The sequence below is a fragment of the Acartia tonsa genome, chromosome 1 (assembly GCF_053477335.1).
Source record: "Acartia tonsa isolate MP-2025a chromosome 1, ASM5347733v1, whole genome shotgun sequence".
Lineage (NCBI taxonomy): Eukaryota > Metazoa > Arthropoda > Copepoda > Calanoida > Acartiidae > Acartia > Acartia tonsa.
This window is the reverse complement of record NC_137260.1, coordinates 57,589,861-57,734,039: the sequence shown is the minus strand read 5'-3', so window position 1 is coordinate 57,734,039 and position 144,179 is coordinate 57,589,861. Positions and strand designations below refer to the sequence as shown.

The window sequence follows — 144,179 nt, the reverse complement described above, 5'->3', positions numbered from 1 at the left end:
CTAAGCAAGATAGATAAATTACCATCCCCCCCCTCTCCCTCACATAGCTGTTAAGACTTAAGATTTTTTGTTTCAGGCTTTCAGCGTATCTACTCTATAATAATCCACCTTCCAAAGTTCCAACACCCTACATTCTCCAACCCTCCACCCTGCTTACTGTCTTCTACATTTCAACTCAACCATATATCAAACTTGCTAATATCATAAAGTGAAAGAAAAGTTAAAAAATAAACCACCAATAACCATTAAATAATGTATTAATCATTCTAACTCAAGTAATATGTACTAATTTAACCTAACATACTAACAAAACAATAATCATAACTTTTTTTACTTTAATGAAATAAATATTCTAAATAAATAAATAAACTATGTTGACTTAAATAAAATGAAAATAAATATTTTTATTTTATTTGGATTGGAGTTAGTTTTGTAAATTGTAACGTTTTGTCCTTGTTCTCTAAGGTCTCATATTTCTTGTATGATGAGTTGACCCTTAGCTTTATGAGGTCATAAATGTTTCCCCCCCCCCCAAAAAAAAAAAAACGCTGAATCGATAATAATTTATTACACTAGTGTAGTCTCACCCCTCCCCTATTTAAGAAATGTTGTCGATATATATATGCTAATGATATTGATTCACCCCTACCTCGCCCCCCCTAGTTTGAAGGTTGACCGTTACGATACAAATATTGACCCCTCCCCTCCCCCCCCCCCACCCAAGAAATAACAATTCAAAACATATGGAAAATAGGAATTAGCGAAGCTTTTCTATAATTTGTGTTGGTTATAGACGTCAGTCTGTTCATCATTAATATGTTAGTATTACTATTTTATATAATTTATAGACAGAATACTTACTTATAATTTTGATTATACTTATGCATTTATGTTAATGTTCCCCCCCCCCCCCAAGAAATAACAAAACAAAACATATGGAAAATTCAAAATACTAGGAATTAGCGAAGCTTTTCTATAATTTGTGTTGGTTATAGACGTCAGTCTGTTCATCATTAATATGTTAGTATTTATAAAATTTATAGACAGAATACTTACTTATAATTTTGATTATACTTATGCATTTATGTTAATGTTTTGCTTTAATGGATACTGTCATCCTTGTTAAAAATTTTTCACACATCCCAACACTTGATATTGACCCCTCCCCTCCCCCCCCCCCCCACCCAAGAAATAACAAAACAAAACTTATGGAAAATACTAGGAATTAGCGAAGCTTTTCTATAATTTGTGTTGGTTATAGACGTCAGTCTGTTCATCATTAATATGTTAGTATTTTATATAATTTATAGACAGAATACTTACTTATAATTTTGATTATACTTATGCATTTATGTTAATGTTTTGCTTTAATGGATATTGTCATCCTTGTTAAAAATATTTCACACATCCCAACACTTCATATTTGAAGATATCTATAATATTATTAATCTTAATAATTTCTTGGAAACCGACAACAAAGAAAAATAGTAAAAATGGTGGTAAAAATGTAAATTGGTAGGGGGTAATGAAAAAAGTAAGACGTCTAAAATGTCGTATTCTTAACAGGTAGACTTTTTGGAGTAAGGAAATTATGTCATCACATTAATTTCATAGAAAGAACCTAAAAGTCTAATATATTTAGTAAATTTTATTTCGGAATTGTTTAACGAACATACTTCATTTAAGATTGCGTGATTTATTTCAGAAATAGAAATATACAACGTAAAAATTTATTATTTTTCAAAATCTAGTATTTATTTACGAAGCACTTCGTAAATAAATATTAAGAAATTTGAATATTTAGAAAAATATAAATAGGGAGCTATTTGTGAACGAACGGAGAGGGGAATATATATCATATTCTTGAAATAGAATTCTTGGCGACGTTAATTAATATTCCCCAATTTCAATATTATCATGTCTCTAAATTCCCTTTTGATTTTTCTCGAAATACGATACGTTTAGGGTTTGGAATACTTAATATTTTAAATATGTAGTAGACACATCATTGCTTTGAGTCATACAAAAATGTGAAAATCTGATTTCTAATTGAGACTGTATTTAGTGACCTAGAATTTACCATGAAGATACTACATCAAAGGACTCTCTTCTTTTAGATAAATATACTAATACTCTGTCCTAAAAACAGCGACTGTGGCTCAACACATAGTGCATCTGCTTGTAGCTGGGGAGAAATAGGTTCAAATCTCGGGCCGACACCGCGTCATAACTAAAGACGTTAAAAATGGTTCCTACTGCTGCTATATCAGGTGGAGTAGGGGGAATGACTTGGCCAAGAAACAGGCACAACTCACTACCATGCACAGTTAACACTTCTCGGACAAAGGTTACTTAACCTAATATCCTTGGGTGTTAGAGTATTGCATCCCATTACACGTGATGATGCTCTGAATTCTCTAGATAATCTCTTTAATCGAAGGAGAATCCTGCCCTTACGAGGTAATGGTAATACTCTGTCCTTCTCCTTCATTATGTCAGTAACCATGCTCTCTATTCAGTTCTCTCGGCGGTATAAATACACTGTGGCTGCTTATAGTGTCTACTAGACAAAATAGTGCACAAATATTGTTGATTGACGTCATATTTCTATCTAATTTGACATCAATCAGGATAGTTCGGCCAAGCGTTAACGAAGCCCAATCTGTCCTACTTTTGATTCCTGTGACGTCATAAAAATGAGGGATTATCCATCTCTTTTTTAGGGGTTTTTCTTTCCCACTTATCTTCTCATCTCCTTATTTTTATGACGTCACAGGAATCAAAAGTAGGACAGATTGGGCTTCGTCCAAGCGTTGCAACATTTGTCCACTTTTTTTAGACATTAAAAGCAGCTTTGATGTAACTATGTTTAGATCATATTAAAAAAATAATCTTTAAAATCGACGAATAAAAATTATTACATGTCATAGTGTCCTTTTTATTAGTTTTTACCCAGCTAGTCTACATAGAATTAAGACAAAGTATGACCATACTAGGACACTAAATTTCTCAGGGCTTGGCAGCCGCTTTTAAGCCGCTTATTTTCTGCCGTTTGCCTAAAATGACACTTTAGAAAAGGGTTTTATTAAAAAATCCAATTGTTTTTTTTGTTGGCCTATTTTGATTTTTTATCATATCGGTTGTTTAATAGTTATTTTGCATTGTTCGAAGCTTTTCATAGTGCTTATAAGAAAATAACGTAATTCTGGCCTACCATTGGTCATTTATAATGAATACTGGCCTACCATTGCAGGTAATTTACTTTGTGTATTGGCCTCTCATAGGCCATTGTATTGTATGACGTCTCTTTTTGGAGGCCCTATAAAATGCTTCGTCTTTTTCCTACGTATTGGCGGCTGACATCTCCTAAAATGCGCGCATAACTCTATAAAGAAGATCTAAAGCAAGATGTCCTGGAATTCTGCAAATTTTCTGCCAATTTAGATGTAAATCTGTAGACAGTGGTTTTTGTTAAGCGCAGGACAGTGTACGGATAGAAGACCAAATAATGCCATTTCTCGCAGTCGTACGACGTCATGCGTCATGTTGGAAATTTCATATCTTAGTTTTCGCTATTCGATGTACTATTTCTCTCTATAGGATATAAGCGATGCTTGTAAGATTATTTAATTCGCAATCATATAAATATAATTTTTTTCTCAAATCGCGAAATCTGACGCATGATCGCTACGACCGCGAGAAATGGCATTATTTGGTCCACTATCCATTGTACGAGCATGGGATAGATTGCACAATAATGATTATGTCAACTAGTTATTATACTTCACAGCATTGTTTTACACCGTAGCTAAATTTAAAAAAGACAAAATTGTATAATATGACGTCATAAAAATGAGGGATTATCCATCTATTTTCTAGGGGTTTTCTTTCTTACTTTTCCTCTTATTTCCCTTATTTTTATGACGTCACATGGATCATTTTTGACATTTTGGTTTTTGTCCTAAATATAACTGTTGATTTTAAATCTAACAGTTTAAATCTAGATAATACTCTGTGATTTAAGACAGTTTCTAAAACGTTTTGTAGTTTAAATTAGCATCAACACGAAATGATTTTTTAAAATTAAAACCTAAATATTAGAGGAAAAAACTTGGTTTAAAAAGAAATCACTGTGAGCTTTAAGTGCATAGATAATTTCTGTAGATTTTCCCGGCAAGTTTTCTTTTTTACGTACTGAAGATAATAATCGTATAAGTATAGCTTTATAGACCAGTTGACTACCCGACCCTAGTGGTGGGGACCTTTTTGTCAGCTAGTAAATTGCTTTCTGTTCTTTTGTAGCGACTCGGATGTGTTTAAATTTCTCCATGTGACGTAATAAAAATGAGGGATAATCTATCTCTTTTTTAGGGTTTTTTTTCCCACTTCTCCTCTCATATCACTCATTTTATTACGTCACATGGATTATTTTTGAACAATTTTAACACATTGGGCTTTGTCAAAGACCAAAATGAAAGTCAGCAACGGGTCGAAACCCCGTGGGTAAAACTTACACATAGCTCGTCCACCCTCTATTATTTTACTTTAATGAGAAGGTTTACACAAAAGTATACAATTTTAATTTTTTTGCGACATTGCAAGAATGGTATTGCAAGTGACAGACGTGATACATCGTCGCATTTTCAACGCTTTTTTTTATCTCCAGACTTTAGGACATGTAAAGGGTACATTTTCTCATCCTTTCTAATTGGTTGGCAGATTTTCCTTAAGGAAAAGTATACATTTGATTTACAACATTTTTCTATGCTTCGTGGGACTATTTTAAGAATTAGCGGCTACGCCCCTACAGGTATCTTTTTGTAAAACACACCCCTTAATTTTGGTTCAAAGGGGCGTTACAATAGCAAAGGGGTATCTAAACCCTGTCTGTGCCACTTAGAGTGTCTTTATTGTTTAGCTTTGCTTTATATAGATCCTGTCATCCTTGTTTATTTTTAAAAATTAAAGAGAAAGAAGTTGCTGACGACATAATTAGTTAACAGAATATCGAATATTATTCAGAGCAGTCGACAGAGACATCTAAATTGTTAGTCAACACAAGGCTAATAATTCAAATAAGTTAATATCGTAGAGGGAGGGGACTTTGAATGTAAATTATATTAGTACCCAAAGTTTTAAAACACCTTCTTTTATTCGTTTGCTCAAAAACTTTGAGTACTTTTATACAATTTTGATTGGTTCCTTCATATAAGATGTGCGTTCAAACTTTTGGAACAATGAATTTAATTTAATAGGAGAAATATTTGGAAATAGGATGTACATTGTACATCAATTTACCTTTATTGGCTTATCCTTTAATATCAGGGGCGTCCAAGCTTTATTTTGGGGGGGGGGTAAATTTTTTTTAAGGGGGGGGGTAATTCGGATTTGGGGGGGTAAAATGGCGCGCGAAGCGCGCCGCGAATTTTGTTTACCCCCCCCCCAAAAAAAATTTTTTTACCCCGGGGGTAAAATTTGCATTTATTGCATTTGTATTCAGATAGAGATGGGTCAATGGACTAAATATGATACAAAATGTCTTGATAGCTTGATAACTTAGGGTTGTAGGTTGAATCATGATTGTTATGTTCAAATAACAGTGTCAAAACTTTTACACCAAATATTATAATCTATAAAAACTAGTGATTTATTTGTCATAATTAGATTATCACCCATCGTCCTATCCCTTACTCCCTGAGTTCTACGTCAGTAAATGCAGAGACAGATGGGTAAATGGGCTGTTTATTACACTGGTCCCCAAAGTTTTTTTTATTTGTTTGCTTGGCAACTTTTGGGACTTTAGTGAATTTTGATTGGTTGATTCATTAAGTTTAGTGTTCAAACGTTTCAACCACTAATTATAATCTACAGAAGGGGTAATTGTGTGCATCATAATCGGGTATGTACATCAATTCATCGACCATTGTCTTATTCCTTTAGATCCCTGAGTAAGATGGCATTGGGGACATAAGAAATCATGCGGATTAAGATTAGACTTCTCAAAATAGATCGCTTAGTCTAACAGTAATAATGAAATCTTTCCAATGCCCCTATCAACAGGGTTATTTTGTCACTCCGTTTTATTGTGGCTTGGATGTGAAAGTTGAAAAGTTGTGATTTTGTGGCAGCAGCTGCTTCAAGGAAAAAACTTAGCTGCTATGAATATTATTTCAGCTGTTTCTTTTATATATTTTATGAACAAATATTTTAAAAACTAGACCATATGACCTATATAAAGCTTTACTGAAAGGTAAATCCAAATTGGTCCTGCGGTTATGGAGATCTTTTAGATAAAAAAGATACACAAACAGACACCCTCCCTATATATTTTATATTAGGATTTTTTGAAAGAAAAATAAAATATACAGCATAAATTTTTGCCTAAAATTTAGTTTTTCAATTTAACTTTTATTTTCAAAGTAGAAATATAACATGAAATAATATTTGTGGGATTGTTTTTGTCCATTATAAATACTCTATTTCATAGTGTTTTTCTCCGATTTAAATGCATTTTTTGATTTAGAGGCACATTAGGCGTCTAAAACCAACATTTAAATTCTTTTTGCTAAGAGTTTAAGAAAATAAACAAATTTTCTTGTTTCCCTTGTTTGTTAACGATTATAAAAATTTAATAACCTTGCTTAGAATTAAATTTTCTCTATTCTTACTATAGCATACTTCACTTTTCTTTTTCATATATAATTTTATAATCTATGGTGTCCAGTGGTGGTTAAGCTATTATCTTTGGGGGTGAGACACACCCAACCCCCAAAAAACAAAAAAACCTCATTTAAAAAAAATTATTTGAAATTAGTTATGGCAGCACCAGAGGTACTAATATTTTTGTTTTGTTTTTTAAATTACCACTTGAGGCAAAGCCCCTAGAGGCCAGGGGCGTATCCGTTTGTTATAAGGAAGAAATGGTTTGATTGAATATTGAAAAGAAAAACAATTATAACTTTTATGCTATAATTTCATCATATAACTAATACAATTTACGATACCTTCAATTAGCGCGTTAAAGTTTAATAAGTTAATAGCACAATTAAATAATACGTATGTGTTTAAACCATACAGGGCACTGCAGCCGCAGCTTAATTAAGTTGTCATATTTGAATACATCCTATTCGCAGCTAAAACCTCTATCATAATCTTTAACTGCCTAACCTTCTTGAAAATCCACAGCCGCAAACGAGCAATTTGAAGCATATAAACCAGCGAAATAGACTTTGGTTCAGCCGCAACAGAAGCTGCAAGCAGTTACTAATACTATTAATCAGCCGCCAGTATGTTAATAATCTGCAGCATTCGCTGTCAGCTGCTTTATAACTAAGCAGCTGCCGAGCCCTGACATGATAAATGTATATACAATAATAAAAGAAAAAAGAAAACAATTAAGTTAAAACAATATAATTAGAACGTGTAAAGTTACAAACGTAGTTTGTAAGAATTTATTGAACTATAAAGCAATTACCGTATTTTCCGTGCTAAATCTTTTGCACTGGGAAATACCTCCTTTTAAATTTTCTTTAAAACTTATACTGGCCACTTTTCTCAACAGAATCAAACCAATTCTAAATAATAATAACGCATCTTTTTATGTTAAGTATATGTTTGGTTTACTCAACTCAAGAAAATCAATAACTTTTTTTTATAAATATATTCAAATAATAGTTAAAGTAGGGAGAATGTCTTGGGCGAAAACAGTCGATTTTCATACAAAGATCATGCAATCAAATAGTTGGTTAGGTCTGTTACCTTTCGATAGCAACATGTTGATTTGCGTTTTAGCCCTCTCCACGGTAAAGTTGTAGGGGTTTACTTCACCTAAAGACACAGGTGGTTGTAAAAAAAAAGCGAGATTAGCTTCCCTTATTTATCCTTTGGGTTGTACCTGATTTTAAAGTGTCATGTTGTTGTGGTGGCCATGATTCTCTGAAGTTAGGACTCGGATGCACACGGAGACTGGAAGTGAGAATCCTTTGGCCAATCTTAGATTGGTAAGCCTTGCGCACAGCTGATTGTATTCTATGTTACATCACAAGCTGACCCGCAATTCTCGTGGAAGCTACTCAATTATTACATCACCCTGGCCAAAAGTTTTGGCAGGTGTTCCAGAATAAGCCACCCTAATTAATGGAACTCTCTTACAAGGAGCATGGATGAGGGAAAGCATGGTTAGATCTGCTTGATTTGTAGAATACTAACTTCCTACAAATCTCCCCCCTTTACAACCCTAGGGCATCTTAGGGAAGGTTGCGTGATCATAATCTGACAAATTGCGACAGCATTTAACAACCAAGTGCAGTCTATGTGGGGACATGAACTCGGTTTCTCCCAACTACAGCGTAGTGCGCTAACCACTACACTATGGGACACCCTTTAAAGTGTCATGGACAGCAGCCTAGTCCGTACAAGGTGATTGACAAGGTAAGAAACAAGCTGACAGGCTTCTCAAGTCCATTTTCCTGAAACCGCTTAAAATTACAGATTTTTTATAATTTTTTAGAGGGTCCAACATTCCAAATTCAGGATAATGCCAATTCCCCCTCTACTAACAGTGACTCATTACTGTGTGCGCACGGCATGAAGAGAAAATGGCACAAAGTTGATTTCAGTTTTGCACACTCGCCAATTTTTACACTCCACTTCACCAATTGTAGCAAAACTTAGTGGTGCTAAAAAAATATGAAAAAAATACTGGGTTTTATAAATTACGATTTTTACATAAAACAAAATTATTTTTTCCATTTATTTTCCATTAAGGGGAGGTGGGTGACCTACTCCCTCTAAAGAAATCGTCTAAAAATATTCAATATCCCATTAAAAGTATTAAAAGTGTATAAAATTTGGGGAGTAGACCCCCACTCTCCAAAGAAATTGTCCAAAAAATATTACATATCCAATTAGAAATATTAATAGTGTATAAAAAATTGGGTAGGGGACCTCAACCCTCCAAAGAAATCGTCAAAAAAATATTACATATCCAATTAGAAATATTAAAAGTGTATAAAAATTGGGTAGGGGACCTCAACCCTTCAAGGAAAATCGTTCAAGGAAAGACGTACACACCCCATTAAAGATATTAACAAAAGTTGACTTTGTAAATTGCAGCCTGATCACTTTTCCTCCCATTGAATACTATCAAGGCGTTATTAACCCTCTTTTACACCCCTCTCCTGACTTAACCTAACCCAAAATGAGCCTCGTCGGAACATATTTTGTCTAATTTGTCTGGTTTGGACTTTAAAAGAAAAAAGCTATTTTTTTTATAATTTTTAATATCAAAGAAATTTAAATTCTAAGATTTTTGTAGGACTCCAAGCATTGCATTGATATATATTTGTGCATGTGCATCCCCTCTGTGAGGTCAACACTAATCTTTATGAGGTCAGACCAGGCCTACACTCTCTGCACACCTCTCTTGGGTACATAGTAGGTTAAACAAAAACGATTATGTCAATTAAAAGAAAAGCTTTGCATTTGTGTAAGGAAGTAAAACAAATGACTGAAAAGCTCCAGGAAATTAAATATATTATTTTTACTCTTTAATTTTCCTAGTTTTACAAGTTAATTAAAAGTAAAACTAACTTTTTTTAAAATCTTATATTTGAATACACTTTAAAGTTTTATTCAATGTATTGAAAATATCAAATAAAGTATTACTAAAAAGTAATTTTTAAAATTGCCTTTGAAATATTTCCTTTCTAAAATTAAGTTTACAGCAATTTCATTAGTGAAAAAAATTTGAAATGTGATATAAATGCATTACCTATATTAATTAATAGAATCCAAGTCTGTTATGTTATGTTATGGAGGCCACCAAGATCATGAAGATCAGCAACAGGGAAAACCTAAAGGGCAATCTGTTCTACCTCAAGCTCAACGGCGCCACCAGGATACGGGTGAACTATCTGGGCCTGAATGTTATAAATAAACAGTTCATAACCTGAACCATGGCTGTCGTGAACACCTTGTGCGAGTACAAGGGAGAGTTCACCAAAGGGATAATATTGGAGGTGCTCGGCGATTATGAGTTTCCACTCAAGAATGTGCGTCACTGACAATGCAAGGAAATAACTGTTATTGATTTTTTTTTGATTTTGGGTAGGACTGGATCTACTTTTCTCAGAGGTGGCTCCATGGAGCTGGATCTGGAGCCAGTAAAAAATTAAATGAATCCGCAAAACTGTTTTTTTGTGTTGTTGAACCTATTCTTTACTCAAAAGGTGTGCATCAGGCGATACAAAAATTATAAAAGTGTTGTAGTAATGTTGCTTGCATGCATATAAACATGAGTAATGCCCAGGGATATAGGGATAGAATAATAGTTGTAGTAATGTTGCATGCATGCAAATAAACACAGGTAATACTCAGAAATACAGAGATAGAATAATAGTTGTAATAATGTTGCATGCATGCAAATAAACACAAGTAATACTCAGGAATATAGGGATAGAATAATAGTTGTAGTAATGTTGCATGCATGCAAATAAACATGAGTAATACCCAGGGATACAGGGATAGAAAAATAGTTGTAGTAATGTTGCATGCATGCAAATAAACACAAGTAATACCCAGGGATACAGGGATAGAATAATAGTTGTAGTAATGTTGCATGCATGCAAATAAACACAAGTAATACCCATGGATACAGGGATAGAATATTAGTTGTAGTAATGTTGCATGCATGCAAATAAACACAAGTAATACCCAGGGATACAGGGATAGAATAATAGTTGTAGTAATGTTGCATGCATGCAAATAAACACAAGTAATACCCATGGATACAGGGATAGAATAATAGTTGTAGTAATGTTGCATGTATGCAAATAAACACAAGTAATACCCAGGGATACAGGGATAGAATAATAGTTGTAGTAATGTTGCATGTATGCAAATAAACATGAGTAATACCCAGGGATACAGGGATATAATAATAGTTGTAGTAATGTTGCATGCATGCAAATAAACACAAGCAATACCCAGGGATACAAGGATAGAATATTAGTTGTTGTAATGTTGCATGCATGCAAAAAAAGAAACAGTTTGTTTCAACCAATTAAGATAAATTTATCACAAATTTCTCTATCCCTTTCATCCCTGATAATACCTGATAAAGCATTCACGAGCAACAATATGTTCTTAAACAGTACATATGCATAAAGATTAAATTGGTTCTACGACAAACGCAGGAGTCCCAAATTTGTAATTGCTAAACTTGAACATCCTTTAAGGGATTGGTAACATTTTTAATTTATTAATATTAATATTTAATTAAACCATCAACTTTAGAGTTATCCTAGTACTTTAATAATAATCGATATAAATCTCATTAAGGATAGGAGCGATGCTCCTAGGAATGATAAAGTAAAACATTCTAAAATATTGTAAGATATATTTCACCAAGAATGTCAATATCCATATAAAAGCAAAGCTATGAGACCGTAGGACAAATAAACATTAGTAACACTTTAGAGTTTCATAACTGAATAAGCAGAATATAAATGCATATTTTATTGTCTCAAAACTGCCTGAGTTAGGGATACTGTTTGTAGGACATACTAACTTTTTATGACCTTTTAAAGAGATGCTTCGCTGTATTCCAAAATTAACTATGAGACTTGCCCTAATTATAGAAAAGCCTTATTAAAAAAAATACTACAAATAGAAGAGTGTACCATTGCATTGATATAAATAAAGTTTTGCAAACCAAAACAACCATTAAAAATGTATTCATTCTCTGATATGAATAAGTTTAAAAGAAACCCTGATACAGCCACATAAAGCCATCCATCAAGTCATCCATCTAAGGACACTGCACTGGTAGGGTATTACAAGGACGATTGGGTACATTTGCAGTAAAGCTTTGACAAAATATATATGTATATAAAGGCATTTGGATGGAGAGGGGAATTTTGGTCTATCCAGAAAAAGGGAGGATAAAACTTTTGGATATTGTCCCTTTCGTGGCAACGCCTCCTAAGGGGCGTTTCATCGAATTTTCACAATAGCTTTTGATAGGTTACTTTAGATTAGGTTAGGTTAGGTGATTGACTCGCAGGGTTAGAGCCGCACCCAGGGGCTTGAAATAGAAGAAAAACTACTGTGAAAATACGACGAAACGCCCTTTCAGAAGCGTTGCGACGAATGGGACTGTACCCAAACCTTTTTTAAATAACTGAGCGTTACACGCCTAAAAACAGACAGACAATCCAACTTGAATGACTTATAGAGTAGCTTGGCATCTGTAAAAAGTTAAAGTGCATGTTTTATTCATGTTATTTTATGCATTCAATGGCTTATTATGATTGATGTATCAATAAAGATCTCAACTCTGCCAGAGAAATTTGTCAAACATACAATTTTTGAAATATTAACATCCTGGATTTTTAGGTATCTTAATTTTTTGAGTAAAAAATATTAATTTGATAAAATTAATTAATTTTAAGGAAATGAATAAACAATATTATTTTGTAATTGTTAGCAAACAAGAACGCTTACACAGCACAACAAGCGGTAAACAATCATTTATATAGAAAACAAGGATGACAACATCCATAAGTAGCGAAGCCTAAAATCTATAATAAAATAGACAAAGTAATTTATAGAGCTGATTAACTGTTTCCATAACAAAGAAAAGAAAGATATGCAAAAACTTAAAATCGTGAAAAATAAGGTTTATATCTAAAAGTTTTAAAAAGAAAAGCAGCTTAAAAGCAATCAGACTACCAAAGATTTTTCATACCTAAGTATGGGGTATAAAGTCAGTAATATTGGCAAGTTTCAGTAGTGTATTTTTTGTAGGAGCCGAGAAAATCTGTTGCAAAAAGTAAAAGCGGTCAAAGAGCTGTTTAGAAGCAGTCTGGCCGCTATTGATGATGAATACTTAATTATGCTTCATATTGTTGGGAATGTTGACAGGAAGTTTCAGCCTTCTATCTTTTATACAACTTAAGAATTCAAATTTAATTTATTTATTTTAGCCATTTGTATAATGTCTAATAAAGCTCTAAAAGGGTGCATTAATTAATATGCAGCAAAAATGGATTTAAGATAATTTGTTTTTCTTCTTTGAAGGTCATACCAACAAAAGCGAAATAATTAAATAAATAGTTGTTACTCATTTTAATTCCTACGGGGCATTGATCTTGAAACGATCAAATAATGATAATGATTGATTAGCGGAAGACGAACCCAAATTTTATAAGAACCCATCTCTGGCAAGAGAAAAAGAAAAAGAGGAGAACTATTTGACAATATGTAACAAGATTTTTAAAGGGGGGGAGGGTGAATTTTTTCTGGAAGCGATTTCTTTGGAGGGTGGTGGTACTCTCTCCCAAAATAGGTTGGTACCTTCCCATGACCTATAAGAAGCTACCCTGTATAGGAGAACCATATCAGTTCAGTGGTTAGCGAGATCCTTTGGTACACACAGACAAACACACAGAGATCCTTTTACTTTATTATAAGGATCAATTTGCATCAAAAATATTAGCTCTGGCTTGCATAATAATATGAGTGGCGTGCAAAAATATTACTCATCTTCCCCATCACCTGCCATTAATAGTGTTTCCCCCTTTGATTTCTTTACACTTTTTTAATAAGGGAAGCTTTTCTATAACCGGGGTCAGTCTGTATTTGACACATAGTTTTTGTTGTAAATGAGTTAAAGTTCTCGAATGAAGATTCGTTTAGTAGAAATATATAATTTTGGAAGTGCACCAACTCTATACTTATCTTAATTATCTTTACTTGACAATTCTGCCATTTTAACACTGATTCTTATTACGATTTGGCATAGGGTTTTCTTTAATCTTCGTTGTTGTACATATTTGGGGAATAGTCTCTAGGGGCGATTCGTCGTATTTTTGAAATGGCTTTTGATATGTCATTTTAGGTTAGGTTAGGTTACGTTATATTGGGTTAGGTGATTCCCAAACCGGGTTAGAAATAGAGCTAGAAATAGGAAAAAAGCTACTGTGAAAAAAACGAAGAATCGCTCCTTAAGGAGCGTTGCCACGAAAGGGACTACACCCCATATTTGAATATTTGGTTTTCTGGATGTTGTTATCCTAGTTGTATAGGTCCATGCTACATTATCAATGCATATGGCAAAAGTTTCTCATCCTTCTCTGTACTTTGTTAGTGGAGGCGATAAAAAGATTTCTTTTCACTAAAGCGACTGTCCTACGTATAGTACATTTCCCTTTATCGAGCACATTATAAAGTTTTGATTATATGAAAGTTGACGTTTATTATTTGAAATGAGATAGGATTCTTGTCTATAATGCAATGAGCATTCAAATTTATTTTAGACATCATCTTTTTTAAGGATTATATGAAAAAAAGAAGATTTTTATTTCAAAGGACGATCTTTTGGGAGGATAGCGCTATCTTAATGCAAAATAGTTATAAACCTTCACTGGACCTTTGAGAAGCGTCGCTGTAAAAGAGAACCGTTTCGGTTCAGTGGTTAGCGAGATCCTCAGTACTCAAAGGTAGACAGACAGATATCATGTATCTTTTACATAAATTGCGTTTCGACAGAAGGCTTTTAATTTAGACATGGGATAACTTACCGCTTTACTAGCCACTAGTCTGCACACATTCCCCACTGTTTGTCTATTGTTAAATAGTGTAATTATATGATTAGCAATGCCATACATTCTACAATTACAAGTGCAACAATTTTCTACCATTTTTAAAAATCCTCAGCAAAAGTACGTTAGAGCTTCAAAACTGTTACCCTTAGGGGAAAACTTCCATAGGGGGAAGGGGGTTGAAACCCACTTTTAGTTGTGTAAAAGGATCAGCCAAGACATTCGAGTCAAATTATTAGAAATCTACATTTTAAACAAATTGGACTGTATCTCTTATTAAAACTAACGGCTGTGCAAAAATATATCCTAAGTTAAAACATCCGCAGTTTTAAATCGAATAGTAAATAGCCTTAAACCTAAGTGAACCTACCCCAAAGGTGAACTCAATCGGTTCAGTGGTTCAGCGAGATCTCAACAGACAAACGAAAAAAAATAATATTTTTAACAATAGGAGGATACAAAAAAAAAGTACATAAAAATAGATTTTCAATGTCAATTACTTTGAATGATGTGGGTATTATGGAGATACCACGATTTTAATTCTATGTTTGGATTTCCCTAAGTATAGGTTGGTTGTCTGTGTTGATGATTGCATTGCAGACACACAGACCAGGGTTATGCACTTATTTGGAAGTGTAAAGCAACCATTTTATCAGTGTAGCGCAGCTACTCTATAACAAACTTTGTCATTAGAGTTAATAAAGTAAATTACTATATCCTTATTTTAATTTGTAAATTAAAAAAACTAATAACTTTTAAAAATGAAATAAAACGTCTGACAGTACAGCCAAAAGTTTAATGTAAATATTATCAAACTATATAGAAAATTATATATTAGCTTCTTCAACAAGATTCTTTAGATATATTCATATTTACTATACTACGGTTTACCATCCTTTTTTCTTAAATGATTTAAACATTTCTTATTCCTCGACTTTTGCAAATAATTCTCCTTGTAAAGGTAAAAATAAGGATATGATTTGAATTAAATTTTCATTACCTTTGAATAAAGATGTTTTTTTAACCCTAATATCTTAGGAAGGAAAGGCAAAAAATAGACTAAAACATTAATTCCAAAATGGAATAACCTTTCTTCAGACCTATATGAAGGTTCCCCATAAAAGAGATCTAAAGGGACAAATAAAAACTCTACTACTTTATAGAATAGGAAAACCAGTTTTTAGTTTTGTAGCCGTTTTTTAGAGCTGCCACCTGCTTAGATGTTGAAAATGTCGGCTACGTTGTATTAATAACAGGTTTTTTAAAAGCTCTCATACACTGCTACAGCAGAAGCCACCGAATCATGATTTAAACAAACAATATACATTGTATAATTGCTGTTATTAACCTTTTTTCCTAAATGTACTTTATTAGTAGCGAGGCTACTCTATAATTCACTTTGTCTGTCAATCAGTCCATCCGTCCGTCAGTCCGGAACACTATGGGGGAAACGTGTCTCCTAAGATAGACAGCTTTAATTTTTAGTGAAGATTCCTATGATATATGCTATCTAATCTATACATTTTTTTGTCCATCTGTCTGTTATTTTGGGTGCTATCCATAATTTTTTTAGCTTTGCTAATTATGGATGTTGTCATCCTTGTTTTGATATATGAGCTGTCCGGTAAGTTACACAAAAAAAATATAAAGACATATTTTCTTTTGCACTTAAATTGCAGAAAACAAATAAAACAGTGGGGAAGTGGAGAATCTTTCTTTTTGCATAAAAAGTTGAAGATTTTCAATTTTTCCTTGTAAATTTTTTAATGTTGATTTCCAGGTATCTAAAGGGGTAAGACATTGACTGATAAATTGATTTTCATCCCACTTAATGATACACAATATTACCTCTTATGTAGATTACAATTTGTGGTTGAAACGTTTGGACACTGAACTTAAGAAATCAACCAATCAAATCTTCATAAAAGTCCTCTAGGTTGTTAAGCCAACAAAGAAAAACATTATATTAAGACTTTGGGGACTAGTGTAATAAACAGCCCAAGTAAAAGTAATAATATTTTCATAAATCTAAATAGGAAAAGTAATTGAACAGAGCTAAATCTTTAAATCATTTTAGTGGTGAGCCAGATCGGGGTGAGCCAAATTTCAGCCAATCACAGCGCGGCATTTCATAAAATTCTGTGCTCTCATTGGTGGAAAGTTGGCTCATCCCGATCTGGCTCACCACTAAAATGATTTAAAGATCCCGCTCAGTTATACTTAAATTTTCTGTACTTGCTTATTTACACTGGTCTATACAGATATGATTTCTTGCAGGTAACATAAGTAAGGGTAATGTTACTCTGCGGTTATTCGCATGTACAGACAGACCCATGTTTAAGAGAAGCAGCGCTAATAAGCATTGTAGCTTTAAAAGTGTTGTCAATGAATTTAGAATATATTGTACTTGGATATTATGACAGAATTTTTTAGGGGGTGGGGGGAATATAAACCACCCACCCTCCCAACCGTATGAAGGAACACATGATTGCAGTTTACTGAACAATAAAACTATTTTTCTTTGTCAATACAAATATGGTCAAGAGGAAAAAAAATATAATTTTTGTTCAAGTTAGTATGCAATGTTTTGAATATGCCTTATAAGGAAGTCAAGTTAGGAATTGGATTTTTATCATTTTTGCTGTTTACAATTTTTTTTCTTTTCCAAAAGCATTATTATAATAATACTAAGAATTTTAGAGCTCTCCCCTAAAAGCCTAGCGATCAAAGAAACCCCCTATCCCTTTCCTTTTTTTTTGAAACAAACAAAATAAGTAAGGAGAATATTATATCCAGTTTGCCTATATCTGTGGTTCCCTTACCCTGCGGGGCTACTTGTACAAAATATAACCCAACCTAACCTGAGGTGGATTCTTTAAAAAATTACGGTCACTTAGCGAGGCAAAATTATTTTTGTGAAAAAAATCCTCCAAAATCACATAAAAAATCGGCAAAAATTAAATAAAATCATAAATGGGTTATTAACATAAGATTTTGTTTAATTTTTGTAGGTTTTTATGTGATTTTGGAGGATTTTTTACTAAACAATTTTGCCTCACTAAGCGACCCTAAATTTTTTTAACTAATGTCACGAACATACGAAAAACTTTCCCTCCCCCCTTATTTTCAATTTTTCAAAACAGGGAGGTGTTTGGAACTCTTTGATACTTAAACGCATGAATATCATATTAAAATTAAAGAAGTAAACATAATACATAATTAAATGACTTTTCAAATTTTATATTTTTGATAAAAAGTAAATAATTTTTGTCGATTAACGAAAGAATAAGAATGAAAGGAACTATAAGGTAGCGAAGCTATATTTATTAATGAATAGACTAACAGAAAGTAAAAGCGAATCTTTTAAATATATCCATCTTTATTACCAGCTGAGAAAAGTCAATCTATAATACAAAGTAGAACGATGTCTGTCTGTATGTCTGTACCGAAGGATCCCGTTATCGCTGAATTAATCGGGTTCTCCTTAACAGAGTAGCTTCTCATAGGTCCCGGGAAGGTTTATAACTATTTTGGGGGAGGGTACCACCACCCTCTCAAGAGAAATCACAAAAATCTAAATTTGTAAAATAATTTTGGAGACTTCAACGCAATGTAGAAATAATTCGATTAAGTATGGGCGTAGCCACTAGTTTTATTCATAAAGAATCCGAATAAGAGAGTTGGAAAAAAGCCAGTTAAATAGTAGATGTTTTTTTGATCATGGGAATTTTTAAAAATGCATTCAAGGAAATTAAATCTTCATTTAACGTTTCTTGCAATTTAAGAAAGAAACGGACACTTGAAATTATTGAGGAGTATCGCTTCAGAAAAGACAATATTTACTTAATGCTCAAAAGGGATAAGACAATAGACGATTAATTGATGTAAATTCCCAATGATAATCCACAAAATTACCCCTTCTGTAAATTACAATTAGTGGTAAAAACGTTTGGACATTCTACTTAATGAACCAACCAATCAAAACTCAGTAATAGTCCCCAAAGTTGTTAGGCCAACTACTAAGAACACGTTACTATAAAACTTTGGGAACTAGTGTAATAAAAAACCCAATGTCCCCTCCCTCCCTGATATTTACTTATTTTTTTGATTCCTAATATCTTCAATTTTATTTAATTAAAATTTTATTATAAGGAAATTATTGATAGTTCATACATACATTTTTTAAAAGCGAAGCTTTTCTATTATTAGGGTCGGTCCGTCCGTCCGTCCGTACATCCGTCACGGATAGTTTTTTTCTTTAATTTGGGCATGTTATAATAGCCCTATCGATTTAAAACTGTGCATGGTGATTTCTGTAGTAGTTGGGTAGGATTTAGAAAGCCTAGCAACTCTATCATCATTATAAGAATTCCGTACGTCCATTTTAAATATGTTGTTTTTTTTAAGAACTCAATTTTATGTGCTCTAATTATCCGATTGTTTGCTATTTGGTATATTGATTCCTGGGACAACAAAGTACAATATTAAATTATTAAGATAAGCAACTTTGTAATCAAGTCCTAAAAAGTTAAGTATGTCCATAAACATTATCCTGTATTTAAGTAGTTTTTCAACAAAATTACTTAAAATTTTGATTCGACATTTATGCATTTATGTTTTGATTTCTCAGTTCTGATACACTACAAGTATTAATGTTCGTCTGTAACACCGTTTCAGAGCTTCGCTTTAAGGATGTTGTCATCCTTGTATATATGTACCTTGTTTAAATACTATTAAAATAAACATTATAATTATAATAAAAATTAAGGTTAAACCTTATTATTATGAGAAAAACATATGTTGCCAAACTTTTTGCTATCTTTTTACTTGGTTTAAAATTGGCTGTTATGATAGGTTTGTTGATTTAGACACTTGGTTCTACGCAGGGAGTAAGGGAGGGGACAATAGATCGAATATTCAATTTTTAGGAGTCTCAGACTTTGGATACTGGCTTAAAGGGAATGTGCAAGATTTTAGCAGGCTCTGACTGACTTTGGGTACTAGCGCATCATTGTCACTAACTCGCTGAGTTAGTTTTTAATATAGCAGACGAGTATTTCTAGCCGACGGTGGGTTTTAACAATTTGTTTTTCCTCTCCCTCACTCCTTGGTTGTACGCCTCCTTTTCTTACCAGCATTGTTTAGTGATGCAAATTAGTAGAAAAAGTTTATTAAAAACTGAGAATTTCTACATCTAAAGCTTGTCCGTATAATAAATAGGTTTCATTTTATACTCTAAACTAATCCTCACAAAATACTCTTCTCATTTACCATTGCACTCTAGGTTATCAGACTGAAAACTGAGAATTTCATTAAACTTTGCTTTCTATTAATTTAATAGCCTCACTTCTGTGTTATATTGCTTTACTAGTTTGCATTGCATGTAAGAATCGTGTTATCGATTTTAAACTCTGAATAAGAGCAAGAAACTTTAAGACCAACCCCATAAAGTACATACGTCCATTTGAACAAGTTTTCTTTTAGCGTCGGAAAAACCTATTTCATCTCTTGAATTAAGAAATTTTACTGCAGTTAAATATTTTGTAAGAATTTTGATACTCTATTTGTTAACCACTAAAAGGGCTGTCATTTATAACTATAAACTATTTATTTAATTGTACGATTACTTTAAATGGGTAGTACGACTGGCTGAATCTGTAGTTTTTTTTATTTCTCCATTTATGAAATTGTTTTAACAATGCAATATTAAAAAGTTTCATAAAATAAAATGGGTAGCTGCAATGGAATTATCATTAATTAGATCATACACCAGATTATCATGTACTCTAATAAGTGAAACTTGTAGCTGGCTAAACTCGAACTTCCCCACCCCATTTACCCCATCCCCTCCCCGCCTACAAGATTGACTGAATGTTAGAAACTGAAATTGATGACAACCTTTCCCCTGTCATAATATCCAAGTATATTCTACATCCATTGTAGCTGTACCGTACAGAGAGAGAGAGGGGACAATAGGCTGTTTATTACACTAGTCCCCAAAGTTTTAGGATAACGTTTTCTTATTCATTGGTTCAGCAACTTTGGGAACTATATGGAATTTAGATTTTTTGATTCATTAAGTTGAGTGTTCAAACTTTTCAACCACTAGTTTTAATCTACAGAAGGGTTAGTTTTGTGTATTATTATTTGGGATGTACATCAATTTATCGACCATTGTCTTGTCCCTTTAGATCCCTGGTAAAAAAATATGATGCATTTCAGTGAGAAAGAAAGAATGCACGTGCTATCCATTTCATACTCATTTTTAAAAGCAAAGCTTTTCTAAAATTAGGGTCTGTCCGTACGTCCGTACGTAACGGATAGCTTTTTTCGATTTCAAACTTTGCTTTGTGATTCCTGTAGTAGTAAGGTACGATTTAGAACGCGTAGCAACTCTATAATCGTTACCAGAATTTTAAACATGTTGCTTTTAAACTTTAAAAAATAAATTTTATGTGATAAAATTATCCGATTTGTCTTATTTTAGGATTCCTAGGATGACAAAGTACAATGTTGTTAGTGAATCATCTCCACAATCAAGTCCTAAAAATGTAAGTATGTCCATAACAAATATCCTGTATTTAAGTAGATTTTTAACAAATTATAATTTATAATTCTTATTATACAGTTCTGACACTATACAAGTGTTAATGTCCGGTTGTCCTACCTTTTCAGTGCTTCGCTTTTGTGGATGTTGTCACCCTTGTTCACAACACAAACTGCATTGTTTCAATCTTGATTAAGATAGCCTAAATTTTTTTTTTTATAGTTCCGAAGATGCTCTATACATTTCATTCACTTATATTCTAATACGGACACGTAGTTCATTGTTACATTTTTAGTGCTTTTCCTAAATGTGCTTAGCGAGCACAGAAGCCTCTTGCTCCTATAATCTAATATAATTTAAAAATAGAAGGGGGGGGGGGGAGGTATCTATTCGAATGGTCCAAACCATATGGGGCCCATACCTGCGGTCCCCCAACCCTGGTAGGCTACCCTTTAACCTATAAACCCCAAACCTAACCTGAAAAAAATCCCCCCATCTTGATTGTTCTTTGTTTGAAATCCGCTCCACTCCCACTGAAGATACCTTTTCTCGTTTATTGTTTGTTTTAGTTTGAATGCATTTATATCAATTGGTCAGGTAATACATATGGAGAATAAGTTTCTCAGAAAACTTATCTGAGTGAAAAAGTAAACTAAAGATGATAATCTGAATATGATTTATTACCCATAGATTAGAAAGGTAACTGTATCTCCTTATCTCAACCACCTTGTGCAACCTTTTTTTTGGGTCATTGAAAATCAACCAATGGTGTCGCTTATATTCACACAGCTAGCAGAAAATAATTTAGAAGCAGACGAAAGAGGTCATTGAATAAGGAAGGGAGGTAGTTACTATACTTCTATACTATAGATCTGTTATCCATAGAACTTTGGGAAATTTTATTTGATTTTGATTGGTTTATTCCAAACTAGAAGTGTGAAAACTTTCAGCCAATATTTAATCTACATTAAGGGTATTTTTGTTATTTAGCATCGGGGATGTAAATCAATTTGCCATCTATTATCTTTTCCTTAAAATCCTTGACCATTTACCCACTAGTTAAAATCACTATAGGCTACAAGCAAAGCCATAATGTTTTTAAGTCGTCACATTTTCATCTAAGTAACTTAAACTTACTTTTTAAAAACGAAGCTTTTCTTTAAATAGGGTCGATCTGTCCGTCCGTCAGATGCAAATTTTTAAGTTGTATAATTTTTTTATTGATATGATTTTTGAAATACTGATTTCTAGGACAACAAAGTACAATATTATAAGCGGAGCAACTCTATAGTCAAGTCCTAAAAATGTAAGTATATCCTTAAACAATATCTTGTATTTAAGCAGTTTTTCAACAAATTTACTTAAAATTTTGAACGAAGCCCAATCTGTACCACTTTTGCACCACTTTTGATTCCTGTGACGTAATAAAAATGAGGGATTCTCCATCTCTTTTTAGGGGTTTTCTTTCCCACTTCTTCCTCATTTTTATGTTGTCACAGGAATCAAAAGTGGTACAGATTGGGCTTCGTCCAAATTTTGTTACGACTTTTATGCATCTATGAAGTTCTGACACTCTATAAGTGTTAATGTTCATTTATCTTACCGTTTCAGAGATTCGCTGTTATGTTGTCATCCTTGTTATAATAATAAATATTATTTAAAACTAAGAAATTGGTTTATTATATAAAGCGTAGAATGAAATTCATTACAAAATTTATAAAATTTCCTAATAAATCAAAAATAAAAGAATATGATAAATAATTCTCCTCTAAATGCTTACGAGAAAAAATTTACCTTTGATAAGAAGGGAGGAAATGGCTACTTTATTGTAGCTCAATTAAACTATCATCAATATAATAAATCCATGTATGTAGAATATAGATGTATAACTACCTTGATCCCCCCTGTTAATATTCTTGACACTATTGGTTGATTTTCAAAGACCCAATTGAAAGTCGGCACAGAATCCTCGGGAAGGGGAAATACAGTTATCTAACCCCTTCCCCCTATATTGTTTTACTCTAATATCCTCTCTCTTCCTGATATGAAGTACTCTAGATGATAACAGGATGAGGGTGGATAATTTTTTAAAATTTTACTTATTTTCCTAGATTTGGTAATTGCTCAACATCATAATAAGTAGAAGAACACACACACGTTTTATTGAAGAATTTTTAAAAGCGAAGCTTTTCTATATTTAGGGTTGGTCCGTCCGTGCGTCCGTCCGGAACGGATAGCTTTTTTCGTTGATTTAGGCATTTTAGAATTGTCCTACTGATTTCAAACTTTGCATTGTGATTCCTGTAGTAGTTAGGTACTATTCAGAAAGCGTAGCAACTCTATAGTCATTACTATTAAATTGCCTTACAACTTTGTTTATACTTGTGCAATAATAATCTGCTTATTCAGTTCTGACACTCTACAAATGTTTTGTTTAATTTATTACTTATGATAAAACGATTGACTTACAGCTAAACACCAGTTTTTAAATATCTTTACTTCTAAACTCAGAGATCTAAAGGGATGAGACCGATTAATTTATGTACATCCCCAATGATTAAACATAAACTTAGAATGGCAAAATCCATCACAGGAGCTTATTAAAACTTGAAAGAACTTGATCGGAACAATAATCATTGATCTTAATTTTCAGATAAAGAACATCACTACTTTATAAAATAGGATAGAAAAAGCAATCTTGATCAAAACTTTAAAAAGAAATTTTGGACATGCTATCGTTAAAGAAAAGGTTTTGGTTTATTTAATAATTATAAGATAACAGTGTTGATAATTGTCTAAATAATCTATGAATTTAACTGTTGGTTCTTTATAATAGTAGCATAGCTACTCTATAATCAGAATTGTTCGTCTGTTTGTCGAATCTTGAAAATGATAGCTCTAATTGTCAATTCAGGCATATCAGAATTTAGGACAAATTTAGATAGTCCGTGCGTCTATTTTATATTGTATTGTATTTATACAATTTCCATTATTTTTGGAATGGTGATTGCTAGGAATATTCGCCCACATGTGATATCAAAGCATCGTGTTTTAGCTAGGGCTCTGAAGCCTTGCGTCAGCCGCGAATAAGCCTCAAATTAAAATACGTTTGAATGTTTTGAAATTTTTTTTGAAAAGAAGGATTGTCATATTTCGGTCAGGTTGTAACCGTTGATCAAGATTACAGAAAGCTATTTTGAATTTTTTTGTTTTCATATCTAAATAAATTTTATTAACATTAAAAGCAGCATCTACTCTATCTATGTTTGATCGTATGATATTAGTTAAGCTTCGCTTTTATGGATGTTATTTCTTTCCTATTAAAGAATAAAGTAATTGTTCCTAAAATGGCAGTTGTAAGATATGAAAAGCAGGTATCTTTTTACGACGCTTTGTCTTTTTTTAAAACTCCCGTTTCCTATGCTAATAAAGTTTTATAATTTTTAAAAAAGAACCGTGAACAAGGACAATTATAGCTATGAGTTGCGTAGAAATTACAAGCTTTAAAAAGTTCATCATTAATAATGCTTTATGTTTAGCTGTAAAAAATTTGATAACTTAGTGTAAAAACGTGTCCTAATTTTTGTGATTTTTTTATAAAAAAAAATTGCTTGTCGGTGTTTTTGTAAGTAGTAGATGTAAAATGCTCCATAAAATAACCTATCAAAAGCTGCTGTAAAAACGCCCCTTAAGAGGCGTTGTCATGAAAGGGACTATACCCTTTTTTTTGCCTTTCCTCTTCGGAGGACTTTGAAATGTTTTGAAAATAAGGGAGGGGAGGAGTCTTTTTCCTGAGCATAACCTCTGCTAGGTACCCTAATCCTGGGGGGCTACTCACTACCCGTAACCTCTGCTGGGTACCCTAATCCTGGGGGGCTACTCACTACCCGTAACCTCTGCTGGGTACCCTAATCCTGGGGGGCTACTCACTACCCGTAACCTCTGCTGGGTACCCTAATCCTGCGGGGATACTCACTACCCGTAACCTCTGCTGGGTACCATAATCCTGCGGGGCTACTCACTACCCGTAACCTCTGCTGGGTACCCTAATCCTGCGGGGCTACTCACTACCTGTAACCTCTGCTGGGTACCCTAATCCTGCGGGGCTACTCACTACCCGTAACCTCTGCTGGGTACCATAATTCTGCGGGGCTACTCACTACCTGTAACCTCTGCTGGGTACCCTAATCCTGCGGGGCTACTCACTACCCGTAACCTCTGCTGGGTACCCTAATCCTGCGAAGATACTCACTACCTGTAACCTCTGCTGGGTACCCTAATCCTGCGGGGATGCTCACAGCCTGTAACCTCTGCTGGGTACCCTAATCCTGCGGGGATACTCACTACCTGTAACATCTGCTGGGTACCCTAATCTTGCGGGGATACTCACTACCTGTAACCTCTGCTGGGTACCCTAATCCTGCGGGGATACTCACTACCCGTAACCTCTGCTGGGTACCCTAATCCTGCGGGGCTACTCACTACCTGTAACCTCTGCTGGGTACCCTAATCCTGCGGGGATACTCACTACCTGTAACCTCTGCTGGGTACCCTAATCCTGCGGTTATACTCACAACCCGTAACCTCTGCTGGGTACCCTAATCCTGCGGTGATACTCACTACCCGTAACCTCTGCTGGGTACCCTAATCCTGCGGGGATACTCACTACCCGTAACCTAACATGGCCTTAAGTAAAAAATAAACAAATGAAAACCTTCCCAGCACACGTTGTTTTTAAATTAAAATAAATTATAGAGGGCGGGTTTCTGTGTTTGGCTAGGCACTTTGGGGAAAACAGCTGATTTACCACGCAACACTACAGTAGAAACTCTAAAATACATTTAGTTTGAGGATTTATTTAAGATTTATCATTAAATTAACCATCATGTATTTATATAAGCTTCTCATTTGTTAGACATAATCGTTTATTATTTTGCAGTGCTAACCCCACAACAGAACTAGAAACGTAAGAAGTGATAAGTGTTGACAAAGAGTGGTTCTTAAGGTTCTAAAAGTCAGAAGTAAATCCTTTATAATCCGTGTATGTAGTGTAAGTGCAGCCCTTTTATCTCATTTTTTACAGGTTTTTTTTCACTAACGTTTGGCATAAATGCATTCTAGAAACTTTTACTCTACATAGATAAATACAGAACACAGTATAACTACTATTCAGCTCTGAAACCGAGTAATATCCGTAGGAGTAGAACCGGTTCACAGTCATACTGAAAAATCTAGTATAGCATCGTATTACAGACAATTATCCACAAATACTAAATATGAGAATGTGATAAATAACTTTTAATGTAGCTGCTTAAAAAAATATGAAGAACGTGTCCTAACTTTTGTGATTTTTAAAAAACCCATTCGTGACGAGCTCCCAAAGTTCAAAGTTTTAATTCGCCGGGATTCAACAAAATAGATTTTTTCAATAATTACTCAACATAATTCAAAAAGTAAGGTGTCAAATTAAAGATCTTACTATTTTTGTTACTTTCTTGTTACGTTTTAGTACCTTTCAAAACCAACTTAATTTTTTTAACTTCAATTACTTCAAAAATAAGAGGTCTACAAAAAAAAACGATTGCATATCTAAATTGTATGGATCATTTTACATCTAGTACTACTTACTAAATGCAACGACTAGCTATTTTTAAAAATCACAAAAGTTAGGACACGTTCTTAGGAACATTTGATTTAGAATATATTTTCAATAAAATATATTTAAAGGATGGTTTTGTCCTTCTGTAATTGAATATATTATGGAAAACTACATATTTTGAAGCCATTTTTGAAATAAATATCAAATAGAAAACTTTCTAGAAAGACATTTCTTAGATAATTTTAAATGTAAATTGTGTTAACTTGCATAAAAGATGAAGCTCTTTGAATTTTTCTCCATTTAAATGGCCCTGGGTGTAACATATTAGCTTATTTGTTTGCTTGTTTGTTATTATAGACCCTGACCACTTTAATGAATACAAATTAGGCGACCAAAATCCTCAATTTCCCTCCGATAGTAACTAATCCATCCAAACCCATTCAATGCCTCCCAGAAACAAGGATGACAACAATCATAAAAGCGAAATGGTATGACAGACGAACATTTACTTTTGTAGAGTGTCAGAACTGAATATATACAAAATATTATATATAAGTTTTGACAAAATTATACGTAAATTGGTAGCAAAACTTCTTAGATACAGAATACTGTTTAAGGACATACTGATATTTTTAGAACTTGATTATAGAGATTCTTCTCTTTTCACGTGTGACGTCATAAAAATCTATCTCTTTTTTGGGGGTTTCCTTCCCCACTTCACCTCTCATCCTTTCTTTTTAAACGAATTTTTATGACGCCAAACGTGACATTTTATGCTTTTATGCTCGACCCTAAATGTATAAAACCTTCGCTTGAAGTTTAATAATATGTGTTGGGGAGGGGGGGGTGTATTTTGGGTCCACTGGTAGCTACAAGGGATTGTAACTCAAAATCATTTTGCAAGCCAGATAAATTAATATTTTAAACAATTTTTAAACCTAAGCATTACATGATTAGATACTAATTGTTTGTAAAAGAAACTTAGTTCATATTGAAATCATTTGAAATTTTGCTAATTTAATTTAGTAATCGGTAGGATTATTTAAACTAATAGATTTTTTATTAAAAGTTATTTAAAAAATACAAGAACAGTTGATCAAAGTAGTAAAGCATTGACGTAATGTTTTTTTTTTAAATTACTATATAACAAATCTTTAGCTTTTATAAGTTTAATTTTTGTCCGGAGAGAAAGTTAAAATATAAATTGAGAAAAGCGACAAATAATGAATATATGATAAACCAAAATGATAAATTGAATTGAAATAGAATTGAATTTCAGAAATTTTAAATTTGTCTCTCAAGACAGGGACAAGGGACGAATACACATGTTTTTAGGCCTAGATTTTGTTTTTTAAAGTACATCCAGATACGAGAAACAGAACAAATTGCCTAATTCTTTTGTATTTATAGCATTTCTATTGATCTGCTTTCCTTCTTTTTCCGTCTATGCTTATTGTTCGCGCATTCGTTAGCTTAGGGTATCACGTGTTAATGTATCCTTGTAAAAACTGTTGATATGTTGAAGAGACTAGACAAAGTAGCCGAAAAATGAGCCGTTTGACGTCATAAAAGGGAGAGAGAGTGGGAAAGGAAACCCCTTAAAATGAGATGGATCTATTGACGTCACACGGCTCATTTTTTTCAGTCACTTTGTCGAGTCTCTATGTTTAAAGAAAGAAGTACATACAGACACAGAACTAATAAAGTAGCTGCGCTACAAAAATTTGCAATGCCCAACACCTGTGTCCCTGGCGTATGTTTGGTGATACCCCGGGGGAAACTTTGTTGGAAATATAATAATTTATGGAGCCGTCATGCCCAAAGCAAGAATATTCTTTGTTTACAAAACAGCCAACACTCACAGAGTCCTTATTCAGTTGGGCAGATGAAAAAGATCTTATTTTCTCGCAAGAAATATTTTCCTGCTAATAACCAGTAATAAGATATAGCCAACAAGAGAAATAAATCTGAAATAATAATCGGGGAGCAGATAAAAAATCCAAAATAACCATAGCTAGAATTTACATTGTTTAAAAAGGACTTAATAGATAGTGAAATTATTTTTTTTTACCTATTATCTATTACCTATCCCTAAGAATATGAATTACTATTCTATGGGTATGCGTTTAACTGTTGAATTAAGCTTAAAGTATATAAACTATTTTCACCTGCCCGATTATGAGATGTCCTGGGCGTGCGTGCATGTCCCCCCACGCCCCTCCGTGCAAAATTATGCACGTAGGAAAATTAGTTTTTGGAAAAAGACTTGGGTAAAATTCTACATAATGTCTGGATAGATTATGTTTATTGTATTTTGGACTTTTCAATTATTATATATGCAATATTTTGAAAGCTGTCCTGTAAATTTAGGCATCCTTGAATAAATTGTCTTTTCAACTATAACACTCTATTTATTATAAGATTCCTGTAATAATAAGGTATATTAATCATTACAACATTTTATTCCAGTGCCAATTAATAGGTACGTCCAAGCTTTATTGAAGCAGCTTATAGTGCCTAATACAAATTGATGTAAAAAATTTATATACATTCTACCATTGGCCAATTTCAATTTAAACTGGCAGTTTAATGGTCATTTGTATTGTATGACGTCATTTTTATTATGTACTCTATAAGCTGCTTTATCTTTATTAGCAGGGGGGAAGGGTAGATATACCACACTTTTCTGGGATCTTGCTGTGTCAAGTATCAACTGTTGGGAATATCAAAGGATGACTCCATGCAAAATTTGAGCCGGATCCGGCCAATACCGGCCGTGAATTTTATAAAAAGCCGGTTTTTTCCGGTTTTTAGGGGGTATCTGTAAATCGATTCAGCTGGAGCAAAACCGGTTGGATGTACAAAAAATTTTATTTCACATGAAATTTAGCCAATGCAATTGCCTACAAAAATGTAATTCATCATCAACTTGATTGGACAACTCTTTCCCCTCCTAAATGTCCATTAAAACCTCGGAAACGGCCCAAATCGCCAAAAAACACGCCTTCGGCGGCGAATAACGGCTAAACGGTCAGCCGGAGGCGAATGAAACATAAATAAAGAAATGTCCGCCTCAAAAAATTGTTCAATGTCAATGAGATGCTTGAAGTCTCTAAAATGACTCCTTCCCCTCCTTTAAGGGGAAAAACAGAAAAAACGTGATTTTCAAAAGTATGCCCACTTCGTGGGTGTGGGGGGCACTGAACCCGTCACCCCAGGGTCACCAAATATAAAGTCTTGGCGGCCCACAATGCTGAATTTTCACCAAGTGAAAGTCTTGTGATTATCTCTTATGAGAAAAAAGTTATTAATTAATTAAAATTTCAAATTGTGATTTTTTGATGGATTTCTTTGATGAAATGACAGGCCGGTCAATTTTTAGGGCATTTTTTGCAGTTTTTGGGCCGTCACGCCCAAACGGTTTCAGATAATCTTACGGGACCTTTTGCCCGACCTAAGTCTGGTTATTTGTAAGGTCTAAGAAGAAGAAAAATCCCGGATTGGATGAAGCACGACGTCGCTGCGCGCCGTTAAAAATAGCTGGTCGGCTCATTTTGCCCCCTCAAACCCTCACCTCTTGCCATTTTTCTGTGTAAAGATTATAATTATAATCTTTTGCGTAAGTCTGATTTTTTTCCTAGACCTCACAAATAACCAGACTTAGGTTGGGCAAAAGGTCCCGTGAGATTATCTCAAACCGTTTGGGCGTGACGGCCCAAAAACCGCAAAAAATGGCCTAAAAATTGACCGGCCTGTCATTTCATCAAAGAAATCCATCAAAAAATCACAATTTGAAATTTTAATTAATTAATAACTTTTTTCACACAAGACTTTCACTTGGTGAAAATTCAGCATTGTGGGCCGCCTAGACTTTATATTTGGTGACCCTGGGGTGACGGGTTCAGTGCCCCCCACACCCACGAAGTGGGCATACTTTTGAAAATCACGTTTTTTCTGTTTTTCCCCTTAAAGGAGGGGAAGGAGTCGTTTTAGAGACTTCAAGCATCTCTTTGACATTGAACAACTTTTCGAGGCGGACATTTCTTTATTTATATTTCATTCGCCTCCGGCTGACCGTTTAGCCGTTATTCGCCGCCGAAGGCGTGTTTTTTGGCGATTTTGGCCGTTTCCGAGGTTTTAATGGACATTTAGGAGGGGAAAGAGTTGCTCAAATTTTGCATGGAGTCATCCTTTGATATTCCCAACATTTGATACTTGACACAGCAAGATCCCAGAAAAGTGTGGTATATCTAGGGAAGGGGGGTGGAGGGAAAATAATCTGATTTCAATGTTACATTTTTTAGTGTTTAAATCAATTCTACTGCATATAAATTTTATTGTTTGGTGTTCGGCTGTAACAAAACATCTGCACCATATCATTACCATATCTTTTTATTAAGCTTTACTTATTTTGGATGAAATCATCCATGTTTTAAATAATAACTCACACAGTTTTGTTAAGTCAAGGCTTATGGACTTAAATTTAGTATTTAGTGAAATTAGTCCCTTTTTTATGACCTATATGCATTTTTATATGCGCATGGTGTATGTATGTATGCAATTGTTTCGAGTACAAAGTGCATTTTTGGGTATTTAAACAAACATTGACCTCTATGACAGTAGGGAATTTGGCATCACTACAGTTTAATTAAGCAAGGTGTCCTTTCTTTGACTATTTTTTTAGTTAAATTTTTTTTTATTTATAGTTTTTATGGACAAAAACTACTTATGGGCAAAGTCCGTGTATTTAAATAATCTAGTGCGTTGTATCAGTAACACATTAAATCTTTTAAAAAACAAAAAGACACAATTTTTTCTGTACAGATCACTGTAAAGTACAGATCACTCAAATCTAAATCTACTTCAGAACATTGTTTTAAGGAATAATAGAAACTTATTTTCCATTATATCATTTTAAGGAGCCGAGGTTTCTTTCCACGCACCCTGAAACATACTTCGCGTCTTAGGATTGCATGTTTTCAACAAAACAAAGACCTATCCCTTTATATAAAGTAGTAAGGTTTTTTTTGTATGTAACCACTAATCAAATTAAGGCATATAAGCTTCACAAAGGTCCTGGAGGGGTTTTAGGCTATTTTTTTTATTAAAGTCATGGGATGGTTTTAGGCTATTTTTCAGCTCTTATCCAATCCTTTGAATACAGAACCCCTAGCAGCTAAGGGCACAGCCGCTACTAAGGGTTATAACAAACAAGGATGACAACATCCATAAAAGCGAAGTTCTGAAACAGTATTACAGACGAACGTATATTAACTCCTGTTAAGTGTCAGAACTGAATATACAAAATATAAATATATAAGTTTTTACAAAATTTGTTGCAAAACTTCTTAAATATAGAATAATGTTTAAAGACATACTAACATTTTTAAGACTTGATTATAGAAAATTTTTTGCAAAACTTTTTAAATACAGAATACTGTTTGAGGACATACTGACATTTTTAAGACTTGATTTTAGAGATGCTTCGCTTATAACATTGTGCTTTATTGGAATAGGAATCAGTACAACAAAAATCAGATAAATCGGATAATTATATCACATAAAAAAATTTTGTTAAAAAAGTTAAAAATCTACATGTTTATAATGGACGTACGGACATTCTGGTAACGAATATTGATTGTTGCTACGCTTTCTTAATCGTACCTAACTACTAAAGGAATCATCATGCAAAGTTTGAAATCGTTAGGACAATTCTAACTGGCCTATATTAACGAAAAAGCCAATTCGTTACGTACATACGGACGTAAGGACCTATCCCAATATTTCGCTTTTAAAAATAGGTTAGCCACTTTATTGCACAACACTCTACTGATATGCCACTCTGTATGAGCAGAGCATAAATGTATGTAATAATGTATTTTTTTCTGGACACAAAAACCCATTGTATAAGTAAGTGTGATGAGGGAAAGGAATTTGGGGGCATTAAAAGGGCATTACCCCATCATATATACCCCACATAACCAATACTTAACAAGGATAATATTGTTCATAAGTTACTCAGAACCTACAGAGGATGTTTGTGTATTTTGCAGGGATCTAAGGGGATAAGACAATGGTCGATGATGTACATCCACAATCGTGATACACAAATTACCACTTCTGCAAATTACAATTAGTGGTTGAAACGTTTAGACACTCAACTTTATTGAACCAACCAATCAAAATTCAATAAAGGTCCCAACAGTTGTTAATCCAACCAATGAGTAAAGTTTAGAGGACTAGTGCAATAAACTCCTAATGTCCCTTCCCTCCCATCCTCGATTTTCTAAACGTGTGGACTACAATTAATAGAGAAGCTTTGCATTTGTCCGGTGTAGGTTTTAGGTTGTACTTAATTGTCACAGCTGGCAAAATTCATTTTTATTTGTGTGACAGACAAACGAAATACCAATAATTGCAGGGTAGCTGCGCTACTAAGAATTTCCAAAATACATATTTATGATTAGGATTATGCCGGATATCTGGGCATTTTCAATATCCGGCTGGATACCGGATATTAAAACTTTCCGGATAAAGAATATCCGGCTTATTTATAATACCTGTTATCCGGCCGGTACCGGATATTCAGCATTTGAAATCAGCCGGATATCCGGTATCTTGTCAAAAAAGGTTCCGGCCCAACCCTATTTATAATGCTGTGATTATGTTGATTACATTCCTTGACTAATAATAAAATCTAGTACAAAGATTGATAGTTTACTTAATGCCCTTTTTTAGTAGCGAAGCTTTTCTATAATTAGGACCGGTCCGTACGTCCGGAACGGAAAGCTTTTCGTCAACTTAGGCATGTTAGAATTGTCCTATCGATTTCAAACTTTGCATGGTTATTTATGTATTAGTTAGGTACAATTTAGAAAGCGTAGAAGCTCTATAATCGTTACCAGAATGTACGTACGTCCATTTTAAACATATTGATTTTTTTTACTTTTTTAAAATTTTTATGTGATCTAATCATCTGATTGATCTGATTTTTGAAGTACTGATTCCTATTAAAATAAGGAACAATATTTCAAGCGAAGCATCTCTATAATCAAGTCCTAAAAATAAAAGTATGTCCAAGTCCATAAAAATTATCATCTATCAAGCAGTTTTTCAACAAATTTACTTATAATTTTGCCTCGACTCTTATACATTTATATTCTGATTATTCTGTTCTGACACTATACAAGTGTTAATGTCCGTTTGTCCGACCATTTCAGTGCTTTGCTTTTATGGATGTTGTCATCCTTGTTTTAGTAGAGAAGCTACTCTTATAATCTGTATTATATTTTCCCAATAATAAGATTGGAAATGTTGGTTTAATAAATTTATGACCATCTTTTCCACTTATTTTTGATTTCATGTCTTTTTTTGCGTACATGTCTCTACGTAAAAGCAAGAATATTAAAAAAAAATATTTTTTTTTTGAGATTTCTCTTGGGATGGTGTTGGTATCTTCCCCAAAATTTGTTATGAACCTTCCTAGGACCTACCTAGAAGCTACCCTGTAATGGAGAATCTGATCGGTTCAGCGGTTAGCGAGATCCTCCGGTACAAACACACAGACAAACAGTTAGCCATCCTGTTACATTATAAGGATTGTTCTTGTTAGCTTGATAATATAGATTACAATATTTTAATAATTTGTTCCTGTAACAAAATTAATTTCAATTTATATAATGTATTTTTTCTTCTTCCAGAAATATAAATTTTTTCTCGTATTCATTCGAATCCGGTGGATAGGAACCGGTTCTCATCCATACGAAAAAACTATGTCTAGCATCGTATTATATCCAGCTTTCTACGAATATAAAAATGTACAATCATAAGACTAAAACCAGTTTATTTTAGCCGCTGCCTTCGGCACCTCGGGGCTAAAAAACTAGTTTTAATCTCATAATTGTACATTCTTTATCCGCGGAAAGCCGTTTATAATACGATGCGAGAAATAACTATTCCAGTATGGCTTCGGAACCGATTAATATCCGATGGATTAGAATCGGTTCTAGCCATACTGAAAAATTATGTTTAGCATATTAGAACCGGTTCTAGTACTACTGAAAAATCATGTTTAGTAAAAAAGACATTTTTTCAACGAATAATGAAAAAAAATTCATATAATCATACCAGTTTTGTTAGCCTTGGCTTTCGGCTCCTCGGGTCTAACAAAACTGGTTATATTCATATAATTTTTAAATTTAATATCCGCGGAAAGCTGTTTATAAAATGATGCGATAAATAACTATATTGAATTATTCATTTTATTAGATTTTTAGCTAATTTCGCGTTCGGAGCTACTCAATAAATAGTGTAAGTCCGTTCACCCGACAGTTTGCCTGTTGACGTTGGGTATGTAGACAGAATAAGGATCAACTCTCTTACTATATAAGGTAACTAGTGGCTTCGCCCCTAGCCTCTAGGGGCGTCGCCCCATGAGGTAATGGAAAGTCAACCCTCCAAAATAATTTTATAGTTTTATTTTCAAAAAGTTATTCTTGGCCGAATTACTCTTTGGTAAAATTAAACCCAGGTTGTGCGCCGTATGCACAAAAATTTCAATTCGTAAAAATTAAACCTTGGTTGTTCACCGTTTATCTCGTACGGGGTGAGCATATGCGAGTACCCCGTATGCGGCGCAAGCTCCGATAGTCCCACTGATTGGACCACATATACACAAAAATTGAAAACTCTCCTCTGTAAATTTTATTTAATACCTATAATTGCAACAACTTTTTAAAGATGTCAATTTTTAAAAGTTAGAAAAAGGCCAAAAATTCTTTTGGGTAAAATTTTTTTTGGCGGTTCATGGGGGCTTCGCCCCATGGTGCAGTGGGGTTCCCCCAACCCAATTACTGTTTTTTTTTTTTTAAATAAAAAAAAATTTAAAAATTTGGAAATGGGGATTTTTTATTTTTAGGGGGGTTGGGGTGTCCCACCCTCCTAGAAAATAGCCTAAAACCACCAGAGGACCAGTAGGTATATTCCCAGAAGAGTAGACCCCAATTTGTTCAGCAGTTACTGAGATTTTACAAAAAATGTTTTTAAAAAATTTTTTGGGGGGTGGTTTTTTTATTTTTTTTGGGGGGGTTGGGGGTGTCCCACCCCCCCCCCCAGGAAAATAGCTTAAAACCATCACAGGACCAATAGGTATAATCCCTGAAGAGTAGAGCCCAATTGGTTCAGCGGTTACTGAGATCTTAAGCTTCAGACGAACAGAGAGACGGATAGACATCAAGCTACTTTGTATTATTGATAGAGGCCTCTAGTGGCACTTTAAATGTTTTTTTTTTAAATAATACGATATCTTGCTATTTTTCGTTCAAGTCTCTATAGGTAAACAAAAATTTGTGATTTCTCTTGGGAGGGTGGTGATACCCTCCCCCAAAATAGTTATAAACCTTCCCGGGACCTATGAGAAGCTAACCTGTAAAGGAAAATCATATCAGTTCAGCGGTTAGCAAGATCCTTCGGTACAAACATACGAACACACAGGCACACAGACAAACACAAACAGTCATCCTGTTACTTTAGTATAAGGATTTTGTTGACTATTTACAAATCATTAATAAAAAAGAAAATCTTGTTTGCTTATCGGTTGCTTTTATAGACACTTTAATTTTATGTTATGTTATATATGTAATTGACGTATTTTTGTTTTGTGTGTTAAATCGGATGTATAAACAGATATCTTTAATTATAGAGTATGTTCGCGACTAAATATTATTACCATTCCAAATAAATTTTAAGAAATGTTTGAAGTACTTAATGCGAAGGGGTAATAAAATTTACACTTATGTCACAGTGGGGGGGGGGGGGTGTTGTGCTTCACAAATAGAGCCCACAGCGACACTACCATACTGTGCAGCTATATGATAAGCTTATACAATATGTACATCACATAACAGGGATGAAGGTATAGGTATAGGTGATAAAATCATTATTGACTAGGACCTAATTAATGGGTTCTGTGTGGTACTATTCATTGATTGTACGACATTTGTCTAGGGTTCTAAAGATTTGGGTTGAGATTTTTTATTTAACAACCCAGGCACTGCACAAACCTTTTGAATTGAATAGACTTTATGGGTATAGTCCCTTTAGTGGCAACGCCTATTAAAGGGCATTTCGTCGTATTTTCACATTAGTTTTTATAGGTTATTTTTGCTTAGGTTAGGTTAGGTTAAGTTTAGTTAGGTGATTGCCCCGAAGGGATAGGCGGTTGGCCATGCAGGGTTGAGGGAAAGGGTTGGAACTCAAAAACTGTCTAACGGGGGTCACTATAAATAAACTAAAAGTAGCCCAAAGTCAGGCAACCATAACCGGTAGAAGGAGTGACCCCAGATCCAGAAGCCTTTTATAAAAGATGCTCTAAATGCCCTCATCATAGTCCACACCAAGTTTCATTTATCTCAACCCTACCAATGTCGAGGTACCGGAGCGAGTAGGCGCCCTGCATGGGGCTAAAAATAGGGGGAAAGCTACATAGAAAATAGGACGAAACGTCCCTTAAGAGGCGTTGCCACGAAAGGGACATAAAATTATTAATTTATCTTTATCCCTGATTGATATAGTGAATTATATTATACTTACACTGATCCAGGGAAAGGTTTATCAGGGATTCAGCGATAAGACAAAAGACAAAAAATAATGTTCACTAAAAAGTCTGTATGTATGTATGTAATTCTGTTATTAGCTGCTGGCATATTTTCGGAGAAAAGAAAAGTTAGTAAATGCATTGTCCCCTATCTTCCTGGGGTTTTTATATTGTGTAATATATCTTAAGCAAGGTCAAGAGTAATTTAACTAGATCTGAGTTGATTTAATAAATTTTTATTATGTAAATACCTATTGAATTTTTTTTTATATTGGCTATATATTAACCCGTTTTACAAAAATTAATGGATGTAGAAAACTATGTGAGATTAAAGTATCTACATTCATGGGGTTGAATATACATGTTTATCAAAGAACGTGTCCTAACTTTTTAGATTTTTTAGTCCGTGCTTTAGTCAGTAGTAGATGTAAAATGATCCATACACATCTTTCTTAAAGTGTAAATGGAAAACAAAACATATCTGCCCTATAAGAAAAAAAACAAAAGTTTTTGACTTTTATATCAAGATTAAATCCTAAAATTTTCAAAATATTCTAACGAAGGTTTTTTGAGAAAATTAGATTTGAAATTTTCAAGTTCAATTTTTATCCCCCAGGAGTTACAGCATAATCATGACAAGAAAAGCAAAGATTATTTATTTAAAATTTTGAACAACTTTGCTTTTATGAAGTCTTTCATAAAACCTCTCTATATATGATTTATTTAAGGCTGAATTTCCGTGACCTTAGCAAAGCAACTGATAAAAATGGCCATTAATTAACTCCCTTCATGAGTGGTTTTATGAAGAACTTTTTAAAAGCAAACCTGTTCAAAATAATCTTTACTTTTCTTGTCATGATTATTAGGTAACTCCTAGGTGATGAAAATAGAACTTGAAATTTTCAAATCTAATTTTCTCAAAAAAAAACTCGTTTTCCATTTACACTTCAAGAAAGATGTGCATAGAATTTAGATATGTATCGGTTTTTTTTGTAGACTTCTTATTTTGAAGTAATTTAAGTTTTAAAAAAAATTAAGTTGGTTTTAAGGTACTAAAACGCAACAAAAATAGAAGAAAATTGCCATTATGAACTAAAATAGTAAGATCTTTAATTTGACACCTTACTTTTTTAAATTCTGTTGAGTAATTATTGAAAAAAAATCTATTTTGTTGAAGCCCGGTGAATCAAATCTTTGATCTTTGTTTGCTCGTCACGAATTGGTTAAAACAAAATCACAAAATTTAGGACACGTTCTTTGGAAGATTTTGTTACAATTACAAGATGCAGACATACATACAGACTAAAACAGTAAGGAAAGCTTCTGTAGAACATGCCTTGCAAAACAAGTGTCATTAACATCATATTCAATATTCCAGACGGATTGGCAATTTTTGATGGTAGGAAATACATGGAATTGTGGGTTAGTTAGGGGATTGCCTAGATGTGCCTAATTACTCTATAATCCTAACAGACCTACGTTCTTCATTTCAGAATTGTTTGCTTGGGAGAGCGTAGCGACTCGTATGTGTATGTTCGTCCGTCAGTCCAATTTTGGATAAATTTAGGCATGTTAGAATTGATCTGTCGAAACACCTTAGAAAATTCCTGTAACGATAAGATAGTGTCATTATGGCAAGTCAGCAGTCTATTTAAAATTTTATTATACTTTTGAATTGAAAGAATAATATCGTTGAATTTGTTTTTAAAACTGAATCCTAGGACAATATACACGGTGTTATAATAGTTGTAACTATATCCCAAGGTGTAAGTACCTTTATATTAAGCACCTTTCAATTTACAATAACGTGTTTGTATAGACTAGGTTTGGGCCGGATATCTGGCCGGATACCGGACATTAAAACTATCTGGATACCGGATATCTGGCTGATTTCTAATGTCGAATATCCTGTTATCCGATCGGATATCCAGTAATTTTCCGGATATCCGGCATTAGAAATCAGCCAGATATCCAGTAATTTGCCGGATATCCGGCATTAGAAATCAGCTAGATATCCAGTAATTTGCCGGATATCCGTCATTAGAAATCAGCCAGATCCGGAATCCGGCCAAAAAAAGTATCCGGCCCAACCCTAATATAGACTTATGTTCTGTTTTTTTTTCATAATTAAATTGCTAACATTCTACAATTATTAAAAATTCCTTTTATTAAGCTTCGCTTTTATGAATGATGGAATCCCCTTGTTGTAATTATTTTCCAAGAAGTTGTATATCCCCAACATTTAGTTGAAAAGATATAAACATACAATTGATTTCCCATTTCTTCCCTAATTTCCGAAGTTGTACGACATATAACCCAACTATTGCAAAAGCTATTTTCAGCTACTCCGGTCGAAGGAAAAGGCTGAAAGGGAAAACAAAGCGATTTCTACATTATACATTAAAAATTTAAACTTTTGAAATTTTGATTTTTTTGGAAGTTTGAAGCTTTTTTTTTAGCTAGTATGAAATATTGAGATAGGATGAGGGTGAAACGTACACAATCGGAAACTAAGATTCAGCTGGTCTGAAAAGAGTTATGTCTGGCGAATTAGTTCTCTCGCATACAGACATCTCAACAACCAGACATAAATAAAATATTTAATTACTTGCTCAACATATATTCCTACATTTAAGTCTTTTTGTTAATTATTAGGTCAATTTTCTAACAAGAGCAGATAAACGGTCAAAGTCGATGAAATTGTTTACAAGAATTTTTAGAAATCTATCATTGATAGTATCCGAGAAAATTATAGACCACGTTTACGCGGAAATCTTCACAGAAATATAGCCATATATCTTTACTAGCAGCCAGAAGCATCTTATAGCCTATTATACTTATTGACAGAGAGACAAACGAACTTACACTATAGAGTATTTCTGCTACAGATAAGTTTAGGATTTTTATCATAATCTAAATCAAACAATAAAAAGATTTAACTTTACAATTTTTCACCTTAGTTTATTTAATCTTTAAACTCCAAAATTTCTTTAGCAAAAAAAGATTTTGTATTAGTGTGTTGTGGGTATGTAAGTTTACTGGAGTATCCATAAAAAATTGGAAATGGTGTAACTAGAAAAGCAGCTTATATTCCAAACGAAAAAAAACCCTGAAAATTAGATAAAAAAAAAGTGAAAAAGGGGCCTTTGTAGAAAACCTTTCATTTTGGCCTTAAAAGTATATTCTCCAAATATAATAGAAGGGTTTAATTTTTTAAGTATTATTGAAGTCTATTTGGAGTCCCTTTCAAAAACTTCAACATGGTTAAAATGTTGGATCCCCTCATGTTTACCCTAGCTATGTGAATGTCTACACATAGCTGGAGGCATATTATAGTAAAAACTTAATGAATTGAAAGTGCAGATCACCGAAGTCCTGCGATAAACTATTCACAAGAATTGAGTGACCTATACACACTAGGGTTGGGCCGGATATCCGGACAGATACTGGATATTCGGTTGATTTATAATGCCGGATATCCGGCGGTATGCAGATATCTTGCCATATACCGGATATCCGGCATTATAAATCAGCTAGATATCCGTCCAAAAAAGTATCCGGCCCAACCCTATAATACACACACAAAACCACATAAACGAACACACAAATCACACACAAACACATTTTAAACTTGCTAACACATACATATTACACACTTAATTTGTTAGCCTTCGATGAAAAATACTCGAAAGGGCAACGATTAACCCTTGTCTATAATACAAAGTAGCTTGATGTCTTTCCGTCCGTCTATCTGTCCGTCCGTCCGTCCGTCTGTCTGTCTGTCCCTTAAGATCTCGGTAACCACTAAACCGATCGGATTCTACTCTTCAGGGAATATATCTACTGGTCCTGTGGTGATTTTAGGCTATTTTCTTAGGGTGAACCCCAACTCCCCAAATAAAACAAAAAAAATCATTTTCAATTTTTTTTTAATGTGTTCGAAATTAGTGGTTGCATCTCCAATTTTTTAAAAAATATGTTCGAATAAGTGGTTTCATCTTAATTTTTTTAATTACCTCTTGGGGCAAAGAGGTTAGGGGCGAAGCCGCTCGTATAATATAAATGTAGTATTTTTTTGTGTAAAGCTTAAGATCTCGGAAATTTCTAGTCCGCAAAGCATTTGATATTAAGGAAAGATTTATAAAGTCTTAGTTTGGTTTTAAGCTATTCTTCTGAGTCTAAGTGCAAAACAATTAATTATCTTAAATCTAAGAAGATGGGTGTCTCTTAGTAAGACCTTTAATCTAGATGCTTAAGAATAAGTAGAATAGTTTATTTGTGCTTTAGATAAGCTTCATTGTTGTCCTAGCAAAGAAATTGGCGGCTGCAAGATTTTCTATCTAAAAGATTAGATAAATTTCGCAGGGTTTTTAGGCATGTTTTTTTTCTGTAATTATAACTCATTTGAGGATAATTACAGGGCTTTAAAATATTTCTTTTTATGCTAAATAATGACCATTTTGCTCCATGCAGAAATAAACAAATAAGAAGGGTAATTTTATCCACTAAATACGCAGCAATGAAAAAAATGTATTGCACACAGTTATCTGCGGATAGGAAAATTTAACATCAATGATTTATTCCTGTTGTTGAAGTTTTCGGCCAACATTATCTTTTGAAATATCTAAATTATCGTATAATAGAGAAATTTCCGCGAAAAACAAAACAAAATATGTAATAAATCCCTATTTCATTGGCCCGGGCCTTCGTCCTTTAAGAGCCAACTAACTTTGACTTTTAGTCGTTTTACTATAGGCGAAGGATATATTCACCGACATACATTGGTTTTAGAGTAACTCTGCTACCAAAAATAGAAAAACAATTGAACTCATCTGTCTGAACAAATGATTTTTGTTTACAGACAAAAAGATTTTGTTATTACCATTGTTGGTTGAAATATAATTTCTGACATGTGCCTGCAGACGAGTACTATATGTACTATGTATCTTTTCTAATATTATACAATACATTTATTTTATTCTTGCCTGGATTTATTTAATCTTCAAATGTATTTTTAAAAGCGAAGCTTTTCTATAATTAGGGTAGGTCCGTCCGTACGTCCGTCAGTCCGAAACGTATAGATTTTTCGTTAATTTAAGCATGTTAGAATTGTCCTATAGATTTCAAACTTTGCATGATGATTTCTGTAGTAGTTAGGTACGATTTAGAAAGCGTAGTAACTCTATAATAGTTACCAGAATGTCCGTACGTCCATTTTGAACATGTTGATTTTAACTTTTTTCATAAAAAATTTTTATGTGATATAATCATCCCATTAATCTGATTTTTGGAGTACTGATTACTATTACAATGAGGTACAATATTATAAGCTATGCATCTCTATTATAAGTCCTACAAATGTTAGTATGTCCATAAACATTATTCTGTATTTATGAAAATTTACATATAATTATATTTTGTATATTCAGTTCTAGAGTTAATGTTCGTCTGTCATATCGTTTTAGAACTTTGCTTTTATGGATGTTGTCATATGGATCCTATTTTTGTTAAGTGTAGAGTAGTAGCTATGTAGTATCCATAGAATAATATATAGGATTCTATATTTGTTATGTCTAGAGTAGTAGCTATGTATTATCCACAAAATAATATATAGGATTCTATATTTGTTTAGTGTAGAGTAGTAGCTATGTATTATCCACAGAATGATATATAGGATTCTATATTTGTTAAGTGTAGAGTAGTAGCTATATATTATCCACAGAATAATATATAGGATTCTATATTTGTTTAGTGTAGAGTAGTAGCTATGTATTATCCATAGAATAATATATAGGATTCTATATTTGTTATGTCTAGAGTAGTAGCTATGTACTATCCACAGAATAATATATAGGATTCTATATTTGTTATGTCTAGAGTAGTAGCTATGTATTATCCACAGAATAATATATAGGATTCTATATTTGTTATGTCTAGAGTAGTAGCTATATATTATCCACAGAATAATATATAGGATTCTATATTTGTTTAGTGTAGAGTAGTAGCTATGTATTATCCATAGAATAATATATAGGATTCTATATTTGTTATGTCTAGAGTAGTAGCTATGTATTATCCACAGAATAATATATAGGATTCTATATTTGTTATGTCTAGAGTAGTAGCTATATATTATCCACAGAATAATATATAGGATTCTATATTTGTTATGTCTAGAGTAGTAGCTATATATTATCCACAGAATAATATATAGGATTCTTTATTTGTTTAGTGTAGAGTAGTAGCTATGTATTATCCATAGAATAATATATAGGATTCTATATTTGTTATGTCTAGAGTAGTAGCTATGTATTATCCACAGAATAATATATAGGATTCTATATTTGTTATGTCTAGAGTAGTAGCTATGTATTATCCATAGAATAATATATAGGATTCTATATTTGTTTAGTGTAGAGTAGTAGCTATGTATTATCCATAGAATAATATATAGGATTCTATATTTGTTATGTCTAGAGTAGTAGCTATGTATTATCCACAGAATAATATATAGAATTCTATATTTGTTTAGTGTAGAGTAGTAGCTATGTATTATCCACAGAATAATATATAGGATTCTATATTTGTTAAGTGTAGAGTAGTAGCTATATATTATCCACAGAATAATATATAGGATTCTATATTTGTTTAGTGTAGAGTAGTAGCTATGTATTATACATAGAATAATATATAGGATTCTATATTTGTTATGTCTAGAGTAGTAGCTATGTATTATCCACAGAATAATATATAGGATTCTATATTTGTTATGTCTAGAGTAGTAGCTATGTATTATCCATAGAATAATATATAGGATTCTATATTTGTTATGTCTAGAGTAGTAGCTATGTATTATCCACAGAATAATATATAGGATTCTATATTTGTTATGTCTAGAGTAGTAGCTATATATTATCCACAGAATAATATATAGGATTCTATATTTGTTTAGTGTAGAGTAGTAGCTATGTTTTATCCATAGAATAATGTATAGGATTCTATATTTGTTATGTCTAGAGTAGTAGCTATGTATTATCCACAGAATAATATATAGGATTCTATATTTGTTATGTCTAGAGTAGTAGCTATGTATTATCCACAGAATAATATATAGGATTCTATATTTGTTTAGTGTAGAGTAGTAGCTATGTATTATCCATAGAATAATATATAGGATTCTATATTTGTTAAGTGTAGAGTAGTAGCTATATATTATCCACAGAATAATATATAGGATTCTATATTTGTTTAGTGTAGAGTAGTAGCTATGTATTATCCATAGAATAATATATAGGATTCTATATTTGTTATGTCTAGAGTAGTAGCTATGTATTATCCACAGAATAATATATAGGATTCTATATTTGTTATGTCTAGAGTAGTAGCTATATATTATCCACCGAATAATATATAGGATTCTATATTTGTTTAGTGTAGAGTAGTAGCTATTTATTAACCATAGAATAATATATAGGATTCTATATTTGTTATGTCTTGAGTAGTAGCTATGTATTATCCACAGAATAATATATAGGATTCTATATTTGTTATGTCTAGAGTAGTAGCTATGTATTATCCACAGAATAATATATAGGATTCTATATTTGTTTAGTGTAGAGTAGTAGCTATGTATTATCCATAGAATAATATATAGGATTCTATATTTGTTATGTCTAGAGTAGTAGCTATGTATTATCCAAAGAATAATATATAGGATTCTATATTTGTTATGTCTAGAGTAGTAGCTATGTATTATCCACAGAATAATATATAGGATTCTATATTTGTTTAGTGTAGAGTAGTAGCTATGTATTATCCATAGAATAATATATAGGATTCTATATTTGTTATGTCTAGAGTAGTAGCTATGTATTATCCACAGAATAACAGATAGGATTCTATATTTGGTAGTATCTGTCGTGAGGTCCATCATAATAAATCTAAAACTCCTGGGGGGGACCATTGTCTGATATAATACTACAACATTCACACAGACAGATAGATATGGATACCAACATTGTAAAGAGAGAAATTAATAATATATGATAATAATATATATATGAGAGAGAGAGAGAGAGAGAGAGAGAGAGAGAGAGAGAGAGAAAGAGAAATAGAGAGAGAGAGAAAGAGAAATAGAGAGAGAGAGAGAGAGAGAGAGAGAGAGAGAGAGAGAGAGAGAGAGAGAGAGAGAGAGAGAGAAAGAGAGAGAGAGTGAGTGAGAAATAGAGAGAGAGAGAGAGAGAGAGAGAGAGAGAGAGAGAAAGAGAGAGAGAGTGAGAAATAGAGAGAGAGAGAGAGAGAGAGAAAGAGAGAGAGAAATAGAGAGAGAGAAAGAGAAAAGAGAAAGAAAGGGGTAGGAAAGAGAATGTAATAAAAAAAGGGAGATGATATAAATGAAATAAAGTAAGAAAAGTGGGGTTTTTAAGTTTTATATTTTTTTAATAATCCCCCCCCCCCTCCCTCCGTTTGATTCTTTTCTAAATGGAGGGGGGGGGGGTTGAGAAGAAGACACTTCTGAGGGAAAGCACGTGAAGTCTTAAAGATGATTGCACCCGCTAAGATTATATTTGATGTGGGGATTTAAAAGTAGCAAAGAAGCTGCTCTTTAACTCTTAGTGAAAAAGGTTTTTTTTAATCTTTGAAAATATTTATGTTTTATTAATTTCTTGTGGTGGTTTTAGGATATTTTTCTTACTTCCCACACCTTCGCCCAGAGGCTTGGTGCGAAGCAAAAAATTTATGTATAGTCCCTTTCATGGCAACACCCCTTAAGGTCGTGTTTTCAAAATGGCTTTTGATGGGTTACTTTAGGTTATGTTATATTGGGTTAGGTGATTGTCCCGCAGGTTTAGACAATTGGCCACGCAGGGTTTGCTAGAAAATCGACAAGACATGTTTTAAATCTAAATACTTCGCTACTTTGTATATTACCATACTGTAATGATTGCCTAGCTAGGCTAGGTTATAGTGTGTCATGACCCAAAAATCCGCAAATAGAGATTGCACTTCAAATATATTTAGAACTCCAAAGTTAATACATAGAAAATTACAATAGAATAACAAGTAACCCTAAAACTTTAGAGTATAACACATAGAAAATTACCATTTTCAGAACCTTCAATTTTTAGTTAAAAGTCTAGCTCTTCAGAGTAAAATACCAAGCCCATCTTTGATATTTAATTTAGTAACTCCATGGACAAATCAAGCTAATTGAAGCTACCCGAAACGTGTTTCGCTAAATAAATAGGCTACCTGGCTTTTTGTCTATAATTGATATTTTTCTCTGGTATACCTAATAGAAATGATCACGTATGTAACCTAGCGACAACTCGTGACTTGGTAATTCTAATTTGTCTAGAATTAAATCACATATGAGGTAAGAGAAGTAATTCATGTTTCATTATACAGGTATCTGAAGGGATAAGACAATGGCCGATAAATTGATGTACATCACCAATGATGATACACAAAGTTACCCTATCTGTAACGCAAAATTAGTGGTTGAAACGTTTGAACACTGAACTTAATAAACCAACCAATCAAAAGTCTCTAAAGTCCCCAAAGTTGTTAAGCCGATGAATAAGAAAACGTTATAATAAAACTTTGGAGACTAGCGTAATAAACAGCACATTGTCCCCTCTTTGTCTGTCCAATACATCATTGCTTAGACAAATTTATAGTGAAATATCATATGAATAAACTTTGTTTGCGTAATTGTTACATAACCATGCCTGTAAGATAATGTTACACAACGGTGCTCTCCCTAAGAGTGCCTATAAAGCACTAAAATACCCCAAAGTCCATTTTTTTTAGATAAGATTGGTTAGTTTTTTTCCTATACCCAACCCTTGCTGGACTACCCAACACCCAATGAAAACTAACAAACAAACGAAAAAACCATCTCTTTATCTATCTAATTTATCTTAAAATAACTGGATTGTGTTTATGATCTATAAGTTGCTCTAAGGGAGTGACAGACGGACTCTTTTTATAGAGAAGCTTTAGCTGGTTCCTTCCATGATTTAATGGATGAGTCGTCCGTTAATACGTTATTTCATTTTTTGACCCGTTCAATATTTCGTTCATCACAAACAAACATTTTTCTTCATATCTGTCCATCCATCTCTTAAATTCCTTTGATCTATTCATTTAAAACTCTGCTAAGCCCTAAGATAAAGGCCGGAAATACTTGTGTGTCAAAAAACAAGGACGAGCAGAAGAAAAGTTTTTGTATGAATATATAGATTTGTGTGTACACGAAATAAATCAATAATCAGCAGCTTTATAATGTTTAAAATGACTTTTTCTATTTCTCTTCACTTTTCTTTTCTATTTTATTTTCCCTTTTTCCTTTGCTTTTCTTCTTTTCTTTTCTCTTTCCTCCGCCCTTTTTCTCTTTTCTTTTCCTTTTTCTTTTCTTTTTTCTTTTCCCTTTTTCCCTTTTCTTTTCCCTTTTCTTTTTCTTTTCTAACCTCCTTTCTTTTCCATTTGCCTTTCTTTTTTATTTTTGTTTCTTTTCTCTTTGCTTTTCCTTTGTCTTTTCTCTTTTCTTTTTCATTTTCTTTTCCCTTTCCTTTTCCATTTTCCTTTCTCATTCCTTTTCTCTTTAATTTTCCCTCATCTATTTCCTTTTCTATTTCTACTATTTTTTCCTTTTCCTTTCACATTTCTTTTCCCTTTCCTATTCCCTTTTCTTTTCCCTTTTCTTTATCCTTTTCCCCTTTTTTTGATTCTCCTTTCACTTTCCATTTCTCTTTCTTGTTTTCCTTAATTCCTCTTTCTACATGTTTGTTATACGAAAGTCAAGCCAAACCTTAAGTGTTGTATTTTAGAGAAGTCTCGCTGGCAACAAATTCCTCTCATGAATGACAATCAGGGTTCGGCAGCCGCGCCTCAGCCGCGCATAAGCCTCAGTTTTAAACCTGCTTGTGAGCAGAAAAAGACATTTCAGAAAGAAGGATTGTCTGCCAAAGAACAGTTTTTTTTTTACATCCAGCTGAATTTTATAGTGATAAAATGACGATTTAACTGAGGCTTACGCGCGGCTGCCGATCCCTGAGTGACAATGACACCTATCTGGCTGGCTCAAGCTATCTCCCATCAAAAACGTTCTCACTTCATTAGGCAGTTTTTTTGATGTCTGAATATTTGTCGTAGTTGTGTTCTAATGTTCATCTTCCCACATATGTAGAGACATTATAGACAACCACCAGGCACATATAGCCTATTAATTATTGTTTGTAAGGTGCCAAATTAGTATAGAGTCTTGTTCTCTTCAATTTTCCATAAGATTTGAAACCTTTTTTATACAAATTCATTAGTATTATAGATTTAATAATATCTTTTAGCCTATCAAACATTAGAGTAAAACACTAGAGGGGGAATTGGTTATATAACTGTATTTCTTTATCGCAGTGTCCTTCTGCCGACTCTTAATTGGGTCATTGAAAATCAACCAATGGTGTCGGTTATATTAACACAGCCAATTAGCAGATACAAATATATTAGCAGACGAAAAAGGTCATTGAAAAAGAGAGGGAAGTAGTATACTATAGCTATGTTTATAAAACAAACATAAATTAAAAATTAATTTTTACGTTGCTATTAATATTTTTAATACCACCACCCTCCCATGAGAAACCCCCCCAAAAAATCAGGCCTATCCCAAAACTTCCCCTTCAAACTTTGCGTAATTAGTGTGGACGCATAGAATAATCATGTTCACCGCCATGTCACAAACTTTTACATGAAAACTGAGTTTTCTGGCATGTAGTAATTCCCACACCCACCCACCACCACCAACCAATCATGGGATGGGGATAAATATTCCGTTTATTTATTTGATTAATAACGTAATGTTAAAATAGTTAAAATAGCTTTCCGAGGATATAAAAATATACGCTTATAAGGTTAAAACCAGTTTTGTTAGCCCCGAGATGCCGAAGGTTTTAACATTATGCTTATTTTTTTATCGGGGCTAACAAAACTGGTTTTAATATCATAATTGTACATTTTTACGGGGCTAACAAAACTGGTTTTAATCTTATAATTGTACAGTTTTATATTCGTAGAAAACTGGATATAATATGGTACATGATTTTTCAGTATGGCTGAGAACCGGTTCTTATCCACCGGATATTAATCGGTTTCGAAGCCATACTGGAAAATCTATTTTCTTTCTTCATAGATTACATTCTTTGTACTTATAATTCAAAAGTTTGTTCATACTTAATCATTATATATAATTGAAACAAATTAAAATTACTGGATACCTGTCCTGTAAAGAGCTGTTAACATTGTGTGAAGTTTTAACAAGTTGGGTTTGATCTTGTATTAAACAAATCTAGGATCACATAAATCAAAATTACAAAATTTGGAAGGATGATTTCGTCAATAGTGGTAAAGAGTTTCAAAATTATATAAGAAATCAGCTTATAAAGTGTGTTACTTTTTTATATGTTTCATCATTATTTTGCCACAACTCAGTCAAAAATGCTTACAAAACATACCTTTTTCGACCTAAAGTACTCAAATAGTTCCTTTACAAGCCCCATCAATCAGTTTTGAGATATCTCCATATTTCAAGGAAAATTGACAAAAAAGGCAAATTTGGGTGTTACCTTTTTATATGCTCAGATACCATAAAATCAATAAAAAAATACTTATTTTTATTTTTTTCTCATTTTTAAAGTTTGATTCTGTTAAAGTAAATATTCTTGAAGGGATTTATGCATTGATTTATACAGAAATATAATATTGGGTGGAAATAAATTGTATCCAAAAGTATTCTTTTTGGAAAATAAGAAATTTATCCTCCATTGCCCTAAAAGGACAGCTGCTGATCTCTAGTGTTCAGGGTTTTGTTAAATACATGTTAAAGAAAAAAATTAGCCAAAAAAGTACATAAAAAAGTATTTTAATGTGTTAGAAAATTAAATTGTTTAACTTCAAATTTGGGGATGCTGACCTTAAAGATGCTCTTACTGGTGGTGATGGTGACCCCGAAGGCATTGAAGTACATGAGCATTATGGCAACACAACTATTGATCTATGTTTTGATTTTTATATTCCTAGCAGCCTCCAATCAAGAGAAATTCCTAAATGATTTTTTTATTCTCAAATTCATAAGGTAAATACTGTGATTTTGAAAAGTTCTTGTTGTATTTTTTCATTGGAGGCTGCTAGGAATTTAAAAATCAGAACATAGATCAATAGTTGTGTTGCCATAATGCTCATGTACTTCAATGCCTTCCAGGTCACCATCACCACCAGTAAGAGCATCTTTAAGGTCAGCATCCCCAAATTTGAAGTTAAACAATTTAATTTTCTAACACATTAAAATACTTTTTTATGTACTTTTTTGGCTATTTTTTTTCTTTAACATGTACTTGACAAAACCATGAACACTAGAGGTCAGCAGCTGTCCTCTGGGCAATGCGGGTTGAATTTCTTATTTTCCAAAAAAAAATTCTTTTGAAGATCATTTATTTCCACCAAATATTATGTTTCTGTAAAATCAATGCATAAATCCCTTCAAGAATATTTACTTTAACAGAATCAAACTTTAAAAATGAGAGAAAAGTAAAAATAAGTATTTTTTTATTGAATTTATGGTATCTGAGCATATAAAAAGGTAACACCCAAATTTGCCTTTTTTGTAAATTTTCCTTGAAATATGGAGATATCTCAAAACTGATTGATGGGGCTTGTAAAGGAAGTATTTGAGCATCTTAGGTCGAAAAAGGTCTATTTTGTAAGCATTTTTGACTGAGTTGTGGCCAAATATTGATGAAACATATAAAAAAGTAACACACTTTAGTGCCTAATAAAAAATGAAGTCATACAATACAAATGACCAATGATAGGCCAGTATACATTTTACTATTGGTTAATTAAAATGTATACTGGCCTATTATTGGTAATTTATATTGTATAACGTCATTTTTTATTATGCTCCATAAGCTGCTTTTTATATAAAACAAATTATAGAGTCATTTTTAAAAAAGAGAATGATTAAGTTTTATAGAAAGTATAATATTAAAAGGATTTATTTTAAAATATTGATTCGATTTAATCATGAAAAATCCTCGCAAAAAGCAGATTTGTTATAAAGACACTAGAAATAAATGAAAGCAAAAAGCATTGCTTTAATATAAATTCTCTTAGCAAGAAAGCTAAGCGCTTTCTTTGAGTAGATGTTAAAGATAAACCTTATCATTTTCTTTAGTAAGAACTTGGTTTATCCTTAAAAATAATCCCTTTACTAGACTTTTTAATGACATGGTTCTTATAAATGGATATACAATACATATTGTGATTCTCGCATACCTTGATAAAATGTTTCTCCAAACTGGCTTACTCTTTACCTGTATCCCCTTCCCTGACATAGGAGGAACGTACATGACCAACATCTGAGGACTATAAGTATATAGCAACCTAAATTGATGACGAAAATTCCACTGTCACAATATCCTCTTTTTTTATATCCATTTTCTTATGTGGATGTACTGTGATAATGTACTCAGTTTGTAAGGTATTCATAGAATTCTGTGAAGCAATATTTTTTAATAGCAATTTTTAATTTAATTGATTCTTGATAGTAAACATAACAGTTAAAGAATAAATCAGCTTCAGTTCCAGATACATTTTGATAGGCCCTGACAATAGCCATTAGCTGTTCATTAGGTTACCAGCTGCCGTATTTGTCATCCAACAGCTCTATGGATATCAGCTAGCCAGCTGCCAAAAGTATTCTCAGAAATATTATAAAGTAAAATTATATCATATTAAGTAAAATATTTTTGGATGATTTTTTAATCTTAAAATTGTGCGAGAATGCCTGCACACAGAACTCAGATGCTTACAATAATTATTTGGCCTTTCCAGTACAAATTTTTTATGACACAAATCATAAACCTGTTGGTATTTCTAACTAGCATTATTATTTCCTTTAAAATCAATCAAAGCACAGTTTAGAACCATTTACTTAAGTGGGGGTATGTGTATTCCAGTTGACGGGTTTTGTACTTTTTATATTGGGCAAATTTTGTCTGAACTAAATTTCTTCCTTTCATAGGTGAATTCTTTTTTTTAACTGGGGACGCTGCATCGCTGAGTCACCAATTTTGTATTTGTGAAAAATCCACCAAAATCACATAAAATATCTACAAAATTTAAATAAAATCATAAAATAGTTATTAACATGAGATTTTTTATGTCATTTTGGATGATTTTTCACAAAAACAATTCAGGTGAGTCAGCGAACCTAATTTTTTTTTTTTAAATCCACTTTAGGACTATTTGTAAGTAAAGTTAGTATGCTACAAAATCACTAAAATTCTTCTTTGTCATTGGCGTCAGAAAAAAAAACTGAAGAAATAATAATCTTAAATTTATAAACCCTTGATTTTTTTATTGAACCTAGGATTGACAATCTAATATTTCCAAAAATTTTAGTTTTTGCCGCCAAGGTGACAAATGAATGTTGGCTGCTGCTAACCGAATCCTCATCAACCAAAAAACAGCAGCGCATCTTCTCAATAACTTACTTTTGAAGCTTTTTTTGACGTCATACTGGCCAACCATTGGTCAATTAAAATGTTTATTAACCTGTTTTTGGTAATTTAGTTTGTGTTTTGGCCTGTCATTGATCTTTTGTATTGTATGAAGGGGTTCCTAACTTTTTATTTCCTAATACTTGTCCTACTTTTGTTTAATGTATGTTTTGGGATTTTCAACAAATGATACATAAATGAACAGATCTATTGTTTAGATGTGTATACAGACAAGTACCGCCCTTCCTTTTCAAAGAACTTTTCGTCTGCTTCTAAATTATTTTTTGCTACTTGGCTGTGTTAATATAAGCGACACCATTGGTTGATGTTCAATGACCAAATAGAAAGGTTGCACAAGGTATGCGATGGGGAGATACAGTTATTTAATCCTTTCTCCCTCTAGTGTTTTAATCTAATCATAAATGTCAACTTATTTTTTTTAATTTGGTGCAGTACTGAAAAGCTGAAAAGAAAAGTAGCTATGGCTTCTGTCACCACGGCATTTAAAATACTAGAAAAATATAAGATGAACATTTATTCCTTCTTTTTCCTTCCTCTTTCTGGTTTTAGTTACATTTTTTAAATAATGTATACTTTTAAGATGTGATTGTTTTTTTAGGAGAGTGTTATCCTTGTTTTTTCCCCCACGGGCAACATCACAAAATCAACAACAACGATGTGTGTGTGTGTGTGTATGTGTGAGTTTCTGAGTATGTGTGTTAGTTTCTGTGTATGTGTGTGGTTATGTCGAGGTGTTTGGAAATTTGAATTTAAATTTTGCTGTTACTTGCCTTTTAATGTGTTGACTTTTTCTCAAGCGCAGCAATAACAAATAATAATAATTCTATATATCGCTGAGCTTTTCTAACATGCCTACATTACTTATTAAAATTTGGTGAAAATCCGCTGCCGTTTACCCGCCAACTGAGGAAGCTTGCAGCTTCCAAGTACAACTGAAGCCGCGCAAAGTTCTATTTTTTAAAACCAAAGGGTGAAGAAAACAAAACTGACTGACTTATAGTAGGAAATTCTTTATCAAACATGGAGGAGTGCCCACTCTTTTAATAGTCAGCAGTAATTTAAATTTTATTAATCAGACAATAAAAAAAATACAATTTTTCCAGCACCAAAACAATTCTATAGAATTATTTTATTTAAATACACAATTTATAGACGTCCAAGGGGGGGGGGTAATGGGGCGATTACCCCCGCCCCCAAACGAATTTGGGGGTGCCGTAGGCACCCCCAAAATTTTTTTCATTTTACCCCCCCCATTTAAAATTTACCCCTACCCTGGGGGTGCCGTAGGCACCACCAACCATTTAGGAGGGTGTATTTATCCCCCCAAACAATTTTGGGGGGGGGGGGGTAAATACCCCCCCCAAAATAGAAAATCTCTAACAAAAAAAATTTTTGCGCGCTTCGCGCGCATTTTTAATACTAAATTTTTGATAAAATTTAAATTACCCCCCCCAAAAATTTTACCCCGGGTGTAAATTTTGGGGGGGTAAACAAATTTTACCCCTGCCAACAGATTTCAGGGGGGGTAATTACCCCCCTTCAAGCAAATTTTAACCCCGGGGTAAAAATTTTGGGGGGGGTAAAAAAAATTTGCGGCGCGCTTCACGCGCCATTTTAACCCCCCCAAAACCGAATTACCCCCCCCCCCCCAAAATAAAAAGCTTGGACGCCCCTGACACAATTAAACAACTTACAAGTTTTTCTAAATAGAGTCATTAAAAAGATAAACTTTCTTTTCTTGGGACAAAAAACCTCAAAGAATGTAGAATATGTTTGTTATATAGACCATAAAATGGTTAAATGCATTAAAATTGAGTCAGTCAAGGTTTGTTTTTATGGAAAGCTTCTTATAAGATGCCATTTTAGAAAGTAATGATTGATTTGATTTTTACCTTTTACCATTGCATTGTTATTTCATAACTATCTCGCTTTAATGGATATAGAATGTATGTGGATATTATGACAGTAAACAAAATTGTCAATTTAGATTGCATGGACATGGACATCACTTCGTTTATTTAGTAGGTTGAAGGGGGAAGATAGTTATTTTAGCCAGCTACATGTTTTACCTTATTAAAGTACAAGATAATCTGGTGTAAGATCCAAGTAATGATAAATCCATTATCGATTTACTTAAAGTGTCAAAGATTGTTTTTAAATCACTTAGATAATATCTAAATCATAAAATCGCAATCTTTAAGTAGGACCAAATCTAAATGTAATAAACAAAACCTTTTCAGAAGTTTTTTTCTTAATCTTATTGACCCCTAAGTGAAAACATTTACTCTACCCCCGTGGCTATTTTAAAAATAACAAGGACAAATGTGATCTTAATCGCGGAAATAACAGGTTAACAAAATACTTACTATTAAAACATCAAAATAGTAAAGAAAAATTTGGTAGATAATGTCAAGAAATATGATTTACAAATAATAAAAATCATGTAGTAAATAATGAAATTACAGTGTTTTTGACGTTTCTTTTCAAGACGGTCATTCCCAAAGTATAGAGATGCTTCGTTTCTAAATGGAAATTGTCCGTGGACATTAAAGAAGGTCAGTTGAATTTGAGTTGCCGATTGTGTACACAGTTTCCTCGGTGTTTCCTCATTCTATCTCAATATTTACTACTAGCTAAAAAAGCTTTAAATTTTGATTTTTTTTTTGGAAGTTTTAAGCTTATTTAGCTATTAGTAAATATTGAGATAGGATAAGGAAACACCGAGAAAACTGTGTACACAATCGGCAACTCATATTCAGCTGACCTTAAAGAAGTATAGTTTATTTCTCTCTCATTAATGAAATTAAAGCTGCAATCAAATGTGAGGAATTTTATTACATTTTTACAGCTGCACGTTTTTAGAAGCAATGCCTTTTTTACCATTGATATGTCCTCTCGCCTACTCTTTAATAGTTTTTGGCTTTCCGCGGATTTAAAGTAAAAATTAAAAAATTAAACAGTTTTGTTAGACCAGGCTAACAAAACAGGTTTTAATTTTATGATTTGTACTTTAATATTTGTGGAAAATTGTCTGTATGATGATATACAAGATTTTTAAGATTGACTGAGAAAAGTTTCTAATCCAGCGGATATTAATAGGTTTCGAAGCCATACTGAAATTGTTATTTCGTGCATCGTAATATAAACAGCTTTCCGCGGATATAAATGTACAATTTTATACTCGTAGAAAATTGTATATAATAAAATGCTAGACAAATTTTTTTCGTGTGGATGAGAACCGGTTCTAATCCACCGGATAGTAATCAGTTTCAAATGAATACGAGAAATATAATTAATCAAGAAATTATGTTAGATTCATAAACATAAACAATTTAACAACAAACAAGGATGACAACATCCATAAGTTATAAATCTTTTATTTATATAACGTGAAAAATCTAGGAATCGATCTAGCACCTCGACCAATAAGCAAATCTTAATGAAACTTTGTGGGCCCCACGTGGGGATATGTAAATTGTAAACTTATTTAAATACTAAATATAGAAGCCGTCTATCTTGAATAGGAGTAAAGAAAATCATGAAAATTTAATTATCAAGGAATCGAACTAGCACCCCAACCAATAAGCAAATCTTAGTAAAACTTGATAAAAGTATGCAGAATAATATTTTCAGCCGTCTATCTTGAGTAGGAGTAGAGATATTCATGAAAACTTAAAAATGTAGGAATCGATCTAGCACCCCAATTATTTGACAAATCTTAATGAAACTTTGTGAAAATATAAAGAATGTCAACATATTTAATCCCTGAAAATTTCAGGTTACTATCTAAAAAAGGGGCTGAGAAAATCACGTTTCCCCCACTCTGTCTCTAGCAGACGGACGGATATTTTGAATTATAGAGTAGCTTCACTACAAAAAAATTTAAAATACAGGCTCAAATGTTGAATTGCCTAATATGTAATACGTTATTTTAAAATCTTCTATGGATGTTGTCACCCTTGTTTCTCCATGTTTACTAGATGGACAATAACCATCAATAAATTAATCTAAATAGTCGAAATAAAATTTCTTAAATATTTAAGGGAGTATTTAGTAGTTTTATCTTTTGGTGGCTGAAGATGTTGACTGTATAATCAATATTATTGATTAATATTAAGAACTAAAAGGAAAAAATTAAAAATAATGGATTTATTATTATTTGGATTTTACACAAGATCATCATGTTCTCCAATAAAGTGAAACTTGTAGTGGGCCAAAATAAAGAATAACCCCCCCTTTACCCTATCCTCTCCCCCCTGATAAATGAAATAACTGACCAATAAATGGAAATAACAACCTAAATTTTCGACAATTTCTCCCCTGTCCATAGAGAAAATAATAAAAGAGAGAAATCGAGGTATTTGAAGGACTAAAATAGGCAGTGGGCCTAGAGGCCTATATTGAGCAATTGCCGCGCTGAATTTTTAATGTTATTCCACCACTTTTCAAAATGGGAATATCTTAAAATTAAATATAATTTCAAGACAATTTAGTTGCTGTTTGAAGCATAAATCTAATTTTTAAGGGATGATATAGAAATATTTTGAATTATCATCCATTCTGATGAAACCTAACGAAAGAATATAAAATTATCATTATTAATTTTTCATGACTTTGCTACTGACTTTAATCATAACACTCATTATCAGCCTATAAGATTTATATTGCAGTCTATGTAACTTATATTTTTTAATAAATAAACGTTTTTACAAATTTAATATGAACATTTGATTGTAAATTATAAAAATCAGTTTTTCAGTGCCATCTAGCTTTGGATATAGAACTAGAATATCAAAGCGTTCATCAATTTTTATTTTGCCTGTATTTTTCTTGTTTTGGATTTTTGTCACTAAAGGGCCAAACCCTGAGGGGTAAATAACATCACTTGAAAATGTTAAAAATATTGTAAAAACGAGTATTGTCTGAGAAAGAACATAGATAGCATTACAGATTATTCACTTATTTAGATTATTCAGTTATGAAATTTTTTATTTAATATTTAGCCTTAGTTTTAATGTATGTCTTTGAAGTAGACAACTAGCGAACCTGGTGGCAGAGCTAAACTATTATTTTTTTATTAGTAAACATTTAAAAGTTTTATCATGTTAATTAGATTTAAATATTACATTTAGGCTAATTTGAAAAAAAATAAATTTTTGATCATAAAAGGTGAACCCTCCTATTTTTAAACTAGGCGAAACATACTTTTCTGCTGCACTATAAGACCGTCCGCGGCTGTTTGTTTTTTAAGATTCTAAATCAAATTGTATATTAAATATTTTCTTTAATTTTTTTTAAAACATAATAAATTACAGAAAAATAATAATAATTAATAAGATAAATTTTTTTTTATTTTTTTTACATATATAGAATAGGTTATGATTAAGATGCAAAAAGCCGCGGACGGTTTAGATAAATAGCAGACAAATTATTTTAGTAGGGGGGAAGTAATATTTTACAATGAAATTGGGGTGAGTATTCATCCTCTTATCCTTTTTCCTTATGCCCCTGTCATAATATCAATGTACATATATTCTACATCCATTTTAAACATAAATAGGCTCAAGTTTGACAAAGACCAAATTGTGTCAAAAATGATCCTTGTGACGTCATAAAAATGAGGGATTATCCATCTCTTTTTCAGGGTTTTTCTTTCCCACTTCTCATCTAATCTCCCTGATTTCTATGACGTCCCATTGATCATTTTTGACACAATTTGGTCTTTGTCCTCAAGTTTTATTTAATACAATTTTTTTCTTGATTTTTTATTTCAATAAAATAGCAGGACATTATTATTATTTTGTAGATAAAATATTTCAGTTTTTATTGTCAAGTATGTATGTGTTTAGGTAGAGTCAGGGGAGGGAGGGGATATTGGGATGTTTATTACACTAGTCCCCAAAGTTTTATATTGACATTTTCTTATTCGTTGGCTCCACAACTTTGGGGACTTTTATCGAATTTCGAAGGATTTTGGTTCATTAGGTTGAGTGTCCAAATTTACCGAGGGGGGGGGGGGGGGGGGCGGTTAATATTGTGTATCATCGTTGTGGATGTACTAAATTTATCGGCCATTGTCTTATCCCTCTAAATCCCTGAGGTAGAGTAGACAGAAGAAATGGCAAATTAAAATATCAATTGTAAAATGTAAGAGGGAGAAAAAATTGTCCTTGGTTTTTCATGATAAAATGGTCTGCAACCAAAAATTGACCACCACCACGTCAAAATATGTTTGGACGGGTCGGTCAGTTGTGTCGGTTAATGGTATTTTCATATACTCACATATTTATGTCTCTTAATATGTGTTATAGGGGACCTAACAATTTGATCATGTTCAAGTACAGAAAACCGGCTAAAAAAACTGGTTTTAATCTAATGATCGTACATACTTATATTATAAAACTGGAAATAATACGATGATAGAAATCGTTTTAGTATGGATGAACCGGTTCTAACTCACCGGATTAGAATCAGTTTCGAATAAATACGAGAAAAAAAATCATCTTTAGAAACAGTCATTTTCAGAATTGAATAAGTTGAAAGTATAACACCCCTCCATTGGTCCTTGGAGTTGGCTTTTTTTTTGCTTGAGGAGGGGAATGAGACTCAAAGATAATTATTGATATTGCATTATCTTGTACTAGTGGAAACACCCCTGGAGGGGGGGGGGAGTCGACCCAAAATTGTTGTAGATATTTATTGGATTTATGAGAAGTTTCACTAAAAAGGAGAACCATATCGGTTCAGCGTTTAGCGAAATATCTCGCCAAAACACACACACATAGACATTCTGTTACTTTTATAAATCTGTGGTCAGGTTTGTGTACTTGAACATGACCAAATCCCGAGGTGCTCTAATATGTATAGAAGCTAATCTAGCATAATAAATTCAGGAATGTCACTGGAAAATTATACAAAAAATTGTTCCCTTATAACAAGAGGTGGCGGCAGTCGTCCATCTTAGAGAGGCTTTGGCTGCGGATGAACTAAAATATATGCGGCTGTGATCAAACTTTCATTCATCCAACTGTCGTCAAATACATTGTTTTGTTTGCGGGTGCAGCTTTTAAATGGTGATGTGCCTCAGAAGCGGCTGTAGAGTGTCCAAAATTTTACTTACAACTACATTTGCGGCTGAAGCAGTCTTAAAAGTGCGGCTATACAAAAATGCGGCTGCGCACCCCGCTATTATAACTTTCCCCGTTTTTATATGCCTTAAAGTGACAGAACTTGTTTCTTGATTTGGGTATAGTCCCTTTCGTGGCAACGCCCCTTAAGGGGCAATTCTTCGTATTTTCACAGTAGCTTTTCTCCTATTTCTAGCCCCTGCGGGGCAATCACCTAACCCAATCAAATATAAAATAACCTATTAAAAGCCATTTTTAAGATATGGCGATGCCACGAAAGGGACTATCGCCCTTGATTTTTATTGGTGTAATTTCTAATTGTGGGATCTATAAATTTAATGTGTTTATCTCTTTAGAATAAGTTTTATTACTATGTATTATAAACAAGGATGACAAAATACCAGAAAGGTGGGGACATCAGGTCGACCCGCGACCGTGGCTCAAGACGTAGCGCATCCGCTCGTCGTCGGGAAGGTGATAGGTTCGAATCTCGGTCCGACACCGCGTCATAACTAAAGACGTTAAAAATGGTTCCCACTGCTACAATGTCAGATGCGCGACGTAAATAGTAAGAGTGTGGGGAATGCTTTAGCCCAAAACAGGCGCAACTCGCTACCATGCACAGTTGGGACTTCTCAGACAAAGGTCGTGCATCTCAGAGAGTTGGTTGTCTGATGGGTGAATGGACGCTTTACACCGCAATCAAAAGTATTGTATGTATGTTCCAAGGTGCGTGAAGAGAGGTCTAGTACCCGAAGCGACACCTAGCCCCCTGGAGTCTTAATTTTTAACATCAGGAATCTAAAGGGATAAGACAGAAACCGATAGGTGGATGTGCATCCCCACTGCTGATACATAAAATTACCCTTCTGTAGATTACATTTCCAGTGGTTGAAACGTTTATAACTAAACTTAAGAAACCAACTAATCAAAATTCAATAAAAGTTCCCAAAGTTGTTAAGCCAACGAATAAGAAAACGTCATCAAAAACTTTGGGGACTAGTGTAATAAACAGTTCAATGTCCCCTCCCTCCCTATGGGGACATTTTAAAAGTTTAAACAAAATCATGAATGTACAATTTCTGTACTTTGAATTTGATTTATTGTTTGTAACGCAAAAATAAATAAAAAATAGTTCCATATCAGATTGTCGAACCTAGTAATAGTGTCTAACATTTTATCTTTGTGACGTAACAAAAATCGAAGGATGAGAGGGGAGGTGGGAAAGGAAACCCCTAAAAAAGAGATGGATTTTTGTTACGTCACAAAGATAAAAAGTTAGACACTATTACTAGGTTCAGATTGTCCAGACAGATTAACTTTTGTTTATCATTCAGAACACATATCAGCTTGTAGTTGGACAAAGTGTCTCAAAAATCAGCCATGGGACGTCATAAAAATGAGGAAGATGAGAGGAGAAGAGGGAATGAAAACCCCTAAGAATAGATGGACAATGACTTATTTTATGATGTTACATGGCTGATTTTCAGTCACTTTGTCCCTCTATATCATCTTTACAAATCATAATGGATATATTATTACTTGGATCTTACACTAGATTTTCATGTTCTCTAATAAAGTGAAACACGTAGCGGGCTAAAATTTCGATTTTACCCTTCCACACCCTTTGCCACATCTACTCCCCTCCACTAGATGAACGAATTGACCAATAAATCAGTTCTATGTTAGCAACCTAAATCATTGACGACAATTTTCCCTTGTCACAATATCCACGTATATTCTCAATCCATTCAAATCGTTATAAAAATCGTTATTATAAAAATGTATATATTATTACTTGGATCATACACCAGATTATCATGTACTCAAACTAAGTAAAAATGACCAATATAACCTAAATTGACGAAAATTTTTCCTCTTTCATAATATACAAATAGATTCTACAATTACATCCATTATTGTTATTAACAGCAGAAGTATCTTATTGGCACAGCTCTGGAATCTAATCTGTTTTCCTCCTTGTTGCATTTTTACATCATTAGAAAAGTTTACATGCATTTACACTACATTCTTTTCATTTTATCATTAATCTAATTTTCAAGTCAGGTGGCTTTTATTAAACAAGGATGACAACATCCATAAAAGCGAAGCTCTGAAACGATAGGACAAACAGACATTAACACTTGTATAGTGTCAGAACTGAATAATCAAAATATATAATTATACAATCCAAATTGTGAGTAAATTTGTTGAAAAACTTCTTTATAAAAGATAATGTTTATGGACAATGATATACTTACATTTTTAGGACACATAAAAATTTGTTATTAAAAAAGTAAAAAATCAACATATATAAAATAGACGTACGTACATTCTGGTAATGATTATAGAGTTGCTACGCTTTCTAAATCGTACCTAACTACTACAGGAATCACCATACAAAGTTTGGAATCGATAGGACAATTCTAACATCAAAAAAAACTATCCGTCTCGGACATACGGACCGACTATAATTATAGCAAAGCTTTGCCTTTAAAAACAGGGATGATAACAACCAATGTAAATTCTAAATGTTAGGTAATTTTGTACAAAGGAGTTTTTTGAAATCTATGTAGTTACTGAATAATATCTTGACTTCTTCGAGTATTTTCATCCCCGTTACAGCAAGGGATCTAAAGGGATAAGATAATGGTCGGTAAATTGATTTAAATCCCCAAAATTAGCCCTTCTGCAGATATCAATTAGTGGTTGAAAGGTTTGGACTTAAAGAACCAACCAATAAAAATTCAAAAAAAAGTATACAGAGTTGTGAAAACAACAATTAAGAAAATGTTATCATAAAACTTTGAGGACTAGTGTAATAAAGAGCCCATTGTCCTGTCCCTCCCTACTTAGAGCGAAAATGAAAAACGTGAAATGGATTTTTAACAATAAATTCTGACCTCTTTATATCTATTATCAGTCAGTAAAATCACATTTCACCACTACGGGCAGACGGACGGACAAAGTAAGTCATAGACTAGATGCTGTACAGTATGAGAAATGCTCTTATATATTAGGCTATTTTTCTCTATAATAGAAGATTAAAAAGAAAAACATAATCAGCTCAAAATTATTTTTATTACTTCAGTTATCTATTGCTTCGCTGGACAAAGCCCAAAGTGACTCAAACATAATCCGTATGACGTCATAAAAATGAAGTATTATCAATCTCTTTTTTGGAGGTTTTCTTTCCCACTTCTCCCCTCATCTCACTCATTTTTATGACGTCATATTTCTGATTTTTGTGTCACTTTAGGCTTTGTCCTTCGCTACTATGAAATTAATCGTTCTTTCTGGTATAATCCTAATCTATGCATAAAATGTTTAGAAGAATTCTAGGTATGAAACTTAACCCATACATTCACTGAGGCACTTTAATGAAAAACAAGGGTCACAACATACTTAAGTAGCGAAGCACAAAAAAAACTCATGGAATATACGAACGGACATGGTGAGTTTAAGATGAGATGTTCAATTCTCAAAAAAAAAGAAATTGGAGGATATTCAAAAACTCAAATTTAATCACGCATCCTTCAAAAATAAAGTGTATGTCTTTTAGAAGGCCACTCAAAAATCAGATATGTGACGTCATAAAAATGAAGGAGATGAGAGGAAAAGTGACAAAGAAACCCTTTAAAAAAGAGTTGGACAATCACTCACTTTCATTACGTTAAACGTCCAGTTACGTTCTATGCATTATTTGTCTCTCCTTTTATGGGAGTCTCGCATTGCTAAGGGCGAATTATAGAGTAGCTTCACCACATAATATCAAGGATCATTCATTCCTTCCCCCCCCCCCTCCCCTCCATACAGTAGGGAATTCAAATTATATTACCCTTTTACGACTTCGTTCTTTAAATTATGATAGTTTAAATTAAATTAAAAGGCTTGTTGGTCACTACCTCGACAAATCATGAATATTTACAGACGGATGCCCTTTATCATGTAGTTCGAAAATCTATAGAAGTTCAGAAAGTACAAAAGCAAAGGATATAGAATAAACGTTGATATAATGAAAGGAGAAAAACTGGGTTCAATTTAGGTTGCTTGCATGGACATCACTTATTGGTCAGTTCAATCATTCAGTAGGAGGATATGGGGTAAAGAGGGATTTGAGAAGCTTAAGTGTCATCATTCAACCAATTAGACACAGGTAGTTTCCAATCCACCTATCCTATTGGTCAAAATTTATGAACTTAAATTGTATTTCCGCTTTTAGATAAATAATTATACAAGAAACGAATTTAATAAAAAAATCCTTAAAAGATGCAGATTTCAAATCTCCCTCTAACATTAAAAATCCTTCCAAATATCCTAGTGAATATATTATCATGGACAGAGTTATGAAAAACTTAGTTTTTAAAAAATAAACTGATTATTTAATATATTGTCATTTTGCACTCAATTTAACCTTTCACTGGTCTAAAGGTGTATTTTTCAGAGAACTAAAGAGATATGACAATGGCCGATATTTATCTACACCCTCATTGATGATGCACAAAATTACCCCTTCTGTAAATTGCAATTAGTGGATGAAATGTTTGGACAGTCAACTTTATTAACTAACCAATCAAAATCTATTAGAAGCCCCAAAATTGTTTAGCTAACGAATAAGAAAACGTTATTGTAAAACTTTGGGAACTTGTGTAATACACCGCTCATTGTCTCCTCTCTCTCTGAAACAATTGCTTTACGGATACGTTCTAGTCACGGAGAAGCTGCGTTCTAACACCTCATACTTGTAAATAAAAATTTTACAAAGATACTAAGTCTAATTCTATCTAATTCATTAAGACATAAGTTATTATATTTTACTTTATTAAACATAAATTTATAAAACATTGAAGCAAATATGTAGAAATACAGATCATTTTGACTAGTAATATAAAATTAACAAAAAAATATGAAAAATATAATCGGGAATTGTAAACTACTGAGGAATTAGAATTTTTGAAAGTTAAAAGGAATTGTACTTTTAAAAAAAAAATTTGGAAAGACATTAGGCGAGGCTTAATTAAGGAGAAAATATTTTTTTTAATTCAAAAGGTTATTAGTTTTATTTACTTTTACAATAATTTAGCTATTACTACAAAAATATTACTAATATTATATTATCATGATATTCAAAGAGAAAAATTCATAGATTTTTTTTGTAAATTTGAATATACTTGATATTATGATAATAAATGCTAGTAAGTATAAATGGCACAATAAATGAATAGTTATGGTTTTAAATTAGAATAAATAAATAAATAATTATTGAGAGACACTAAAAAAATTCTACAATATGCAGTTTTATGTATATTATATATATGTGCACTGTAAGAAAAAAATTCTTATATATGAAAAATTTATTACAGTTGTCTATATCAAGTTTCATATTTCATAAACATAGAAAGTTAAATAAAAAGTATCTCAAATTTAAAATTTTAAATACATGAAACATTTTTAAAAAATATAAATTTTCATATTTTACAGTGCACTTTGAATAAATTGACCAGAATAGTTGCATTTTGAATAAAAATATTTAAATTAAAGATAAATTAATTTTTAAATATACATTTATTAACAATAAGGTACTCGGAAACAAAAATAAATTAAATAAAATATAAAAAAAGATTCATAAGTAATAATTGAAAAAAAAAACATGAACTGGAAAATATTTTACAAAGTTAACTTTTAACAATATCAAACAGATTTTTTATTTGAACCTTTTTTAAAAATTGGTTTAGGGTAATTTAATACTACATTTTACATTTAAAAGATTTTTCAAAGAAATCAACTAGCATTAAAGCCAGGCTCAGCAGCCACTACCCAACTGCCCCAAAAAATATCAGTGTGAAATTTTTAAGAATTAACAAAAAAAAATGGTCAATTACTATTCTATAAATTGCAAACCAATCACTTGAGTATCCAAGTTCCAGTAAATAGTCATTTTTTAAGCGGCTGGCTTGCGGCTGGCTAGCGGCTGACAAGACCTGATATTAAGAATCTGCATGATGCCCAAACTACACCATTTAACAGTATTGCAAATGAGATCAAACTATTTTAGATCCTAAAATTTTGTTATAAGTATTTTGAGTAAAAAGATTTTAAGTGATTTTGAAAATATATGGGTTCTTTAAAAAATTTAATCAGAGAATTAACTGCAGGGTAGCTGCACTACCATTTGTTTTTTTTTGTACGAAACCTTTTTATATTTCAAAAAATATTATCAGAAAGTGGTTTTTATTAGAAACTTATAAAGATTTTAATATGATATTATATGATATATAAGGCTTTTTACAAAAATTGTGTTGCTGTTATTCTCCGATTTTATTCCCTGAGAACCCATGCCTCAAAAGATTGGTCCAAAAAAGGAAATATTTATCTGTGTTACACTCGACTAGTTAATTATAAACTCGATTATCTGATCCATACAAATGTGTCACTTCACAGTGGATTAAAATGGACAAAAAATTATTGGTAACAAAATATCCAGACATTTTAATTATTTTAAATCTTGTATTTAAAACTAGTTGAGAGAAGAGAAGTTTAAAAAATTCATTACACTCAAATATTCATGAAAAAAAATGGATTAAAATCATAGGATATCTTTCTTTTGTCCTTGAAATCAACAATTCAACATTTACATCAAAAAAATTTGGATTTGTTTTGTCCATAAAATGCTGGGTATAGATCACTGTTGAATAATTTAGTTCCAAAATAGGCAATATGATTTCAATAATTTTTGGATGATTTTTTTTTTCAATAGAAAATCATTTTATATCACACTCACACAAGCAAACACAAAATAATATGAAAAATAAAAATTTGTTTTCCAAGATCGTTATTAATGTTTTAAACACTGTAAAAAGATAATCCCAAACAAAAACCTTAAATAATTATTACAAAAACAAAAAAAACGGCACCTATTTCTTATAGTGTATGTTTTAATTAAATCATATGAATGTGTTTGTTTGTGAGTTGATTATAGTGATATATAGTTGTATAGACCAACTAACAATCAGCTGATTATTATTATTGAAATAGTTTGTAGATTATCTGTTGAGATGGAAGCTATATCCTTGATTGGTGCCCCCAACATCAAAGTTGACACTGACACTGCTATGGCTACCAATGTTGCGGTAGTTGGACAAATAATATTCCTGAAAGTACATATTTGTTAGTTAATTAGTTGCATATGTTTAGGATTATAAGTAGCACTGCTACTATCTAACATGGGTCTATCCGTACGTCCTTCTTTCCTACTGTTTTTTTTCTTCTCGGTATATGAAGATATTCCTTTAAACACACAGAAGTAATAACCGATAAAATGTCAAAGAAAATATAACAATAAACCAATTTACAGTTTAAATAAAAAAAAATTAGAAATTCTAAGCAATAGTACAGCTACTGTAAGCGTATTAATGTGTGTCTGCACTTGTCTGTAGAGGACGATATAGGATTTAAAGGCTATTTATAGAGAAAAAAAATAGTTACTTACAACCCTTTGACTTACTGATTCATGGACCTTAAAAGGTAAGACAATGGACGGCAAATTCACCCAAAGATGATACATTAATAACTCTTCTGTAGATAAAAATATTTGAAAAGTTTTGACAACACAAGTTTAATCCTACCAATCAAGATTAAAAAAATTTAAGCCAACTAATAAGATAACTTATTTGTCTGTAGTTTATTTTACAAACTAATGTTCCCTCCCCCATTGTAGAAGATTATAGCAACTTCAATAATAATTTTAAAAATTTAACAAAGTCATTTTTTTATCTCCAGAAGCTATGGCTCACCCTACCACTTACTGACCAAAACAATCAAATTTTACCACGATCTAAGCCTTCATCAATAATACATTTCATTCATATGGGAGGGTCGCGCCATCAGGGATGGCATTCACACACAAAAAAATGAAGACAAAAAAAGTCCCTCAAAAACAATAAAAATGAGGGATGAGGAGAGAAGGAGTTGGAAAGAAATCCCCTAAAAAAGAGATGGATAATCCCTCATTTTTATGACGTCACATTGAGCGACTTTCTTCGTCTTCAAAAAAATATTTATCATGTCTTTAATTTTTTTACTAATAACTTATGAAGTTAAGCAAAATATTTTCCTATATTTGAAGTAAATGCTGGATGTGAGTATATAAGATCTTGATAACGGCAAAACTCATTGGGCTGTACTAAACTTTTAAATTGTATAGGGGGTCAGCTTCTAGTGTTTTTTATTTAGTTGCCCAAAAAAAGTCGGTCATTAAATTTTTTTTAGCAGATCTATTAAAGGTGAGTAAATTTGTGAATACCCCCTCTAAAATAGCTGTAAGGTAAGTAGTCATTTACTTCATGTTTTGTGTATTTTTTTATTTCAAATCTATATAATCAACGTAATAGGCTGAGATTCAACTATATACCATTCATACTAGTGTATTAATCAATATTTGAATTACATTTTAGATTAGATAAGATTGATTGATTGATAGGTTATTGCAAATAGAATCTGCAATATTGCAACCCAGCATATAACCTTTTTAATAGGAAGGGAAAGGACAGTGGTAGAAAAACTAAACAAAACAAGGATGATAACATCCATAAAAGTAAAGCTCTAAAATTAGATGGTAAGACAAACGAACATTAACACTATGCGAATATCAGAACTGAATAAGCAGAATATTAATTCATAAGTCTAAACCATAATCACAATGCAAAATTGCTAATAATACAAGATATTATTTAAGGACATACGTACACTTTTAGGCCTCATGCTTAGCTTATTGTACTCAGTTGTTCTAGGAATCATTATTTTAAAAAAGCACAAACATTGGAAAAGAAATAAAAATTGAAGATAATGTTTACGAGAAAATGACACGGAAAAAAGTTATTAGTATAAATAAAATCCTCATAAAAAGGGGTCTTTCTTTGCTTTGGTTAATCAAATTTAAAAAATCCATTTAAAGAAGTGACAAGTGCCTGTTCATGTTTGTATGTAAAACATTTTATACAAATATTTGCATGCTACACATAAAAGCATTCTTAGGTTGGGAGGATGGCAATAAATATTCCTCCTTAAAACCTTATTTGACTTAAGAACATTAATAAACCATAAATCTGTTATAAAAATAATATTATAAACTTCTGCGATTGTTCTTAAAATATATTTTGTGAACTACCATGGACCGTTTTAGGTAGTTATCATTATACGATAAATATCTTTTTTTTTCAAATTGATAATTTTGTGTCAAAAAATAGGATGGTTGATATCAATATAGAAATACAGCATTATTAATTTAGTAAGGGCAAAACAGTTTCACTTATCACTTAGGATAGAAAACATTAATTTGAAGAAAAATTAATCTAATGATGAAATATATTGTTATAGATAAAGCAATATGTAATCAGAACTTAATAGAAAGGCGAAATTTTAAATTTGATTAAAGTTATTTCAGCCAATGTAATATGTATATTAAAAGATTATAACATATTAAACAATTTTATATATTAAATATTTATCTTAAGAGAGCAGATATATTTTCTACCATCCAACTGTTGCTAATTTTTAAAATGACATACAATAACATAATTTTGAGGAACACAAAATTCTCACACCCCTTGAATTTCAAATTTTTTTATAAATTATATTTTGCAAGTTAGAATTCGAGCAAAACACAATAAAATTCGCAAAATTATTGTCAAGATAGTAAGCATAGTATATCTCCTCCATAAGCATTTCCGCTTTTTATAAAAAAAAAGTTAGTTTAAGATTAAGCCTAGGTATCTAGTTTTTTTAAGTTTATTTGCAAATGAATGTGCAGCTGTACTTTTAATTGAATCAATCAAAGTATATTTTTTGCTGTGTATTTTTTTGTACTTGTAATAATCTATTAAAAATTTTCAAAATGTACTTTATATTTGAATGTAAAATCCTTTTAAATAAAGTACACTTGAAGCATGATTTAAATGACTAATACAGAAATTATTATCAAAAAAAGACATTATGTACTGTTTGTATATACAATTTATTGCGGTATTACGTGAAAAATTCTGTATATGTTAGATGGCAATTGTTGGGGGAATAGGGGCAGTGGTTTAAATTATACGACATTATTCTTTCCCTTCCTTAGAGTGTCGTTTACCTGTTGGTTTTGTTGTCTGGGTTGTCTGAGTAGGTCAATTTCAGCTTCATCATAATCATACAGAGGAATATCATGGGCAGGTGCTACATCACCATATTCAACTTCCTAAATGAATAAACTTCATCATAATTATACAGAGGAATATCATGGGCAGGAGCCACATCACCATATTCAACTTCCTAAAATGAATAAATTTCATCATAATTATACAGAGGAATATCATGGGCAGGTGCTACATCACCATATTCAACTTCCTAAAATGAATAAACTTCATCATAATCATACAGAGAAATATCATGGGCAGGAGCTACATCACCATATTCAACTTCCTAAATGAATAAACTTCATCATAATTATACAGAGGAATATCATGGGCAGGAGCCACATCACCATATTCAACTTCCTAAAATGAATAAATTTCATCATAATTATACAGAGGAATATCATGGGCAGGTGCTACATCACCATATTCAACTTCCTAAAATTAATAAACTTCATCATAATTATACAGAGAAATATCATGGGCAGGAGCTACATCACCATATTCAACTTCCTAGTATTAAGCAAGATCTTTATATCTGTGTTGATTGATCAATTTTTAGAGTTTTAAAAAGACCAAATATTTTTTTAATCAGGGCTATTTTACCTTTACCGTTCAAAATAACATACACCTTACCTAAGTTGAAAGCTTTTATTAAATCTAAAAACATCTTTAAAGCTTACCTTGGCAATATTTCGTTTGCCATATCCAGACTTTTCCTCCTCATTAACTGGATCCTGGTAGTAAATATAGTAGAGTTCATCCTGCAGAGGATCCTCTACCTCAGGACCTGTCTCTGTCAGTGCGTTGGAACTTTCATACTGGGGCTGGTAGTTGGATTCAGACCCAATAGTGAATGAAACATATTTGTCTTCTTCGGGGAGGTTGCTTTCTCCAGTTATCAGAGAAATTATGGGAAATTCTTCATCGCCGAAAGAAAGAGGATCATAACTTTGGGCTGTGGGAGGGGCAGGGGTGTAGCTTGGCAGGATTACGGGTGCCTTGGTAGGTTCACTTTTAATGATATTAGTGGATGGTGCATATTTGATTGACTTTGATTGGGGAGGAAGATAGGAGGGTTTAGGTGTTGTGTTGGGAGCATTGTATAGTCCTGTGGGTTGGGCAGGTGCAGGTGCTTCATAGGCTGGCGGCACGGCTGGGGCTGAATATTGGGGAACGGGTGCGGGAGCACTATAGGTGGACGGTTTCGAAGGGGCTTGGTAAGCAGGGGGAGCTGCTGGGGCGCTGTATTGAGGTGCAGGAGCGGGTGCACTGTATTGAGGTGGAGGCGCGGGAGCGCTGTACTGTGGTGCAGGGGCGGGTGCGGGAGCGCTGTATTGCGGTGCAGGAGCAGGTGCGCTGTAAGCTGGAGCTGCAGGTGCGTTATATTGAGGAGCTGCGGATGGGGCAGGAGCATTATATTGGGGAGCTGGGGAGGGAGAGGGAGCTTTGTATGTTGGCTTAGTGTATTTAGTTGGCACAGCGGGTTCTGCCTTAAATGGAACATACTGCGGCTTAGGCTGGCTTGTTACCAGCTTGTAGGAGGGTTTAGGATTGTATGTGGGCTTATTGTAGGTTGGCTTGTTGGGCCTGTACTTAGGTTTGCTGATACTAGCTGCCTGCTCGGCTGTGGATTGAATGTAGGGAACAGCGGGGACTGGGGCACCATAACTGCTGGAAATCTGGACAGGATTCTTCTGGACAGGGGCGGAGTAAGAATTTGAGGCAGGTGGCGAATACGAGTTGGTGGCGGGTGGGGAGTAGGAGTTGGCGATGGGTGCGGAAGGTTGGTCGGTGATGATCGGCGGGGGAGGGGAGTTGGAGTGGTGAGGGGCGGAGTAGTCGTCGGTTTGGGCGGCTGGAGCGTTCGCTATGGCTACGTCTAGGGTCACCAAGTCAACATCCTTAAATTAAAAATATTCAGAGTTTTAGAATATTTAGTTTTGAACCTATTACAAGCAAGTACTAATTAACAACAATTAAAAAGAAAAAAAATTAGTTTACATTGACTCGAAAAGAAAAATAGATTGGCCTTTAAACAAGTTTATATCAAACCAACAGTTCCTGTTTTTTTTGTCTATGATGATACAAGCTAGGACTAAATAGTTAAATCCTAGTGCAATATCACTGCACTGTAGAAAGCTTATAATTTGTGTCATAAGAAAGTTTTACGTATAAAGGACAGACATGTGTACAAAATAAAACTTGTCATAAAATAGATGAACTGCCAGTTTTAAAGTACTAGCGGCTACTCTCCTAGAGGCCTCTAGGGGCACTTGAGGAGGAGAGAGTCAAATTTAATATTTCAATTTCTTATTTTAGATTTTAAAAGAAAAAGAAAAAAAAATTTTTTTTTTTTAGGGGGGTAGCCCCTTCCCCCCTCATTATTAATTTTAGTTTTTAAAATAAATTTTACAAATTTTCGGGGGGGGGAGATTTTTCATTTTTTGGGAGGTGGGGTTGTCCCACCCCCCAAGAAAATAGTTATAAACCTTCCCGGGACCTACGAGAAGCTACCCTGTTAAGGAGAACCCGATCGGTTCAGCGGTTAGCGAGATTTTTCGATACAGACACACAGACAGACAGACACACAAACAGACAAACATCCTGTTACTTTAGTATAAGGATATGCATACCTGATATTTTGACCCCTGAGAAATAGGCGCATTCTCGTCAAACCCAATCGGAGTCCAACCACTATAGTCCAACTTTTGAGGCTGCTGCGCGTATGTTGGCTGCTGTACAGGCTTGCTAACCGGTCTCGCAGCCGCGTACGGTTGGCGAAGAGGTGCTCTCACCGGCGGCTGCGGCTGTCTGTAGCCAGGTTTCTGATAGCTGGACACTGGGTAGTTGTTTCGATGCCCGCCGTTGCCGCCGTAAGATTTAACTTGTCTATAACTTGGCGATGAAACTTTAAGTCTTGGATTGACATGGCGCGGCCGTGTAGAGCTGGAGGTGGTGGGTGGGGCGCTCAGGAAGAACTTGGGGATAAAGAATGCCTCTGAGTTGACCTGCACAACGCTAGCTGCCAGACAGCTCAATGTGATTACCTGAAAAAGAAAGAAAAATTCAGATTTATTTTGCAATTAAAACAAAGTTAAACATCTAATATAGTGTTGTTTTGTAGCTTTTGAAAGTGAATACAATAAAACAAATTTGTGTGTGTATTTGTTTAAAGTATCAGGAGTTCTATAAACATTTAAAAAACAGTCTCTTAGAGTAGAAAATAAAAAAGGGTGCATTTAAAGCAAATAAACATTTTTAATATACTTGTGTACAAAGACGTCCAAGGGGGGAGGGGGGCCAATCCTTAATTTTTAAATTTTACTATACGATATAAAAATTTAAGACACTAACCCCCCCCCCCCTACAAATGAATTTGGCACCCTTGAAATTTTAAATTTTTTACCCCTTCCCCCCCCCCCAAAAAAAAAAAAAAAAAAATTAGCTTGGACGTCCTTACTTGTGTATGTAACATTTAATGAATATGTAGACAATAATGCGTCATTTAACAAACAATTTCACACACACACACTGGCACAAACAGCTATTTTAGTCAGGAAGGAAGGGAAAATTGGGCTGTTTATTACACTAGTCCCCAAAGTTTTATAATAATATTTTCTTATTCGTTGGCCTAAAAACTTTTGGTACTTTTATTGAATATTGATTGTTTTTTAAGTGTGGTGTCCAAACGTTTCAACCATTAATTGTAATCTACAGAAGAAGTAATTTTGTGTATCATCATTTGGGATGTACATCAATTTATCAGCCATTGTCTTATCCATTTAGATCCCTTTAAATAGCGACAACGCCCCCTAGAAGCCTCTAGGGGCACTTGAGTAGGGAGGGGAGTTGAATTAGATAACCTATTTTTTTTTATTTTATATTTAAAAAGAAAAAGTAGAAAATTTTATTGTGGGGGGGATACCCTATAAAGGAGAATTGTATTGGTCGAGCGGTCAGCGAGATCCTTTGGTGCTAACAGACAGACATACAGACATCCTGTTACATTATTATAAGGGTTTAGCAGCTAACTGGCTGATTAGAAATAGAATAAAAATACACATTAGGCAAGACAACAGCAAAAAATTAATATAAATTATTTTAAGATACCAGAAAATTGTCTATTATACTCCTATCCATTTATCCCTGTTTCCTGTTTTTTATTTAAAGCCCAATACAAAAGTTAAACTTGACTTTAGAGAAAGTATTCAATGTACACACAAAACTTACAAACAGTTTCATAGAATAAGAGAGAATTTTGTCTGCAATAAAAATAATAATAAAAGTGAAGGAAAACATAAGTAGAAGTAAAAAGCCAACTATATCCTATTATTTAAAGTAGTAAGTTTTTATCTGAAGCTTATGACCTCTAAAACTACTAACTGATTGAGTTTTTCTTTTTGGGGAAGCTTTAAATAGGTCCCAAAAAGGTTTAGGCTTTTTAGATTTATTCATTGGAATGGCTTTAGGCTATTTTTCCGCTCCATTTCTACTCCTTTGAAAACAGAATAAATTCCTTCCATACTAAATAATTGCTTTTGACATAGAATATATATTAGCTATGACCAAATAAGATACCTGTCTTTCATCTAAAAAATCTAATGATCTATGAACAGTATAAATAGTTTTGAATGAATGAAATGTAAACCCATTCAGAGTCATTTAGTCTGTGAATATGAATAAACGATGGAGTCCCAGAAAATGCCATTTCTCGCGGTCGTACGCGGTCATGCGTCATGTTGGAAGGGTGACGCAAATTTCAGATATCAATTTTCGCTTTTTGCTTGCAATAATATTTAATTCACTAAAATATAAAGATGATTTTTTTCTAAAATCGAGAAATTTACGACACCCTTCCAACATGACGCATGACCACATACCACCGCCAGAAATGGCATTTTCTAAGACTCCATCGTCAATATGAATATATAGTAATGGATATATTATTACTCGGATCTTACACCAGATTTTTATCTTATAGAATAAAGTGAAACACACAGGGGGCTAAAATAACGATTACCCCCTTCCATCCCCTCTACACCTATTGGATAAACAAACTGACAAATAGATAAGTTACTTGTTAGCAAGCTAAATTGAGGGCAATTTTCCCCTGTCATAATATCCACGTATATTCTACATCCATTTACGTAGTATCTGTTGGGGTGTAAGATTCTTGAAATAAATTATCAGTCTTACTACAAAAATGTATTTCCAGCTTTTTTTTAACAATAATTTCGGCAAAAAATATTTATTCTACTTTTTAAAAACTTACTAATTATCAGTAATGTTTTATTTAAGTTTTTCTTTTTCCTAATAATAACTTAATTCTTATACTTTATAACATCGTTCAATAATGCGTATGACTACATGCATAAATGCTAGTTACACGATCGTTTAGTTATGAAGAATATCTTTGCTATTTAAAAAAAATTAAAGAATTTAAAATAATAAAAAAAATTTTGTTTACTTTTAAAACATTGTATTGCATAAAATAATAATGCATATAGCAAGCAAGTAAAAACATTTGAAAGAAGGGGAAATGATAATCAAATCTGATAATGGTAATTAAAATGATTAAAAATGCATTTATTCTAATTTCCCCTGAAGCTTTTTTGATTAATTATTGTAAGGTTAAAAGATGTATTTAAGAATGATTGTTTTAACAAATTACATACTCCGGGTTGGATTCTTAAATAAAATTTATTGAAATATTTTTAAGGACAAAGCCCATATTGTTGTGGCGTCATAAATTTCGGGATGGGGAAAGGAGAACCCCATTTCTCCCATCTCCTTTGAAGAGATTTTCTTCCCCCCTACCCTTCTCCTATCCCGAAATTTATGCTGTCACAACAGGACAATATGGGGTGTGTCTTTTTAAGTCTTTCTTCGTTTCAATAAAAAAATATGTCCCTTTCGTGACAACTCCTCTTAAGGGGCGTTTCGTCGGATTTTCTCAGTAGCTTTTGATAGGCTATTTTAGGTTAGGTTAGGTTGGTATAGTGCAGCTACTATACCCCGGAGCCATTTACTTTATTGAAATCTGAATATAAAACATATTTAATGATTTTTTGACTATACCTCTAAATTTCTGAATTACAATGTGTTCTACAACATCCATAAAATTATTTATGCTCTCTTTACTTTTCAGTAAAGCCAGATTGGTACATCAATTTATCGTCCATTGTCTTATCCCTTGAGATCCCTAGCATTGAAACAATTATTTTTGGGGGAGTAGAACTTGTGCCCCAGTGTAAATGTCAAGATGTAAGCATATAAACACTCCGTGCGTAATTTTGGTGCAAATTTAGTAAAATTGTGTACAATCTTATCACCCCCCCCCCCCCATAGGCATATTATTTATTTACCCCTGCCCCCCCCCGCCTACCATTTCAGGAACCTCCACCTTTCTTCCTTCTTGTGACACCCCCTAGCATAAACTTCTGGAAAAATTAGGCGCATAATTTGCCTTATTTTTATAGCGTATCCGGGGGTTACCTAACATTTTGAAATTAAAATAATGATGATAAAGATTAATGTCTTGTTGAATTAAATAGATGCTCTTTCCTCCTTTTATATAAATTCTAAAAAAGTTTTTATTAATTCTGCCATTTAGCAAAAACATAATTTTCTAGCAGACGAAAAAGGTCCTTGGAAAAGGAGGGGAGGTAGATATCTGTATATACATCTATACTATAGATCTGTTCCCAAACCAACCCTCTGGTTGATTTTCATGTTACGCCAATGTTTATGCTGTATAGATATTTGCATAGGAAATTGATCTTGACACTGCACGAACTTTAAATTCGTCTTTTCATCCCAAGTTCAAAGTTCCTGCCTTTTTAAAACCATTAACTTATTTTTATACCATGAATATTCTCATGGGGGAGAAAGAATGATAATAACTTTGAAATTAATCTGCCCCCCCCCCCCCCTAACCCCCCAAAAAATTATACAAAAGCGTGCAACGTGATTTTCTTGTATTGTTGGGGGGAGAAATCTAGTCTCCCTTTTTCTTGACACCCCTTCCTTAACGCCCCTGCAGCAAAAGAAGTAATAACAACGTAAGAATTGAGCTGAAGATTTAATTATTTTCCATTGTTCTATCCCTTTATCCATGAACAGTATTTTGTACACTATTCTTTTCAAAACTATTAAAGTTTCTGAACTAATAAGTCAATGGATGTAGAATATATATGGATATTATGACAGGGGAAATATTGTCGTCAATTTAACTTGTTAACATGGAGCTCATTTATTGATCAGTTCGTTCATCCAGAAGGATGAGAGGGGATGGGGTAAACGGGGTAGAAGGAGGAAATCATTATTTTAGCCCGCTGCTTGTTTTACTTTATTAGAGAACATGAAAATCTGGTGTAAGATCTAAGTAATAATATATCCATTAATAAGTCCGTTCGGGCCGGGCTCTAGCGTGAAATGTAACGCATCCGAAAGTCGTAGGGGAATATCGGGCTCAAATCAGACATAGTTACAAGTGCCAACTGCTGCGATTACAAGCGCGTGAAGATGATTAAAATGTAGAGATAAGCAGAAAAGCTCTTTATACTTTTAATCCGTGAGGAAAATCAATGTTTTGGAATTTTAAAATTTCCTTCGGTGGCCTTAATTATTATTTACAGCACAGCGGACAACTGTAAATATAACATAAATATAAATTCTTAAAAAGTATAAATAAGCGTTAAATTGAAAAGTGTATTTTGTTAATAGGTTTACAAAATGTTCATTTTAATTACTTTTATATGTGAGAAACAAAAACACAGGAATTCATGGATTGGGCACTTGAGAATAAAATAAATCTTTCCTTCAACCGTTAGTTATCTTTATTACCTAGATAGCCTTTGATTATTTGGGGGGAAGAAGTGGATGTAGATTAATTTCATTCATTATCGCGGTACACCGTGAATATAGAAATGTGAATTTGTATTCCTAATTTGTAACCATAAAGATAATTAGAGTAAAAGAATTACCATTAAAAACTGATATATTTTCACTAGCCTACATGCAATACAACGTTTACAGGGGTTGTCGGCCGCAATAGATTTCCTTAATTTGTAAGTGTAACATCCCTCCCTCTCCCATACTCATAAAAAATAAACGGAGAAGGGTTTGAATGTTTAGTAGTCATTGAATGACAAAATGGGGGGGGGGGTACAAAATTGAAAAAAATTGAAAAAAAATTTGTAAGAGGATAACGCCATTGATTGTTATTAATTTCGACTGTACGGCTTTGAAAAAATGTCATTGCTGATAAATTACCGACATTGATGACATTATTACTACATATGATGTTGATGTAAAAGTCTACGCGGCTGAATGCCCTTAAAAAAGGTTACAGTAAATAGTTAAACAAGGATGACCACATCCATAAAAGTGAAGCACTGAAACGGTATGACAAACGGACACTAACACTTGTATAGTGTCAGAACAGAAAAATCAGAATATAAATGTATAAATGTCGAAGCAAAATTGTAAGTAAAATTGTTGAAAAACTGCTTGATACAGAATAATGTTTATGGACATACTTACATTTGTAGGACTTGAATATAGAGATGCTTCGCTTATAATATTGTACTTTGTTGTCCCAGGAATCAGTATACCAAAAATCAGATCAATCGGATTATTAGATCACATAAAAATTTGTTGTTAAAAAAGTAAAAAAATCAACAAGTTTAAAATGGACGTATGGACATTCTGGTAATGATTATAGAGTTGCTACGCTTTCTAAATCGTACCTAACTACTACAGGAATCACCATGCAAAGTTTGAAATCAATAGGACATGCCTAAATTAGCGAAAAAAGCTATCCGTTACGGACGGACGGACGGACGTACGGACCGACCCTAATTATAGAAAAGCTTCGCTTTTAAAAATATATTATGTAAACAGATTGATTTTGTTTAAAAGAAATAGTATTACATATTTTTTCTTTTGTTCATTTGTATTGAAAATTTGAAGATAATTAGTGCATTTTTAAAAGAAAATCTTCAATTGTGGCCTTTGAACTGTGTACAGGCGGACGTATAGACATTATCTTGTTATAGATCAGCTATGCTACTACAAAAGTGTAAATACGATATTCTTCTTGTTTCGTTGAGCTTACTTCTATATAGCATACATGTTTTAAATCTATTTTGATCTAAATGCTTAACGTAGTTTCTGTAAGAAAAAAGTTGTTTCCTAATAAGGAAAGAGTTACATGTATGTATTAAAAACTAAACAATAAAAGAGGACATAGAACATACAGTTTGACCTCGTATTGCTTAAAACAGTATGCTTAAAAAGACCAAAAAAAGAATCCAATGATTGTTTTATATTGGACATAATTATCCTTGTTAGATTTTAATTAAACTACTTTAATTTATTTATTCAACAATAGTTAGAGATAGAAAACATATACTATTATGATTGGATTTTTTCAAATTTTGTGTGTGTTTGCATGTATGATGTGTGTTTTGTGTGGTTGTGTGTGTGTGTGTATGATGTGTGTGTGTTTTGTGTGTGTGAGCGTCTGTGTGTCTAAGAAAGGCCTCGTGTAGTGCATTTGCATCCAGACATAGAAGGATAGGTGTTGAGAAGATAAATCAACCTTTTCCCTTTAATTAAAAACTAGCGGTTGCGCTCCTAACATCCAGGATTTCTTCAAGGGAGCAAGAAAAATAGGAAAGTAGCATAAAGCCAGACTAGAATTTAGAAATTAAATAGCCTAAAACCACCTAGGAACTTATAAGAAGCTTCCATAATATAGAGAAATCAATCGAATTAATAAGTTATAGACAAAAAAAAAACTTACTTCTTTATAAAACAGGATTACAGATCTGCAAAGATAATTTGGGGTATTCTACATAATATTCCATTCACAAGGAGAAAATATGTAACTATACCGGCTGAAGCTTTTTATAGTGCCTATAAAACTGACGTCATACTGGCCTACCATTGGTCAATTAAAATGAATTCTGCCCTGCCATCGGTAACTTAGTCTGTGTCATGTCCTATCATTGGTCATTTGTATTGCATGACGTCATTTTTTAGGCACTATAAAGAGCTTCATTAAGGCTTATGTGCTTATAGAACGATGCTTTTTTTCCGTGACCTCTCCCTACATCCCTGACTTTCCGTGACCTCTCCCTACATCCCTGACTTTCCGTGACCTCTCCCTAAATCCCTGACTTGCACCAGTCTTATCTTACACGTAAAGGAAGTGTACAAGAAAATATTATTTATTTTAAAATGAAACATAAACAAACATGAAATTTTTTAAGGAGCAAAGCAAAACATAATGTTACTTTTTGTAGAACTAGCGGCTTTCATGTTTTAGATTTTAAAGAAAATTTTTTTAAAATTTGGGGGGGGGGGGTGAGTGGGGGGGGGTAGTCGACCCCACTATTTTAATTTTAGTTTTAAAAAGAGAAAAAAAATTGTGAGGGGGGTATTTTTGATTTTTTGGGGGGGTTAGGGATGTCCCACAACCCAAGAAAATAGTTATAAATCTTCCTGGGACCTATGAGAAGCTACCCTGCAAAGGAGAACCCGATCGGTTCAGCGGTTAGCGAGATCATTCGCTACAACGAACTACTTTCGCTACTTTGTATTATAGATCTCTATATCCTTTTAATAAGGTAACTGGATGTCTGTCTGTGTTTCTCTTTGTACTAAAGGATCTTGCTAACCGCTAAACCAATATTGTTCTCCTTTTCTGGTTAGCTTCTCATAGGTCCTGGGAAGGTTTTATAACTAGTTTGGGGGAATGTACCAACGCCCTCCAGAGAGAAATGGCAAAAAAATTTCCATCCCCGCGAAAAAGGGCGTAGCCGCTAATTAATCATAAATAAAAATATATAACATGTATTTGTTTGATCTATATCATAATTATTTTTAAAAACCCCTCAATTTTTTTCTTCAAATTGAGTCGCTCAAAAATTAAAATAAAATAATAGTGCCCCTTGAAAAAAAGAATGAGTGGGAAAAAATTTGATGCATCAAAAAATGCTGCAGGGAATGAAGAAGACAACTGCCAGAAAAAGGGGAAGGGGAACCCAAGAAAGAAACAACAACAAGAGGATGAAAAAAAAGACGGGCGTTGTTCTTCCTAATTTTTCCTCTCCCCATCCCATCTCCCGGTCTGTCTTAACCCCATTTTCCTCCTTCCACTTCCCTTCATTTTAAAGAGGTAGGGTTCGACCAATTTTAAAATTAAAATTATATTTTTTGGAACCATTTTTAAAGTATATGTAGAAGAATTTTTACATAAGTAGATCAAATATGTGTGCTTTTTGGAAGATTTAGATATCTATCTCTAACTACTAAAGGTATATCTAATTTGAATGTGATTCCGATTTCAAGTAATGTTTACTTTTAAACAAATAAATAATTAATTTATGTATGAGTTCATATCCCTAACTTTTTTGATCCTTATGGTTTCCCCCCCCCCCCCCCCGGCCCCCGTTTGTATCAAACAACACACAACCCCCCCCCCCCCCCCCCACCTTGATGATGATGATGATATTGTTGTTATGGGCTTGGCAAAAACCACCACGTCTGGTAATATATAGACTCAATTAAAATTGGATATATTGTTTTTGTTCTTATCTTCTTAATTGAATTGTAAACAGCTTCCATATATAACTATCTCTCCCCCTCTGTGATACTTTCATTTGAAAATTAGATTTTTAAAATTGGAATTAAAATGATTGCCATATATGTAAATGTTTTAGGTTAGTTTTGCTCTTTTTAATTTAAACTGTATTTGCTAACTGGCGGCTGCACCCTTAACCTCTAATGAAATATGAATATCAACGAGACCTTTACAAAGCTATTGGTACAGTCAGTGTTTCTGGACCAAAATTGTGGCTTAAAACAAAAACCCTTATTGCTTAATATAATTTTATGCTGAATATCTGCTAAATTAGGTAATTGTCTTCATTGAAGGTTATGTGTTCTGAGAATAGTTATTTTTCGCGTCGAATAATAGACAGCTTTCCTCAGATATAAAAATGAAAAATTGTAAGATGAAAACATAACAAAACTAATCTTAATAATATGCTTATTGTTTTAGTATTCGTGTAAAATTGTCTGTAATACGATGCTATACGTGATTTTTCAGTATGGCTGACAACCGGTTCTAATCGAGCAGATGTTAATCGGTTTCGAAGCCATAATGGAAAAAAGTCTTTACACAGGTTAAAATGACCATTGTTGTCATCTCTATCTGACAGATATATAAATATGTTAAACTCCTGTTAAAGATTTTTCTGACTTTTAATGACATTTCCATGATTTCCTTGTTGTTTTTTAGCTTACATTATTATACATATATCCAAGATTAAAATCTATCCCAGCGCATTTTTTTATAAAAAAATATTTCGCGCGTTTTTTGCACCATATAATGTTGGGTTTAAAGACCATCCGTTTTTATCTTTTTTACAAGCTAAGATTATCGGTAGTTTCTCTTTAACTCCTTGACGGGCCTCATTCAATCCCCCCCCCCCCCCCCCCTCCATTATTTTCATTACTTCCTATGACATAGCTTCTGGATCCTGAAAATTGACTTTTATGTACGTTTGTCTGTAAAAAGTGCTTTCAGAGAAATTTGATTTATACGTTAGAAAATGAATTTACTCGGCTACTATATAAGATAGGAATCTGAAACTTCTTGTAAAGTTTCCTCTCATCTGTCAACCTTGGTGCGTCTGTTTATATTTATTAGTTACCAAGCTGCCCATCTCATGATGTCATCCTTGTTCAATTTGAAAATTAGGCTAGGGGGTTTCTGGTGGTCTACAACCGTTTACTGGGATGTTGCCAGATTATCAGATATTGTAGCAATTTGCCTATCTAAATTGGACCGTTTCCAGTTAATTCATTTAACAGCAAGTGTTGTTTAGGTAGCAAAGCAACTCTATCACTTCTTTTGTACGTTTTTTTTTTGACACGTATATTAGGAAGATTTTTATTGTGCCTATATAAAAAACTTCATACTGGCCTAACATAGGTCGATTAAAATACCTGCCACTGGTAATTTAGTCTGTGTATCGGTCTCCTATTGGTCATTTGTATTGTATGACGTCATTAATTTTTAGGCAATATAAAGAGCTTTGTATATTATCATATACACCCAATCACTCATATCTATGATAATAAACCAAAATTATCTTCTTAAAAATCATCGAAATGTTTTACATATTCATCCTTGTTTAATCTTCAGTATTCAGTTTATATTGATATGTCTTTTTAAAAGCTTTTTAACATTCAGGGTCCGTCTGTCCAGAACAGATCTTATAATTTATTTAGAAATATTTGTATTAGTTTTAGATAGTAGGTCTTATGTCATATAAAGTCTTATGAGTTTAGGTCTTATGTCTCATCAGGTCCTATGAGTGTAGGTCTTAGAAGTGTAGGTCTTATGAGTGTAGGTCTTTTGAGTGTAGGTCTTATGAGTGTAGGTCTTATAAGTGTAGGTCTCATGAGTGTAGGTCTTATAAGTGTAGGTCTCATGAGTGTAGGTCTTATAAGTGTAGGTCTCATGAGTGTAGGTCTTATAAGTGTAGGTCTTATAAGTGTAGGTCTTATAAGTGTAGGTCTCATGAGTGTAGGTCTTATGAGTGTAGGCCTAATTAAGCAACACCGTTTTCATCCTTGTTTCTAAAGATTTATTTTCAGCTTCAGTCGTGTTATGGATATTAACAATCTGGTTTACACACATTCACAAAGGAAGAAAGGGAAATTGGACTGTAAATTATACTAGTCCCCAAAGTTTTTAAAATAAAGTTTTCTGTCTGGTTCCCTCAAAATTTTGGCCACTTTTATTTAACTAGCAGTGGCCAAACTTTTTCCCTAATAATTCTCTTCTACAGAAGTGATAATTATGTTCACTATAATTATGAGTGTACAAAAATACTGTATTAATTGTTCATTGTCTTATCCCTGGCGATCCTTGAGCATAGCTTTCTTTTATATCAAATGAGTTAATTGAAATAAGTATGAAGTTACATTCACAATTTCCTATTTGAAACTTCACACAATTCCAAATTTGGAAAATCAAAACATTTGAGACATTCATTAATTAGAAAGTTTTTAAACATCAAACTCTTTTTGGTTTAGTTCATCGGAAGCTAACAGCCGACTTTAATAACAATTTTTTTTATAAAGATACAAGAGGAACATGAAGTTTGTATTTTTCAGAGATGCATAGTATTGGTTATAGACAGGTATTAAGCTATTTTCGAATGGTTTGTCAAACTCCTTAAGATAATTGGCCCAGGGGGAAAAAGTTAAATGTAGAGTTTTGTTATATATCCTTTTGTATCTATCTATTACATTGTTGTGTTATCAAATAATAAATGGTTGGTTAAAAATGTTTCTCAGCCGACGCGATTACAAATTGATTTTATTGTTTGTTAAAGGAATCAAACTGGCACGTGTGTACACAGGATTTTGACAACAGGGTGCACTGAATTTTGACGAGGATGTCACAGGAATTACACAGGAGGGAGGGGGAGGTGTAAACCTAATTTTGAACCCCCCAACAAATTGAAGAACGAGTAGCTAACATGAAAAAAGGATTTTGTCAAATAGTGGCAAGTAAGGAGTGTTTTTACCCCAATAATTTCCATCTACACCCCCCCCCTCCTGTAGCACGCCCCTTGAATGGATGATGTATTGGCTTGTATCAAAGTGAAATAGGTTGCTATATGTCTTTCTATTGTAGCCTAATGGGACTCCGAGCCTTTTTTAAAGCGAAGCTTTTCTATCATTAGGGTCCGTCGGTCCGTACGACGGTCCTTTCGATTTCAAACTTTGCATGGTGATTCCTTTAGTAGTTAGGTGCGATTTAGAAACTCTATGATTATTACAGGAATGCCCGTACGTCCATTTTAAACATGTTGATTTTTTACTTTTTTTGACAACAATTTTTTTAATGTTAAAATTATCTTATTCATCCGATTTTTTTAATACTGATTTTTAATACAACAAGGTATAGTGTTATAAGCGAAGCATCTCTATAACCAAATTTTATAAACGTCAGTATGTCCTTAAACAGCAACATATGTTTAATCAGTTTTTCAACAAATTTACTCACAATTTTTTATATACATATGCATTAATATTATGGTATGACCCTATTCAAGTGTTAACGTTCGTTTGTCCTTCCATTAAAGAGCTTCGCTTTTATGGATATTGTCATTCTTGTTTCTTTCATGTTTCAACAATTTCAATTACGTATAATAAATCCATAAATAGTGTTAGCAAAATTTATATAATAATTTTCTTAGAGGTAGAAATAGTAATTTAAGATTTAACAAATTTCTAAAGGCAGAGAGAGGAGACAATGGGCTGTTTATTATCCTAGTCCCCAAAGTTTTATATTAACGTTTTCTTATTTTTAACAACTTTGGGGACTTCAGTGAATTTTCATTGGTTGTTACATTACGTTGAGTGTTTTACGTTTTAACCACTAATTAAATCTACAGAAGGGATAATTTTATTTTTTATAATTTTGGATGTACGTCAATTTATCGGCCATTTTGTTATCCCTTTAGATCACTGACTGAAAAGAAAATATAAGAAAGTGCATAACTTAAAAGGTTTTAATATATTAGTAAACAATGATATTTGTTTAAGATTTACTAAAATAGTATTGAATTTACTATTTGGGTTTGTTAAAATCTTTAATAAACAATAAATATTTTCCATATGTCCATTTATGGCCTGGACAATTATAGGCAAAAGAATTGTATAAAACTTTACAAACTTAACCATAGCTAAGCCACACTATAGGTGGGTGTTGTAAGGTTCGATTTTAGGTCTAGACAACGTTATAGCTAAAGATGTTTTAATTGTTCCTACTGCTGCTATGTCAGGTGCGAGAGTATGATGAATGCCCTGGCCCAAAAAAAAGGCGCAAATCATTACCATTCACAATTAGGACTTCCAGGCAAAGGTTGTACAATCAAAGAGTTGGTTGTCTGGTGGGTGTTACTTGACCTAATACCCCGGGTGTTTGGACAGGAAAGGAGAGATTCCAGACGTTAGAGTGTCATGGACAACAACCTCGTCCGTATGAGGTAATTGATAGGTAATGGGTTCGATTCTCGGTCAAGACAACGCCATAACTAAAGACGTTGGAATTTTTATTAATTCTACTACGTATAACGAGGAACAAAAGGGAAAGAAGTAAAAATTCTAAATAAGTCATTCATGTTTTCCTAACAATTAGTTTTAAAATTGATTATTTGATGGCAAAAACTTTCTAAAATGCAAAGAATATAATATTTAATCAATCATCTTTATGACCAAATAATGTTAAAAACATGTACAGAGTGATTAAAAAGTATAGTTTTTCTTTAAAGGTTTAATCATTAGTAGCGAAGCTACTACATGACTAGAGTACATTTCTTTGATGACGGTCAATGTAAGAACGCGAGGAATCTGATCTTTAAAAGCGAAGCTTCTCTATAATTAGGGTCGGTCCATACGTCCGTCTGTTCGTACGTCCGTGACGGATAGTTTTTTTTCGTTAATTTAGGCATGTTAGAATTGTCCAATCGATTTCAAACTTTGCATGCTGATTCCTGTAGTAGTTAGGTACGATTTAGATCGTGGAGCAAATATATAATCGTTACCAGAATGTCCGTACGTCCATTTTAAACATGTTGATTTTAACTTTTTTAACAACAAATTTTTGTGTGATAAAATCATCCGATTTTTCTTATTTTTGGAATAATGATTCTTGGGACAACAAAGTACAATATTTAGGCAAAGCATCTCTATAATGAAATCAAGTCCTAAAAGTGTTTAAGCAGTTTTGACCAACAATTTACTAACAATTTTGTTTCTACTTTTGCTCATTTATATTCTGATTTTTCAGTTCTGCGTTTCAGCGTTAATGTTCGTTAGTCCTACTGTTTTAGGGCTACGCTTTTATGGATGTTGTCATCCTAGTTTCATTGAAAATACCTGTTTTTTCATACTTTTAAATATTTAATGATCTAATGTTAAACACGAGACACCCTGTATTTCTTTACAGCAAAATAAAAGTCAGTTATTATAACATTTTAAATATTGTGTTTGTACTTTATTAAGCTAACATTGAAAATAAAATGCAAATGTGCATTTTTATGGATATAGTCATAGGTCAATAATAAATAATATACCCTCCACTTTAAAAAAGAATTATTTCAATCAAGTTTTTGTGTATTTTTTTCTGCATGTTTCTTTAACTTCTTTGGTTGTTGAAGTATTCCAAAATTTTTAAACATAAATAGCCCAATGAGCTATTTATAGGAGTTTTGGCTAAAAATAATCTCTTGTAATTGGCATGTTAGCTGCGCATATTATGAACTTAATTGCTCTTGTAAAGATATGTTTGTTCAATTTTAATTTATAGATTTCCTTTATTGCCCTACCCCTGTTTCCCTGAGACAAACCCTACCCACCACACCAGCCCAAGTCAGGGATCGGAAGGGATAAGACAGTAGCCGATAATTTGATGTACATCTCTTATGATGATACCCAAAATTACCCTTTCTGTAAATCATAATTAGTGGTTGAAGCGTTTGGACACTCAACTTAGTGACCAATCAAAATGAAAGAAAAGTCCCCAAAGTTTTTAGGCAAAAACATTATTATAAAACTTTGGGGACTACTGTGATGAACAGCCCAATGTCCCCTCCCTCCCTGAGCCCAAGTACACTGTGGGCAGGCAAGATGGCCATCAAAGATTTTACAGCAAATATATTCTTCTAATTGTTATTGACTTGATACTAATATTTATATATCATTGAGACTCTGTACCAATAAATAGTTGCCATTCTTGTCAACATTCTGATCAAATGATAGGAAAAGGGGAATGCTCCCAGGCCAAATTGCAAATCAAAACAATAAATTAACCTAATGATTTAAAAGGTTATGGCAATAATTTTGAATTTAAGTTACATAATAAAACAAACCATAAAACAAAAATAAAAAGGCTTTTGAGAAATAAAAACCTAACTTAACATTTTAAAACCATGAGGTTTGTTACTGTAACTTTGGCTAAAATTTTAAACGTGGATTGAATTGGGGGACAATTGTAAAATTGTTAATGCATAGATTCTATTTATAGAAAATGTTGGTTACTATTGATCCTTCGTTATGGGAATAGGTCAATGAAAATCAATGTGATTAAATATTTGGTGAATTTTATAGTTTATCCTTTATTGACTTACACCTTTATTCTTGCTGTTGACCCATCCTTTCACCCTTTTTCTTTTAGACCATTGTCATATGTACCTAGGTATCTAAAGGGATAAGACAAATGCCGATAAATTGATGTACAATACATCCCCAATGATAAAACACAAAATTAACCCTTCTTTAGCTTACAATTAGTGGTTGAATCAATCAATCAAATTCAATAAAAGTCCCCATAGTTGTTAAGTCAACGAATAAGTAAACGTTTTTATAAGACTTTGGGGACTAGTGTATAAACAGGCCAATGTTCCCTCCCTCCCTGGTATGAACCCAACCACTTCCCATCTCCCCCCCCCCCCTGCCCATCAGGCGCATGAAGCTATGCTAAGGTCATGTCAGGCGCCTCTCAGGGAATACAGGGATAAATTAAAAATTGGGAAATATATTTTTTTATTTTGGCTTAGAAATAAATAATTTAGTTGTATCTTCCTGAAGATTGCAAAAGCATGAAACTTTCAGCTAAACATATATCAAATTTAAACAAAGTAATCAAGGAGGGAGAGAGGTACAGTTTAGATTTTTCTGCCTTTGATTTTCCCTGTAACCCTGAATGTCTTGGCCCCGCTGGACATTTCATTTGTCACATGTAACAGAAAAGGATGAAAACATTTTCACATTGCATAAAAAGTGCATTTTCATTCTGCAGTTAATGAATATTTTTGGATAGTGGCGCCGGTAAAATTCTTTGTGTGTGGCGTAGATACTGTATAATTATGTTCTGTCCGTTCGGTTGTTCATTGTTGAAGATAAAGTCCCTCAACAGATTATGACATCATACGATAAAATAACCAATTATAGGCCAGCATTAATTTTTCCATTGGCCAATTACAGTGTATACTGGCCTATCATTGGCAATTCTAGCGTATGACGTCATAATCTGTTGATGAACTTTAATCATCTTCTTCATTGTTCCGTCAGTGACTTTACATCATAAAACATTTTCTACGCAGTCTAAAGTTACAAATTACAATAGGCAGTTTTGTTTGCACATAAACTTAATCCCTTAACAAAACACTTACACACTTTTTCTATGTAATTACTGTCTTACAGTTTACTGTTCTTTTTAAATTAAACAATTTTCAGCTAGTTAATGCTCCGCTGCTTTTGGACATTCTTAATCTTGTTGAGTGTCTGTTTGTCAATAACATTTAAGAAACATTTGAATATTGAAATTCCTTGTAGTTTTAATTTTAATGAAGTTCACATAAATACATACCTAATAATAAAAAAAGTATTAATATAACATTTTTTATCTTTATAAACTATTTGAATTCTTTTAATAATCATTATTATACATTAAGATATATAAGTTTTCCGGAATTTTAAAGTTAGGGGGAGATTTGAAATCTGCGTCAAATTTTAAGGATTTTTTATAAAATTCGTTTTTTCTATAATTCTTTATCTAAGAGCGGAAATGCATTTTAAGTTAATTAATTTTGACCAATAGGATAGGTGGATTTTAAACTACCTGCGCTCTAATTGGTTGAATGATGTACGACATCCAATCATAGCGCAGATTTTTTAAATCCACCAATCACAGATGCCAAAATTAATTAACTTAAAATGCATTTCCGCTTTTAGATAAAGAATTATAGAAAAAACGTATTTTATAAAAAATCCTTAAAATTTGATGCAGATTTCAAATCTCCCCCTAACTTTAAAATTCCGGAAAACTTATATATCTTATTATACATACAAAACATATATATTTTAATGTTAACGGGAATTATTTTTTATGGCCCATTTGTAAATCTATAATACAAAGTAGAACGATGTCTATCCGTCTGTCTGTCCGTCTGTCCGTCTGTCTGTCCGTCTGAAGCTTAAGATCTCAGTAACCACTGAACCGATTGGGCTCTACTCTTCAGGGAATATACCTACTGGTCCTGTGATGGTTTTAAGCTATTTTCTTGGGGGGTGGAACACCCCCAACCCCCTCAAAAAATGAAAATACCCCCTCCCCCCCAAAAAAAAAAAAAATTTTTTTTACTTTTTCTTTTTAAATCTAAAATACGAAAAATTAAGTTGATCAAACCTCTTGGGGCAAAGCCCCTAGAGGCTAGGGGCGAAGCCGCTAGTTTATGTAAATGGCAATAATATCTTTTTAAGACCTTTAAACAAGGACGGAAGGGGATAATGGGCTGTTTATTACACTAGTCCCCAAAGTTTTATATTAACGTTTACTTATTCGTTGGATTAACCTCTTTGGGGACTTTAGTGAATTCTGATTGGTTAGTTTATTAAGTTAAATGTCCGAACGTTTAAACCACTACAGATGGGTAATTTTGTGTATCATCATTGGGGATGTAAATCAATTTATCGGCAATTGTCTTATCCCTTTAGATCCCTTTAAAATATTTAAAATTGAAATAAGTTTTAATTGTACAATTCATTTATCTAAATAATTTGTATGTCAACTAAAAATTTGCAATATTATCATGTTATAATCATTTGCATGATTTATCATCGCAATCAGCAACGATCACCAGATTATAATAAATTGTCATCATTGCATTATTTAAATTGTATTGCCCTGTTAGTCGGGATGCTTTCGGATGATATTCGACATAAATATTCAATTCACTATAAGATGTTCAATTTTGATTTAATTGGATAAGCCAATAGCCGATAAATTGATGTACATCCCCAATAATGATTCACAAATTACTTCTTATGTAGATTACAATTCATGGTCGACACGTTTGGACACTCAACTTAATGAATCCCCACAATTGTTAAGCAACAAATTAGAAAATGTTGTTTTAAAACCTTGGGGACTAGTGAAATAAATAACCCAATGTCCCCTCCCTCCCCGGATGTTTATGGCTTACAAATTGTCGAAATGCCATTGTTTGGTAATGATTGACATTTTATCGACACAGAGTTAAAATGACAATATGACCACATACTTATGTCGACAGTCTGAAACGACATGTGCTATTGAAAATGTATGTCAATCAAATGCCTCCAAGTTTAACAGTTATTGGCCTGGTTTAATTACAGAACTGAATTGTCATTGCATGGTTTAATAATGTATACAAACAAATGTATTGCCGACCTTTAATGGGTGGTCAAAACCACCAGGGCTCGGCAGCCGTGCATCAGCCGCGCACAGACTGCCGAATTTTCATATGAAGAAATCGTTTAGAAATTCAGCTGATTTGTAATGCGTTTAAACGTCAATTTTTCATCGGCTTCCAGATGGATGACGAGCGGCGCGGTTGATGCTCGGCTGTCGAGCCTAGGTCGATTCAAGACATTATAATAATAGATCTAAATTTGTAAGCTAAAAAGGCAATTAACAGATTTTTTTTATTTTTCGTGATATACTAAATATCCCTACTTCATAAATTATTACTTTCATATATGTACTTGAAAGAAAAAATGTACTTTAATATTTTGAAAAGCATAAAACGAAAAATATGAGGAGAAAAAAGGCTCCACTCCTAATAAATTTATACATATTGGTCGCTTCTATCAATATTGAATTTTTAACCTTCAAAGTACAACACAACATCACAATTTTATACACAGTAGGGTGTATAAATATAAATATCCTCTCTTAAAAATATTATTTTATCCTATTCATTATTACAAAATAATATCAATAAAAATAATAGTTATTTCTCGCATTGTATTATAAACAGCTTTCCGCGAATATAAAAATGTACAATTATAAGATAAAGACCAGTTTTAATCTTATTATCGTACATTTTTCTATTCGTAGAAAACTGGATATGATACGATGCTAGACATAGTTTTTTTAGTATGGCTGAGAACCGATTCTAATCCACCAGATTAGAATCGGTTTCGAATGAATAAGAGAAAACTCATTGACATAGACGTCCAAGGGGGGGGAGTAATGGGGTGATTAACCCCCCCCCCCAAAAAAAAAAAGCAAATTCCCCTCCCCCTCAAATAAAAAAGCTTGGACGTCTATGCTCATTGATATGTTTTGTCATATGAACATGATATTAAGAACTTTTCTTTTCATCTATTGGGATCTAAAGAGATACACAAATTTATATCATCCCTAATAAAGATAAACAATATCACCCTTTATATTGTATATTTAAATTATTGTTCGAAAAACTTGAATTCTGTTAGTCTGGAACAAACTAATTAAAATTACCCAAAGTTTTTGGGCCAAAATTAAGATAACGTTGTTTGGGTACCAGTGTAACTTACAGTAAAATATCCCCTCTTTCTCTGGATCATCTAATATAATTTTTTCAAGAAGAGAAAAATATGTCTAGCTACCCAACTGGTAGAACAACACATACATATATTTATCAGACAGGAATTGTTTTCGATATTTCACATAACTAACATTTTTTCTGAAATTTTTATGCTAGTTCCTCTTTTAGTCTTCAAAAAATCAGGAATACGGGAGAGATTAATGAAAGAAAAATCAATCTTGCATAAAAAAAATTTTGAAAAAAAGTTTCTAGTGATCTTAAAGGATAAGACAATGCCCGATAAATTTATGTACATCCCTAATGATTATACACAAAATTACACCTTCTGTAGATTCAGATTAGTGGTTGAAACATTTGGACACTCAACTTTATTTACCAACCAATTAAAATTGGATGAAAAACCCCAAAATCAATATCCGCTGGATTAGAACCGGTTCTCAGCCATACTGAAAATCATGCATAGCATCGAATTACAGACAATTTTCCACGAATATTAAAATAAGATAAATAACTATTATTACTTCTTAATTGAAACACAAACCTTTAATTCCTATCATAAAGAATTATGATATTGGAGGTTATATTGGAAAGAAAATCAATTTTTTTTTCGACTGTTGTTTGATAAAATGTTGGGTTGAAAATTAACTAAATTTATTCCTGCTTAATACAAACTATTAGCTGATATTATACTTTTTCAAAATATAGGCCGCTATTTTGGGGGGAAAACGTATTATGTTGTAGGTACCTAACCCTGTGTCCCTGCTTAAACACACAAGCCATTAGTTCCCATTATACAGATACATTGGATTTTGTTGGCACAGATCAAATATTCTTTTCATCGCAATGATTCGGTTACTTTTTAAAAATTCTATAAGACTATTTTTTTATTTTTATTTTTAAATTTAAGTGTTACTTTAATATTTTACGCGCGAAACATGATCTATAAGTCTTAGCTTCCCAAAATGTGTGTGTTTGTTTGTTTCTAAGTAGCACTCTCAGAAATATTTTAAACAGTGACAAAAAGGATTGAAATCTATTGTAATGTTAAGACTTTAAAGTTTAATAATTCTTTTGATTCTATATTCATTTTTTAGATTTATATTGTTGAAAGCGAAGCTTTTCTATAATTAGGGTCGGTCCGTCCACACGTCCGTCCGTAACGGATAGCTCTTTTCGCTAATTTAGGCATGTTAGAATTGTCCTATTGATTTAAAACTTTGCATGGTGATTCCTGTAGTAGTTAGGTACGATTTAGAAAGCGTAGCAACTCTATAATCATTACCAGAATGTCCGTACGTCCATTTTAAACATATTGATTTTTTTACTTTTTTATTTATGTGATCTAATAATCCGATTGATCTGATTTTTGGTATACTGATTCCTGGGACAACAAAGTACAATATTATAAGCGAAGCAACTCTATAATCAAGTCCTAAAAATGTAAGTATGTCCATAAACATTATTCTGTATCAAGCAGTTTTTCAACAATTTTACTTACAATTTTGCTTCGAAATTTATACATTTATATTCTGATTATTCAGTTCTGACACTATACAAGTGTTAGAGTCCGTTTGTTCTACCGTTTCAGTGCTTCGCTTTTATGGATGTTATCATCCTTGTTCTTTCTAAAAATTTGTAAAGGTTATTTTTTTTAAGGAACCATTTATTTATTTCTGATATAGTTTTTTTACGATGAAATATCCTTTAGGGGGGAGTTTTGTTTAAAGACCAAAATAGTAAGCATAATAATCAAATTTAGATAAATGCCAGGAATGAACACAGTAATAGTGTCTGACTGATTATGACGTAACAAAAAAAATTAGCCAATAAGAGGCCATTATAAATTTTACCATTGGTCAATAACGGCCTCTCTTTGGCTAATTTTTTTTGTTACGTCATAATCAGTCAGACACTATTACTGTGTTCCCAGGGATCTAAAGGGATAAGACAATGGCTGATAAATAAATATACATCCCCATTTAAATGGTACACAAAATTACCCCTACTTAATTGCAATTAAAACGTTAAAACGTTTGTACACTCGATAACCTTAATGAACCACCGAATCAAAAGTCAACAAAGTCCCCAAAGTTGTTAAGCCAATGAATAAGAAAACGGTATCACAAAACTTTGGGGACTAGTGTAATAAACAGCCCGATGTCCCCTCCCTCCCTGCTGAATGCAATGTTTTTCAACTGCCCGGAATGTTGAAGGCTTATAATATTTAGAAAGGTTAGACTAAATAGGTTTAGCTATTGACCCGCTTTACCATAATTGGTAACACAGTCTTATGGTACAGGAGATATTATATACATTCATACTTATTAAATCCACATTCAGATTTTAATCTTTGCACGATAATTCCTATGACAAATAGGTACGATTTATGAGGCGTATCAACTCCATAATCGTTACTGGAAAGTCCGTACGTCTATTTGAAATATGATGATTGTTTACTTTTTTGACAACTAATTTTTGTATGCTATAGCTATCCTATTCTTCTGATTTTTGTAATACTGATTCCTATTACCACAAGGTACACTGTTATAGGCGAAGCATCTCTTTATTCTAGTCCTAAAAATGTGAGTGTGTCCTTAAGCAGTCATTGAAGCTTCTCATAGGCCCGGGAAAGGTTTATAATTATTTTAGGGAGGGTACCTTCAACTTCCCAAGAAAATGAAATTGGCCCTAGAAAAATTAAAGCCCATAAAGATTTTTAATATTTTTTTTAAATTAAAATGGAAATTTGAGGTTCGACTTTTGTCCCCGCTTTCTTCAATGGGTTAGTGGATATTAATGTTGTAGTATCTGCTTGGTCTAAAATGTTTTTCTACAAAAAACATGGCTAAAAGATTTTTTTTAAAACTTCCTTATATATGATTGTCAACATGAAAGAAAACTCACCTGAAAAAATTACCTTAATTAAATTTCATAATCATTAAAAAATCACATAATATCGGAGTTTTTTTTATCTTACAATATGGTGATAAACGAAAATATTTGTTACTTTGATCTGGCAATACAAGTTTTCTTCAGTTGCAATATCAATGGATGGATTTATTATTACTTGGATCTTACACCAAAATATCATGTAATGTAACTAAATTAAACTTGCAGCTGGCTAAAATAACAATCCACCACCTGTACCCCGTTCTGTCCCCTCCTACTGGATAGCCGAATTGACCAAGAAGTGATGTCCATGTTAGCAACCTAAATTGACGACAATTTTTCCCCTGTCATAATATCCACGTATATTCTATATCCATTGCAATGTCCTTTTTCTAGGGATAATTAATTAAATCTTCAAATGAGAACCATTGCATTGTTCAGAAAGTAATGAATTTAAAGCCAAAACAGTTTTAATATTGAAAGGTTTTTTATCGATGAAAATATAAACCTGATCATAATAATATAAATTGTTGAAATATGCCCTTATTTATTTTGCGCATGCAGTTTATTCTAAGCAAATTGCAAACATTTGGCAAAATAACAATAACTTCTAGTTCTAAGTGAGAATATTTATAAAAACAAAATGAATATAGAATATACGTGGATAATATGACATGGGAAAAATTGTCGTCAATTTAGGTTGCTAAAATAGACATAATTTATTGGGCAGTTAGTTCATCCAGTAGAAGGGGAAGGGATAGTTCAAAGCGGGTGGATAAAGGAGATCGTTATTATAGCCAGCTACAAGTTTCACTTTATTAGAGTACATGATAATCTGGTGTCAGATACAAATAATAATAAATCCATTATAAAGAAAAAAAAATAATAATGATCACATCTGTAAAAGCGAAGCTCATCAAATAAGTTTATAATAATTTCTTGTTTAAAAGGAATGATTGGATTTGATTATACTTTTTATATATAACATTTTGCCTAATCGTACTATAAATCGTTATTCTAAATATTAAACCAATAAAACTAGTCTGCGCTTTCTTGATAACACCTTATTTTTTTAGGTTATACAAGGTTTGAAATTACTGGGACAATTCTAACGTGACTTATTTACTATTTTTGTATAGAATAGCTGGGCTGTAAGACGGTGCCAGCTTTTTCAATGTGCATTTCTTTTTACGCAATGCAAATAAGTTTCTTTTGTTGTCATAACAAATTTTAACCTCGTCTTGCCTACACTATGCATATTATAATATAAAAAAAAAAGCTAAAAAGCATTTGAAAAAAGCAGTCCGACCGCCAATCTATTTTTCTATTATAATATGCCATTTGACATGGAAACTATAAAATTTCCTATCCCTCAACCGTTTTTTAGATTGCACAGAATTTTGAGTAGTGTTTTATCATATCTTACTCTATGTATAAAAATATCCTATGTATAAAGTAGTAAGTTTTTTTAGTCTGCAGTGAAGGATCTCGCCAACTGCTTAACCGACATGGTTCTCCTGTATAATGGAGCCTCTTATAGGTCCAGGGATGGTTTTTAACTATTTTTCGGGAGGGTATCTTCACCCTCCCAATAAGAGATGATCTTTAAAACTTTTATTGAAAAGGCGGGGATGTCGACTCTCCCTCCTCTCACATTAGGTGCCCCTAGAGGTTCTAGGGGCGTAGCCGCTAGTGATTTTAAAAAGAATCACAATGAGTTAACTGTAATTTTTTACTTGTGGAATAATTGCAGGTAAAATTGCTTTTATGTGGATCATTAAAGAATATTATTTGTGAATTAACCATTAATAAACATGAAAACAGGTAATTACATATACAGTTAATGTTTAAACAATACCTATTTGTATCATATATAATAACACAATTAAATCATATAAATAAGATTCAAGATTGATTGACCAATTCATGTTCAAATATCCAATAAATAAGAACGAATGAATCCCATAGAAGCGACGCTATTTTAATAGAGAGAGTTTGTGAGAGAGAGAGAGAGAGAGAGAGAGAGAGAGAGAGAGAGAGAGAGAGAGAGAGAGAGAGAGAGAAGAGAGAGAGAGAGAGAAAGAGAGAGAGAGAGAAAGAGAGAGATAAAGAGAGAGAGAAAGAGAGAGAAAGAGAGAGAGAAAGAGAGAGAAAGAAAGAGAATGATAGATAGATAGATAGAGAGATAGAGAGAGAGAGAGACAGAGAGAGAGAATGAGAGAGATAAAGAAAGAGATAGAGAGAAAGAAAGAGAAAGAAAGAGAATGATAGATAGATAGATAGAGAGATAGAGAGAGAGAGAGAGAGAGGGAGAGAGGGAGAGAGAGTGAGATATAGAGATAGAGAGAGGGAGAGAGAGACAGACAGACAGACAAAGAGAGACAGATAGAAACAGAGAACAGAGAAAGAGAAAAAAAGATATATAAAGAGAGAGAGGGAGAGAGAGAGAGAGAGAGAGAAGGTGAGAGAGAGGGAGAGATAGAAAAAGAGAGTGAGAGAGAGAACCGAATAGAAAGCAATTTTATTAACACACAAAAGTACAGGCGACGATAACTTATAGTGTAGCTTTGCTAAAATAAAATCCATATAATTTGACCGTTATAAATTATAATATAAAGCTCATAATAGGTGATAATTATAAATTCTTTATGGTTATCCATCAATATTTGACTTAATAATATTAGTTACCACATTAGTCACTTTAATTTGGTTATCTTAATGGTTCTTGATAATTATCCGGAAGAGGAGATTTGATATTCTACAACCATTTCTTTCCTCCAAATAAACGGGGTACCAAAAATAGAATTTCATCTGTGGATTTAAAGGAGGAATCTCTTATTTAAATCGTCTTAATATTGGAGCATATGAAATTGACATTTTTTTAGCCAACTACAAGTTTCACTTCATTAGAGTATATGATAATCTAGTGTAAGATCAAAGTAATAATAAATCAATTTTGATAACACAAACAGTCTAATGTACAAAAAAAAGTTAAAAATCTTGACCGAGATTATACTTTTTTCTCGTATTCATTCGAATCCGGTGGATAGGAACCGGTTCTCATCCATACGAAAAAACTATGTCTATTATCGTATTATATCCAGCTTTCTACGAATATAAAAACGTACAATCATAAGATTAAAACCTTCTATATTCTATATCCGTGGAAGGCAGTTTATAATACGATGAAAGAAATAACTATTCTATTTAGGTCATTCATGTAAATAAGCATACAATATTTATTGTTTATTGACTGATTTTAAAAATCTAGGAACATAAATTGCTCGAAATGCAATAATCTGTAGAAAATAATATTCGTTTTGAAATGTTGTCAACTTGTTATTGGAAAACGAAGAAAGTCCCTCAAAAAATCAGCATGTTACGTCATAAAAACGAGGGATTATCCATCTCTTTGTTAGGGGTTTTCTTTCCCACTCATTCTCTCCTCATCCCTCATTTTTATGACGTCATTGAGGGACTTAGGAAAAAATACTTTTATATCAAAATCATTTTAAAATCCCTGCAGTATAAACCAGCCAACAACCCAAGTACTCTATGTATGCAGGGAGGGAGGGGACAATGGGCTGTTTATTACACCAGTCCCCAAAATTTTATGATAATGTTTTCTTATCGTTATCTTCACAACCTTTGGGAATTTTGTTAAATTTTTTATTGGTTGGTTCATTTAATTAAGTGTCCAAACGTATTAACCGCTAATTGTAATCTACAGAAGGGGTAATTTTGTGTATCATCATTGAGAATGTACTTCAATTGTCTTATCCCTTTAGATCCTTGCTTTGTATGTATATGTATTAATGGTCCTAAATAACACATTTAGCCTGCAGCGAATAAGCTTTAACTTTTAATTTGCAACAGATTAAAGCTAAAGCGATTTATCATGACATAGGTCTCTATTAGCATTTATACTCGTAGGGCTGGTACAGATAAACAGTCACTTTCAGGAAAAAAGAAAAAGAGAAAGAGAGAGAGAGAGAGAGAGAGAGAGAGAGAGAGAGAGAGAGAGAGAGAGAGAGAGAGAGAGAGAGAGAAAGAAAGAAGGAGAAAGAGAGAGAGTGAAAGAGAGAAAGAAAGAGAGAGAGAGAGAGAGAGAGAGAGAAAGAGAGAGAAAGAAAGAAGGAGAAAGAGAGAGAGTGAAAGAGAGAAAGAAAGAGAGAGAGAGAGAGAGAGAGAGAGAGAGAGAAAGAGAGAAAGAAAGAAGGAGAAAGAGAGAGAGTGAAAGAGAGAAATTAATGTAAAATGTTAATCAACTGAAAAATGTTGATACTAATATTGACAAAGAATAGGAATTGAAAAAACTGATTTGGCAAATGAGGCAGATTTCAACTTAATCATTAATTGGTTCCATTTTCAAAAGATCTAGCCACGGGTGTGGATATGGCAACACAAGAAAAATTAGTTTGCCTCCAAATTTATGATAAAAAACTAGTACATTATGATTTTTTTATTAACATTGTCTTTTATACCAGAAAATAAATACACATGGACGATATTAACTATTGAAACAGAGTATAGTGTCCGAAAAAAATGACCAATGATAGGCCAGTATAAATTGTAATTGACCAATGGTAAATTGTATACTGGCCTATCATTGGTCATGTGTATTGTATGACGTCATTTTTATTGGACACTATATACGCTGTTTATTGACTATTGACAAAGTAAGACAAAATATTTTTTCAGAAACACTATCCCTGTTAGCGGATTTTGTTGAATCTGTTGTGCACGAAACGAAACACACGATATTTAAATATCAATGCAATGCATTAGAAAATACCCTTCCCAATAATGCTTTGTAGGTTAGCATAATAGTTATTTCTCGCATCGTGTTATAAACAGCTTTCCGCGGATATAAAATGTACAACGCCGAAGGCACGGGCTAAAAAAACTGGTTTGAATCTTTTGATCATTTTTATATTCGTAGAAAACTGGATATAATACGATGCTAGACATAGTTTTTTCGTATTGATGAGAACTCGTTCTAATCCACAGGTTTCGAATGAATACGAGAATAGTTATTTCTCGTATCGTATTATAAACGGCTTTCCGCGGATATAGAATGTACAATTATAAGATTAAAACTAGTTTTTTTTAGCCCCGAGGTGCCGGAGGCACCGGCTAAAAAAACTGGTTTTAATCTTATGATTGTACATTTCTATATTCGTAGAAAACTGGATATAATACGATGCTAGACATAGTTTTTTCGTATGGATGAGAACCGGTTCCTATCCACCGGATTCGAATGAATACGAGAAAACAATTTAAAATGTTTCTTATAATATTGCTATAGATATCATTCAACAAGGATGACAACATAAAAGCGAAGCTCAGAAACGGTAGGACAAACAAACATTAACTCTTGTATAGTGTCAAAAATAATTAATCAGAATATAAATGTATAAGTAAATTTGTTGAAAAACTTCTTAATTAAATACAGAATACTGTTTAAGGACATACTGACATTTTTAGGACTTGATTAAAGATATGCTTCGCTTATAACAATGTACTTTATTGTCCTAGGAATCAGTATTCCAAATATCAGACCAATCGGATAATTTTATCACATAAAAATTTGTTGTTAAAAAAGGTAAAAATCAACTTGTTTAAAATTTTTAAATCGATAGGACAATTCTAACATGTCTAAATCAACAAACAAAAAAAGCTATCCGTTACGTACGGACGGATCGACCCTTATTATAGAAAAGGTTCGCTTTTAAAAAGGATGACAACATTCATAAATACAAATTTCAATATGCAATAAAACTGACGCATACAAAACAAACAAGGAACGATAGTGTGATTACAGCGTAAAGTGCAACCAAAAAAATGACGTCATACAATACAAGTGACCAATGATAGGCCAGTGTAAGTTTTACCATTGATCAATTACAACTTATATACTAGCCTATCATTGGTACTTTGTATTGTATGACGTCAATTATTGGAGGCACTTTACGCTGTTTCCCTAACTGTGCATTCAGACCACAGACTTACGGACGGGTGGACAGACAGACGGACAGACGGATGGACAGACGGATGGACAAAAGTAAGGAAGGTCAAATTACGATCTTTAAAAACTTTTAGAAATTAAGAATGTCAAATAATTTTTTCCAATCTTTTTCTTTTAATTGACGTATTAACTTTATAAAAACAAGGATGACAACATCCATAAAAGCGAAGCACAGAAACGGTAGGACAAACGGACATTAACATTTGTATAGTGTCAGAACTGAATAATCAGAATATAAATGTGTAAGAGTCAAAGCAAAATTGTAAGTAAATTTGTTGAAAAACAGCTTGATTCAGGATAATGTATATGGACATACTTACATTTTTAGGACTTAATTATAGAGTTGCTTCGCTTATTACATTATACCTTGTTGTCCCAGGAATCAATATACCAAAAATCAGATCAATCGGATGATTAGATAACATAAAAATTTGTTGTTAAAAAAGTAAAAAAATCAACATGTTTAAAATGAACGTACGGACATTTTGGTGATGATTATAGAGTTGCTACGCTTTCTAAATCGTACCTAACTATTAAAGGAATCACCATGCAAAATTTGAAATCGAAAGGACAATTCTGACATGCCTAAATTAACGAAAAAAGCTATCCGTTACGGACGTACGGACGTACGGACGGACCGACCCTAATTATAGAAAAGCTTCGCTTTCAAAAAAGACTTTTTACCAAATGAATTTTAAAATTATATCTACCTAACTTTAAAAAAAACTAAGAAATAACAAATACCCAGGCAACAAAATAGTTCTTGTATGAAGTTCCAAATTTATTTAGTACAAAAATTAAGGAATGAAAGTATAGTTAGTAGTTACTAAAAAATATCATTGTCTGTCTCTAAATATCTTTCTATCTATCTTTCTGTCTGTCTGTCTGTCTGTCTGTCTGTCTGTTTGTTTGTACTTTTGTATGTCTGTCGATTTGTCTGTCGGTTTGTCTGTCTGTTTGTCTGTCTGTTTGTCTGTCTGTTTGTCTGTCTGTTTGTCTGTCTGTCTGTCTGTCTGTCTGTCTGTCTGTCTGTCTGTCTAACTGTTTGTCTGTCTGTTTGTCTGTCTGTTTGTCTGTCTTTGTCTGTCTGTCTGTCCTTGTCTGCCTGTCTGTCCTTGTCTGTCTGTCTGTGTGTCTGTCTGTCCGTTCTAGTGTTAAACTTATCCTTTTTTAAAAAGCTTCACTACTGTACTGTAAAATAGACTTTATCCATGGTAAGATTTGCTTTTTAAAAAATGGTAAAATTACGGATGCACTTAATGTCCGTTATTTTGCATATAAAGAGTAAAAATCTTGCATAACAAGAATGACAACATTCATAAACGCAAAGCTCAACAAATCAACCCAAACCAAATGTCGCAAAAAGAAGAAGCTGTTTGTAGTGCCTATAAAAAAAATTACGTCATACTATGTATACAATGCCAATAATATGCCACTACTCAGACTAAATTACCAATGTTTGGCCAGAATACATTTAAACTGACCAATGATAGGCCAGTATGACGTCATCTTTTATAGGCACTATAGAAAGATTCCAAAAAGAAACACGTATTATATAATGAAATAATTGATTATACTAAGTTTGAAACAATAGAGCTATTCTATCATGTCTAGCCAAATGGTTATGGAACAGTGAAGTTATTCTTTACTGACAAAACCTAATTATAGAACAGCCAGCTGCGCTTGAAATAAAAATTAGCACTAAAATCCCATGTACAGTGCACATATAAATATGTAAATCTACCCTGTCGAACTTGGAGTCTATTTGTTGATATCCAATTTATTTAGTTTATATCGACAATATGGCATTAAACCATTGGAAGCTTTATTATCCATATGAAAATAAGACGACATACATCCAAAATTAAGCATTGGCTATCGTTTGATACTAATCAAGGATGTAGAATATATGTGGATATTATAAATTATCTTCAATTTATATTGCTATTTCCCTTGTCATTTATTGGTCAGTTCGTTATTCCAGTGTGATAGAGGGGGGGGGGGGTAAAAGGGGGGTTGCTATTTTCGCCTGCTACAAGTATCACTTTATTAGAGTAAATGAAAATCTGGTAAACAGCCAAGTAAAAAATAAATCTATTATGACATTTTAATTTTACTATTTTGTTGATATAATAACAACACCATAGTTTGACTGGTCTGTGGGAGCAGTGTGTTCAAATTTTCAGCTTTTTAAGTAAGCAAATATTAAATTTTTTGGTAGCGTAGCCACTCTGCAACTCTTCGCTAATAATCATTTTCTTGCAAGTTATTTATAAAATGTATATAAATGATTCCTAAAAAGGGACAATGACTAAAACCACATTTTTATACAAACAAACAATCAAAATTTCTATAAGCTACGCCAATGTTGAAAATAGAAATCGTTGCTGATAAATTTTGTGCAACAATAATAAACTAGGGTCAGCTGAATTTGAGTTGCCGATTGTGAAAAATTTGAAAAAAAAAATTTTGATTTTTTTTTTGGAAGTTTGAAGCTTTTTTAGCCAGTAGTAAATATTGAGATAGAATTAGGAAACACCGAGGAAACTATGTACACAATCGGCAACTCAAATTCAGTTGACCTAAACTAGGTGTTATAACAAGTTGAAAGATTGGTGCAGTTAATCACAACAAATCAGGATCAGTATTTTTTTTTTGGAAAAAAGGACGAAAAACAACACTGTAAAATCAAACATTTTTTAATGAATACCAAAAGAGAGTGAACCAAGAAGTGTAAAGAGGGGTTGTAGGGATTTTTCTAAGCAACTGGCAAAACTCAAGGAATGTAAATACTAAATACACCCCTCCTAAAACATTTAAGAAATATGACTAGTTAGAAAAGAACCCTCTTTTTAAATTAAGATGTATTTTAAGGTGGATGGGTGTTTATTTTGACTTTAATCAAAATAAAACATTACATAATTTGTAGTAAGAATGGTATTAAAAACCATTACACTTATATTTATTCCTACTAAAATTCAAACCTAAATAATATTGTAATATGGACAACAAGTTTGCCTGATACCATAGTTATATAAACTTTTTGTATCAGCTAAACACCCAAATTTTGTGGAACAAGTAAAAAGTATTTCATGTTACTGATAATGTAGTGTAATTTTAGCCAACAAAAAGTTGTAAAAATATGATGAATATACATAATTCCTAGGTGCCCTGGCTTACTTATGTGTTGTCATTTTTTGTCCTAAAACAATTTTCTAGAAGGGCGTGCCCAGGGTTTTGCAAGGGGGTGTAAAACATGAAGACAAAGAAAGTCCCTTAATGACGTCATGAAAATGAGGGTTTGGGAGAGGAGGAGTGGGATAGAAAACCCCTAAAAAAGAGATGGATAATCCCGCGTTTTTATGACGTAAGATGCTGGTTTTTTAGAGACTTTCTTCGTCTACGTAAAACATAAGGAGATAAAAAGGGAAAGGTGGGCCTTCCTAATTTAAATATTAAGGGGGGTGTTATCATCCTCTATACCATTCTTCTAAAGGCTCAAGAAGGGGTCTAGCTATGAAAAAAAAATAGCTCACAGATTGATTTTGCGCCATGTTTTATGCAAATATCATAAAAAGGTAACTGGACAAAGTTTCTCAAAAAATCAGCCATGTGACGTCATAAAAATGAGGGAGTTGAGAGGAAAAGAGAAAACCCCTAAAAACAATATGGATAATCCCTCATTTTATGACGTCACATGGCTGATTTTTAAGACACTTTGTCCAGGTACCCTTTAAAGCTTTACAAAAATAATTATTTGAAGCCCCCTAATCCTAGTGCGGATCAGCTCTATGCGCCTAAAATAACATACACCACAACAATGAAAACTAAATTGTCTTTCCCTTACAGTAATTTTTCAGAAAAGATTTTGAATGGTTATTCAAGTTAGATTACACCTAGCCCGGTGGGACACCAGACGTTGATTTTAACATGCAGCTAAAACTATAAAATAAAATTTCTCTACTTTTCTATCTATCTATTTATCTCACTCTCTCACACACACACACACACTCTCTTTCTTTCTCTCTCTCTCACTTGCATTCTTTTTCTCTGTCTGTCTGTATCTCTTTCTCTCTATCCTTATATATCTTTTCTCATTTTATTTTTCTCTTTATCTATCTCTCTCTATCTCTATCTCTCTCTATCTCTATCTCTCTCTCTCTCTATCTCTCTCTCTTTCCCTCTCTCTCACTATCTTTCTTTCTCTCTTTATCTCTCTATCTCTCTCTTTATCTCTTTCTCTCACGCTCACTCTCACTCTCTATCTATATATCTATCTATCTATCCATCTATATATCTATCTATCCATCTATCTATATATCTATCCATCTATCTATCTATCTATCCATCTATCTATCTTTCTTTCTCTCTACCCCTCTCTCTCTCCCACACCCACTCACTCACTCACTCCCTCTCTCCTCTCTCAGTTTTACTGGACGCAATCGTCATTGTTGTATTATAAATGAAGCAAGCATTTAGAAAACCACCAAGCATGAAAATAAAAATACTTTTTTTCCTTTCCGTGAGCTTTTTAGAGCATGAGTTTTAACAATTTTTCGGTAGGATACATTTTGTATTATGTCATTATTTTAATGGTTTCTTGACGTTAAAGTTGAATTGAATTCTCTTTATATAGTTTAAAAATTCTAAGGTAGTGTTGTGTTAATGATAGAACAAGAATAATAATGCCCATATGTGGAAGAACAAAGATTAAAATTAAAAAAGTTTTTTTTTTAAATACTTTCTATCATTCGATGGCTTAGAAACACTGAGAACACTATCAAATCAGTATTGGATTGTACAAATATGAGTGTCCAGTCTATTTTGACAATTTTGATGGGGTAATTATGTTTATCATAAATAAATGGTGCACTAACTTATCAACCATTGTTTTATTCCCTAAGATTCCTGCTAGATTATACGAGTATTTCTTGATAAATCTTGAAAACAACCATGACTGCATGACCTTTGTCATAAAGTCCTACCCGTGTGCATCTTTAGTAGTATACGTGTTTTACTTTTAAGGCTTCTCTTACTAAGAACAATTGCGATTAGGCAACAAATTGTAACTTTTTATGCATTTGTGACGAACAATAATCTAATTTTCCTTAAATTAAATGTTTCAAATATTGTTGCACTTCCTCATCCAGAATCTACTCCCCTTTCTCCCCCCCTTTTGCTCTTTTTTGATCCTTTTTTAGGGAATTTGAAAATTGCAAATCGAATTGTAATAATCGCTTTAATTTCTTGGTTCCATAAAAATGGTGGATTTAATTTTGAAATGAAATTAATGTTAATCTAATTTTGCCCTGGTTTTATAACAATGCATTTCAAACCTTCCTTCTTTTATCCAAAAATGCAAGAAAATGAAAGATGACAACATCCATAAAAGCGAAGCTCTGAAACGGTAGGACAAACAAACATTAACAATTGTTGAGTGTCAGAATAAAATAATCAGAACATCAATGTATAAAAGTCGAAAAAACTGTATGAATACAGGATATTGTTTAAGGACATATTTACATTTTTAGGACTAGATTATAGAAATGATTCGCTTATAACATTTTACTTTGTTGTTATAGGAATCAGTATTCCGAAGATCAGATCAATCGGATAATTATATCATATAAAAAATGGTAGTTTAAAAAAGTAAAAAAATTGTCATGTTTAAAATGGACGTACGGACATTCCGGTAATGATTAATCACATTACTGAGATATTGTTAAAACCGCCGTGCTACCGTTATCTGTTGATATTTTACATGCCTGGCGCTAGGTCGCCAGTAGAGATAAAGAGCTGAAATTTTGTACATGTATTTCTAGGCACCTAAAGTAACTTTTTAGGTCAGCAGAAGAATGAAATTCGAGAAAGGGTATTTTCATGAAAAGATCTAATGATTATAGAGTTGCTACGATTTCTAAATCGTACATAACTATTACATGAATCACCATACAAAGTATGAAATCGATAGGACAATTCTAACATGCCTAAATTAACGAAAAAAAGTATCCGTTCCGGACGTACGGACGGACCGACACTAATTATATAAAAGCTTCGCTTTTAACAAGGGTGATAACATCCATACATGCATAACTAAACAAACAATTTAAGGTTAGCTCTGAAAATTTAAATCCCTATAACAATATATTTTTTGGAAGTCTTTGCAAATAAATTTTGTCCCTTTGAAGTTTTACCTTTCTATGTTATGCCTATTATCAAAGGAATCTACATAAAAAAAATTAATTCGACAAAATTCCTAATAAAAGACTTTCAGACAGACAAAACTTTATTGTAGAAACAGAGTTTGCGTTTTAAAACTTAAAAAACAGAGTTATTAAGATTAGTTTTATGAAAACTAATTGTAGTTGTAAACAATATGGTATGATGCATGGCTTGGCAGCTGTGCGTCAGCCGCAGCAAAAAAAATTGATAAGCCGTTAGGTTAACATATTAAAAAAGCCTACAGCTGTTTTTTAGTATCTAAAAATAGATTTTTTGGTGGCTTGCAGTTGGCTTAAGAGCGGCTGCCGGGCCTTTGTGAGACGGTATGGTTGTATAAATTTAGAAATACTATGGGCAGTCTAATTATGTTTACAGATTATGGTTAAATAATTACCCAGAGGTGGATTCTTAAAAGAAATTAGGCTAGCTACTTGCTGGTGAGTCAAATTATTTTTGGTAAAAATCCTTCAAAATCGCATAAAAAATCTACAAAAAAGTAAATAAAATTATAAAAGAGTTATCAACATAAGATTTTGTTTAATTTTTGTAGATTTTTAGTGTGATTTTGGAGGATTTTTTACAAATCAATTTTGCCTCACCAGCGATTAACGAGCCTAATTTCTTTTAAGAATCCACCTCTGGTTCATTAGGCTTATGTCGGATAAAAGTAAAGCTTTAATTTGTACAAACAACAAGCCCGATTATGTTCCTCATGGCGAAGATTTTATATGTGTTTCAACTATAATTAGATGAAATAAAAAACTGTAGAAGGGTTTAAGTGGAGAAAAAGTGATAATACACAAAATAGACAAACGGATAGATACAGTTAATTCGTTACTAAATAGATGGAATGATGAAAGCGATATGCCTGGTTGAAATAGTCAAAACCGTGTGACAATGTAAGACATTAAGTCATAGCATAGACATGAACATACCTAAAATTAAAATAAATATATTAATATAATGCAACATTTCTATAGCAAAAAGTCGTTTTTTATCTAAGTATAAAGCAAAAAAAGTTCCAAAAATTCCAAAAAAACAGATATTACTTTACAGCTTATAAGTATTGAATTGAAAGATTAACTTAACTTCCTTTGGTAGCTTATAAATACTGGAGGCGATAGATGTAAATATTATTTGATCTGTCATTGACCAATTTTCTTTTCTTTTTGCATTTTCAAACTTGTTGCTTCGCCCATTGCCTCCAGGGGATTAAGGAAAGGTTCAATCCTGCGCATAAAATATCCTAAAACCAATCCACTATACACAAAGTTTTCATAAGAAGAACAGATCAATAAGATTAGCCATTTTTGGGATCTTTATTTTAAACAGAATACCCTTTTAAGTATTTTTTGGGATATTAACCTTTTTATTAATGCCATATAAATCATCAACTTTAAAGTATATAATCCTCTGGAAACTCTGGTTCCTGGAATATAAGTAGGGCAGGGCCTACTATACCCCTCCATGTGTGGGGCAGGGGTGGAGTAGACTCCACCCACTCAAATTATCTGGCAATAATCATCACGGTAATCATAATTGCTAACTTTACTGCCCGTAAATGTCATAGCGTTTTTAAAGCTGTAAAATAGTATTAACTGGGGCTCGGCAGCCGCACAAATAAACCGCGTGTAAGCTAACATTTCAAGCCCCATTCGGATTTTTTTTTAAATTTCTTACCACACGGACTCATATGTTAGGAACAGGTTTAAAAATCCAGAGCTGGATCTTTAAATCGTTTAGTGATGCGCTGAATCGGGGCGGCAATGGCACTCAGCAAGTGACATTGCCGCGTGAAACTGGGGTGAACTGGATCGCCCCAATTCAGCGCACCACTAAACGATTTAAAGATCCAGCTCAGCTGTTTTATTAAAGTTATTAATAGTAGATTTTCCCCCAGCTTATGTTTGCACGGCTGCCTTACCCGGGTATTAACCACCAAATCTTATGCACTTTAGTGAGAATTCAGGGGGGGGGGAAGGAAAATAGCAAGAAAATTTGTCTACTGCCCCCCCCCCCTCCTTATTTTACTTTTGGCCAAAGATAATTCATGTGTATATAACATATATTATCTAAGGGGGTGGATAACTTTTTTGTCATTGTACTATCCCTGTACCTAAGTTAATAACAACTTTTTTGGATTAGCTACCCTTTAGCATATACGAACAACAAACAAGTATGAAAAAATCCATAAAAGCATGAATACACAATCTAAATTTAATCAAAGATCTTGATGGAATAATTAATGTTTCCGGTAATTATCAGGTTATGCCTATTCGCCCTAGGAATCGTATACTGGGGTTTCATTAGTCAAAATTACCAGCTTATATAAAAAAACGTACAGACTAACAAATCTTAATTATATAATGGCTTCGCTTCTAAATGTTAACAACAGCAAGGGTGGTCAGGTGACATATTAGTAGATCATAAAATTAGATTTATTAAATTGCAAAAAAAAAGTTAAGCTTCTTTTAAAGACCCGTAAAGCATTTTGGAAAGGACAAAACTTGTGTACTTTAAAAAGATAAAATAAAGTTCATGTTTCTGTTAATTGATATTAATTTTATTTACATATTTGAAAGCTCTTTAATTTAAAATATTATTTATTTCTGTTTAATAAGTCAACCCCTATCATAGATATTTATGTGGAAAACCTACCAGGGACGTCCAAGCCTTTTTTGAGATTTTTGAAATGATTTTTTTTTATTTTGAGAGGGTTTAAATGTGGTGTTTCAAAGTCTATTTTAGATGTTATGAATAAAATCAAGGAAAAATCACATTCACAAGCATTGGGTGCATTATTTGCCAAATGTACCACTTTTCTGCACTACCTCTCCGATTTTGTTAATACTCTATATTTTGGTCCGTTGGGTCATTCAAGGATGCTGGATGGCCAAAAAAAAGTTTCAGAGTCCCTGGATGTCTAGATATCTAGCTATCTATGAAGGTAGGTAACAAAAATGTAAAAAACACCCATTTTTTCACAATTTTAAAAATTAATTTTTTCATCAATCTTACATCCAATCTATACATTTTATACACCAAAATGATCGTTTATTCATGTAAAAAGCGCACATAATGCTATTTTGGCCAAAACTCTAATTTTACAGGGTGTCCAACAAAAAGTGTATTTTGGATATCTAGCGTAATACCCAAAATACCTGTCCGAAAAAAATCATTTTTTTTGGCTTAAATCCTGTGTTTTATCTGTGTGCATATGTGGTATATAACGGTTTGGACCACCCGGGACTATAAGGTTGTCAAATTTCACTTTGGGACACCCTGTAAATGTGATTTTTGCGTCTGTAGAGCTAAAACTTGGTCCAAATTGGCTATTTTTTTCAAATTACTCTAATATGAGTCTTAGTATGTTTGGCCATAGTGTTTTCTGACCAGATCAATATTTTCATATTTTTTGGACACCCTGTATTTTCAAAAAAAGAGAAAAAAATTTTTTGTTTTTTTTTTAATTTTTTTTTCTATTTTTAAGTTACTTAAAACTGTCATATAGATACAGATTTTGACTAATAACAATAATATTTGCCTATTTTACAATTTTTTACACTTTTGGGACACCCTGTGCATGTTTTTGAAAAATGATGGTTTTTGCCCATTTTTGGGGAGAAGGAGTCGTTTTAGGGCCATAGACTATTTCTTCATTTTTGTAGAACTTTTCAAGACACATCATTTGTTATTTATGCAAAAACCGCAAAAACCGAACCGTTTTGCCGTTATTCACCGCTAAAGGCGGAATTTTTTTACGTTTTTGCCGTTCCGGAGGTTGTAATGGGCATTTGTGGTAAGAAAACGTTGATTTATCAAAATCCCTTTTAAATACTTTTATTTAGGTAATTTAATTTACTAAATTTCATATTAAGTAAAATTTTTTGTGCAGCTAACCGTTTTTCGTCAAGATGGATTTCAATTGTTAAAACAAGAAAATTAAGTGAATATAACATAAATAATTGCTATAACATAAGTGATTAAAGAAACATAAATCATGTGCATTTGAAATTCCTTTTGACAAAAATCGGTTGGATATACAAAAAAATTTACTTCACATGAAATTTAGTAAATTAAAATGCCTAAATAAAAGTATTTCACAGTTATCTTGATAAATCAACGTCTTCTTACCACAAATGCCCATTACAACCTCGGGAACGGCAAAAAACGTAAAAAATTCTGCCTTTGGCGGTGAATAACGGCAAAACGGTTCGGTTTTTGCGGTTTTTGCATAAATAACAAATGATGTGTCTTGAAAAGTTCTACAAAAATGAAGAAATAGTCTATGGCCCTAAAACGACTCCTTCCCCCAAAAAATGGGCAAAAACCATCATTTTTCAAAAACATGCACAGGGTGTCCCAAAAGTGTAAAAAATTGTAAAATAGGCAAATATTATTGTTATTAGTCAAAATCTGTATCTATATGACAGTTTTAAGTAACTTAAAAATAGAAAAAAAATTTTAAAAAAAACAAAAAATTTTTTTCTCTTTTTTTGAAAATACAGGGTGTCCAAAAAATATGAAAATATTGATCTGGTCAGAAAACACTATGGCCAAACATACTAAGACTCATATTAGAGTAATTTGAAAAAAATAGCCAATTTGGACCAAGTTTTAGCTCTACAGACGCAAAAATCACATTTACAGGGTGTCCCAAAGTGAAATTTGACAACCTTATAGTCCCGGGTGGTCCGAACCGTTATATACCACATATGCACACAGATAAAACACAGGATTTAAGCCAAAAAAAATGATTTTTTTCGGACAGGTATTTTGGGTATTACGCTAGATATCCAAAATACACTTTTTGTTGGACACCCTGTAAAATTAGAGTTTTGGCCAAAATAGCATTATGTGCGCTTTTTACATGAATAAACGATCATTTTGGTGTATAAAATGTATAGATTGGATGTAAGATTGATGAAAAAATTTATTTTTAAAATTGTGAAAAAATGGGTGTTTTTTACATTTTTGTTACCTACCTTCATAGATAGCTAGATATCTAGACATCCAGGGACTCTGAAACTTTTTTTTGGCCATCCAGCATCCTTGAATGACCCAACGGACCAAAATATAGAGTATTAACAAAATCGGAGAGGTAGTGCAGAAAAGTGGTACATTTGGCAAATAATGCACCATTGATATTTAATGATACTAATATTAACTTTAAAATCTCTGCACTCCAATTCTTACGTGTCTTACTTCTTACTGCCTTTGCTAGCTTTTTATTTTGTAATTAAAAAATGGTGGGGATTATTTAAAGTGCCAATTACCTATCCCTGGTCCCCTGTATAGTATAATATTAAAAGTGTAACAGGAAGATCTACTGCTGATTTTCAACCATAAAAACCTTTCCTCATTAAGATTTCACACCCAGCACCAAAACAAACCAAACTAAAATAAAAAATTAACCTTCCATCTTCCCACCTATGCATGTCGGGCCTAGATATTCCTCCATTTCAGTGGGGACAAGCACAAATCAAAGTTTTGAAGAAAACAATTGTTTTTAGAAAATCTTATCAGAAGAATCCCATTTTAAACATTAATTTATGTACAAATAAACATTTTTTTAAGTTTTTTTTTATAGTGCCAATAAAAAATGACTGTCCTGCTATTGGTAATTTAGTCTGTGTATTGGCCTATCATTGGTCCATTGTTTTGTATGACATCATTTTTTATAGGTACTATAAACAGCTTCATGTTTTTCTCCTTGATAATAAAATAAATGGGGTATTCCTGTCCAGTTTTTTGTTTAGGAATGAATATTTCTTACCCGAGGGAATAAATGATGGACCGATAGGTCATCATTTATTCACGAGGGTAAGAAATATTCATTCCTAAACAAAAAAACTGGACAGGAATATCATTCTCATTTAAACAAAAAACTCATTTTTTATGCTAAAATGTGGTTTAATTTTGGTTTTTAATTTTCATTTATTTCCTGGCTATGATCATTTATATTATTATTTTCTTTCTTTTAGTAATTAATAAAAATCATAAAATCTTCCAAAAAAAATTTAAAATCTTCTAAAATCATACCAGGGATATAAATGAGATACCAGGGAAATAAATGAATATTTACATCCACTATTTAAGGGGTTGTTTATATGGGAATGATTAATTAAAATGTATTATTTAATTAAGAATAGTAGGTTTTATTAAATGAATACAGATAAAAAAAAACTAGCCTCTCTATCATACACCTATTCCTGCTATTGCCCCAACTGATTATAATGAAAAATATATTCTAAATGACTGGTTACAAAACTTGGGTACCAGCAAAAAGTTATCTATCCATATCAATGCAAACAAAAAGCAACAAAACATATAAATAAAATCACAGCTATCATTAATTTGACAAGGTCTTTTTTCTGCCCCATATAAAAATTGGGAGGTGGGAAAAAAATTCTTTCTCTCTCTCAAAAGTAGTTAGTTGTGTGTGTGTGTGTGATCAAAACGACCTCTAAAACGACTGGATAGACAGATCTACAAGCTTAATATCGATCAAGAGAAGGTTTTATGCTTTTTGCCAGGAGTTTTTCTTTAAGCACCAAATGCAAGAGGCGAACCAACTAATAAAATAAAACCATAATCATCTTTAATAAAATTAAGAAAATCTATTTTTACCAGATATAACACGTATTTATCGTATTAGGAGATCAAAAATACACTGACAACCCAACTGTATAGAATATTATACATACCATTCCATACCCCAACATACAGCAGTACTCCTGGGGCAAAAAGTAGCCCACTTTCCCCCCAATTCCAAGTGGGCCCCTTTTAATTTGATTGGTCAAATTAGAAAGAAGGGCGATAAGGTATAACATAAAAAATTAAAATTCTAACTAAAATAGATAATAATAACTTATACAAAACAAGTCTTTATATTTGCAAAATTTCTATTACTATAATCAATATTATTTTTTATATGCAAAATTTTTAACTTTTATAAAAGAGGGAACTTGAATAAAAAGAAAATGTAAATATGTTGAATTAAACCATGCCAAGAAACAACTGAAATACTCAAATTCAAACTATGCGTTACAGACATACAGGCAGACAGACAGACTTAGTGAGAGGGAAAATCTCTTAAAGACATATTCAATATTATAAGTAAGAGGAGTAGGTTTGGTCCTTGTGTTACTCGAGGGGAAACTGGTAAAAGTGGTCCGAAGTAAATTGAAATGATGACTATTTGTATGCTTGAACACAAGATAAATGTGGCCCCGGCAAAAACTTTTCCATCAGTTGCCAATTAATTTCAATATATACAAGTAGGCTACATTTATCAATGTTACCAAATTCGATTATCAAGGGTTCTCTCCACCATATACCTTATCAAATCTGGAATCATTACAATAACAATAGTTTATTTCGACTACAAGGCATGAAAATTTTTATTCCTGACATTTTAAAAACCTACTGTTAAAAGAAAATTTTCAGGACATTTACCAACAGGCATTGTTATGATATGCGGAAAGTGACATGTGTTACGTCATAAAAATACGTCTATTATCCATCTCTTTTTTAGGTGTTTCCTTTCCCACTTCTCCTCTCATCCTTCCTCTTTAGACGGATTATGATGACGTCACACATGACACTTTCCGCATATACGCATTATAAAATAGTGTTAAAATATAGTTGGCAAGAATTTTCCACAATTAATCATGTCACCAAAAGCACCCATAAAAAATCTTCTAACGCAGTCATTAAAGTTTCATGTGGGCACACTTACAAGCCCCCCCCCCCCCCCCCCCCAACCATCATCCCGGGCTACTTGCTAACAAACATTAAGATAAGACCGGTCATTAAATGATAATTTGAGGAGTGAAAATGGTGTCATAAACTGGGACAAATAATCATTTTTATACCCTTGTTAGGTTAATGGTTATTTTTAGATTTTTATACATTTTCTTTTTAAAAGCGAAGATTTTCTATATTTAGTATTTTGTGTATCATCATTGGGAATGTACACCAAATTATTAGCCATTGTCTTATCCCTTTAGATCTAATAACAATGTTGAATTATTACTTGTATTTAAAGGGGTAAAGAAGCAAAAAAAATTAAACAATAAAACAAATCTAACAAGAATTAAAGCTAATATTTTGTATATACATAAACTCTTATAGAACTAAACAGAAGATAATGAACGTTGGTGTGTAGCTCATGTTCGCTTGTAAAACATTTTAGTACAATTCACAGAAATTGAAATAGGATTTTTTGGTAAATAAAATGAAAGGGAAAGATGGGTGGATGGAGTGGGGGGGGGGGAAGCGAGGGTACTAATCTTGCCCTAAAAAAGGAAATGGCTTAAATCTTTTATCCCAGGCTTTAGGTATGTGTCAGGGCTCGGTAGCCGCAGCATTATATACTAATTGTAGCTGCCTGCAGCTAGGGTTCCCATTTTTTTTATAATCTGCCTTCGAAGCCTTAGCCCCAAAAGAAATTACACGGTAGCCGCATCAACAATGTAAAAAATATAGGGGATCTAAAGGGATATGACAATGGCAAATAAATTGATTGCATCCCCAATGATAATACACAATACTATCCCTTATCTAATTGCAATTAGTGATTGAAATGTTTGGACACTCAAATTAATGAACCAACCAATCAAAATACAATAACAGTCCCAAAAATTATTAAACCTACGAATAAAAAAAACATTATTATAAAACTTTTGGGTTCTTTTGGTAAGTAACAGTTTAATGTCTTTCCCCCAACCCAACCGCATGTTAAAATTATGCGGGTGCCGAGCCTTGATGGGTATGCATGAATGCTTCAATGAGTTTTCAATAAGAAATCTTTTATTCTTAATTGGTCTAACAAAAGATTATTCAAGAAAAAATAAATATTTTATCTTCAACTTGCATCTAGTTATCATTTAGTTATTGGTTAGTGATTAATTGTCATCAGCGAAGGAAGTTCTACAATTAGGGTTGGTCCGATCATCCGTACATTCATAACAGATGTTTTATACTTGTCCTATCAGTTTCAAAATTTGCATGATTCTTGTAAAAATAAGGTACAATTTAAAAAGTGAAGTAACACTATGCCTCAAGTCCTTTCATCTATTCTAAATATGTAGATATGTTAGCTTTTTTTACTACGTAATATATTTTTATTGGTGATACCCAGAATGATAAGACACAACATTATAGGCGAAGCACAAAATAATCAAGTCTTAGAAATGTAAGTGAGCTCTAATAAACATTCGTAACGTTTTTTTTTCAAATTCAAATCATATTTAGCTGGCATTATATATTTGTTAATGGTCGTTTGTCTGACTGCCTGATTAGCTGTGCTTTGAATATTGGCATACTTGTTCTATATCAATGTATTAAGTTGTTAACGCTATTAATGAAGAAATTTAGTTTCGCCAAATTATCGTTCAAATCTACGCTACATGATAAATGAACGCCTTTTATGGATTTTTTTTCGTTCAGAAAACATATGTGGTTTTAAGATTACATTTTTTGCTAGTTTTTAATGTTTTTTTTTAGTTTTCTAATTAAGTTTCTGCTCTGTTAAGTTATATATTTAATTTAATTCATTATGATTTTGTTTTCTAAAACTCTTATATTTTTATTCTCAAAAAAGTACAAAATAGATATAAATGACTAAGGGGGAGGTAGGTTGTGCTAAAATTCCGTAAAAGTGTGCGTTTTAAGGCTTAATAACAGTAGTAGAACGATAAGATTTATGTTAACTTTATAAAAGTTAAATTTTTTGGAAGCTTAGCTTCTCTATAACCAATATATATATCCTACTGCCCTTGAGTTAGTCAGTGATTACGTCATGAGCTAAATATAACGTAGTAAGTTTTTTTTGTCTGTAGCTTAAGATTCTGATTACTACTGAACCAATTGCGTTTTCCATTTTACGGAAGCTTCTTATAGGTCCCTGGATGGTTTTACGAAATCTAATTTCTATATCTAATTTTGGTTTCAGGCTATTTCCTACTGTCCCTACTTCTTTGAATACAGATCCCCTAGATGCTAGTAGCGCTGTCGCTAGTAGGAATAACATGATTGCTTTATTAGATGATCGCCTTGATTTTTGATGAATGGATTCCTCAAATTAACGGACATTATAAAAAAGTACCTACTAAGAATTTTTTTGTCTGATGCCTAAGAAATTGCTGATCAAAATTGTTTGTACTTTTTAGGTAAGCTTCTCAAGTATCTTGCGGTGGTGTTAAGCTAATTTTTTACCCCTCTCACACTTACCTACATACTAGAGTTGAAGCAAATAGTAATAGATAGAGTTACTGTTATCGCAGCCAAATGCCTTTTAGGTTGATTTTTTATATTGTTTCTGCTCCATACAATTATTGTCCTTGTTATTTAAATAGAAACAATTTGTAATTGGCCAGAAAAAAATGCAAGTAAGGCTTTTAAATTATATTTGTTTTTAAATTAAAGTTGCGTAAAATGACACTAATGTAACATGCCAAGCTTTTTAAGTGACCAATATTTATCAAGTACATGTTGGTATGTGTATAATCTCAATCACACCACTTCTCAACAGTTTTAAGATTATATTTTCAACAACGACCAAATTGCTGCAAAATTGGTTCAAAAATCATCCATGTTACGTCATAAAAATGAAGGATTATCCATCCCTTTTTAAGAGATTTTCTTTCCCACTTCTCCTCTCATCTCCCTCATTTTTATGACGTCACATGAATGATTTTTGACACAATCTTAACACAATTTGGGCTTTGTCGAATAAGTTGCACCTGTTTAAGGGTCAAACTAAGTCCCTACTTATCCTAATACTAACGGCTGCGCCCCTAGCATCAAGGGGCTCTATATTCTAAGGGATATGAAGGGCGGAAAAAAAGACTAATGTATAAAAAAGCAGCCTGGAACCATCCTAGGACATATAAGAAGCTTCACTGTAAAGGAGAACCATATTGGTTCAGGGGCTAGCAAGATTCTTCGCTACAGATAAAAAAAGCTTACTACTTTATACAATAGGATTACACATGAAAAAAAGAATAAAATTGGCTCAGGAAGGATGTGTTATAAGTCATGCATATTTGCCTGTGTTTATGTGTATGTGTTTTGGTTTGTGTGTGTGTGTGTGTGTGTGTGTGTGTGTGTGTGTGTGTGTGTTTGCAAGGTATCATATTTCCCAATAAACTAGAATTACTCACAATAAGTTACCATTTTTAGGCTCCAATTCCCAAATAAAGCGGGGAAATGGTGAAATTTAATCCACTGAGCTGTCATGTCGCGCGGCCGGGGTTTTAAATGTTTAGGGAAAAGAATTAGTAGGTCAATTGATAGGGGCTTAGTTCAAGGTTTATAATTACGTTTATTTGTCATTTAATGTTATAAACTAGCAAGAATAAACTTTTTAATAGCGCACTTACTCAATAATTAGAACATGATGTTCAACCGGCCGTTCATCTAATTGCTAAAATAACAAACAATTTTTTTAAGGAAGTTATAATCCTTATAATGAAGTAACAGGAGATGTCTATCTGTCTGTCTGTATCGAAGGATCTCGATAACCGCAGTACCGATATGGTTCTCCTTTACAATGTAGCTTCTCATAGATCCTGGAAAGGTTTATAGCTATTTTGGGGGAGGGTACTAACACCCTCCCAAGAGTTAAAACCTAAAGCAACAAGGTGTTTTTCTCTTACTTAAATTAATCAACCGGTTACCAATCACGTTGTCCTAATCAAGGAAGCTGTTTATGGTCTTTGGAAGGTTTTAACCTATTTTAAAGAAAATTAGTCCAACAGCTCCCGAAATCTATAAAATAAGTCCATCTGACTTAATATTATTTTCTTAAAATGTGTATTATTCAAATTCTGAAAATTAATAGCTTTTATATTGTGGAAAAATAGTTCCTAATTTAAACCTCCATACAAATCTGAAACCTAATTCAAAAACAAGGACAATTATGTTTATAGATAACGCAGCAACTACAAGCTATCAATATTTTTAGTTTTATGTAAAAAAAACTAGAATACAATCTATGATAAAAAACTGAGGTGAATATTAAGAAAAATTACGTCATACAATACAAATGACCAATGATAGGCCAGTATACATTTAATTGGCCAATTGTAGGCCAGTATGACGTCATTTTTTTATAGGCACTATACAAAGCTTCAGAAAACTACTTTTAGTAAGCAAGAAGAGCAGTCTAGCCTTCCAGATTCTTGTAAAAGCAGCTTTTGCTGTACACATTTAACTATTGTTGAGTTCAAAACTTTTGGACATACGTTCATTCTCTAATTATATAGAAGCTTCGCTTTCCAAATGAGTTAAACTGGACCGCACCAATTATTCAAAAAATAGTTTAAAATCCAAACCTTTTGGCGCGTGTATCTAATCTAAAATCAAAATCTAAACACATTTCGGTAGCGTAGCTGTGCTTCAATTAGGGTATGTCCGTCTGTTTTGTGTCAGATAAAGGATTTAATATAAAATACACTTTGAAAAAATTACATTTTCTGATTTTAACAATAATCTTTTCCAGTATGGCTTCGAAACCGATTATTATCCGTTGGATTAGAACCGGTTCTCGTCCATAATGAAAATTCATGTATAGCATCGTATCACAGACAATTTTCCACGAATATTAAAATAAAAAAGAATAAAAGGAATCTTATAATTGTTCATTTTAATATCTGCGGAAAGCAGTCTATAATTTGATACGATAAACAACTTTCAATACATTGCATTGTTACTTTTTCCTGGATTTTGTGAAGTTGTTAAGGCTGCGCTACTAGTGTCAACTATGTTCCTTGTGTGCGCAGCTCCGCCACTTGCGTCCACTATGTTCCTTGTGCGCGCAGCTCTGCCATTTGTGTCCACTATGTTCCTTGTGCGCGCAGCTCTGCCATTTGTGTCCACTATGTTCCTTGTGCGCGCAGCTCTGCCACTAATGTCCACTATGTTTCTTGTGTGCGCAGCTCTGCCACTTGTGTCTACTATGTTCCTTGTGCTCGCAGCTCCGCCACTTGCGTCCATTATGTTCCTTGTGCTCGCAGCTCCGCCACTTGTGTCCACTATGTTCCTTGTGCGCGCAGCTCCGCCACTTGTGTCCACTATGTTCCTTGTGCGCGCAGCTCTGCCATTTGTGTCCACTATGTTCCTTGTGCGCGCAGCTCTGCCATTTGTGTCCACTATGTTCCTTGTGCGCGCAGCTCTGCCACTAATGTCCACTATGTTTCTTGTGTGCGCAGCTCTGCCACTTGTGTCTACTATGTTCCTTGTGCTCGCAGCTCCGCCACTTGCGTCCACTATGTTCCTTGTGCTCGCAGCTCCGCCACTTGTGTCCACTATGTTCCTTGTGTGCTCAGCTCCGCCACTTGTGGCCACTATGTTCCTTGTGTGCGCAGCTCCGCCACTTGTGTCCACTATTTTACTTGTGCGCGCAGCTCCGCCACTTGTGTCCACTATGTTACTTGTGTGCACAGCTCCGCCACTTGTGTCCACTATGTTTCTTGTGTGCGCAGCTTCGCCACTTGTGTCCACTATGTTCCTTGTGTGCGCAGCTTCGCCACTTGTGTCCACTATGTTCCTTGTGCGCGCAGCTTCGCCACTTGTGTCCACTATGTTCCTTGTGCGCGCAGCTCCGCCACTTGTGTCCACTATGTTCCTTGTGCGCGCAGCTCTGCCACTTGTGTCCACTATGTTCCTTGTGCGCGCAGTTCCGCCACACCTCAATATGTTTAGTCGTGTGTTGTATGTCTCAATTTCTGACAGTTTATCATCCTATTATTAAAAGCGAAGCTTTTCTATAATTAGTGTAGGTCCATACGTCCGTCTGGAATGGATATTTTTTTGTCAATTTAGGCACGTTAGAATTGTCCTTTCGACTTCAAATTTTGCATGGTGATTCCTGTATTAGTTAAGTACGATTTAGAAAGCGTAGCAACTCTATAGTAATTACCAGAATGTCCGTACGTCCATTTTAAACATGTTGATTTTTTAACAACATTTTTGTGTGATATAATCATCCGATTGATCTGATTTTTGGTGTACTAATTCCTATTACAGTAAGGTAGAATGTTATATATATAATCTATAATCAAGTACTAAATGTATAAGTATGTCCTTAAACAGAATTCTGTATTTAAGAAGTTTTGCAACAAATTTACGTATTATTTAGTTAAAACTTATATTTAGTTCTGACACTCTGCAAGAGTTAATGTTCGTCTGTCATACTGCTTAAGAGCTTCGCTTTTATGGATGTTGTCATCATTGTTTCAACAAAATATACATAATCCAAATTCCAAATTGATTTATCTACAATGGGTTAGGTTTAAGCTTCCAGTTTAAAATTATTATATAAAGAATAAATATATGTATAGGTAAAATCCTAAAGTAGTAGGTAGAGCACAATAAGATCTCAAAAACAGCTTGACTGTAATGTCTATATCTTTTTCGGGAGATTTTTTTTTGTGAAGGTATGTCAGTTTATTATAACAAAATAAAATTGTTCCGAGAAAAAATATCCCCCCCCCCCCCCCCAGCCTTTCTGAAGATAAAGAGACTTAGGTCCCAAAAGCTATGGGCACGGCCGTTACCATTATAAAGTATAAAATTATGTTTGACGTGGTGCAAATTTCCAAGATTGATTTGAATATCAAACACGCACAGAAGGAGAAAAAAATCAATAAAATGAGATGAAATTTTATCAATTTGGACAATCTTGTCTCGGGGCTATCTTCTAGAATCTAATTCTTCTGGGCCAAATTCACAAAAGAAAGCAAAAACGAAAAAAATAATACGATCAATGATACAACCTTTTCCCCTCTTTTATACATATACTGTAGCTGGACAAATTGTCTCAAAAATTCAGCCTTGTGACGTCATAAAAATAAGGAATTTACTATTTCTTTTTTAGAGATTTTCTCTCCAACTTCTCCTCTCATCTCCCTTATTTAAATGACGTCACATGGCTGATTTTTGAGACACTTTGTCCAGCTACTATAAAACAATAATAGTAAAGAAAGATTTGTAAATTTGTGTTGGCTACAATGATAGAATCGTATGATCCCAGTCAAACCCAAAATTGTGTCGATCTACTATTTTCAATGTATATTCTGACTAATTGGCATTAAATAAATATGACAAAAGCTTATATTATATCGACATGTAGAGAACACAGAAAGATTGGGGACAATGGGCTGTTTATTACATTAGTCCCCAAAGTTTTATAATAACGTTTTCTTATTTGTTGGCTTAACAATTTTAATTAATTGGTTTATTAAGTTGAGTGTTCAAACGTTTCAAACACTAATCTTAAACTGCAGAGGTGGTAATTTTGTGTGTCATCATTCTAATAGTAACTATAATCTAGTGTTGATAATACAGCAGCAAAAAGTCTAGCAGGGCATGATATGTTGGCTGTAGAATGATAGAATCATATGTTAATCTATCATTTCAGATTATGCATAGTAGCGTTGTACACATTTTTGGGGGAATTAAATTTTTGTACGTGAAGAAAGTCGCTCAAAAAAAATATGACGTCATAAAAATAAAGGGATGAGCAGCGAGAGGGGGAATGGGAAAGAAAACTTCTAAAAAAGAGATGGATAATCCCTCATTTTTATGACGTCACATGCTTATTCATTAACGTTTTTTGGCCCAGGCTTTCGTCCCTTAGGGCCGAGAAAACTATCTAAAATCACATTTATGATTTGATTTCTAAATTGTTAATTTGAGAAGAAAAAAAATGTTACATAGAAAAAATGAGCCAGGCTAAAAAAAGATGAACTTAGTCTAACAGTGGAAGATTATGTTTGAATGAATTATTATGAATACTCCACGCACGCACACTCACACACACACACACTTACACACACACACACGAACCAAAGCCTACCCTCCTGAAACCATTAGTGGTTTTAATAATGCCTTCTTCAAATCTTAACTTTAACGTGAGACACGATATTTCAACCTTTTTAAAAGCGAAGCTTTTCTATAATTAGGGTAGGTCCGTACATCTGTCCGTAACAAATAGCTTTTTTCGTTAATTTAGGCATGTTAGAGTTGTTCTATCGATTTCAAACTTTACACGATGATTCCTGTAGTAGTTAGGCACAGCTTTTTTTTCATAGATTTGTTGGTTTTCAAAGGAAAATGTGTTACGAATTATTAATTACTGGTTTGTTGCCCCAAAGGACTTATGGCCCATATTAGAAATTGTCTGTAATACATTACATTACAGAACAAATTAAAAATAGCTGGGAAAAATAGAATTCAAGGCCATGCAGTTTTATTAGCATTTTCTATAATATTAAATAATGTCAGGCATTTGTAAATTGTTTAAATGTTTGACTCATCACAAACACTAACCCTGCGGGGCTCTCCAGAATCATTACACAACTTACCTAAAAAAAATATTAAATAAATGTTTAAAATATTTATAACAACGTAATCTTATTAGTTGGTGCATATACTGAATCTTGATTAGTTACCTTAAAACTTGTGTCCAAATGTTTCAACCAATAATTCATATTTACATAAGGGATAATCTTACGAATAACCATTGGGGATGTATATGAAAGCTGTTTATAGTGCCTATGAAAAAAAATGACATCATTCAATACAAATGACCTTTGATAGGCCAACACACAGACTAAATTACCAATGGCAGGCCAGTATACATATTTTTATTGACCAATGGTATGACATCATTTTTTTGTAGGCACTATAAAAAGCTTCTGTATATCAATTATCTTTCATTGTCTTATCCCTTAGATCCCTGGTTTAAAATGAAGAAAAATGTTCACCTATAAAATAAATGAATGCATTTATTTGCCCATAATTTACAAGTATATATCCTAATAATATAATTATAATAAACAACTCAACGTGGAAACTAAAATTAATGAACTCCTATCTTTAAATCTAAATTTAATTTTTAGAAATAGGAACGAGTTTGGTCATCAGTGGGGCAGCATTTTTTTTGTTGAATAGTCACATAGGGGGAGGTAGGTTGTGCTAGAATTCCGTAAAGGTGTGAGTTTTAAGGCTAAAAACAGTAGTAGAACGATAATATTCACTAAATATGTGTATTCCTTATTGAATAGAACCATGGACAAAAAATATTATATATTTATATTTAGTGAATATTATCGTTCTTCTACTGTTTTTAAGCCTTAAAACTCACACCTTTTTGGAATTTTTGCACAACCTACCTCCCCCTTTATCAGAAAAACGAATATGTCAGCCACAAATCTTTTTTTTTAATGTTTAATAGCCGACATAAAAAAATTGAAAAAGTCAACACAATGCAAGAATTGAAGGGTGAAATTAAGATAGTAGCTTTCAGCAGGTATTGTCAATAATACAATGCCTACGTTTGCCGTTGGGAGGACTAATTTATTTAAAGTTGGTCTATTGTCTGTACGACAGCCGTAACGACAATAATAACCCTAGTTGTGGAGTAGCTGCTCAACCAAAAAAAAATCCAGATGCGAGGTTGCAACTCCTTTTCAATTATGTTAACTGTTTCTAGATCTACTATTCTTTTCAGTTTTAATAGTTCTTTGGGAATTAAATGAGATGGTTTACAGGAGCACAGGGAAGGGCAACTCAAAGATTGAAGTTAACCTCTTATGTATATTAGGGATCTAGAAATTGATATACAGCCCCAATGATGATTCACAAAAATATCCCTTCTGTAGATTAAAATAAGTGGTTGAAACGTTTGGCCAATGAAAATTATGAACCAACCAATCATTATTCTATTTTAGTCCCCAAAGTTGTTAAGTCAACGAATAAGATAACGCAACTATAAAACTTTGGGGACTAATGTAATAAACAGTCCAATGTCCCCTCTCTCCCTGCACATATATAAATGTGTATTATGGTATCTGATACCATTAGCAGGAACTTAATAATAGTCTTAATTGATTAGAACAGCTTTATAGTTAAACAAACAGTAGTTAGTTACAACTTATATAATCTTTCATTTGTCTACAGACACACTGTAAAAATTTAATAACCGAGATCTTAATTGATAAAATGCAGTAAACTGTGTAGTTTTAAGGTAACAAGGATGACAACATCCATAAAAGCGAAGCTCTGAAACGGTAGGACAGACGAACATTAACTCATGTAGAGTGTCAGAACTGAATAATCAAAATATAAATTAATAAAAGTCGAAGGCTGTAAGTAAATTTATTGAAAACTGCTAAATACAGGATATTTTTTAAGGACATGCTTACATTTTTAGAACATGATTATAGAGATGCTTCGCTTAACAATTGATGTACATCCCCAATGATGTTACACAAAATTAATCCTTTAGTAGACTACAATTAGTGGTTGAAACATTTGGATACTCAACATAATGAAGCATTCATCAACGTCCCCAAAGATATTAAGCCAGCAAATAAGAAAAAGTTATTAAAAAACTTTTTGGACTAGTGTAATAAACAACCAATTGTCCCCTCTCTCTCTGAGATTACCCCTCTAAACTTTTGAAACCTTTCATTTTACACCCCTCAAAATTAAAAACTTCGACGTCCCTGTGTTTTCAATGACAAAATTTTTAACAGTGTGATTATATAAAATTTCATTAGTCTGAAGATTGTTCACAAAGTCTGTTCTTGTAAATTAAGCTTTGTCTACAAATTATATAATATCAATTTAAGTTTTAGAAGATCATTATTAGTATCAACAATCAACATAAGATAAAGATATCTCCCTCATTTTTATGACGTCACATGGCTGTTTTTGAGACACTTTGTCCAGCTACGATAAAAGGAACTGGGAATGATTAAATAATTTTTAAAATGTCAGATATAACCACTTTCTACAATACCATTTTATTGACATAAACCAACAAAGTGCTTCAAGATTCTAAAATAAGTTAATATTAAGTAGTAAGTTTGTCTTTAGATTTATTAAGTTCTTCATTTTATTGAATACTTAGGACTTTGTTGTCGATTTTTTTGCTAAAAGAAATATCTTATCAAAATAAACACTTTGCTTTGAAGACACCTGTGTCTAGAGGCGAAGTTTTGAATGTTCAATATTAAAAGAATATGACCTATAGAGGAAGTATATTGAATTTTTTTTATTTTGGTTTTTCACATAACCCTGCACTTTTTACACCAATTTAAATATATCCGCTAAATCTGGGCCATGGGAAAAAAGCAGGGCTTGGCAACCGCTTGTATGCCTCCGGGAAATCAGCCTTTTCTTTTACAATTTTAAAAATCAGCTAAAATTCTAAACATCACCAAAATTTGAAAATTCCTTTAAAAGATAAAATTGGTTTATTGGGTTTAAATTGGAGGCTGACGCGTGACTGCCAAGCCCTAGGAAAAAGCCCTCGAAATAATCGTTTTTAAGGTACTTTCATAATATGGATAATATATTGCTTGGAACGTCCTTTTATAATTTTTCTAAGTTTTGAAAGCAAAGATAGGATATGAAACATGTAGGCAACACTTGGGTGTTTCTTCACCTCCGCACATGTCAAAATAAATGTGTAAGTATAGATATATAATCCAGATAACTACCTGGATCCAATGGTAGAGACCTTTTTCGTCTGCTAGTAAATTGCTTTCTGCTCTTTTTTAGCGACTTTGTTGTGTTAATAATTACGATGCTATTGGCTGATCAAAAAACCAATAGAAAGTCGGCATAGGGTGTTAGGGACATGCTGGCATTTAACCCCTTCCCTTTCTATTGTTTTACTTCAATTATATGAATTACATTTATAGATCAACAGATGCACGAAGTATTACTTGAGCATAAACTGTCCCTATGTCCTATGCTTCATTTAGGAACGTCTAAGCTTTTCTGATATATTTCTTTTTTAAATTATTCATTTAATTAGAGATGTATGTCCAATTATTTTTGGTCATTTGGAAATATGAAAAAATAAGCGGGTGTGATAAAAACGCGGAATTGATTGCACGCACTAACAACTTTTAGGTATAGCGTGTTGGAGTTCAAACTTTTTAAATTTTCGTGCTTTTAATTTTTTAAATGTTTGAATTTGGAAGAGGGGTGGGTAATTTCATATCTTCTACCCCCTGCGCTTCAAATTTCTTTATCAAATTATTGATACCCCCCCCCCCCTCCCCATTTGAATAGTACAAGGAAAATCAAGTACAAAGAAGCGTAGAAATAATACAATTATAGAGGAATTAGGGGCGGTAAATCTTAAAGCAATTTTAGTGAATGTAACGAGATGTAATCATACTTTAATAAAACAAGCAAATCTGCTTTTATAATATTTTCTCATTGATCTTTCAGTGACAGATCATTTATAGAGTAGTTTTACTCCTAAAAATACCCCCCCCCCCCTTACAACTTTACTCCTGCCATACATATTAAAAGACAAAAGGAAGAAGTGGGTAAGATCTCGAAAACGTCAATGTGGACCACATATACTCTTCCTCTTCTATCTCAAAAATTGTCTAAGCCCCTGCAGGAACCTGTCCTCGTCATGGACCTTACTTAACCTAACCTCAGAGACTAAAAGGAGCATCACAAATATTTTTATTTAATAAGGGGATATATTTTGGGTGCTCCAGTGGCATTTGAGGGGAAATTGTTGAAGAAGGTACTGTAAGAAGGTCATTGGTTTAAGTATGCTTCCGTTCAAATTTCTCATCATCGTTCCTATAGTGTCTCCAGGGAGGAAGGGGACAATAGACTGGAAATTACACTGCCCCCAAAAGCTTCGTTAGCTTTAAATTCATGGGTTAATATTAAATATTGGTTGGGGTGTTTAGAGTAACTGTGTCAAAACTTTGCACAATTAATTCAAATTTACATGAGATGTTATTTGTTTATCATGAGTTACTTTTTCTTCCGTTGTCTCATCTCTTAATATACATGAGTATCTCACATCAGAGGTTTATATAGATCCAGGGGGGGGGGGGGTAGACAATTGAATCAAAATTACCTTACTCCCCCTAATGAGTATATTTTACCAAAAGCATAATTTTACTCAAGAGAATTTGTGCAAAAATGGATTTATAGTCATACGTTTTATCCTTATGTTTATGGTGATATGTAGAGCATTTTAGGTACATAAACTGTAAAAAAGTCTAAACTTTACACTTTTATACATTTCAAATAATGATAGATCTTGCACCTTTAAATTAGGATTTTGTTTAAGTTGTAGAAATGTACTACTTGTATTGATTCTCTTAGAGCGACTTGACTTAACAAACCTATTACAAAATGGCTTAAAACATGCCCAGAATAAAATAATACATGACAAAATTTCCAAAATATTGCATATTTTCAGGACATTAGGTTTTAGAATAGAATTATAAGATTAAAACCCCGGGCTGATAAAACTGGTTTTATAATTATTATTCTTATTTCATTACTCGTGGAAAATTGTCTGTGACACGATGATTACATGATTTTTATAAAAAACATGAATATTTTTTAAAGTGAATAGGGGAAGAAAAAAGTAGCATATATGTATAATGTATGAGACGACGCTACAATACATATTGCCAATTCACTTACTTATATTTTCAAGACATATCTCCTATGTAAAACTTTTATTTTTTATTATGTCAACAAAGACTTGTGGTCATTGATAAAATTATTTCCATTTCAGAGATAGGTTTTCGGTAGAGCTGTCAGCAATATTATCTAATATTTCATCATTTTAAAGATATTTAAACCAGGAACGCTCTCATCAATTGCGTTGTTTTAGTTGTTTTGTATGTCAACAAATTATTTCTAAGTTTAACACGGAGGATAGGAAGAATAGGGGAGAAAACATTGTGTGAAGGGCGCAGGGGTTATACCAGTGGTAAACTAAATATCACACATTTGCAAAAATTTAAGAGAAAACAATTTAAACAAGGACAATTATGTTTTAGATTGGCGCAATAACATGTAGATAACAATACATTTTTTATGAAGCTAAACAATAGACTGATATTAAGTGTAATAGAAAAAAATCAAAATGGAGGTACAGTATAGTTATCAGGGAACGGAAGCCTCGCGTAAGCCGCGTGTAAGCCTCAGTGAAATCGTCATTTTATCACTATAGAATTTAGCTGGATGTATAAAACTGTCTCTTTAGTAGACAATCCTTCTTTCAAAAATTTCTATTTCTGCTCACAAGCAGGTTTAAAACTGAGGCTTATGCGCGGCTGAGGCGCGGCTTCCAAACCCTGATAGTTATAGATATAGTGACAAATAAATACTTTTGCAGGTTGACGGATAGAGTTATAGTAGAACTAACCGATATATCTATAATACAAAGTAGAATGATGTACGTCTGTCCGTCCGTTCGTCTGTCCGTCCGTCCGTCTGAAGCTTAAGATCTCGGTAACCACTGAACCGATTGGATTCTACTCTTCAGGGTATATACCTACTGGTCCTGTGGTGGTTTTAGGCTATTTTCTTGGGGGACTGGGACACCCCCAACTCCCCCAAAAACCAAAAAATCCCCCCCCCCCTTCTTTTTTTTGTAGAAGATTTCCTTGGTCTTTTTTTTGAAGGAGATTTCCTTGGTCCTTTTACGAATTTCACCTAATTTTTTTTTTTGTAGGAGATTTCCTTGGTCCTTTTACGAATTTCACCTTAATTTTTTTTTGATCACCTCTTGGGGCTTGGCCCCTAGAGGCTAGGGGCGAAGCCGCTAGTCCTAATTATAAAGCAGCTACGCTACTAAAAATTGTGAAAATGTTGTGTTGCAAAATTTCAGTCTGGTAAAAGATTTATGCATTTTGTTAAAGAAGAAGTTAACAATTCAATGCTAACTTATAAAGTTGAAAATTTTTTAAAAAGCGAAGCTTTTCTGTAATTAGGTTCGGTCCGCCGTAACGGATAGCTCTTATCGTTTATTTAGATATGTTAGTATTGTCCTTGCTATTTCAAAATTAGCAAGGTGATTCCTATAGTATTAAGGGAAAATTTAGAAACCGTAGCAACTCTTTAATTAAAACAAGTTGATTTTAAACCCTTTAGGCGACAATTTATTATATAATACAATTATTCTATTCATCTGAAGTCCTAAAAATATAAGTATCATGTATTTTAGTAATTTTGCAACAAATTTATTTACAATTTTGTTTAGACTTATACTTTTATATTCCGCTTATTCAGTTCTTACACTCTACAAGTATTAATGTTTGTTTGTCTTACCATTTCAAAACTTTGTTGGGGATGTTGTCATACTTGATAAAATATTATTAAATGAAATGGTCTAACTTTAGGATAAATGAATCTAAAAAGATGATATTAATGTATGTTTTAACTTAATACCAGGACTGTTTAAAATGCACCAAAAAAAAATTCTGAATCTAATTATTAAAAAATTTATCATTATTTTCATTGAAAAATATTTTATTACACTGAAATTCATAAATCTTCTTTCAATTCTTGCTCAAAGATTGCTTAGCACTTTTTTCTTCTACTTTTTTAATCTACTTTGGTAAAGATTTAAATAAATTTTACAGCCTATATAGGCTTTGCAATCATAATTAAAATGAAATAAACAAACCCTAAAGCCAGGTTCAAATTATACTCTAGTAATTTTCTTATGTACTGTAAGTTAGCCAAAGTTTAATTTTACACCCCTCTAAATTGATCATAAAAAAACTAAGAAATGAATTTCTTTGTGATTTATGGAATTATGCAATTCGGAATATTATATTTTATGCATTTATTTTTTTTGCAAAATACTGCCAATGTATTTATATATCATTACATAAGCCATGGCTCTGCAGCCGTATTCAGTTGTTTTTTCCTAGTAGACACCGCCTGCCACAATTTCATGGTGAACAGCTACAGTTGGCAGCTGAAAGGTTAATTATAGACAAAAATTTTGTCAATTAGCAATTTTTTCTCAAAAAAATTTGTTTAGTATCAGCCATTCATTAACTATCCAGCTCAGGGAGTAAGGGAGGGGACAATGGGCAATTAATTCAATTTAAAAGGGTTCGCTGAAAAGCAATGAAAACCAGATTTATCAAGAAAATATTACCAAAATTGTAAAGGGATCATGGTAACCTAATTTAGAACAAAATTAGTTCTAAGAAATAAATCATTTACTTGAAAATTAAATTATTAACACATCACAATGTAGTAAACATTCTGTAATTAATCACTAGAAAAATCTTGTTTAGAACTACCTCAACCCATCTGATATATTTATAACTGACCCCTCAATTCAAGCGGTTCTTAGATTATTTAATACATAAATATCACAGTAGAGTTTCTATACATGAAAAGACATTTTCTTGGAAAAAAATATTTGTTAAAACCAGCGATAAATAACAAACTTTTCTTTCTGCATATTCAAAACTAGCTCAGCTAGTTAGCGGGGCATTGATCCCCAAAATCAGTAAGAATCTGTTGTATTCGTGCACATTCCCTTTAAGCCAGTCCCCAAAGTCTGAGACTCCTTAAAAATTGAATATTCGATCCATTGTCCCCTCCCTTACTCCCTGATCCAGCTGCAAATAAGTAAAAATCCGCGGCCGAACAGTTCTTTCCTCAATGATCAAATTGCAGCCGTCATTGAGTCGTACTGTGCATCAACAAATCCCAGCTACAGCTACAGCTACTTTATTTAGCGGGTGCCGAACCGTGATTATAATACAGATATGTGCTAATATAATCAATTTCTAAATCTAGCCCTAGCCTGTAATTTTATATAATTTGGAATAATCCTCTAGTTGTGTATACATAGAGGAATATGAAAAACATAAAATGAACATAATACTTGTTTTTCATTATATATCTTGCTTTAAAAATGTTAGATATTTTATGCACCAAATATCTTCATAGTTTGATAATATTAGTTCTAAATATAGGTTTAGATGAATATGATACTTAAGCTTAAAAAAATCATCTATTGAAAATTGTTTATGTATAAAAATGAAATATATAGCTGAGTTTCGTACATTTAACTTTTAATTTGGAAGATATTTTACCCAGTTGTATAAGGGGATAAGACAATGTCCGATAAATTGAAGTACAACCGCAATAACGCTGTACAAAATACCCATTCTGTTGATTACAATTAGTGGTTGAAACGTGTGGACATCAAATAATTGAACCAACCAATTAAATTCAATAAAAGTCCCAATATTTGTTAAGCCAACGAATAAGAAAACTTCTTATATCTATCAACTCTAAATAATGATTAATTAATTCTTAGATAGAACACACTTTGCATGTTGAAACCACTAAAGTTGAATAAACAAAAAGGAAATTTTTAATCTTTACTATTTTACATTTGAACGTGTGCTGAATGTTTATTTGAATTTAGGCGCGTGTTAAGAGGTGCTTTTGACGACAAAATGTGTCAAAAATTACCCATATGACGTCATAAAAATGAAGGATTATCCATCTCTTTTTTTAGGGGTTTTCTTTCCCACTTCTCCTCTCATCTTCCTCATTTTTATGACGTCACATGGAGAAGACGAAGAAAGTCCCTCAAAAAAATCAGCATGTTACGTCATAAAAACGAGGGATTATCCATCTCTTTTTTTAGGGGTTTTCTTTCCCACTCCTCCTCTCCTCATCCCTCATTTTTATGACGTCATTCAGGGACTTTCTTTGTCTTCCACATGGATCATTTTTGACACAAATTGGTCTTTGTCCCTGTTGACACCCCATTGTGAAAAAATATCTATTAAAATTACATGGGAATTTACACCTACCCGAAAACATTCAGTTTGATTTTTCGCCTTTACACTCTTTATAGTATAGATCTATATACAGACAACTACCTCCCTTCCTTTTTCAAACTCCTTTTTCGTCTGCTTCTTGGTGAAATAATGTAAGCGACACCATTGGTTGATTTTCAATGATCCAATAGAAAGGTTGCACAAGGCGGTTGGGATGGGGAGATACAGTTATTTAACCCTTTCTCCCTCTAGTGTTTTACTCCAATCACACTTTTAGATGTTTAAAAGAGCCCCAGCCAAAATAGTTTAACACAAAATATGATCAGGGTGGTTTTAGAATTTTTATTGCACCTCTCGCGCACCCCCACGCGGACATTTCTGTTGACGCCCATGTTTGAATTGTTGCTAAATATTGCATGCTGACTTTAGCACGTGTTATTTCATCTATTTTTGCAAAATCTCGTGTAAAAGTCACAAACTATTCTGCAACACTAAATCAAAGAAAGCAGGCATAGTGGAGTGAGCGTCATTTCTTTGAAATCAATTGTTAAAGTAGCAAAACTACTCTATAATTCAAAATGTCTATCTGGAACGTTAATTTTTTGTGAATATTTCTCTGGACAATGAGAATCTAGTGGTCAATATTATTTGTCCGTCTGTCAGTCAATACTTCATAGAGAATCAAATTTCAGATTTAGCGCTCTATTAAATTGGATTCTGATGTTCTTTTATGGAAGTTTAATTCATCTTCAATTAACCTATACGTGTTACCCTGACATTTGAGAAAATTTTGATTTATTTTTTAATTCAATTAAATTAAAAAATTTTAATTTAACATTCAAGAAACCTATTATAACCAAAAAAATGATTTAAAAATCAACATGCTATGTAAGCCACAAGCTTCAGTTGAATTTCTAAGATTAATTTCGATTGTAATTACAAATAGTCAAACAAAAAAATTAACCAATAAAGTCACATACAACCCATGCAATCGAGTCATAAGTAGGGGAAAATGTAAATGAATAAAAGTTATTGACTTGTAATTTAAGTTAACGTAGATGTTTATAGTGCCCTAGTAAAATTGGGGATAGATGTCACTGCTTTTGGCCTACCTATTCCATTGAAGTCAGGAAATAACCTATACCCCATCTCATTTTTATTGGGAATTATCCTTTCCTCTCTCTTTCCCTCTACTATGACGTCAATAGAATGGGTAGGCCAAAAGCTGTATCATCTATCCCCATTTTCCTAAGTCACTAAACAGTAACACAGCTACCAAGTTGACTATTTCACAAACCATGCTTCAAGCCTTATAGAAAAGCAAAAACGTTAATTTATATTTATTTTTTCTTTAAGTGCCTCATCCTTCTGTAGATGATTAAAAGCGCGCAATGTGTGTAAATTAATTTGACACCCTTGTTATAAGCTTCACATGTCACTGTTAGGATAATGAAAATAGTTCTTGAAATAAAGTATGATTATTACATTAACTTAAACCATTTTAAGGTTCCAGGACAAACGCAGAAGTGTTAAAATATCAATATAAGTAAGTATTTCTATACAGGTTAGGTCAGGTTAATATATGAATATACAAATAAGCCCCCCGCAGGAGTTAGGCATTTAAAAAACCTAGAATAAGGTTTAAAATAGGTTAGGTTAGGTTTAGTGTCCACTCCAACGTTTGGGACTCCTGCGTTTGTCCTTGCACCCATTTTAAGAATATAAATATTTTAAGAAAGGTCAGTCAGTATTGTTTAACAAAGTATATATTCAAGCAATGGCGTGTGGAAGGGAAAGGGGCTGTACACTGTAGAAGGTTTTGACATCCATCTTATAATTGGAATATGTTAAGGTTTGAATTCCCCTTTCATTTCATTCTCTAATGGTTTCACATCCACCTGGTGAATCGCTGTGCACGCCACTGTATTAAAACCTGCTTATTTTCTTCTCTTTAAGACAATTACAACTTGAAAATTAATGTTTTAATATTTGAGCCAGCAACTATTTTTATCCAACGAAGAAAAGAAGTATTTTTCATTCTCTCAACTGAATTCAAATCTCAATGCCTATCATAATTATTCCGATGGAGTCCCAGTAAATGCCATTTCTCGCGGTCGTGCGCGGTTGTGCGTCATGTTGGCAGGGTTTTAGATCCCAGTTTTTGCTATTTAATTTACTTATTTTCTCTTCAAGATAAAAGCAATATTATTTAATTCGCTATTATATAAAGATAAATTTTTCTCAAATCGCGAAATCTAGGATCTGAAATTTGCGCCAATATTCCAACATGACGCATGACAGCGTACAACCACGAGAAATGGCATTTTCTGGGACTCCATCATATAATTCAACTTTCCATATAAATAATAATTATTCTAGTGACCTTTAATTGATATCATGTCACTTGGGCATCAACATTTATTGTTAGCAACACGTCCTCTGTCTGTGTGTCTGTCAGGCAAAAGTGTGCGGATAATTTTTCCCCGTTAACTTAGGCATGTTAGAATTGTCCTTTCGATTTCAAACTTTGTATGGTGATTCATGCAGTAGTTAGGTACGATTTAGAAAGCAAAACTTTTATGTGATCTAATTATTCGATTGGTCTATTTTTTGGTTTATTGATTTTTGGTACAACAAAGTACAATATTATGAGCAAAGCAACTCTATAATCAAGTCCAAAAAATGTAAGTATGTGCATAAACATAATCCTGTATCAAGCAGTTTTTCATCAAATTTACTTACAATTTTGATTCTACATTTATACACTCATGTTGTGATTTTCCAGTTTTGACACTCTACAAATTCGTTTGTCCTACCGTTTCAGAGCTTAGCTTTTATGGATGTTGTCATCTTTGTTTTTTTTTAAATTTATGGGAAATTTTCTGATTAAAATTATTACCAACATGTTAATTTTTCACTTGTAAAAAAAAGGATTTACATCATCAAGTTTTATCTAGATTTATGTCAGAATCGTTTTGTTACAAGAATTTTCCTGATTTTTTAACCACATAATAAAAAGGTTTTCTAATTTTGAATTGAAACACAAGCAAAATTCTTTTATTTAGAGTTAAATTAGCAAAGAAAATCAGGCAAAATAAATAAAGAAAAGTAAAAATATATAAGATAAATTATTTGATATTTGTGTGAATTTTAACTACAAAAAAATATTAATTAGGACCCTCAACATTTTAAGAGTTTTACTTAGGAAATCATATAGATAGCAAAAAATATAAATTGACATAAACATATTTTTCAAAGCATTTTGGAGACATTAACGCATAAAAGTCAAACTATCGTAAATTATTTGGCGGTTTTTTAATGGCTAGGTTAAGTAAATGTTATAGGAATCCTGCCTGGATAGTACATCGGTGGAATAGTGCCCTGCTGGGGCTAGAAACATATTTTTAGTCGATTAATATATCAGTCTATATCTGCACTTGGTCTGATAAATAATAAGAAATATGAAGGCAAAGTTCAGCCATGATTTTACATGTAAATGTTTCTTTCTCTAGCTCTGCCAGGCGTATGACACCACACTGTTAAATTTAAATGTAAGCAAAAATTCATTTAATGATTTAGGTTGAAAAATGGTTTTAGATGATGGATAAAGTTTACTCTATATTTTTTTTCTTCTTTGGTAAAAATTAAAGTAAATTTTCAAGAGCAATTTTCATATTTTTCTATGAACTGTGTTTTTTCAGATTCTTTAACAGTTTTCAGCAAGAAAATTTTGATTTGAAAACATGTTTAAACACTATTCCTGCTTCCTCTTTAAATCAACTGTGAATGGTATAAAAGCTTTAAAATTCCACCGTTTTTCTACTGTAGCTCTAAGGATCGATAAATCACAAGAAGCTAATCCATATTTCTTTTTTAAAATCCTTTATTATTCTACTGTGTCCATCAATGCTTATAGTTTTTTTTTGTTTATAAATTCCACCTTTTTTCCACTGTGACTTTAAGGACCAAGCAATCACAAGCTTTGAGCGCATAATTCTAGTGGCAAATTGATTCTTGTGTCACGAGCAGATATCTCAATTTTGCACAAAATTACTAAGTACGAAGGTGTACAGCAATGGATGTAGAATATACGTGGATGATATAACAGGAGAAAAATTGTCGTCAATTTAGGTTGCAATCCCCCCCCCCCGCACTTATTGGTCGGGCCGTTTATGCAGTAGGAGGGGAGGGGATGGGGTAAAGGAGGAGGATGGAGGAGATCGTTATTTTAGCCTGCTACAGTGTTCACTTTATTATAGAACAAGAAAATCTGGTGTAAGATCGTAGTAAATATACAGCCATTTCTAATATAGCCAAGCTAAGAAACTTTGGATATTGTCCACGACTCTGCCAAAATTTTTGATTAATTTTCTCGTATTCATTCGAATCCGGTGGATAGGAACCGGTTCTCATCCATACGAAAAAACTATGTCTAGCATCGTATTATATCCAGCTTTCTACGAATATAGAAATGTACAATCATAAGATTAAAAAATAATTGTACTTTCTATATCCGCGGAAAGCCGTTTATAATACGATGCGAGAAATAACTATTCTCTTATTTTTGAAAAAATAAACAAACTTTTTTTTACAATGGAATGGTTCTAGACTATTTTACTAAAACAAACTCCATCTAATTTGGGCGAAATCCTTATCATCATATATACAACCTATTATAATAACATTAAAATGCATATGTGGCTGTCTGACACAAATTTTACTATTTCTCAAACGCCCTAAAAAGCAATGATTAGATCAGATGATCTAATTCAAAGACTTGTATATCTTCAAATGCTGGGATAAAGAGATAGGTCAAACAAGAATTAGTTATTTATCCCATCGTATTATGGACAACTTTCCGCAGATTTTAAAATGAAAAATTGGAAGATTTAAACCAGTTTTGGTTAATCCGAGGTGCCGTAGGCCCGGGCTAACAAATCTGGCATTAATTTTATAATTGTAATGTTAATATTCATGGAAAATTGGCATTGGCAATGCTATACAATGGTTTTTCAGTGTGGCTGCAGAACCAGTTTTAAACCAGCGGATATGAATTCGTTTAGAAGCCATACTGGAAAAATCATTCTACTCCGAAATTATGAAAACTTAATTTCGGTTTTTATAGATTAAAATTATCTGTGGAAAAGTTTGGACTATATTATTTTTTTGTAAAACCATAGATTTATGCTAACAAATGGTAGAACATGTCAATAAACATCGGGGGTGGGGGAATAATTTGCAGTCAAGCGTCTCCTTTTCTCTGTACTCAGGGATCTAAAGGGGTAAGACAATGGCCGACTAATTGATGTACATCCCCAATGCTAATGCACAAATTTATCCCTTCTGTAGATTACAAACGAATTAACACTCAATTTATTAAACCAACCAATCAAAATTCATTAAAAGTCTCCAAAGTTGATAAACAAACGAATATGAAAACGTTATTATAAAACTTTGGGGACTGGTGTAATAAACAGTCCATTGTCCCCTCACTCTCTGCTCTGTACTACTGATAGCATTCCCTAGCTGTATGAAAGTGAAGCATTACCAAAACTAAATACGCGAGGCAACCAAGGAAATAAAACATTATAGGCAACCAACAATTCCTTTACAGGGTTCCAACAAACGCAGGAGTCCCAAACGTCGGAGTGGACAAACACAGGAGTGTTAAAATATTAATTTTACTAAGTATTTCTATACAGGTTAGGTTAGATTAAGATATGAATATACAAATAAGACTACCGAAGGGGTAAGGCATCAAAAAAAAACTTAAAATATGGTTTAAATGGGTTAGGCTAGGTTAAGTGTCCACTCCTGCGTTTGTCCACTCCGACATTTGGGACTCCTGCGTTTGTCCTAGGACCCTTTAAAGTTTATACAGTTTTCTACTATAGTTAAATCATATATATGAATCCAGGGATGTTTATTACTCTAGTCCCCAAAGTTTTATAATAACTTTTTCTTACTCGTTGGTTTAACAACTTTGGGGCCATTCATTTAATTTTGATTGGTTGGTTTATTAAGTTGAGTGTCCAAACGTTTCAACCCCTAATTGTAGTCTACATAGGGGTAATTGTGTGTATGATTATTGGGATGTATCAATTAATCGGCCATTGTCTTATCCATTTAGATCCCTGATATGAATCTATGATTCATTTAATTATGGAAAGGTTAAGACTTATTAATTTATGCGGGAACTGTATTTCGATAGTAAGGCATTCGCTTGGTTTTTGTTAGATAAATAGTTCTTCATATTTCTTTCTCATTCATTATAACTTTATTGAATTAAAAATACTAATGAAATCACCATTTTTTTCACCATATAAAATTTATCAAATCATGTTCTTGTGATATTACAACATTAGTCATTTTATCGATATCTTTAATCTTACTCTTGGCTGTAGCCCTTGCATCCAGGGGCATTTATTCAAAGGGGTATAGAAGGACAGAAATATAGCCTAAAACTATCCTAAGGCCTCAATCTAAACATAAAATAGCCTTTAACTATCACAAGACCTATATAAATCTTCTCTAAAAAGAAAAAATCAATTAGTTCAGTAGTTATTGAGATCTTAAGCCTCAGACAAAAGAAAAACTTACTACTTTATATAATAGGGTAGATATACTTAAGATCAACTATTTTAAGTTTTCTAAAAATACATGGACAAACGTTTTAAACTATTATTTGCCAAGAAAAGCATTACAGCCATTCCAGAGATTATTTACTTCAGGAATTAAAAGCTTCATATAATCGAAGTAATAGGTGACAAAACTCAAATGGATTTGTTATAATAAATAGTTTACATTTAATAGAATAGCTATTAAATAATTATACATCTATCATTATCCATACATTAGTGAATAATAATTATAGAGCCTGTGCTGATATAGATGAATACGAAGATAAGAATAAACAAGGATGACAACATCCGTGAAAGCGAAGCGTAACAAAGCCGACAGTCGGACAAACGAACATTTACAATCATAGAGTAAATATAGAAGATGCCATTCTTACATTTTAAAGAATTGATTATAGAGATACTTGGCTTTTAACATATAATAATTATAATTCCAAAATTCAAGACGATATAATAAATAATTCATGTAAAAAATGGACATAGAACATGTGTATGTGGATATTATGACAGGGGAAAAATTGTCGTCAATTTAATTTGCTAACATTGACATAATTTATTGGTCAGTTCATTCATACAGTATGAGATGAGAGTATCTACGCTTTTTATATTGGTACAATAGTCAAAATTAATAGAACGATTCTAACATCCCCAAAATAACGAAAATCTTAAGGATGTATTTAACCCAAATATAGAAAAGCTTTCATCGTAATAATTTTGTTAATAGAGATAAATATATAGATAAGAATAAGTAATGAGCACAAATAATTAAAGTTAAGAGCATTTACATAATTTACAATTTACCAAACAATTAAATAAATGTATAATTGGAAAATATCTATAACAATTAATAATTGCACTTATCAGGTCAATGGCTTTAAAGGTAAGCGCGTGCGTGCACAGAAATTGAAGGACTTAAAGTGGATATGATAAGATTGGAGGGAAGGCCTTCGCAATTTGATAGTAGATAATTTAATTTATTTTAATACATTTTAATTTTTAATTAATGATTAAATTAAAAAATATACGATATACTAAACTATAAAAGAACGGCTTATAGTAAAATCATCAGCATGATGGTTAATTTGAGTATATATGATTATTTTATCCAAAATGTATATTAAAACGACTTTGAAGATTCAGTTTCAATTTATGCATATAATAAATGAGCATCAAGGAGCTCTCGAAGGGTTAGGGAAAGCATAAAAATAGTCTAAAACCACCCCAAGACTTAAATTAGATAATTATTTTATGTCCTAAAACTATACCGGGATCAATATGAACCTTACAATAAATTTAAAAAATCACTAGGTTCATTAGTTATTGTAATCTTAAGCTACAGACAGCAAAAAAATACTACTTTACATGATCTACAAAAATTTATAAAATATCACTTTTTTATCTTTTTTAATATGTAGTAAACCAGGAACAAAAAAGCACCTTCGGTGTTGTTTTAGAAATATAAAATTGATAACAAAATGCTCTTCATTCAGTGCTACAAAAAAAGTCGAAATATACATTAAGTTTTTATGAAAAGAAAAACTAATTTAAGATTTAGACAAAAAAGCTTACTATTTTATATTATAGAATGCCTAACTAGATTTTTAGTCTTGGAATTATATATTAAATAAATTTTTTTTTAAATTGTATGGCCTAAATTGTATCACCGTAATGTTTGTAAGAATCTTCTGAATTTATTAACATAATTTTATACCCAGGGGCTAGCACCACCAACACTAACCAATTCTTAATTGTGTCAGATTCGTAATGAATGCCTTTCCATTCTATTCTCTCAAGAATTTTAATCTAATTCAATATAAACCTAATTTTAATTCAAGTATTTGATTTTATAATTCTTAAGTTGGGATGATGAAAATTATTTGCTCTAACTTTAATTTAGAATATAAAAATGATTCTTATATTTACTGAAGCCTATCTAATCAGCTAACATACATAACATATAGGTACATCTATAAGGAGATAGGTATGCCTATGAGAAAATTTAAGTTTTTATACAACATAAAAGTTTTTTTCATTAAAATCCCAAATAAAAAATGAAATTACAAAAAGTAAATTGTTCAAAATAACCTTCCTTTATAGCCATTAATTTAGTTTATATTGAAAGTTATTTGTTCATATTTTTGGAAATTAACTTTATCATTTAACATTTAAAGTGTTGAAAAATTCCATATTAATTTTATTATTTTTTTCTTTTCGTACCAATTCATTATAAAATTGGTCAAACTTTTTTATAGCTTTAGACAATAGACATGTGTTCTTTGTAGATAGACAAGCGTCTACGCCCCTAGTGGCCTCTAGTGGCCCTTTAAATGTTGTCTATGATTTTTTAATAATTTCTATGTTGCGTTCAAAACTCCAGGTAAAAAAATTCAATTTTTTGTGATTTCTCTAGAAAGGGTGGTGGTACCCTACCCCAAAATAGTTATAAACCTTTCCGGGACCTATGAGAAGCTACCCTGTTAAGGAGAATCCGATCAGTTTAGCGGTTAGCGAGATCCTTCGGTTCAAACAGACAGACAGACAAACATTGTTCTACTTTGTATTATAGTAGATAATAAAAGTGCCAATTGCAACTAGCTGCCTTTATTACTCAAAATTGACTTTATATTAATTATATAAGAAGTCATTTTATCAAAATCATTTGACCATAAATTTATTGAACATTATAGGTTGTGCCAAAAAATCACTACTGTATAAAACTTTTTAGATATATATGACTATAGTATGTATATAAATTCCTTTCGAACAAGGATGACAACATCCATAAAAGCGAAGCTCTGAAACGGTAGGGTAGAACATTAACACTTGTATAATGTCAGAACTGAATAATCAGAATGCGAATGTATAAGAGTCAAAGCAAAATTGTAAGTAAAGTTGTTGAAAAACTGCTTGATATAGGATAATGATTATGGACATACTTACATTTTTAGGACTTGATTATAGAGTTGCTTCGCTTATAATATTGTACTTTGTTGTCCCAGGAATCAGTATACCAAAAATCAGACCAATCGGATAATTAGGTCACATACAAATTTGTTGTTAAAAATGTAAAAAATCAACATGTTTAAAATGGACGTACGGACATTCTGGTAATGATTATAGAGTTGCTACGCTTTCTAACTCGTACCTAACTATTACAGGAATCACCATGCAAAATTTGAAATCAATAGGACAATTCTAACATGCCTAAATTAACGAAAAAAGCTATTTAAAAAAGTAAAAAAATCAACATGTTTAAAATGGACGTACGGACATTTTGGTAATGATTATAGAGTTGCTACGCTTTCTAAATCGTACCTAACTACTAAAGGAATCACCATGCAAAATTTGAAATCGATAGGACAATTCTAACATGTCTAAATTAACGAAAAAAGCTATCCGTGACGGACGGACGGACGTACGGACGGACGTACGGACGGACGGACGTACGGACGGACCGACCCTAATTATAGAAAAGCTTCGCTTTTAATAAGGTTAATTTTATTAATATTATTCCAAGAAAATAATATTTTTAATAAAAATAAAAAAAGCTCTTACCAATAAATGCCTCATTGTTACAGATCTCTAAAACTATCTCACTGTCTTCAATATAATAAAACACTTTTTAACACTTCATTTGTAAGTTTATTAATGTTTAATTATCAATAATTTGTTTATTGTTTAATAATAGTAAAGGCTGACCAACAGAGCAACACCGCCTTTTTTGTTCAAAAAATAATTACAACAACTTTTCGTGACCAAACAATTTGAACGCTGAAAAGCAACTGCCCGCATGAATATGATAGTGTGTGTGTGTGTAGTTGCGGCGGTTGTTTGTTGGTATTACTCATACATATGTGTGTGCGTGTGTGTCAGTACGTCGGAGGGGTGGTTCTTTCCGGCATTAGTCAAACCGTAATCTGTGCGCCGAAGCGCCCGTGGTGGGAACGCAACACCAGGACGAAGAGGGTCACAATTTGACGCCAACACTTTTGTGCCTAATATCCCCCCCCCCCCATACTCCTAATCCATAGTACATATATGGGATGTATTTTTTTGATACCATGATATCTGAGCCATGCACGACGACGACGAAGGGCAGATTTTCAAGGGCTTATATCTGT

At 32.7% G+C, this 144,179-nt stretch overlaps 1 protein-coding gene across 2 annotated transcripts; it reads right to left on the bottom strand.

Moving 5' to 3' along the window:
* Window positions 1–64,849: 64,849 nt before the first annotated feature.
* On the bottom strand, window positions 64,850–143,841 carry LOC145324680 (uncharacterized). 2 transcript variants are annotated; one of them, XM_080167274.1, is made up of 5 exons: window positions 143,614–143,841; window positions 72,851–73,264; window positions 70,898–72,118; window positions 70,175–70,279; window positions 64,850–67,196 (listed from the first exon to the last, which is right to left on the bottom strand). In XM_080167274.1, exons 1-5 carry the CDS (start codon window positions 143,626–143,628, stop codon window positions 67,089–67,091), a joined length of 1,863 nt encoding a protein of 620 aa, XP_080023400.1. In that variant the 5' UTR covers window positions 143,629–143,841; the 3' UTR covers window positions 64,850–67,088. The 2 variants fall into 2 exon arrangements, with proteins under 2 accessions (XP_080023400.1, XP_080023408.1); XM_080167282.1 differs by lacking the exons at window positions 64,850–67,196; window positions 70,175–70,279 and adding an exon at window positions 70,414–70,503.
* Window positions 143,842–144,179: the final 338 nt, after the last annotated feature.

What these genes read in the sequence shown, in the direction of transcription:
- LOC145324680 (XM_080167274.1), bottom strand. An exon ending in CTCAGGGGTCAAAATATCAG is followed by an intron (nt 72,119 to 72,850) that starts GTATGCATATCC and finishes TTTTAATTTAAG; the next exon opens with GATGTTGACTTGGTGACCCT. An exon ending in CCAGACAACAAAACCAACAG is followed by an intron (nt 67,197 to 70,174) that starts GTAAACGACACT and finishes ATGTACTTTCAG; the next exon opens with GAATATTATTTGTCCAACTA.